This window comes from Lygodium microphyllum, chromosome 15, assembly GCF_053477565.2.
Source record: "Lygodium microphyllum isolate KBCC chromosome 15, Lygodium_microphyllum_v1.1.10, whole genome shotgun sequence".
In the NCBI taxonomy this organism is placed as follows: Eukaryota; Viridiplantae; Streptophyta; class Polypodiopsida; order Schizaeales; family Lygodiaceae; genus Lygodium; species Lygodium microphyllum.
In genome coordinates, this window is record NC_141149.1 from 74,531,146 (window position 1) to 74,675,324 (window position 144,179).

A 144,179-nucleotide genomic window follows, 5' to 3' on the forward strand; every position below is an offset into this window, starting at 1 on the left:
GAGTGCCTGAGCCAATCTACCACTTGGAAGATACTACTCAATCTATACCATCAATACCAGAGGAGACAGACAGCCTTCGAGACTTAGCTATAATCTTGGAGCCTGAGACGGAGGCAATGATCGATTCATTGATTCCCATGGATGTTGAGACTTCTGATCTTCTTAGAGAGGAAGCATCCATATCATTATATGATAGGTGCCGAGTATCTCACCTAAAGACACTGCTTGCACTCCTAAGTGTACAAGAAAAATACGGGTGGAGCGATGCGAGTGTGACCGAGTTGATCAAGTACCTTGTACGTATGCTTCATTGATTTCTTTTCGGCAATATCATTAAAAACATTTGTGATTTTTCAAGATATTTTATGATTTTTTTAAGGTTACTAAAGTATCATATATTACCACTTGCAAATATCATGCCTGAGTCTCATGATGATGCACGACATGTTTTACAAAAGCTTGACATGGACTACAACAACTTCCATGCATATATCAACAATTGCATACTGTTTCGAGGAGAATATGAGACTATGGAGACATGTCCAAAGTGTGGTTCTCATAGGTATCGACAAGACTTGCAAGGGCAAACCATCCCTCAAAAATTTCTTAGACACTTTCTACTTATCCCCCGCATAAACCATATATTTTGTACGTCTGACATGGCGAGCTTGACAACGTGGCATGTGCAGAATAGGTCCACAGATGGAGTTCAACAAATATCAGCGGATTCACGCACATGGAGCCACATTGACTCTACCTTCCCAGGCTTTGCTTGAGAGCCAAGGAATCTTTGGCTCGGTCTTGTAATGGATGGTGTGAACCCATTCGGTTTGCACTCAACTTCTTACAGTGTGTGGCCTTTAGTCATTGTCAACTATAATATCCCTCCATGGCTTTCTGCGAGGGAAGGACATCTCATCCTTAGCTTACTCGTCCCGGACCGCTACAAAGTAAAAAATAAGGACGTGTATCTTCGTCTATTAGTCGATGAGCTTAAGATTTTGTGGGAGGAGGGGGTCACCGTGCAAGATATGAGCAAGCGCAATGGTCGATGGTCCGCCAATATTTGAGCCATTCTCATGTGGACAATGCATGACTTTCTGGGATTCGAAGAGTGCTCAGGTAAATAGGCTTCTGTTCTCATTGGAATAAGTTCTCAATTTTCTATGAGTTGCCATATTGAACTCGCTTACAGATCAACCACTTGTTAGATCCCATGCATATTTTCAAAAATGTGGGTAGCTTGCTATGGGACCACATCACAGGAAAGAGAGACACTATAGGGGCACGAATGGATTTAAAGGATATCGACAAGATGGAGGCGCTTTGACGCAGTTGAGTGCTAATAGTCGCTTATAGCTGCCTCGCGCTCCTTTAATTTTGTCCAGTAAAGAAGAGCGCATTGTAAAGCGAATAGTCAAGTCTATCCGCACTCCGACGGGTATGATGCGTTCTCTCAAGTCTCTATTTTCTAAAGATGACCAATTATCATGACTAAAATCCCATGATTGGCATAAGATATGTCAGGTTTGTACTACAAATGGATTGTAAGTAGCTTGCATATTTTGCTATTTGGAGTGTAGTCATTGTTCATAATACTTTCTCATTTTTGGTAGTTTGTACTACCGATCACGATCACATAATACCTTACTCCAAAAATTACAGATTGTCGACTTTAGTGCGATGGATCTCACAAAAGGACATTAAGATGTCCTCTATTGAATTCGTGAGGCAGGGAGCAGTGGAGACAGTCTGTCTCTTTGAGAAATACCTGCCTACCAACATGCTCACGATATAAATCCACCTTCTTGTGCATCTTGTAGATGAAGTGAAGATTGCTGGACCTATCCATACATGACGGATGTTCTTCTTGGAGTACTTCATGAAAACCCTGAAAGGCTTTGTGTGACAACGAGCTCGGCCACAAGGTAGCATGGCTGAAGGTTGGCTGGTGTCTGAGGCATTAGTGCATATTTCACAATGGCTACCAACGGTGGATTCAGACAACAGTATGATATGGTTGTTGAAGGACGATGATAGAATGACCGGAGATGTGGTGGTTTTGGAAATGGGATAGAAAAAAGATTGGATGCTGTAATGGAGGAGAAAAAGAATCGCTTTTGTATGTTACACCATGCCTCTACAGAGACGTGGCTTGTTAGGTACCAGCAAGCTAGGCAAGATCGAGAGGAAGCATGATCTAAAGTTCCATGTAGTACGCACCATCGACCGATTCAATATCCCAAGGGCATGGAGGAGATGCCACGTTTATATCAATGCGATCGTTGCATGGAGCTTTGACCATAGCGTCTTGTGAAGGGATGGAGGTCTCAATCGAGGAGTGGAAATTCTCGAGGGGATGTAGTCCAAATGTGATGACGTATTAAGGATTTATCGTATCTATATTTTATATACGACAACTAATTAATTGTTTCAATGTACATTACAAAATATATAGTGTAGTGTGGTCGCTTGGACGGCATTTTTGCGTGGAGCGTATTGATAAAATATGCTCCACAATAGACTGTGGTATCATGGCAAGACTCGAACAAGAAAGCCAACGACGACAATGGATCCAAACACGGTTATAGATGAAATGGATTATTTTGAGAACTTGCAAAGTATTGTTACAGTGGCTTATCGATGAGGTCCATCTAGATCTCTCCAAATAGATTCTGAAAAAAAATGGACGAAAATAACAACAACAACTACTACTACAAGAACAACAACAATAACAAACAAGAAAAGAAAAATAAACTACTACTACCACTACTACAACAACAGCAAACAACAAAACTAAACAACAATAAACAAGAAAAGAAAAGAAAAGAAAAAAAACAACAACAACAAACAAGAAAATCACTACTACTACTACAACCATGACTACGACTACCACTACCACTATAATAAACTAGAAAAGAAGAAAAAAATAATAATAACAACAACAACTACTACTACTAATACAATAACAACAAACAAGAAAAGAAGAAAAAACTACTACTACTACAACAACAACAACAACAAACAAGAAAACTAAACAAAAATAAACGAGAAAAGGAAAAAAACTACTACTACTACGACAACAACAAACAAGAAAACTACTATTACTACTAATAGTACTACTACGACAATCATGACTATGACGACTACGACCACGACTGTGACTACCATTACAATAACAAATTAGAAGAGAAGAAATTAAACAACAACTACTACTATCACTACCACTACTACTACTACTACTACTACGACTACCACAACAACAACAAACAAGAAAATAAGAAATTAAACAATAACTACCACTACTGCTATCGCTACCGCTACCGCTACCACAAAAGCAACAAACAAGAAAATAAGAAATTAATCTCCAACTACCACTACCGCTATGGCTACCACTACCATTACCACTACCACTACCACTACTACCACAACAACAATAAACAATAGAAAAAGAAAAGAAGAAATAAAACAACAACAATAACAACAACCTCTCCCTCCTTCTCTCTCTCCCTCCCTCTCCCTCTCCCTCTCCCTCTCTTTCTCTCTTTCCCTATTATGCTTAATGTTTTCTCCCTCTCTCTCTCTCGTTCATTCTTTCCTTTTCTCTCTTCCTCTCCCTCTCGCATTTCCTCTCCCTCCCTTACCCTCACCCTCTCTTTCTCTCTTTCCCTATTATGTTTAATATTTTTTCCCTCTCTCTCGTTCCTTCTTTCCTTTTCTCTCTTCCTCTCCCTCTCTCATTTCCTTTTCTCTCTTCCTCTCCCTCTCTCCTTTCCTCTCCCTCCCTCTTCCTCTCCCTCTCTTTTTCTCTTTCCCTATTATGTTTAATGTTTTCTCCCTCTCTCTCTCGTTCCTTCTTTCCTTTTCTCTCTTCCTCTCCCTCTCGCAATGCACATGATTTTTTACAAAAACAAGTAAAAGAAAAAGAGAAAATACAAAAACAAATCAAGAAGGAACAATACACTCACCGTAAAGGCTCAAGGATGGATTCAGTGGCTCCTCTTTGCGAGGCGGCTCCTCTTCGCCCTCTATACACTTTCTCCTCTTCTTCGCGAACGGCGCTGGCGGTGGTGAGAAGCTTTGCTTCTCTTTCTTTCTCTCTTTCTCTCCCTCTCTCTCTCAAATGCAAGATGGAGTTCGCTCTCCCTTTCGCTCTCTCTTTCTTATACTCACACAAAATAACGCGCTCGGGTTTCGGCCCGCATTTTTTCATGTGAGCACCACTGCTATTAGTGACAAAAATAGTGACGCCGCTATTTTGTGTCGAAAAGCGGTGTTGCTATGCCTTCATATCCTTGTACTGATAGTAGTGTACCAACTTATTGCATGAGCCACCCTTGAGTGTGGCATATCAAGACCTTGAGAAGTACTAACTCACCTTCTTCAAACTCAAGAGAGTGCCTCCTTTCATCATAGAGCTTCATGTGAACTTGGGACTTTTTAAGGCTCACTTTGCACTAGCAAAGCAGGGCCTACATACCATCTAATTGCTCCTTCCCATGTGATTAAGATTTTCACTAAATTCGATCAATGATTAAGCTTTGGGCATGGGCAATGGTTGCACTCACCCAACTTTAATCTTATGTCCTTATTCTGTTAGCAACACATACATTGAGACACAAAGTCCTTAGCATCTTTCCATACACCTCTCCAATAAAAGTTATTTAAGATACAATTGTATGTTTTAAACACCCCTAGGTGATTATTACTCGGCAAAGAATGCATCTCTTCTAGGATTTGCTATGTGAAAGAGGTATGGAAATTTACAATCCAGCCATGTGTCCCGACGATGAGGCCAATTTTGAGCTAATATGGGGAGTGCTCATCCATAGTACCTTGATGTAATTTCTGACAAATAGGTTTGAATTCAACATGGAGTACGTAGATCTCTTAAGGTTCCTCTATCCAGTGACTATGAAGTTCTATGAGATGAGACTTTGCATGCCCACATATGGGAGAGTGAATCAACCACCACATTCTTCTTTCCACAGATAGGAGTGATCTCACAATCATAGTTTTATAAAGTTACCACCCACCACCTTTTGTGAGGAGTCAAATTAGGGTATGTCAAGAATTATTTGAGCACTAGATGGTCAAATTTCACCTTAACTGTACTAGCACATACTTTTGAATAGCATGAATGACTACCAACATCTCATGATCATAAATATATAGTTGTCTATCTTTTTTTATCAAATTTGCAACTCTCAAAGGCTATAATACCATGTTCATACATCAAAATAGCCACAATACCCCTTTCACTAGCATCACACTCTAAGGTGAATTCTTTTGTAAAATCCGGACACGTGAGAATAGGAACAAAAGTAAGCAATTATTTCAGTTGTGTTGGACGTTGTGATAAGCCAGAGCATTCCCAAAAGAAGCCTTCTTTTTAGCCTATCTATTAGTGGTGCTACACTGGTGGCATAATGGCAAATAAACCTTTGATAAAAGGAGGAGAGACCAATAAAGTCACGTAAAGGGGTAGTACTACAGGGTATGGGCCAATCCCAAATACACTACACCTTCTTGGAATCAACTTTTGGATCCCCTTTTCACTCAAAATATAGCCCAAGTACTCAACTGTAGTCTGTGTGAAAATATATTTTATTTCCTTGGCAAACAATCTATTCTTCCATAATACATTAAATACCTACCATACATCTTGTAGATGCTCTCTCAATGTCAGCTATCTAATCCTATATACTAATATATACCAAGTCAACCTTTCCTGCAAGTATGTTCTCACTCAAAGGTGGTAATGCATCTCAATATGTATTTGTCCTAGCATGGAACATTGAATTTCTAGCTAATTGTATGTTGCTCATATTGTCATAGTGAATGACAACTAGCCCATCTCCCTATACACATAAATAAACGAATAACTTTTCCAACCAAACTACCTTACATGATGCCATAGCAGCACCTCTATGCTCAACCTATTTACTCGATAAAGGAACCATAGGTTTATCTTTGTTTCTCCATGTATCCACTATACTATCTAGAAAAAACATGAATCTATTGGTAGATATTGTATTAGACATGCTACTAGTCCAATTTGCATTTGTGTATCCAAGCACATGTACATCCTTACTTGTCCCATAAAAAAGTCTATAATGCAAAGTGAGCTTTGCATACCGGAATATGTATCTAACTATATCCAAATGAGGATTTCTAGGCATTTGCATAAATTCATTGATAAGGCTTATATCATAACTCAAGTATCTTGCCTCCTTGTAGTCACATAAATCAAACTCCCTACTATCCTCCTAAACATAATAGGATCTTCTATCTTATCTCCAACACCAATACTCAACTTCACATTTTACTCTAATGGCACTAAAAGAGGCTTATATGTTGTTATAACATACTTAGAAAATATACTCAAGCCATACTATCTTTGGGACAGCCATATACATCATTACATTTGATCAATTCAATACTTAGAAAGTGTAATGAAGAGAACCTAGTAGGACCTAAAAGAGAGAAAAAAGAGTAGAAAAGAGAGAGAAACAGAGTGATAGGAAGAGAGAAAGACTAAAATAAGAGAGCAAAATTCAGACAGAGAGAGAGAGAGGGAGAGCGAGAAAAATAGAAAGAAGAGAAAGGAAGCCATGGAAGCTCTAAAGGTGAAGAGATACTTTCTTGATTAATTTATGGTAACTAATCTAACCCTATTCCACCTTAAATGCCATCAATGTGACTAGTATTTTTGTGGTCATTTCCATATATCCTGCTCGCTACAAGTCTTAACTTTTAAAGCTTTTGTCCCTAAAAACAAAAGGAGAGTCAGGGGGAAGAGACAATAGAGTACTACTGTACGCAAGAATATAAGAAAAACAAGCAGAGGGGGGTTAGTATGACGTAATGGGACCTAGAGAGACATAGAGAGTATGGAGCATCATAAAGGGCGCACACATAAAAGGATCCACTACTTCATGAAAATCAAGGCCCTAGTTCAAGTGGACAGCATGCTATCAAGAATAAAACTTATGTAAAACAATGGTCATAACTTTGGGTGGGGAGCTTCGAATGGGATGATTGAGGTATCAATGGAAAGATTGTTAAGTGTACTTTTAGCCCATGTAGGTTGGGTTGTTGGATAAAAATTATTCAAGGTCAAAATTAGTGTAAAATATTTTTTTTTCCAGAAGCACTTTGTAGTCCAACATGGCCAACTGTCGTTAACTTTAAGCCAAAGCAACATCCCTAAGGTAGGGAAAATTGTCCAAAATGGATGGTCGTCTCCAATAGGCTTCCCTCGGAGATATGCCTTGCTATATGATCAAGTAATCTTTCATTGATCAATTGCAAAGTTACTTTTCTCTTTGCCCAATAACAGCTCCAAGAATTTATTGAACAAGACCCTCTTCATTCATTGGAGGCAACTCTTCCACATAGTCTCTTAGTGAATGGTTTCATTTGGCTCACATGAAAGACATCATGGATCTTAGTGGAGGAAGGGAGCATGTGGCACCTATAGGCCAAGTCACTCACTTTTTTTACTATCTTACATGGGCTATAATAGAAGTGTGCCAACTTATTGCATGATCCATCCTTGAGTGCGGCATATCAAGACCTTGAGAAGCACAAACTCACCTTCTTCAAACTCATGAGATTGCCTCCTTTCATCAACATAGACCTTCATGTGAACTTGGGACATTGTAAGGCTCACTTTGCACTAGTGAAGCAATGCCTATACATGGTTTATGGTTTCTTCTTGCAAAGTGGGCTACTTTGGAAGCATCCACAAAAGCGAGAACATCCATTGAGAGTTGTCTGTGATAGAGCTTCACAGCTGCGGATCATGAAAGTCTTTGGGCTAGACGTCAAGCTCTTTCAGTGACCTATGAGAAGATTAAAGAGCGCTATTGGTAGAGAGGCATGTATAGAGATATCTCATAGTTTGTTTGAGACATGCCCTAATTTTCAGTTGTTCTCTTTAGTGAGGCATATGGATGAGCTTCATCCTACATACCCACTATGTATTCACTATAAGTGGGTTCTTGATTTGATTACTACGCATGTTGGTTTATGGTTTCTTCTTGCGAAGTGGCCTACTTTGGAAGCACCCACGAAAGTGACAAGCACAACCATTGAGAGTTGTATGTGATAGAGCTTCACATGTGCGAACCATGGAAGAATTTCATGAGAGTCTTTGGGCTAGACATCGACCTATGAGAATATGAAAGAGTGCTATTGGTGGAGAGGCATGTGTAGAGATATCTCACAGTTTGTTGATACATGCCCTAATTGTCACTTACTCTCTTCACTGAGGTATAGAGATGAGCTTCATCCTACCCACCTGCTATGTATTCACTACAAGTGGGTTCTTGATTTGATTACTATGCATGTTGGTTTATGGTGGCAGATGTGCAAGAAGATCTCACAAATCAAGTGGAAGAAAGAGCATTACGGATCAAGTCCACTTCAATGGTTTGTAAGTTTCTGTTGGCGGATGTTATTTTTAGGTATGGATGTATTGGAAAGATTACTACAGATAGAGGTGAGTTGGATACGGATGAGGCTAGGGAGATTTTCTCTTGCCTTTTACATTAGACTTTCTTTGACTTTGACATAGAATCCATAAGGCAACTGGAAGAGTGAAAGAGGTCATCCTCCGAATTTGAAAGCCTTGGCCAAAGCATGCGATGGATGGGTCAGGGAGTGACCTAGGCTATTGCCTTATGCCTTATGGGCTGATCGCACTACTAATAGTGTGACTACAGGTTATACACTAGCTAAGTTGATGTATGGGCAAAATCTAGTCATGCTTACACAGACTTGCACACTTACTTGGAGTGCTTTACACTATGGTAGCAAGAAGAGATGAGTAGAGAAGATCTTTTGGCTCTTCATATTCATTAGTTGGAGAGAAAACCTGAAGATATTGAGAGAGCAATTCAAAATTTCAAAGAAGCCATGATGTGCAACAAAAACCACTTTGATAGCAGACACAGATTGAGACCTAAAGAGATTGAGGAGGGAGATTGGGTGTTGGTCTATGACATCAGTCTTGACAATCAGTATAGTGCTACCTACAAGGTTTTGAGACAATGGTTTGGACCCTATTTAGTGCATCATTTCCATGACAATGATACATATTCCTTGGCAAAGCTTGATGGTATGGCCTTGCAGATTCCGATTGCAGGGAAAGAATCAAACAATTCAAGAGAAGAGATGTAACGTGTCCCCTAGTATCATCCAGGACACGTCTTAGCAGTCTATCGGAAAGGATGTCTAGAAAGCTCCGCCCGGCACTCCCATGGAATATTACGGGTTTTGCAATCTAGTTCTTCCCGCGTCTGCCATGTAGCGGAAGTATCCTGGCCGTTCCCACTTAGGATCAACCGGAATTAGGGTTTTCCTAATGGGTCATTAGCTAATAGCAACTAGCGTCAGACCCGAGCGAACTACTTTACGCAGAAACGCCAGGTCGGAAGCGGATTCACGCTGCACTTGGTTCAAGGAGAATGGGAAACGAGAGTGATGCAAAGCTCAACCTCTCTACATTGCATGGAGGAACATGTTCATATGAAGACAATGTTGATTTTGAAGACTTCGAGGGTTAGTACACCATAATGGAGCTTATGAAGGAGAGAAGTTGAAGGAAGTATCAAGGACAAGTAGTCACAGTATGGACATTGTTGAAACCATCTATTCTCATACTGAGGAAAATATTGGACTACAGGAAAAGGAAAGAGATGTAAGTTGTGAACACTCATTCAAGGACAACATTAGAAGGATTAAGAAATTGAATCTCATGACATTTCCAAGAACTACACACCTTTACAAGCCTTTAAGACACTTGTGATACTCAGCTTGATTAACTTATAGAAAAAGACCAACATTGTAATGTACCTTCAGGAATATTTTGAGATTGTTAAAAGATCATGGCTAGAAGGAGCTACATTCAAATATGTCATTGATCAATATTTAATGCAAACTCCATGTTCCTATAGTCAAAAAGGCTTCTCACAAATAGTACATTCATGTGAATCTTGGAGCTAATGCATTCTGCAGATCAAAAGCTTGTTAGTTACTGTTATTTCTCTTGACATATCATATTCTTGTTATAGTAACGCATTCCAAAAGAAAGAAGATATTAGCTCCTATTTAAAAATTATGTACTCAGTATATGTTTCTCCTTAGTGTGGCACTCAACACCAAAGTTATCTTGATAGGTTTGGAGTCCAAGTAAGCAATAGTCGTATTTGAATACATGGAATGCCAATAGAGTCACATTGTGTGTGTGAATATACTTGACCCATTGAGGAAGTTTTGATGAGCGCACCGGAGCCATCATAGAAATCATGTCTCACATGCGTAGTGAGTTGTTTGACATAGGTCCTTGTGGAGATGCTGTGGGTAGAACAAAACTCTGTTTCACTTGCCCTTCATGGGGCTTGTTGGTTATAGAAGTGTTTTGGTTATAGAAACACACAGAACTACTTTTATGTGCATATATCATTATTAAATTATGCCAAATATAGAGGGTGTTTGGAAAATGTTAGAAAGGGTGTACTAGTTTCAATGGCTGCTTGAACAATCACAGCTCATGCTTTAATGAATCTTAAAGCTTGAGGGATTTTGTTTGTGTCTTCTAGCATAGAAGCATATAATGATCATAGAATATTCAAGGGAGAGAAACATCATTCTAGTCTGCGGATTGCTTCTTTTTGCAGCAAGGACGTAATTGGTGATGATAACCAGAATCGAAAATAAGGAATGCTTTGAAAGCTTTTGGTTGACACCTCAAATAGAGAAAGTAAAATGATATTATTGATGTTGCCATTGATGTCACAAACAAAGCGACTACGTTAGTAACGGAAAAGAAGTTCACAGATGCAGAGGCGGAGACCTCGGCTCCTAAGACAGCTGAGCTAGGGAGTGCCAAGGTAGGGGAATATCCCCACCCCAAACGACAACTCGAGGCTATAGCCAAGGTCAAGGAGTGGGTCAAGGATGCCCAAAAGCACCTCGAGGATGCTGAACCCATATTAAAAGATCCTATGGACGACTTCTCCAGTGTGAGCACACCAGTCTCACCTTCAAAACCACAAGCTGCGAGCATACCTGCACCACTGGGAGCGACTCAGCAGCAGCAAGGCCAGGGGGAAACTTGTCAGGGTAGACAAAACGCATGGCCTAGAAATGCTAGCCTCAGGGGAAGACAAGAGCCCAGTAACCTCCTCACAACCTTGTTGTCTACTCCAGTAACTCTAAGCTTGGAAGAACTAGTTAGGCAAACTCATTCCTTGTGGCAGGAGTTAAAAGACTTGATCGAGGGACACACAGGACTTGCAGGTGCTGATCCGCAAGATCATGATGTAGTTACATAGATCCCAAGTCTGACTCTACACTTAAATCCTAAGTCTTTGCACATCGATGCTTTTTGGAAAAAGACTGAAATGCACGCAGTTTTTCCCGTCTTAGCCTTAGAAGATATGACGCAAAAAGGAATTGTAGACACAGGCGCAGGTGTTAGCATACTAAACCATGCAGTCTTAGAGGCATGGGGAAACCCTCCTGTAGAGATTGCCAGGTTTAACGTCACGTTAGCAAATGGAATGAAGGTAAGACCATTCGGGGTCTTAAAGGATTGGCCAATAAATATTGCCGATGTGTAATTTTCGGTAAACTTCATTGTCATGAAGGGAGTGGATTACAACATACTATTAGGCCGACCTTGGATGAGGAATGCACGTGTCATAGAGGACTCGGGCAGTGGGTTGATTTTCCTAGGGAACAGAATTAGTGCAGTAAGGGTAGAGATGGACACTTGGAAGACGACCCCTGTTGACCTAGCTGCCATCTCGGCTATGCTGAAAGGCGATACTCAAACGACCAAACCCTATGGATCACTCGCTAAATATATTCCTTGCTCTGAGGATGAGAGGGATTGGATGCACGTTTTGGCAACCACTGACCTACCATTCTCGGATGAGGAAGAACCATATCGGCAGGCGAAAAGACAAGGCCAAACTAGTGAACCAATTGAGGGATCTGCCAAAGTCAAGGAAGTTAACTTGGCTGGGAAGGTGAAAAGCCAAGACCGGTGTTCATTGCAGATGACTTGACGGAGGATGAAGAGACCAAATTCGTTGCGCTCTTGCAAGAGTACATTGACGTATTTGCCGACATTGGACGAGCTTAAGGGAGTCGACCGTAGGGTTGTGACTCATGTCAAGATTGTGGGAGAGAAGGAAGGAGTTTCACTTGTAGCTTTCTTGCTTGCACAATGGGGGAATACACACAAAGGTGGAGGCTAAAAACAGTTTTCCTCTTCTTAGTTGTGTAAGCCAAAAAGAATTCAAGTACATAGAAATAGAAGAACCCTATATATGGGTCTCAAACCAAACTCAACTAATTAAGGTGGCATACTAACTGAGCCACGAACTAGAGTAGATAAGGATAGCTGTCATCTAGTTATTATTCATGGGCGGTGTAACAACCGCATCTGCAACTGACAAGTCGGTGACATAAATGCAGAACGGTCACCCTGGCATATCACGAGTGGAGCTCGATATCTCAACAACTCATAATATCCCAATGGTCCCTGATGCAGTGCCAACGAAACAACGACCTTATCCCATGAATCCCAAATACGCCCATGCAATAAAAGAGGAGATTGATAAACTCATGAGGGCAGGATTCATATATGAGATCAAGCACACGGACTAGGTATCACCTATCGTGATTGTCATGAAGAAAAATGGAAAAATCCGAGTGTACGTGAACTACAAGAAAGTGAATGCCGCTACGAAGAGGGATAACTATCATTTACCCTACACCAAGCACATGCTTGAGAGGGTAGTAGATAAAGAAGCCTACAGTTTTTTGGATGGTTTCTCGGGCTATAATCAAGTGCAAGTACACCCCGACGACAAGCACAAGACTGTCTTTGCCACAGAATGGGGTGTATTTGCCTACACTGTCATGCCTTTTGGGCTAATGAACGCATCTGCAACTTTTCAATGCCTAATGTGCACTATCTTTAAGGACATGCTTAGGCGCAAATTGGAAGTGTTTGTAGACGACTTATGCTTACACTCTAGTTGGGCCAAACACTTAGAGAAATTGAGAGCTGTCTTTGAAAGGTGTAACTTGTACCACCTCTCGTTGAACCCCTTAAAGTGCCAGTTCTGGGTGAAACACGGATGCATCTTAGGGCACGTAGTGTCAAGGAACGGCATTGCCACTGACTTTTCCAAAGTTAGAGTCATTGTTGACTTACCACCACCCGATAACTACAAGGGAGTTCAGTGCTTCTCAGGACACACTGGATATTATCGACGCTTTGTACTAAATTACGCACTAATTTCTAGACCATTGTACAAGCTGTTGATAGTGTTCGAGTGGACGGAGGAATGCCAGTGCGCATATGAGGAGTTGCAAAAAGGCTCTTATGCGACTGCACCAATCTTACGAGCCCCAGACTGGAACATAACATTTCACGTACACATAGACGCCTCTAAGTTCGCTATTGGAGTCGTGCTATGTCAACCTGGTGAACATAACTTAGATTACCCGGTGAGTTTTGCCAGCAGGCAGCTCATAGAGACCGGCCATGGTATTTGCGGTAAAGAAATTTAGGCATTACCTGTTGGCCACTCCCTTTGTCTTCTTTGTTGACCATCAGGCCTTGCTGTATCTTGTGAACAAGCCTTGCGCTATGGGATGCATAGCGAGATGGTTCCTCCTTCTACTGGAGTTCGACTTCTCTGTGGTTGTACGCAAAGGAAAGTAGCATTACATGACTGACCATATATCCCGCATACCCACAGGAGAAGCCGTTGGACAAGGCATACCTGACGATTTACCGGATGCTCATCTCTTTAACCTATCCAGTGAGAGAGAATTGTTTAAAGCTGATCTAATGCCGTATTGGGCCGATGAAATAGTGCAAGTGCTGGAAAATGGACTACCTAAGCGACCCATTGAGAAGGCCAAGCTGAGAAGACTTATCTTGAAAATTCAACCATACCAACTGATAGCCGGCCAACTCTACAGGTTGGGACAAGATGGTTTATTGTGCAGATGCGTATGTGAGCACGAGATGCATGATGCATTGAACGAAGTACATGGCGGAATCGCTGGAGGACACTTTAGTGGAGACACAACAGCCCGAAAGGTGCTACAATCCCAACTATGGTGGCCCACCCTCTTCCGCGATGCAGCTAAATTCCTAAAGCACTGCGATGAGTGCAAAAGGGCCAAAGTGCCTGTGCAGAAAGACAAGATGGAGTTGACCCCTGTCATAGCCCGACAACCCTTTGAAAAATGGGGCATCGATTTTATTGGACCTATCAGTCCTACAGCACAATATTCCCAAGCTCGCTACATCATAGTGGCAACCAATTATCTAACAAAGTGGGCAGAGGCACGAGCCACAAGGAAGAATGATGCTAGGACCACTCCAAAGTTCTTGTCGGAGCAGGTCATTTCAAGATTTGGCTGTCCAATCGAACTTGTAAGCGACCAAGGCACGCACTTCGTTAATGAGGTGATTGCCCACCAGCGCTCTACCATCCTAATAATTCATCGGAAGTCCTCTCCCTATTACCCTCAGGCTAATGGCCAAGCTGAATCCACAAATAAAATCTTAGTCAACGTGCTTACAAAGGTAGTGTCTACCTCAAGAAGTGACTGGGACAACAAGCTAATGGCGGCCTTGTGGGCCTATCGCACAGCTTATAAAATGGTTGTTGGTGGACAGACGCCTTTTAGGCTAATGTACGGAACTGAAGCCATTTTGCCCTTAGAATTCTTCATCCCTAGCTTAAGGCTAGCAGTCCAGGAGCATTGGGAGGGAAGAGAGGCTTGGAACAATCGCTTAGTGGAGCTAGAGCGCCTAACGGAGACCCGACTCCTCGCCACTCACTCTCTGATTTGTGAGAAGGCTCGACGAAAGATGTGGTTTGACAAGCATATCAAACAGCGAGACTTTGAACAAGGGGACCTTGTTTTGCTATACTCTGTAGAAGGACATAAACAAAAGATGAAGTTTCGGGGGCTAGGGCCTTTCAGAGTACGCATGATTGGTAGAACAGGGAATGTTGAGTTGGAGACACTTGAAGGTGAAGGAATAGGCTTTTTTAACGGCAGCCGCATAAAGAAGTACTATCCTCCTTCCCATCCATTACATGAGCCACCCATGCTAGAACCCCCAATGAATATATGCATGGCTACTATAACCGACCTTACAGATCGGGACAAAGAAACAGTGGCACCGGCGTATCTACGAATCACAGTCGCAACAAGAGCGATGTATTATTTTGATGCCTTGATTGATGAAGGGGCCGACTACAAAATCTTGACGCATGACCATTGGACATGCATTGGTCAACTGAAACTACAGCCCACTAATGCCAAACTCACCCCATTTGGAGTTACTGCTTATTCACTACTAGGGAAGTGCAAGGTAGTCATTTCCATCGAGTCTGAAAGTTTACCAGCATTCTTCCATGTGTTGCCTGACACTAAAGGAGCCGGTAATGTGTTACCATTGGGTCGCACTTTCAAGAAGAAAACAAACTCTAATGTGGATTACAACCTAAACCGCATTCATCTTGCTATCAGCAATGTGCGTATAGTGACGACTTTCAACAAGGGTTGTCATGATTCCTCCACCATTACGAAGCCACCGGTAGAAACCCCTATGACCACACTCCAGCCCAAGTCTAAGCAGAAGAAAACTATAGCCTCGTGCCAGGCTCTCGACCCCAAGCCCAAACCCACCAAGAATGCTCACAAGGCCAAGGAGTCCAAGCTTACATGGGTGCCAAAACTGCAAAAACACATCCGGGTAGACCACCCAAACGTGATCCTAAACGCCAAAATCATCAGCCGTCACGGCCTAAGAGGCAATCTAGATGCTATCGACGTAGACACACAACCACGCCGTGATGGATCCCCAAAGATCTCTTACGAGCACAAGTATACTACGAGGGCAACCCGTGGATTTAGGTGCCTAAAAATGGCCAGCTAAAAAGCTCATCTACAAGAAATCTCACCCCAGTGAGGGAGGCTTGCACACGTGGTGCCTAGAACATAGTCAGCAAACCATCGCCAGCGGTGGCTAGTAAGCCCCAGCTCATCTATCGACCAAAGCAAATGCCACAAGCCTTAAACTTACCTAATCCAGAGAACTTAAAAATCCCTATGACTGCTCACTCAGAACCCAACACAACTCCCATGTCCCCAGAGCTTCCTATAGCACCTCAAAGTGCTTTGGAGTGCAAAACCCAACCCGTGACACCCATGATGGAGTCACCACTATCCAGTCCAGTTGCACCATCCCCACTAGAAGGTCTTAAACCTTCCTACGCAATACGACCTTTCCTCTCCTTGGCTAAGGACCTCGCCGCAACTTCTGGAGATTACTTAATCACCTGCATCAAGATGTTGGATGAAACTTTCACTACATTTGCTAGAAGTTATGAGAGGCTAGACCTAGGCCTTCTTGACAAAGCACTTGCTTCGGATGTTCGTGCATTACTATGCACTTGGGAAGAATACGAACTTATGACCACTAAATTCCCCAAAATTGCTGCCGAACTAATAGCTAACAACGAAATCTCAAAGGAACAAGCTGCCCTCAGAAGACTAATCACTTCATATCATAAGCCTCCTCGTTCTATTCCTGAACACGAGTTGCAAGAGCTCACGCAACTGGAAAGCTCGCCTTCCACGTTCTTGCAGCAGTGGTTTGCTCTGAGAATCCAATGGGAGAAAAATGGTTGCCAGATAATGACCAATGCTGAGCAACGTAGGGCAGTTAAAACCATCGAATATGAACCTACTTATGTGGCACCTATCTTGTTTAGGGTTTTGACCATCACCCGCAATCATCATTTAGATGACCATGTGCTCGCTCACCACTACATTGACCAATTTCTCACGGAAGAGGAATTACAAGTTGCCAGCCGCCTTAATACTAGAAATCTCTTTCACGATGTGTTGACCTACATCTCCCAAGTCTCCATCCAACCGTCTGCTCTTGATTGTCATGCTCAACTGGAATACAATCCAAAATTCTACACGTGGCTTCTTCACACATAAACTCCTACCCCAACAGGCCCAAAGCCCTTCACCTTTTAATCCCCAATCCTAGGAAGGATTCTTTTCTAAGCCGGAAGAGGAGGGGGTATGTGGTTATGTGGTGAAGGTGAAAAGAATCAGATAGGAAATGAATAAAAAGGGGGTATAGTAAAGTAAAGGTAGTTAAAAGCATAAGCATATAGTATGAGAAAAATAGCTTCCTAAAAAATTCAGTCCAAGAGTTTTTATTCTCGCATAAACAGCAAAGTGATATGCGGAAAATGCTAACGAAAGTTACGAATTATGGCAAGAGCAAAAATGTCGTAGCAAGACCGCGCCCATCGACTCCCATTCATAGACGAGGAAAGGGAGCAGTATCACATCCATTTAGAGAACCGCACCTTCGGCTAGCTCAAGTTCCGAACCATCCACAACATCGAAGTCGTGGTGGCCAAGGAGGAGGTAGCCAAGAGGGTAGTAGAATAGTGCAACCTTACAAAGTATATTGAAAAATTCTCACAGGAGCGGGATCACTTAAAATGCGTAGAATTCCCCAGAACATACAATCCGGACCAAGAAGGTGACATTGTAACAGTGGGCCGAGGAGAGGGTGCAAAGCAGGTGCAAGTCTGGTTGGATCCAACCTTGGTGGAAAAGGCTTTGGGATTGGTACCAAGGATAGAAAGGAGACAAAAAAGGAATGCTTATGCCTTGCTGAAAATGAAGAAGGAAGAGGTGCTCACGAACGATGGCATAAGCATCCAGGACATCCCTGACACAGAAGCCAGGTTGCAGGCCAAGTTGGTGCATGTGCTCTTCTCCAACCAACGTTACAATTCCTTAATTCATCAAATTAGCATGCTCTGGAGAATGTAGTAGCCCACACCCTAGACGAGGTGGATTGGAATGGCTATGTGCGGAAGACGATTGATCAAGCGGCCAAGGCGCTAGCCCTGGGAAGTACACCACCAACAGGAGGAGAATCTCCGGCTTCTAAGGTAATGGAAAGGAAGAAAGCCTCCTCCAAGGCCTCTTTCATCAGATACGGAGGAGTCTTGACTGCACTCATTTAGGAGGTAGTAAAGGAAGCACAGGAGGCACAGGAGGGAGAAGGAGAAACGCTAGAGAGGTCACCTCCTCGCCAGGATAAAGACAGGTCCACCGACAGAATGGAAACACAAGAAGAAGGGGAGGGGAAGACTAGCAAAAAGACAATTAGGACAACGAAGAAGAAGGTGACGCAGAGGAAGAAGAAGAATGACGAAGGCAGGAAGAAGGAAAAGGAAGACTTGGAAAGGGCGAAGAAGGAATCCCTGAGAGAAGCAAAGGAGAGAGTGAGAACAAAGAGATAGCAGGAGGAGAGGGAAAAAGATGAGTTACAGAAAGCAAAGGAGACGTAAAAACAAGAAGTTGAAGCGGAGAAAAGGAGGGAAAAAGAACAGAAAGGGAAAAAGAAGGAGGAGCAGAAGAAAAGGGAGGAGGAAAGGAGGAGAAAAGCGGAGGAGGAAGAGGAGGAGCTACAAAGAACGGAGAAAGAGGAGGAGCTGTGAAGAAAGGAGGAAGAGGACCTGGCAGAGGCCACCCGCCGGTCCATTGAACAACAATGTTGAGCAGATGAACTAAGGAACCTGAGCCCGCATAGGGAAGAGGGGCCAGGGTCTAGGACGTAGATGCCAAAGTTTGTGCCACCTCCAGTCCCTGAAGGCAAGGGCAAGGCCCCGCTCCATCCGATCCCTACCTCCTGGTGCCTTGCGCGGAACTCACCACCATCATCCCCAACATCCCCACTAGCGCGGATGTGTCAAACTTCATGGTGTGTATGCAGTATTTCATCAACAAGGAGATGCGCCAGGGGCAAAGCATGGAGACTACGGCCACAGGACAGAAGAGGTGAGCCACGGATGCAGAGTCCAGGCAAGAGCCCAAAAAGAAAAAAGTTGAAGCCTCAACCTCGCCCATTCACACAACGATGACGCCACCGGCTAATTACGACGAATACATCGCCGAGCTGATCTCCCAATTGGAGAGAGTGAAGGAGGAACGCAAGATAGCCGTGGCTAAGTTGGCAACGGAGAAGGAAACCATGGCCGCCTTCTAGCTGGACAAGTCAAGAATGATAGCCTTGCAGCAGTGCGAGATTGCAAATCTAAAACAAGAACTGAAGGCTAGGGATGAGAGGGAGGAACACCGGAGGCAGCTGCTCCAAAAACGAGACTCAAGAGTTAGTAAACATGCAAAGAGAGCACAAGCTCTTAATAGTGCAGTACCAGGAGCTTGCTACACAATCTGCTCAGATTGATGCACTCGTGACAGAGCTGAATGCCAGGGACGAAGAAAGAAAACGAGGCATGGAGGAGCAGCAGGAAGAACTCAAGCATCTAATAGATCAGCTGACTTCTGAAAGAGAAGAACAAGAGACGCTAGTCAGGGAACTAGAGGATTATGAGAAAAAAATCATGATGCTGACCTTAAGATAGGGGGAGGGCTTGGAAGTAATGAACAAAAGGGCAGAGGAGTGGGCTGCGCACAACGAGAAGAGGGTGAAGACACTGGTGCACTGCCTTGCTCTGACAGAAAAGGAAAAAATCATCGTGGAGAGCAAGGCGGAGGCAACCCAAGTGGCCTTCAGCACTCAATAGAAGGCCTTCCTCGACACTATCTTAGACACCACGCACGCAGCGCAGGCAGAGCCACTGGAGGCAATGAAAAGAAAGCTCGACATGGCAAGAAGAGCCCTACACGCTGGACTACAGATACCACCATTACCTGCGGAGGTTAGGCTGATTTTGGATGAACAGTAAAAATACCTAATGTTGGCCGGCCTAACCCCCCAGGAGATAGACGCCCTAGGATTCGAGGAAGAAGCAGCACACGCAGAATGGCAGGGGGAAGAAGCAAAGCTGGAAATCGATGTGGATCGATTCAGGGAAGACGTAGTTCCATAACCCCCCTCGCCGCAGGCCCAAGACCCGCCACAAGAAGACCCAGCTCTGTAGAAAGAAAAGCCGTTTCTAAAGAGAGATGCAAAAAGCTGGTGGAGGAGACCAGACAAAAACTGAGAGCCAAGCCAGCCGTGTTACTGTCCGTGCCTCTCCCTCGGTGCCCATATGATCTTCCCGTAGGATTCCACATAGAACTTGTGGTGTGGGAGGTAGAGGAACTAGGAAAGGATCCATTCTCCTTCATTTTCCTCCTACCCAATAGTCTACGAAGGGTCCTGCCTCTCAAAGTGATGGACGAGGCGGTCGCGGTTGGTGGGCCGGTTGGGGAAAAAATGGCTGGAAGAGCGGGAAAAGACCCCAACCTCTTGGGACACCGAGGCGGCCGACTACTGGCAAGATAAGGTTTTTGAAATCTCCCACACTGTACAAAACTACAAGAGCCAACCCCTGTGGAGGAGGCGAGTATGCGACATAAGCATGCTTGCTTGGATGGCTTTTTGTAATACCCTACCATTCGAGCGGAACGACCCTACCTACATGGCATACCCTCGAAGGGTAGGGGTAGATTTAGACGCCACCCTCCACGGGCGGTATGACTTTTCCATTATCTATAACTCCACTGTAGTATCCTTTGAGAACGCCCTTCTTTTTACTGCAGAAAGCCTAGACGAGTCTATGATGCTCTTCCTTGCGGACTTTTCCTCATGTCCTGACCTCACTTTTATAACCACTTGTAATTATCTTAGGTTACTTAGCCTACTTCTTAAGCATGACCCGACTCCACAAGAGCGCGGCCTGTCTCCCCTATTCTTTGACCCTAACGCTATAGACAACTGCACTATGGCTCATCTCATGATGAGGGCTAGTCTCCTTCCCTCTTTTTGCCTAGCCCTCCTAGAGGACATGAACAACAGCCAATTCACTAGATGCAACCTCCCTTCATGTCCGCACGAATCTAAAAGATTACATGCAAAGTCGCCAGTTTTTAAGCAAGTCTCTCTGACCCCCTTCTCCTCCTCATTCCGATCAAGACAATTAGGCCTACGTATCATTTCAAAAAAAAAAGAAAAAAAAAAAGAGAAGAGAAAAAGAAAAGAAAAGAAAAGAAAAGCAAGAGAGAAAGCACCACAGTCACTACACCTAGGGTTATCCCTAGCCCCCCTCCCCCACTTCATGCTTAGGGCACATCAAGGGCAGGACTTTCAGACCTGTCACCCTAAGGCTCACACCACACCTCCAACGAGGCACAAGCTGGGTCCTCAAGTGTGGGAAGTTACCAAGGGCTTTAGACCCATCTCCCAATTCCACTGCCACGAGCACCACACACTACACGACAAGTAGACACACCCCATAGGGAGTGGACAACTTTTCTTGCAGGTTATGTTTGACTCTCAAGAAATGGCTACCCGCGGAAGAGGATCACCCACGGCACCCTTTAATGACCCAAACGTGCCGGCATCTAGCCATCTGCCTGCTGATGGCCACCATGATCGAACCAGGTCAAGGTAGAACTGCCATTGGCATAGATCTTGGAACTGCATCGTCCAAAGATCCATGCCCAACGCCTCAAGATCCACGGATCGCTTATTGATTCCACAAGCCTGAAGACCTTCAACTCAAAGACAAGGATCTTCAATCAAAGCCACGGGTTTTCAAGAAAAACTGTGTTCGAGGGGTTTCTCCAGAATAAATCCCTCCAATACCATCACCCTAAGGGATTGCTTATTGCTTCAAGCGTTTCTCATACTCAAAAGAGGACCGGCTACATAACCAGCGCCACAACCGTGTGACACATGCCGAGTATCTTCATGGAGCCTAAAGCACGTCGGAATCTTTCCTGGTCATCGTCCCCAACCTCCATCACCTATCATTCCCCCAACCACCCACCTACCTGTTCCGCCTAACAGTCGACCTAACTAGCCACTATGTCCCACCGCAGTGCCATGGGACTAGCACTTGGCTAGGAGGGGGGTAATGTTACCGTGTTCCCGCAGCACAGAAGAGTGAAAAATGGAAAAAATGGAAATAGCAAGAAAGGCATAGGATAAAAGCAGAAAAAGGCACCTTGATCGGCAACCAATCCCTGAAAAATTCAAATGTTCTGACACGACCCTCAGAAAGCTTCGGTGTCGGGCCAAGGCAACGAAAGAGAAAAAAGGCGCACCATTAAATTGCAGAAGCGCCCCCGAATCTTTGTAAAAGAGTGCCAGGCTCGCTTCTGTGCAAAGTGTACGCATTAGCCGGGAATAGGATAAATTAGAATGGTGGGAAATGGGAAAAAGGGCCTAGGCTACGGCCGGCCATGTAAAAGAGGGAAAAGGGGATGACCGCCCAAAAAGGATTTAGGGCTTTATATATAAAGTTGAAAAGTGAATGAGAAGCTCATTCTTTGGTGTGTGGCAAAAAGAGTTCTTCTCTCCTTCTTGCTTTTGTGTGCTCTTGAGAGAGGGAGTGTGAGAGTGTGAGGAAGTGAGTGTGTGTGATAAAGAGGGATCAAGAGGGTGAAGTTCTTCACAATCTCCTCTTCTCTTCTTCTCTTCTCTTCTCTTCTCTTCTCTTGCGTGCGCGGCTATGGAGGATGGATCTTGGAGATGGAGGAGGCTTGAGGATGCTTGAGCTAGCATCAAGAATCGTGGAGCTACCGGAGTGCAAGAGAAAGGAGGGTACTCGATCGGGCATCAAGGTAAGCTCACTACACTCGTAGGATCGACGGCGCGTCGGCTACGTGAGCGATAGCCATTAGAGCTCGCTTGGAACACTTGAACAATAAGGGTCCGTGGGTCTTGGCGGTCGAGCGAAAGCTCCCACAGCAGGATGTCCTGAGAAAGGGGAATCATGAGCTTCCCAAAGTATCTTCTGCTTGAGTGACTGGCTTGTCGGTATACATAATGTCGTTCTATAGTAGACAAGTCCACTATTGATAGAGAATTCATGATACTTAGCCTGTAGTTACGGGTCTTGATCCTTGATAGGGATCTCCCTTAGCATCTTTTGATAGGTTGGATCATGGCAAGCTTCTTCTCTAGCTAGCTCAAGTATTGGGTTGGTTGGCATGGATACCTTTGTGGCTAGAGATCTAGCTGTTTATGGATCTTGCAAGATTAGAGAATTAAGGAATGCCTTGCAACTGAGTGCATCGGCAACTACATTCTCCTTTCCAGGTGGGTATTTGATTTCAAAACCATAATCCTCCAGCACTTCAATCCACCGACGTTGCCTCATGTTGAGTTAATTCTGGGTAAAGATCCACTTGAGACTTTTATGATCTGTCACTAGGGTAAACTTGTTACCTAGCAAGTAGTGTCTCCAAAGCTTCAAGGCATGGATGACAGCTTACAGCTCTAGATCATGGGTGGCATAATTCTTCTTGTGGCTCTTTAGTTTCCTTGAAGAGTATGCTACAGGATGACCTTCTTGCATAGGCACACATCCTAAGGCAAGCGTGCTAGCATCAGTTACTACTTCGAACTCTTTACTGAGGTCCGGGAGTTTTAGGATAGGAGCTGATACCAAATTTTTCTTTAGTCTATCAAAGCTAGATTGTTTAGCAGTTGACCATGCAATCCATGTTTGCTTTTTCAGTAGGTTGGTCAGAGGTGCTGCAATCAAAGCATATTTTTTTATAAAGACCCTGTACCATCTTGTCAATCAAAGAAAACTGCGTATTTCTTTGACAGTTGTTGGTATTGGCCATTCTAGAACATCTCTAACTTTGGTTGGATCCATTGAGATTCCTTCCGCTAACATGATGAATCCCAAATATTCAATCTGATGCTTGAAGAATGCACACTTCTTTCGCGACGGCCTCTCCTCTTTTTCCTCGTCCCCCCCCCCCCATCGTAGGTGTGACTACGGATTTTGAGTTTGCCTTCACCCTTACGCAATTGTTGAATTTCCTCCAGCCTTGGTAAGCAACCTCAAGATCTACCCCATTTTGATCCTCACCTCATTTTGATGGACGTTTTTTGTAACGTGTCCACTAGAATCAACCAGGACACGTCTTAGCAGTCCATCAGAAAGGATGTCTAGAAAACTCCGCCCGGCACTCCCATGGAATGTTACGGGTTTTGCAATCTAGGTCTTCCCGTGTCTGCCACGTAGCAGAAGTATCCTGGCCGTTCCCACTTAGGATCGATCGGAATTTGGGTTTTCATGTTTGGTCATTAGCTAACAGCAACTAGCGTCAGACCCAAGCGAACTACTTTACGCAGAAACGCTAGGTCCGAAGCGGATTCACGCTGCACTTGGTTCAAGGAGAATGGAAAACGAGAGGGATGCAAAACTCAACCTCTCTACCAAGAGACATAGTCCCATTCCGTAAATCGGGTAAGATGTAACTCTAGGTCATCGCTCTCATTATTCGTTTTGGATAATGATGATCATCTCGCTGTTCTTCGAGATTTTTGAGAAAAGTTCCCGGCTAACCGGGACCACCCATCCGTAGGACGGACCCATGGTCCATCCTCCGCACTTTCCTCGGTTTGTTTTAGTTATGTAATTATCTAAAACATTAATTTGACATATAACAATCAGCTTCTTTAATTAACCCTGTTAAGCACTGGTTCCTTCACGTAATCTTATCACGTGCAATAGAAAAACAATATCAAACAACTTCTTTATTATCATTTCATCTTTGAAATACAAGGAGTTCCACCCGTAGGCTTGTCCATAATCCGCCCGAAGGCTATCCAGCAATCCACAGGGATCACTATTCCAAGCTTCCGCCCGTAAACTAGTATGCAGGCCTCGAGATCCAATCCCGAGTCACGTTAGCCTCTTGTGCAGGACCCGGAAGGCGAGGGATTTACAGCCAGAGCCCCCCCTGGCACCCAAGCGTCCTCCTGCTCCAAGTAGAGCTCAACGGAAAGACCTCTTGCGGCGGGTTTGGTCCACGTTCCCGGCGCGGTCAACAACCCCCTTGGTTAGGGTCAGGCAGGCAGTCGGGGGTAACTGAAGCTGCCTCTCCCTTCAGGCCTTCAACCTGAAGCATTAGATATCATTTCATCCTTTAGTTCTTTGAGCAAACAATGCAAACAATGCTCCTAAACTGTTACAAGCACAATCAATCGAGTGGTCGTTTATTTGGCCAACTGTCAAGGAGTAAATCCTTCTTTCCGAATGCATCCAACGTTCGATCCGGGATTAATTGCGACTTGGCAAGATCCCCAAGGGTTTATTTGTTCACCCTTTTGTCCTTGGGTTAGGGCCATACCCTGTTAACCCAACTTAACCAATACCTTAGGTTTTATTAACAGTAAATCCTGGCGACCATGTCGCTTTAATTTATTGATTGATCATTTGTTTCCAAGCAAATACCTAACTTCCCTTTACTTGGCAGTCTTTCCCCAAGACAGGTGATGTAACAGGATGACTACTCATTCTCTTGCAAGTTAAACTTGTGCAAGAACTTACCAACCTTATTTCAAGAAATGGCAAAACTCTCTTGTGAACAAACAACAAGTCTATGCAATGTTGCAACTTATTGCACAAGTGTCGCATCTATTCCATGGGATCATTTCACCCATTGAACGGTGTTTTCTGGTATCGGAATTATCTTCAGATGAGAAGCAGGGTTTAGGGTGTCTTTTTACCCAACCCATTCCTAATTACGCTAGTTCAACAACATTTGGTCCTAGGGATTCCAACTCAATTCGAGTTTCATCATTTGAACGAGTGATCCTTAGGGTAGAAACCCTAGATCGTTTCTTGCAATCCCGTCCAATTGACTCAACATTTCGTGAATGTGGGTATGATCTTTGGGTTTGAGGGTTTTGACTTGGCAACAAGTGTAAAACTAGGTCGAATCCTTAACGCGCTAAACCCTAGTTAGCACTTGGGATATTTATCATATCAACTGAATCATGCCTATATGAATCCCTTGTGGGTTAGGTGATTTAGACAATTCAATATACTTGTCTTGCGACAAGGATGAACCTTTCCTAGAGATAATAAACTAGATCTAAAGGGAAAAATAGTTGCAACTACCACAATACATGCGATTCATTGCTTCTATGCATCGCATAGTTCACAATAACTCTATCTTTCCTTGGTAAAGTAAAAATACATGATAATCTGGATACTAACTTTCCTAGGACCTACTAGGACTTACATCAAATAATCATGCCTACTACCTTGTTATCTACACTTTAGAATCTCATGCTTTGTTAAACCATGCAACCTTTCCTAAATACGGCTCTTGATGAATGAGATTTTTGCATGACGACTATACAACACGCAACTTTCTCCTAGCTACAATGAAGTTAATGAAGTTCATACAAAACTAAAGCTAGTGTTAACTTTTTCCATTTTACATGCCACTTGCAAGTCTATAAGATTAATTTCGTGCTCTTCTATTTCTTTTCGGATAACATCTTATGGGTGTTAACTTTTCCTCATGACTCATTACAAGGAAGATGTTGCCTAAAAATGCAACATACGCTTAATCTTTCCATGTCTAGTCAACGGTGCATTTTAACAATTCCAACCTTATAATGATAGGCAACAGGTGTTCTAGGCTCGTTACTTTGAAAAGCACGACAAGGCAACATACTATTAAGGTCGTAAGATGGATAGACAATTTGTGTTTATAGCATTGAAAATACCAATTTTCCCAATTTCATTTAACTAGGCTGGGTGAATTTGAACATGCACGGGTGCTTCCTAATCCATGAAGTTATCGTGCTTAAGGCATTACTTTTGTATGGAATCACAATAGTAAAAATCTGGTTTTGTGGACTCGGGGAGATGTCCACATGAATGCTAGGAGAAGAACCTCCCGCAGGCACGCCTTGCGACTTCTTGGGGGCCATCGTAGGCGTGATCACAAACTCTATGGATTACCCTCGCTTCTACGCTTTCTCCGAACAGCCTTGAGATGTGCCTTCTCCCTTGTACGCAGGAGATTACTTCACCGAGGATCGGATCTTTGAAGACCCGAGAGTTTGTGGGATTGGGGCTTATGGGATTTGAGCTTTGTTTGCGGAAATGGGCTCTTATGGATGGAGCTGCGAAAATGGAGGCTTTACAAGGACTTACGAGAATTGGAGTTTTTCGAGGAAGCTACGGGAATAGAGCTTAATGAGCTCGGTCTTAAACCCGAGAAGGCCGCAGCAACAAGGCCAAAGTCTTATCCCTTAGAAGCTGTGGAAATGGGCTTTAAGGGAAGGTTTTTAACCCCCGAGGTGGAACCCGTGTGCACAAGGCCTTAAGCCTTGTACTTTAGAAGCTTCCAAAAGCTTCTAGGAAGCTTTTGCTCCCCACGAAACCACGCGGGGTCAAAGGAAATGATTGAGGGGAATTAGGAAAGGAAGGATGATGTCGAATGGGGGGAAAATTGACTTGTTGGGCATGTGGAGCCACGGCCGACAGCAGAAATGCGATGGTGCCTTCAACCGAGCAGGATAGAGGCGATGTCAGTGCGTTGCTACCAGCGATGGGGGAGTTCTTGGAGGCCGGGGAGCATGTCGTGGAGGACGTGCTTCCTCTTCTAAGCACGCCGAGCAGGATGGGAGCGATGGTAGCGTGCTCTCTCCACGATGTCGATGACAGCAGCTTCCCTCTCACTCTCCACGCAACCTTCTTCTTTTTTTTTTCCCTCCTAGCACGGCGGTGGCAGCAGCCGTTTTGTTCCCCCCCTTCCCAACACCTTAGAGGGTGTATTTATAGGACAAGGGGGGGGGGAGAGGAGAGCTCCACCACGTGGCCACTGCATGGCTTCCCCCCTCCTCATGCACCCCATGACTCCACCAAGCCCATCCCCCCACACTCCCTCTCCTCCAGCCGTGCATCGGCTGGGGGAAAGGGATAAATATAAAAAAATTTGCTTTAATAATATCCATTTTGCCCCTCCCAAGAGGGTGTTTACGTGTGAATTGCGGATTTGAACCCTCAGGCTTGCTTTGCCAATGCGGAGGTCTCGATTTCTCGCGTGCAGGTTACAGATTACACTGCCGGTAATTCCAATATGAAAGATAACCTTTGCACGAGGTTTACGCAGTGTGCGGGAAATCAATATTCACGAGTGGGAATATTACATTTTTCCTACGCACAGGGGGGTAAAGGGTAGACGTCCATCAAAATGAGGTGAGGATCAAGATGATGACTACCACGTTGAGGGCGGTGCCTGGCACAAGCGGCGATGGAGGCGGATGGGGTTGGCGTCGACAAGAGCCTTCCTTCAGTAGCACAGCAGTAATACGTCCAATCCTCTCCCTTCACACAGCCTTCTCATTCCTCCCTTCAATCCCACCAGCACGGCCGCAACCTTTTCTCTTTGAATGACGGTGCGTCAGCTTTTGGACTATTTCCTCCTCCCTCAATCCAAGGCTAAGGGGGGGTTCTTATAGCTTTAGGGGGAGGGAAGATGGTAGCCACCACGTGGCCATGCATGGCTCCCCCCCCCGAATACCACTCTACCTAGCCCAGGCTAAGGGGGGGTTCTTATAGCTTTAGGGGGAGGGAAGATGGTAGCCACCACGTGGCCATGCATGGCTCCCTCCCCTGAACACCACTCTACCTAGCCCATCCCTCCCCACACTCCCTCTCCTCCAGGCATGCATCGGCTGGGGAAAGGGATAATAATAAAAAAAATTGCTTAGTTTTTAACCACTCTCCATTTTTCCCCTTCAAAAAGGGTGTTTTCCCCGTGGTTATGCAATCTTGAACCCCCGGGCTCGATCTCACAATGCGGAGGCCTCATCTTTGCGCATGCGGGGTACGTATTAAAACTGTGGGTAATTACAATGCGGGAGATAACCTTGCACAGGTTTTACGCGGCATGCGGGGAGTCATGTTTAGTAATATTTTCGAGCAGGAATATTACAATATCATAAAATATAATTTTATAAAAATGATGATAAATATATCTAAAAAATATTACATAAAGTAAGCTTGCATGAATTAAAGAGCCAAAAAAGAAAATAATGTATACTTCATGAATCCAAGCGTATATTATAACTCCTCAACATCTGAACGCTTATCGGGATGCAATGCATGTATGGAACAGACTCTACAATATAAATAACTAGACATTAATCCACAATACATAATGCATCACAAAAAAACTAATGGCTGCAAACAAGAAAGAGAATTGACTTGCTAGGCTGCTGTGCGCATACAATCTATCAATAAGTGTAGTGAGACTGTCTCTCTCTACATATTAAGTCTCCAAACCTATAGGATTACTATTTTTGATGGAGTGCTCGAAAGAAAATAGAGTAGCATTGTTAGAAATAAGATTATTAGTACAAGTGATATTCCAAATAAGAAAGTTAGAATAACAAAAAGATTACCAAATCCTCCAAATAAGTCTTATGGCCACAAATCCCCAGATGATGCAAGACCCCTACCTCTAATCATGCCCTCGGTGCCTCTCATTATTGTCACCATTGTCCTGAAGAGTCTATGGCTTCCTCCCTATGTCTCCGCTAATCCTTTACATCCAACCACTCAAGCTTTGAGGCGCCAATCTTGATTGCCTTATGTGCATTCTGATTGTTTATTGATATGTATGTATGCATATAATCCATCATCCACCTAGTAAAAAACCGCTTTACCATCGTAGATGCCAGAAACTCCTCGTACTTACAAAGATGCCACTACATAGTCCTTGCTCCCTTTTGGTATATTCTTTCATGGTCTGAAACATTGTGCCTAAATACTTCTTGGCACAACTCTCTCATATGAGCCATCACCCCTACCTCTCAAAATTCACAATTGCAACACATATTTTCTCATCATTGTATCGTAGTGGGATATATTTAAGATGCCACCTCTACCACTTGCTATCACGCTCTTAGGCATAACTAGGAGACCTTTATACATTTGGTGGCATACATATGAGGGTGGTATCTCTTGGAGTAGAACCCATAGGAGTACCATCTCTATAGACAGTTGAGTGAAGCCTAGAGTCACAAGAGTAGACATCTCTATAGGTGTGATAAAACTTGGAGGTGAGAAATGTCCACCAACAATAGAAGAGATGGAGACACTGCATTGGCGCCTCTCTAACATCTACTTAAGTTCACCCTCTGTGTATAATCGATACAAGAGTAGAAGTAGTAATCGATTATGGGCTCACAGTATCTTCATCTCTACAGCACTGCCCATTACCGCTCCTTCCATTTGAGGTCAAAAGTATCACGTTTAAATTTTCTTTTAGTAATTAAGACTAATAAACACCTTCTTTGTACATGACATTTTGAAAGCCTTTTTAGAAACTGAGTATGTTTAATATTATAATGATAAGATCATTTTTGTAACTAATTACAAGAATCTATTGTTAGTATCCCAAGTATACTTATAATTAGCGATAAAAAGTAGATATGGAAAAATGGCTTTTTTAGAATAAAAAGTAGATAAGAAGTAGTAATCGATTATGGGCTCATAGTATCTTTATTATTATTAGCGATAAAAAGTAGATATGGAAAAAGTAGATAAGATGTAGTAATCGATTATGGGCTCACAGTATCTTTGTCTCTACAGCACTGCCCATTACCACGCCCTCCATTCGAGGTGAAAAGTATCATGTTTAAATTTTCTTTTAATAATTAGGACTAATAAACACATTCTTTGTACATGACATTTCGAAAGCCTTTTTGATTAAGTTTAATATTATAATGATAAGATAATTTTTGTAACTAATTACAAGAATCTATTGTTAGTATCCCAAGTATACTTATAATTAGCAATAAAAAGTATCATCAATTTTTTTGCACCTCATAATATTACTCTTGGTTAGATTTGTTCACATCATCAAATGCCTCTTTTCTTAAGACATAATTTATTAAGTAGTACCTATGTATGTGAAGTTAAATTGCTTTAGTGTTCTATACCAGTTTATAGCTCAAACATTAAGTAGATAGATGAGGAAGTAAATGAATCTATTGTGCTTCTTTTTCTTCTTTATAACTTCAACTAAGACATCTTTGGTTGGATATCTAACAGATTCAACAACAATAGAGCACGATGATGTGATTGATATGTCCTTGATAAGAAATGCAACACAATTATGTGTATTACTTGATCTCAATGGTCTTCTTTTACAATAATGCTTTTGCTAAGTCTAAAATTTTTTAAAGGTTTTCAAATGGGAAAGAAATGGCTCGTCCTTTGACAAGGATGTATGGAGTTTCTTCAAGCCCTATTTGCAAGATTCTAAAAAGCTTCAAAGCTTTTAAATGGAAAAGCAATGGCTTGTTCTTTGACGAAGATGTATGGAGTTTCTTGAAGCCTTATTTGCAAGATTCCAAGTGGGAGTTTGGTCAACAGCTGTACATAAGAATGTCATGGCAATTATTAAGTGCTTGGAGATCCATGCAAAAATGATGTATCCTTTCTTCATGATTTGGGTCCAAGAACAATGTCATAGACATCGACTGAAAATCATATATAGTCCAGATAAGATGTTAGTAGAAGCAATGTTCAAGCCTCTGAAGTATGTATGGGATCAATATGGAGATGTTTGTCAGCATACCAAGACTATTCTCATATATGGCACTCCTTACAAAGGATTTCCAAATCCTGTTGAGAATTGCATTTATTAAAAAATATTTGATATTGATCGTGGAGACTCTATCTTGATCAAAGAACTTCTACCATACTTGACTCATTTAAGAAAATACCATGATGCACTTGAAGCCATCAAGTTTGATTGATATGGACATGAGCCAGTTCAATATGGACATGAATTATATGCAAAATCAAGGTTGTGATTGATGAATGGACTAGAGCAGAGAATGATGGTATTTTATTTTCATCATCAGCACCACACGAGACCATGACTGATAAAGATGGTATATATGTTTAACCTTGAATTACTTATTGCTTCAAGCGGCCATTTATTATATAAATATCCTCAACAAATGCCTCATGTCATCTGTCTCTTACATTGAATAGCTCACAAATATCCATGTTGAAGCAAGCTCCTTTAGTCTCTATTTTGAAAGATATGGAAGCAATGCAACTTGCTCATGAGTTAAGATATCACAAACATTTCATAAATGGATATCAGAAACATTTCATAAATGGTAGTGCAGCTAAACATTTTATACAAAATCTACAAAAGTTGTATTTTTTCAATATACATGATGTAATAAGGCAGTGACTCTATATGGACTAATTTTGACTTTCATAAAAAATATATCCCTTACATTAAGGGCATGGCTATGAAATATATCCTTATTAGAAATTGAAAGTGTCTTATGTAGTTACCTTGTTGTTTTTAAACACCACCAATATTTATGAGAGAATCTACTTAAAGTTTTTTATTCTTTCAATAACATTAGCTAATTGTGTTGAAAATTCTTATAAAGTGGTTTAAGTCCTATTTTGTGCTTTATGACCGTCTATTATACAAACATACTCAACAGATGCCTCACATTGTCCATCTCTTACATTGAACAACACAGAATTATCCAACTTGAAGCAGATTCCTTTGATCTCTACTATGAAAGATATGGAAGCAATGCAACTTGCTCATGAGTTAGGATATCACAAACATTTCATAAATGGTAGTGCAACTAAATGTTTTATACAAAATCTACAAAAGTTGTATTTTTTCAATATACATGACACAACAAGGTAGTGACTCTACATGGACTGATTTTGACTTTGATAATAAATATATACCTTACATTAAGGGCTTTTGCATGGCTATGAAATATATGCTTGTTAGAAATTTAAACTATTTTATGTAGTTACCTTGGTGTTTTTAAACACCTGCCAATATCAACGAGAGAAACTACTTAATGTTTTTTTTTTCTTTCAATAACATTAGTTAATTGTGTTGAATTTCTTATAAAATGGCTTAAGTCCAATTTTGTATTGTATGTCTTAGCTAACAAATAAGTCTTTATTAATAATAAAATTTATGTCTATTTCTTTGGAAACACAAACCATTGGTCAAAGGTTAAATCTTTGATCTTAGAAAAATCATAAACTTCTAGCTTGGTATATAATGTTAGCTATATATAGTCTATCTATATATAGCACCTCTCTATATATAGTGCCCATCTATATATAGCGCCCCATAGGTCCCCTCTATATATTCTTATCATGTGTGCTCAGTTAACACACTTCTAGGGTTCCACTTTCGGTGTCTCGTGTCTCTCTTGGCCTCTCTCTTCCTCCGTTCCTCGTCTCCCTCGCGCATTGTTCAACATGGTATCAGAGCATACTGCTAACCCCTCGGTACGCTCCCATGGCCGTTATTCCCCCTGCAGTCCTCGCACTTGTAGTCCCTGCCGCAAAGGCCCCTGTGACAGTACCTCTGTCAGCTCCAGTGCCTCCTTATGCCACCCCCACAGGCGCTACTCCCTTGGCACCCGTCAGGTAGCCCTAGGGTTTGCCGCCCCCACCCCGAAAGCCCAGCCCTGATGCCGTCCCTCGTGACCTGGTCGTCGCCACGACTCCTCCCCCTCCATCTTCATGGCAGCAACAGGAGCAGCGAATCCTTCTGCTTGGCTTGAATCTTTGCTGTAATTTCACGGGGACCATGGTTACCTCCTCCTTCAAGGTAGGGGACAAGGTGGAGGTCCGCAGTGAGACGAGGACGGCTTCATCGGTGTCTGGTATGCAGCCAAGATTGTGCACATGGAGGGGAGCGGCATCCATAAGGCTGCGGTCGTGGAGTACGAGCAGCTCTTGGATGAGCATGGGCAGCCCCTGCAAGAGTCTACCCCCATTTGCAATCTGCGGCTGCCACCTCCGGCCAGTGCCAGAAAACACTGGCTCAAGGGCAACCGCGTTGAGGCTTATGACAAGGATGGATGGTGGGAAGGCACCATCATGCACGTGTTGGACAAAGATGGCCCTGTCCTTGTCTATTTCTAGAACTCAGGGGAAGAACTCGGATTCCCCTTGTCGAAGCTGTGATGCCATAGGTGCTGGAAAGATGGCGTCTAAATGACCTACTCTAGTTACCATTGGACGCCAGGAAGGAATAGTTTAAGGTAAAGTAAAGTTGATCGTCTAATATCTCATTTTTAGATTGTGAGGTAGTACCAATAGTCATATTGAAGTCTGAAGAACAAGAATCATAACGTGGCTGTCTACATGGAAGTTCTCCCACTCAGCGGTTGGCTAAACAATTCCTTAATTTGGGATAATGGATTATTTAGCAAGAAGCACACGTATCTCTTTACTGTGGTTACATATGTTTGTGACGGTTTTGAAAAGGTTGAAGAAGAAGGTATTGAACATAATGTTTTAACTTGTGTGTACGATCAACAATTGGTGTTTTTGGGAGAATCGCTACGGTGGTGTTTTCTGCAACTTGCCGCAGCTCATTGAGCCGGTGCTTGTGCAATTAAATTGCATAATAGTATTCATCTGTTCGACAATTGAAAAGGCTTTTCCTTTAGCTCAAAATCACACTGAGGTCAAGTAAGATGAAATATTGGTGTTTATGCAAGCAAATTGGAGTGCTGTCATCTGGACTGCAGCTTTCTAGATGGTGTGGCGATCAATTCTGCATTCTAGACTGCAACTTTCTAGAAGGTGTGGCGATCAATTTTGCATCAATAATAGAGAGCTAGAAAACATGCGCCAAATAAGAAGACTAGGAGCAGACACAGACATATGAAGGGGAGGGTAGCAGCCTTATAAGAGCAGTAGAGAACATCCATCAGCAGCATACACGTATATAATACAATGTATCAAATCCCTACTTAATATTAATATGCTTGCATACATTCATAACCTTTGGCTCTAGACTTGTATATTCTCCCCATCTTAAAAGACCAACCTGCTTGACCTCTAGACTTGTATATTCTCCCCATCTTAAAAGACCAACCTGCTTGACCAGGATGCTTAGAGAGGATTTGGGAGTCCATTCCAGAATTTTGCTTGGATTAGTACTCAAGGAGGGCAAATAGTTACAAAACATACAACATACTTTCTCAGCCAAAAATTGTCACTCACACTGTTTTCTCACAAAAGTACCTCATCAAATACAGTAGCACAATTTAGAGATATAATTCATAGTGATATTGGATTCTTTATGCCTTGACTTAAGTATCATCTGCAATTGATCTTCACAATTGTGGTATCAAATTCCAACCTATAGCACCACGTTACATGAACTCAGTCAGTTTTGATGCTATAGATGTCATTCTGTATTTGTCCAAAATAAGAGTGGGAGATGATATAGAGAGGTTGTTTAAAAACCTGGTAGCTTACGAGAGCCACTTAGCAGATAAGCTTCCTCTCTCTCTCTCTATCTCTCTCTCTCTCTCTCTCTCTACATTTCAACATCAACATTACTTTTGGATGTTGATATTGCCATGCTTCATGATGATCGTCCTCGTTCATTATTCCATTGATGAGCGTCTATATTCTAGCTGATGGTACATTGTTTCGTTTATATTCTTTCGAGCTGATGAGGGTATATATTCCAGCTAATGACACATTATTTCGTTTATATTCTTTCCAGCTGATGAGTGTCTATATTCTAGCTGATGAAAAATTATTTTATTTATATTCTGTTCATGGGACCCCACATGTGTTATGTTGTCTATAGAGCGGCGTCGCGAATCGTCTCTATAGACCTTGTGTTGTTCTAATGTCACTGTAACGTTTTTCTTTAAGTTTTGATGTGACAAATATACTGCTTACATCCCAAGTTTAGGTACAAGAATTTCTTGGAGATTTAAGACAATATTTAATATACTTATGACTATTGGTTTACACAAAAAAAAGAACCATCACATCATAGGTTATCCAAACCTATTACTATATGGTATTAGATCAAGTTATTAAACCACAACTAGTAACTAGTGGTGACTCTTTTAAGGTCCTAGTTCATGAAACTTATACATGTCACTTTAAATGATGCTATATCTAAAAGAAGAAACTCATATTATAATATCTTAAAATCCATAACATTATAAATTTTGGCCATGATAACATATCTTCATATAATGTTTAAGGCTCTTGTATTGTAAATTATTACATTAAATTTGGAAATTTCCTAGGTATATCCTAGCTATGTCTCCTTGATGTTTTCACCACCATACAACATCACATTTTGTGCTAGAAAAGATAGAGGTGAAATCTAAATCTCCTAATAGCTACATAGCTTACACTTAAGCTCTCAAGATGTGTGATCTCATATTTGTAACCTACAAAGTGCCCTTTAAAGACAAACATAAACATAGTGCACTCTTTCATTCATAGAAGTAAGACATTCATTAAAAATGGGACTTGGGAAATTTCCAGTATCTTCAATATGGTGTTATGGGAGCATCAAGGGTACTAAGTGTGCACTTTTGATAGTCTAGAAGTGGAAGCATTCATAGGTGGTGAAAGCCAACTAGGAAGTCTTTAGGTTGCTACCAAGTCTTCATATACAATGAGCTTTTGAATTTTCTATCTAGGATAACCAATGAAATTGAGGAAATTTTCTCATATTTCCTAGGTACATCTAAATTCATTCCCTACATATAATTAGGGAATCACATTTCCCAAATCTCATAGTAGGAAATCTTAGGTATGCTTACATAAATTCCCTACATACAACTAGGGAGTTCCATTCCCCACATCTTATACTAGGAAAGTATAGGTTATATAGCTAGGGAGTTCTATTCCCCATATATCATGGTAGGGAGTTATAAACCACACAACTAGGGAATTCCATTCCCCACATCTTATACTAGGGAACTATATATGACCATATAAAGATAGTATAGTTTGCTTACTTTTTTTTGTAGCACTATCCATGAGGAATGGTTGCCATATAAATTAGGATTTAAAGTAAGTAGTCACTTAGTCCTATGCTAATTACATGGACCTCTTTAATTCATTTCATACACACTTAATATAACATTATGTCTCCATCTTTTTTGTGATATTTTTGGAAAAACATTTGTGTAAATTCTATTGATCAATGGTTTAGAATTTACCATCATTTGACCTAGCTCAATACCTATATACAATAGAAACCAATTCGAATTCTCTTTTGCACAACATACAATGTTATAAAAGATGTATACACTTACTAAGTTTATCTCAATGGGAAACTTCAATTCACAACTAGCCTCCAAAGAAAAATGTTAAGTGTACTAAAACATGTGGCATTCCATATTGCAAAAATTAGACTTTTGCATTGATCACTCACATCCCTAAGTTCTTATGCTTACCTCAGAACACATATGCCTTGAGAAACTAGTGTATTTGCCTTGGGGCTTTGACTTTTCTAATAGTTTCTAAAGGGATACATTGATATCCCAAATGCCTTAGCCTAAATTTAACTTGATATCCCAAATGACCTAGCCTACTTATGTCTTCGTAATGTTTACATGCATATGTAAATATGTTGATGTGGAAAGTGTATAACAAGTGTATGATTTTTCATAAATACCAAAATGTTTTAGTATTGCAAGTTTGCAAGAGAAAATATTCTATTGGCCAAAAAAAAATAAAAAATTATAGGTGTTGGATATTACAACTTGTGGTATTGGTATTTTTAGGGAGACTCTACAATTTCTAAAATATGTGGAGCCACATACTTTCCGCTGATAACAGTATCCTCAGCTCGACTTCGAATTTTAATGCCATCTAGTTTAAAATAGAAGCTAACAGGTGGATTCTACATTAACATTGCAATTTCCTAGTGCATTATACTCAAGGGCCAATCATCCTCCATTTGCAAAATTTGGGGCTTGCGGCCCTCACAAATGACAATAACATCCACAGTTGCACTTTCACGCATGTCTTGATCAAGGCACAACCATTTACCCTTGAGCATCCTCCATCTAAGATACTTGAACACTAGGTGTAAAGTCTATCATGTGACAAAATACTTGTGATTGGAAAGGAAAGTTAGCCAAAGTAAGATAATAGTCAACTAAGAGAGAATTTTTTTACTTGAAAGCCATGTCCCTTGTTGTGACTCGACACTCCACTGTGTCACGACTGTGAGTTATTTTTTATGTCCAAGTTTTGCCTAGAATCCTTATTACATAATCCTTTGATTCACTTTTTATGACGTATTTGCTTTTGGTACATCTAAAACCCTTACATTTCTTGAACATGTGTGCAAAAATTGCAATCGGTATGAACCAGCTTAGATGTACATTCTTTGAGCCGGTGCTTGCCTTCATAGAATTCAATATATCTACTGAAATTCTTATGCTATACATGTGCAAAATGTTGCTACTACACAATGACCATTCTATGCTATTGAGATTCCATATGTGCATAGAATCAAGGATTCCATATTCTGGACTCCCCTTGGGTAATATGTACTTGGAGTCATAGAAAAAAACAAGGTCCTCTGCAAGAGATGCTTAGCTGTACACCCCTCAAAGAGCAATCTACCAATTTCAAGGTGGTAACACTTAAAAGAACCAGTGAAACTCTCAACATTTTGCCACTCACACCAATCCAAAGGGTATACTTCTGTAAATACGAGACAAGTTGTTACATATGTATCATGAAATTTCTCATTCTCAATGAGTTGCAAATACTTACTATTTGCAATGTTTCGTTGAAAGGGCACAGTGGGCACAATATGTATTTGTTTTTGCATGAATACACGTTGTACAAATTCCTCAGTTACAAGGTGAGAATCAACATTCCTTTGTCTAAGAGCTAAAATTTTACCATTCTAGTGCTTTGATACATTTGCAATTGTAGATGCTTTCACCTTGAAAGCTCCCTTCATACTTGGACGCATATGTACCCAAGACGAGAAATGATACGTATCAGTGATCCGATTTCCTTCTTCATATTTTTTGTTATGTACTTCTATTGAGAGGATGCTTGTTCTTCTCTTAGGCATTATGCCCTATGAATTAGATATAAAGAAGTATGTATTAATCCCTAAATAATAAGCATTTTAAATCTGTCTAGTAATCACCAATATGCCATACAAATCAACATGGAATTAAGAGACGTTTACACTTTTGTAAATAGACATAAATATCGATATCGAAATGCATGTGGATATATACATCGACACACAAGTATAGATTCAATTTCAAGGCATCACTTTAATCATACCAGTTACATGAAATATAATGAAAAGAATAGCACAAGAATAGTTAGAGAAATTTTCTAAAATAAATTTTATTATAGTGAATAGGATTGGGATTTGACTGAATACATTGTATGAAATGTGGGTATTATAGAGTAGTTGTTACAAGGATAGCAACCACATGGCATGCAATTCTTAATAGGTATATTGGATTGACACCTGAAATATTCTAAGACTCAAGACATTGTGTGTTATATGGATAATATGATATAAGAGTTTCATGGATCATTGCCAATTGGCATGGAGATCCAAATGGACACATAGGATTAATGAAGCAGAGGATTTTTGAACCACAAAGGAATCAATCATCACATCAAAATAGTCTATCGAGAATTATGTGCTTTATCTAAACCTTGTACAATACCTACATGTACAAAAAAATACTTGCATGAATCTCTTTTAACAAAAAAACTTGCATGAATGCCCTTTAGCAAAAATTATCTAGATAACTGCATGAATAGAAGCAATACAAAACAGGGCCAATTTACCTATAAGCTAATCTGCTGAAGATAAGATTGAATCGTTGCTAATCAAAACCCATTGCAAATGATGGACATAAAAAAATATCAATCCCATTAAACATAAAAGTCACTAATTAAATGAATAAATTTTGGCACCACAAAATATGGAAGATTTACCTATAAATTTAGCTACAGAATCTCTACTCTACCTTGTGTTAGGTGCTACAACAACAATTGATCCTTAAGTTAGAACTAGCATCAAACCCTATTGTAAAGATAGTAGAAAAGGGATAATGCAGAGAGGAAGAAAGAGAGAGTGTGTGAGTATGTGGGAGAGAGAAATAAATGATCACGCCCAAGATATAGAGTTGAATAGCGAAGAAAGTGCAGAGGTAAGCAGAACACTCAAAACCCTAATTACTCTCAGCAGGGAGCTTCAATGGAGACAAAAATTCATTACTACTAAGAAGAGAGAGAAAGTGGTCTGTTGCTTAACTTTTGGGTCAAACTAATTTTGTGAGAGAAAAAAACATCGAAATTGAAAATTCTCCAAAAAAAGGAAAAAATACAAGTTGAGAGAAACTCAAATTTTGTGTACTATTCATTCTCTCTTTTTTTCAATCCCCCACTATCCCTTTTTTTAATAGAAATCCCAATATTTGGAGAGAGAAGATTCACTCTTCATGGATGCCAACATCTAGCATTTCTATTGGACAATCCAAATGGCCCGTATCTCAAACTAAATTATTTTTTAGGGCCCATTTGTGAGTTTATTTCTTTCCTAATATACGCTCCACAACTAATTGTAGTGTGCAAGAGAGACGACGACGAGGCACGGATCCAAACACTGTTATAGAGGAGATGGAGTATTTTGGGAACATGCAAAGTATTATCGAGATGTTTTACTGAAGCTTCTCCATGATCCTATTCAATGTACAGTGGTTCAAAGTGGTATTGAAAGGAGCCGAGGCAACTATTTGACGAGGTCCATCTAGATTTCTCGAAATAGATTTCAAAAAAAGATGGACAGATTTTGTTCCAGCCCATTGTGATAAGTATATGAACTCGTGTTTTTAAAATTTTATTACGACATGGTATATGTCACAAATGTTAGATCTCTCTTGTATGTGATTTTGAACATGTAATTGTCTATCCAAACCCCCAACAACCTCGATGGTGGTATGTTGTGCCTTCAGCTCCTCGAAGTGCGAGATTATATGATGAAAGCAATATTTTCAGCATAGATTAGGATAGTAAGTAGATAGAGGGGTCAATATATCAAGGGGTGGAGGTCACCCAAAGCTTGGAGCATGTAGATGCGGCAGAATTGGGTAACGATGATGGAAAGATAGGAGGCTAATAATTCTTTGAGAATGAGGTGGACTCATCCTTTTGTGGTGACCTTTCTATTGACCTTCCCATGTATGCGGAGTTGTGAGGAGAGGAGGGTGATGGCTCATATGAAAGTATTATGCCAATAAACTTTTTGGCACAACATCTTGGATCATTGGAAAAACATATTGGAGGGGAGCAAGGACTACATAGTAGCATCCTTGCATGAGGCGTTTTCGGTACCCACCATAGCAGATAGGTTTTCCACAAGCTGGATAATGTAGTGCATGTGTGCGTACATGTCACATACACGATCGGATACACGCATGGCACTTAAGAGTGGAGCCTCAAAGCTTGAGTGACTAGACAAAAATGACTGGTGTCGACTCAAGGAAGAGGCTACAAATTCTCTTAGGCGTTGGAGACAGCAGTGCGAGGCAACAAGGGTGAGAATGGAGCAAGGACTGACCGAGAATTATCTGGAGGACTTTTTAAGTTCTTCTTTTGTTCTTCTCACTTATTTTCTTGTAAATTTCCTTGTACTGAGAATAGTGTTTCAAACAGTTGTATTTTGTTTTCTTTGCAATACTCCATTACAAACCACGATCCCATCAGCCTAGAGACTTGATATGCAGAGAGACACAGTCTCACTACATTGATCGATAGATTCTATACACACGATGGCCTAGTAAATCACTCATCTTTATTATTCGTAGTTACTAATTTTAATTAAATGTGTTATTGTATGGTGGACTGATGTGTTTTTTTTTTTGCAATCTGTTTCATGCTCTTTTGTGGCAGGACAAGCTTTTAGATTGCAAGGATCTATAGCTCGTGCTTGGATTCGTGGAGCGCACATCCTTTTCTTTTTTGGTCCTGTGATTTATGTAGACATTTTCTATGCACTATGTTATTATCATATTTTGTACATTTCCATGATTCCATGAGCACTTTCATTAAGTAATATTGTATTTGTTTTATGTATCAATTTTGTGGATTCAAGTAAAATTTGCCTTCATTTTGACAATCAGTGTACACTTTACTGTAACCCTTTTGTATGGCCCGAATACAATACAAGTTGCCCTGCCAAAATTTTTTCTTTTTCTCTGTAACCCTCGCTATTAGTGTCACAAATTCACCTACACGCATCACTATTATTGTCACAGTTTACATCGCAAAAAATCGCTATTTGCGTTGCAATGCGATGAAAATAGCGATAGTTCTATGGCGTCACTAATACCGACGTGGTTAGTGACGATGGAATAATTTTTTTTTGTGAACATTTTTTTCACTTTGAATGTCGGTATGAGGCTTGTATCTTGTAGTGTTAAGGACCCAAAGGTCGAGGAAGCTCTTCTTCTTACCAATATATTTGTCCTGTCTAGATCACCTTGCAATGCTAAAGGAGAATGGTTCTTAAATTGAAATAGTGCTCAAAATCTCACATAGGTATATGCAAATCAAAAATTTCAGGAGCTAATAGTTACAAAGCATTTAAACACCGGAGGATTAGGCTAGCTATATTTTCAACTTTCTAACACATCACAGTCTGTTAGCCTCGCAAGTTATGTTTTCATGAGGTCCCCATAATTTTGCATTAGAAAAATGTCCTCCGCAAACATGGAAACAACCTTCAACAGTCTTATATTGACTGCAAACTTGTCTCATTGCAAAATTTAGGAGACTCCATGGCATAAGGAAAAGGTGGCAAAAATTTTGGATGGTGAAGCATGTCAGGGACTCCTATGCCAAACCTCGTGGTCCATGGCAAGGTAGCACTAATGCTCATGGTGATGATTAACAACCCACCTTTGTCGAATCATCTTCTAGTCCTCATTCTTCATCACATTTTGGTCCTCCTCACAATCTATCATCTTCTTCATCATCATCCCTTTTGGCCTTTCTACAGAGCTTGCTGATCTTCTCCTCATCGTCACCTTCTACCATCGCTCCAGGAACTGTGGAAGAAGGTGATCAATCATCAAAACATCCTCCTACTATTAGCAATCATCTATTTGGTATTTTTTCCGAGCTCACTGACCTTATTCTCATCATCACCTTCTACTATTGCTCTAGGCACTGTCAAAGAATGTAACGTGTCCAATTGTTTCCTTTCAGGACACGTCTTAATAGTCCAGCAGAAAGAGGGTCTAGAAATCTCCACACGGCACTCCCATGCAATGTTACGTGGTTTGCGATCTAGGACTTTCCGCATTTGCCACATAGCGGAAGTAATCCGGCCATTCCCACTTAAGATGGACCTAGATCAGGGTTCTCCTAATGGTCATTTCCTAAACGGCAACTAGCGTCAAGCCCTAGCGAACTACTTTATGCAGAAACGCCAGGGACGAAGCGGATTCACGCTGCACATGGTTCAAGGAGAATGGGAAACGAGAGGGATGCAAGGCTCAACCTCTGTGCCATAAGGCATAGTCCCATTCCGTTCCCCTAAAATAGCATAAACCAGGATTATTATAACCTATATTCCAGGTTAGCGCCCTTGCTGTTCATTTCCTTTGAGAAGATCTCCTTGCTGTCCATTATGATTAAGAAAAGTTCCTGGCCAACCGGGATCACCCATCCATAGGACGGACCCATGGCCACATCCACCGCACTTTCCTCAAGGTTGCTTTAGTTGTCTAATTATCTACCACATTTACTTGGACATGTATCAAGCACCTTCCTTAATTAGCCCGTTAGACATTGGTTCCTTCACGTAATGTTAGCACTTGACATAGAAAAACAGTGTCAAACAAGTTCCTTTTCAATAGGTTATCATATTTATCTTTGGAATACATCCATAAAGTCCAGCCCGCAGGCTTATCCATAATCCGCCTGAAGGCTATCGAGCAATCCACAGGGATTACTAATCCAAGATTTTGCCCGTAGACTAGTATGCAGGCCTCGAGATCCAATCCCGAGTCACGTTGGCCTCTTGTGCAGGGCCCAAAAAAGGCGAGGGATTTACAGCGAGAGACCCCCTGGCACCCAAGCGTCCTCCTGCTCCAAGTCGTGCCCAACGGAGAGACCTCACACGGTGGGTCCCTTCTTCATCTTCTCTATTACATGCTTCTATCAAGAGAATGCTTGTTTTTCTCTTAGGCATTATAACCTATGCATTAAATGTAAAGCTCCTCCACAAAGTGAAGAGGAGCATCCCATCTGAAGGCCCTGGTGGCCTGGGTATACCAGTTGGATTCATCTCTAGCCTAGGCATGGCAGGTCTTGAGTCAGTCGGTGCTAGAAGAGCTAACTGGGCTCCTCTCCCAAAGAAATTGGGTGGCCTATTACTTAAGTAAGGAGGGTTGTACTGCTGTGCATATGGAAATCTCCTCGGCATTCTGCAATACACTGCATCATGCCCGAATCTACCGCAATTTGAGCACAGCCGAGATCTAGGATCTTGGCATTCGACTGGGAGGTGATTGCCGCTGCAGTATATACATTGTACATGCGATCTCACAGGCTTCCTCACGAGCTCTTGCAACTGTGCAATCTCCATTCTCATCTCTGCCAACCCTTGGTCGTGGTCTACGCTCTTTCCCTTATCTTGCACATTAGCAGTTGCTTTTTCCCCCGAAGTGGTTGATCTCTCAGGGTCCCTCTGGCTTGCACTTTCTTGGTTGATAGTCCTCATGCTGCGTTCCCTGAGTTGGTCATCTACGCGTATTACCTCCTCGAAAACTCTAGCTAGCACGTCTCGTTGCAAGATGGAGTTACTAGCCAAAGCCTTGTAGAGTTCCTCGCTCCGAATCCCGTTCATGAACACTGTAGACACTGCCCTCTCGGTAGGTTGATCATTGGCAGGGATTCTCTTGTAGAGGCTACGCACCTGAGTGACGTAATCTCTAACGTCCTCCTTCTCCCTTTGACTAATATTCATCAACCTAACGATGAGGTTATCCGAATACCCAGCCTCTGAAAACCTCTTGATGAATAGGCCCTTAAGGTGAGCAAAGTTCATACGTTCTGCGTCATCCAGATTGGAATACCAGGTCCTCCCCTTATCGCCTAAGCACAGACTGAAAGCTTGAGCTCGCTGTGCAGGGTCGGTAAGACCATTTTCCTCACACACTTGCTCGAACTGCTCCATGAAGTTATACAGGTCACTATAAGGTTTGTATCTAGCTAGTTGTTTTGCTACTATGGGGATTCTAGCCTGCCCCTTAGCCCCTTGGGTGACTCCCAATCCTGATAGTAGCGCGGTGGCTAGGGAAGTAGCACTCTGTTCCACAGATGTATTGTCCATGAGTCACTTTGCTACTAGTTCACTCAATGTCATGTCAGCCTCTGATGCCCATTCCCCCGGTCCGGATTTGGCCGCTCCAGCAGCCAGGTCTAGCACTCGTCTAGCCTCGTACATATCTACGTCTTACTGTAGCCTTCTAGCCCTTTGGTCGTGGTTGTAGGCAATTATTCCTTCCAACGCTCTCTTGATAGCTCTTCTCTCTTCTTCCAGGTTAGCTACCACTTCCTCTATAGGTCTGCCTGGATCACGGTCCTAGTGAGTAGATCGTAGTTGAGGACCAGTTCTTGGACTGAGGTTGGAAATTCTCCTAAGTCTAATTGGTCCTCTCCTCGTTCGCCTCTTGATTCCGACATTGTTTTTGCTTCTAGCTCCACGAGGTTGTCAATAAATCCAGGCAGCTCCGGCAGTGTCCAATCCTCTATCTTGTTGCTTTCCGTGTCTTCGTGTCTTCTCCAGGTCCTACTAGTAGGGCATTCAGTCACCTGTGTAAATCTTGGGGTCTTCTCCTACTAGTGGGTTCCTTAAGCGATTTATTTGAGTGAGTTCCTTTGATTATTGAATACAAGCCTCAATTTATGGTCACTCAGTGGAGTGTGTTGTTTCTCGTGCACTTGTGCCTAATCAGGCTTTCAGCTTTCTTAAGTGCACTTCAAGTGTGGAAATTCAATGTGAGTGCCGCAAGCCATTCCCCGGTGTCTTACTCACTCTCGCTCATTTTGGGCTTGATAGTCTTGTAGGTCCATTTTCTAACCGTTTAGTCAGGGTTTATGGTTTCCTTGTACGTTGCCTTTTTCGCTTTGTGTCGATCAGGTTTCATGGTTCAGCGGCTCGCATCCGAGTCCTTGGGTCCCTCAACTGTCTACCGCTAACCGCTAAGTGGTTGTGTACTACAATTTCCCTTATCACGTGTGCCAGAATCAAGTTCTGAGCGCCCAAAGGGTTTTGACAAGTTGCACTAATGTGTATTTTTCGGGTCGGGTCAAATTTCTGACAGATTTAACAAAAAGTTGCACTCGGACCAACTGGTTCGAATTGCAGGGTCTGAGTGGGTCACTCGGACGGGCTGAGTGGCACGGGGTCAAGGGCCGAATCTCCGGATTTGGCTCAGACGATTTTTATTCAGACCGGCCGAATGGCAGGTTTGGACAGGGTAATTCGGACGGGCCGAACGGCGCTTGGCCGAGGACCAAATCCTGGGTGTGGCGGAGTTTTGAATTTGGGTTCGGATGGGTCGCTCGGACAGTCCGAATGGCGGATGTGCCACGTGGCAAAGAGCTTTGACTCGGATGGCTAAGTGGATTGACTCGGATAGTTGCCTCGGACGGTTCGAGGGCCAGGGCCGACTAGGGTTTCGGGCCGAGTGGCCGAATGGTGAGGGGCCGAGGACCGATTCTGGGACTCGGTCCAAAAGCGACCGCTCGGACGGGCCGAACGCGGCGCGACAGAAACAGCGCGATGTCGATTTCGCTCGATTCTTGGGATTTACACAATCATACCAAGCACAACCCTCCAGATCCTATCTAGGGGGATAGAGGAAGGGATTCATATACCTGAACGAATCGGTCAGTGCATCGGTGATGCAATCGAATCACATGGGTTGGGGCTCTCTAGCTCTCTCTCTCTCTCTCTCTCACTGAAATGGCACAAATGAGCTCTCTTTTGGCCTCCTGGTTCTTATATGCCTTCCCAAAGGAGGCGTTGACACCCCCAATCACTCTCTTGTCAATCTTAGACCTCATTAGCGAGCATTTTGCACATTTCGCACGGTTTTTTCCCCGTTTTGCCCTGTTTTGAAACAGTTAACCCTGCCCTTTTCCGGTTCGATTTCCTAACTCTAACCTACGCTACATGCAACGACAATCAAAGGCAAAGAACTGAAATAGATTCTCCATGCTTTCCAATCATCAACCAACCAAAATATCCCAAAATACTTACTTGTTTTAAAGATTAAAAACACCCAACTTCCTACCTATCTCAAGCTCAATTTTGGGGATGAGTACCCTACTTCCATGCTCGATGTGAGGTGCGCAAGTGCTCAAGCTTGAATCTGTTGGTCCCGGCAACGGAACCAAAATGTGGGAGTTTTTGCTCGACCGCCAAGACCCATGGACCGCTTATTGTTCAAGCGTTCCAAGCGAGCTCTAATGGCTATCTCTCACCTAGCCGATGCACCGTCGATCCTACGAGTGTAGTGAGCTTACCTTGATGCCCGATCAAGTACCCTCCTTTCTCTTACACTTTGGTAGTTCCATGATTCTTAATGATAGCTCAAGCATTCTCAAGCCTCCTCCATCTCCAAGCTCCATCCTCCATAGCCGCGCATGCAAGAGAAGAGAAGAGAAGAGAAGAGAAGAAGAGAAGAGGAGATGGTGAAGAGCTTCACCCTCTTGATCCCTCACTCTCACACACACTTACTCCCTCACACTCTCACACTCCCTCTCTCAAGAGCACACACAAGCAAGAAGGAGAGAAGAAGAGAGGAAGAAGAAGACTCTTTTTGCCACACACCAAAGAATGAGCTTCTCATTCACTTTTCAACTTTATATATAAAGCCCTAAATCCTTTTTGGGCGGTCATCCCCTTTTCCCTCTTTTACATGGCCGCCGGCCGTAGCCTAGGACCTTTTTCCCATTTCCCACCATTCTAATTTATCCTATTCCCGGCTAATGCATACACTTTGCACAGGAGTGAGCCTGACACTCTTTTACAAAGATTCGGGGGCGCTTCCGCATTTTAATGGTGCGCACTTTTTCTCTTTCGTTGCCTTGGCCCGACATCGAAGCTTTCTGAGGGTCGTGCCCGAACATTTGAATTTTTCAGGGATTGGTTGCCGGTCAAGGCGCCTTTTTTTGCTTTTATCCTGTGCCTTTTTTGCTATTTCCATTTTTTCCATTTTCCGCTCCTCTGTGCTGCGGGAACACGATAACACCTGCCTATGCCAAGACCCTCAATGTAGTCAGGAAGAGCTATTATTGGGAGAGGCTTAAAGGTGATGTTCTCAAATATGTCACTGAGTGTTTGTCTTGTCAACGTATTAAGGCCGAACATGTCAAAATGCCAGGAAAGTTGCAAGCACTTGACATTCCCCAAATGAAATGGGAATTCATCAGTATGGACTTTGTTGTTGGCCTACCCCAAGTTCAGGGAGGATACAACTCCATTATGGTTGTGGTTGATATGCTTACTAAGGTTGCATACCTTATTCTTATTAAGACAAACTATAAAGCCTCAGACATTGCAAGGTTGTTCATCAAGGAGATATTCAAGCTACATGGGTTACCCAGAAGAACCATTAGTGATCGTGATTCTCTTTTCATATCACACTTCTGGATAGCTATCTTTGAAGCCACTCGGACTCAACTGTGTTTTAGTACAGCTTACCATCCCCAAACCGATGGTCAAACGGAGTGAGTTAACCCAGTCATTGAGGATATGCTAAGGGCACATTGTTGCTGTGAACCAAAAAGGTGGATTTAATACTTGCCATTGGTTGAGTTTGCCTACAATGCTTCTTACCAACAAAGCATTCAGATGACCCCTTTTCAAGCATTGTATGGGCACGACTGTCAAATTCCTTTAAACTTCTTAAATCCAACCTTGATGGTTGAAGCTTCAAGGCATATGCTAGAAGATATGGATGACCAAATGAAGTTAATAAGACAAGACATCCAAGCCGCCAAGGATAGACAGAAGACATACATGGATTTGAAACGTCAAGATAGAACCTTCGAGGAAGGAGACATGGTCTTCATTCGCGTACGCCCAAAGAAGAGTTCCCTATCCTTAGGAGATTGCAAGAAGCTAATTCCAAGGTATTGTGGACCCTATAAGATCCTCAAGTGCCTAGGACCGAATGCTTATAGACTGCAACTCCTTGAGAACCTAAAGGTTCATAATGTATTCCACATCAGCCTACTGAAGAAGTATGTACCTAATCCTAGCCATGTACTTGATAACCAAAAAGTTGTAATGCCTAGCCAAGGAGTCCTTGAGTTACGGCCTCATAGGATCTTAGATGTTAGGGAGAGGCAATTGAGATCCAGAACCTTGAGAGAATACCTCGTCCAGTGTAAAGATTATCCCAAGGAGGATGCCAATTGGATGGATGAAAGCACTCTCAACCAACAATACCCCCATTTCTTCTCGAGATGATGACATCTCGATTGCTCCAAGGGGGAGAGAATGTAATATTCCCGCTCTAATATATTACTAAACCAGACTCCCTGCATGCCACATAAAACTTGTGCAAGGTTATCTCCCGCATTGTAATTACCCACAGTTTAATCCATACCCCGCACGCGCAAAGATGAGGCCTCCGCATTGTGAGATTGAGCCCGGGGGTTCAAGATTGCATGATCGCGGTGAAAACACCCTTTTTGAAGGGGAAAAATGGAGAATGGTTAAAAATTAAGCAAATTTTTTTATTATTATCACTTTCCCCCAGGCCGATGCATGCTTGGAGGAGAGGAAGTGTGGGGAGGAATGGGATAGGTAGAGTGGTGTGGAGGGGGGGGAGCCATGCATGGCCACGTGGTGGCTACCATCTTCCCTCCCCCTAAAGCTATAAGAACCCCCCCTTAGCCTTGGATTGAGGGAGGAGGGAACAGTCGATAAGCTACCGCGCCATCGTTCAAAGAGGAAAGGCTGCCGCTGTGCTGGTGGGATCGAAGGGAGAGAAGAACTAGAGAGAAGAAGGGAGGGCGCCCTGCTGGTGGGATTGAAGGGAGGAATAAGAAGGCTGCGTGAAGGGAGAGGATCGCACGCATTATTGTCGTGTTGTTGAAGGAAGGCTGCCGTCGATGCCAACCCTATCCGCCATCGCTGCTTGTGCCACGCGCCGCCCTCAACATCATAGTCATCATCTTCATCCTCGCCTCCTTCAATTCAACGCCGTCGCCCTCCTCCCCAATCATTTCCTTTTCGCCACGTTTCTGTATTAATTAGAAGCTTCTAAGGGGGCTTTCATAAGCCCCATTCCCACGAGCCACCCATAAGTCCATTCCCACTAGCCTCCCCTGATTTTTAAAGAACCCCATTTTGGTGGAACTTTTTCCTGCACACGGGGGGGTGAAGGGTAGATCTTGAGGCTGCTTACCAAGGCTGGAGGAAATTCATCGATCGTGTAAGGGTGAAGGCAAACCGGAAGTCCGTAGTCACGCCTACGATGGGGGAGGAGGACAAGGGGAAAAAGAGGAGAGGCCGTCGTGCTGGGAGGAAGCCACTGCAAGAACTGCCCTACCACGCCTAGTCGTCAGGCGGCCACCATTCTGTCATAAACCCCCTCCTATCAATCATTATTTTTTCCCTCTCCTCAATCATTATCTTTTTCCCCACGTGGTTCTGGGAAGCCGAAGCCTACTAGAAGCTTCTTTGAAGCTTCCAAAGGTAAGGCTTAAGGCCTTGTGTGCATGGATTGACCCGGAGGGTAAAAAAAATTCCAGCCTCCTTAGGCCCTGTGCGTACATTTCATTCTCGGGGTTCAAGACCCAAGCTTCCAAGGGACTGGTCCCGTGCAGGAGAGAAAATTTGTAGAACGTAAGTCTTTGGGACACGCGTATAACTCAAGGGAAGCCATTGCAACCAAAGTATACTACCTAACGATGGCTCCCAAGAAGTCGCAATGTGCACCTGCGGGAGGTTCCTCCTGGAGCTTACACGTGGATATCTCCTCGAGCCCACAAGCCCAGGTTTTACGATTCTGATTCCATGCAAAAGTAATGCATTAAGCACGATAACTTTCATGGAATAGGAAACACCTATGCATGTTCAAATTCACCTAGCCTAGTTAAAATGCAATTGAGGAAATCAAGAGTTGCATTTAGGAAAGGTTGCATGGTTTATCAAAGCATGAACTCCTAAAGCTTAGAAAAAGGGTTGTGGGCATGATTCTTTGATGTAAATCCTAGTAGGTCCTAGGAAAGTTATTCTTCAGATTATCATGCGATTTTACTTTACCAAGGAAAGATAGGATTATTGCAAATCTAGTGGTACGTAGAAGCAATGAATCGCATGTTTATGTGTATTGTGACATTTTGCAACTATTTTTTCCTTTAGTTCATGTTTGTCATCTCTATAAAAGGCTCGTCCTTGTCGCAAGACAAGTAGATCGAATTATCTAAATCACCTAACGCGCAAGGGATTCGTATAGGCATGGTTCAGTCGATACAATAAATACCCCAAGTGCTAACTAGGGTTTAGCGCGTTAAGGATTTGTCTTAGTTTTGCACTTGTTGCCAAGTCGAAACCCTCAAACCCAAAGGTCCTAACCACATTCACAGAATGTTAGGTCAATTGGATGCTCATGGAAATAATGATCTAGGGTTTCTACCCTAAGGATCATTCGACCTAATACTAAAACTCGGATTGAGTTGGAATCCCTAGGACCAAACGTTGTCGGCCTAGTACAATTAGTATTGGGTTGGGTAAGAAGACACCCTAAACCATGATTCTTGTCTAAACATAATTCCTTGACCAATAAACGTCGTTCAATGGGTGAAATGATCCCATGGAATAGATGCAACACTTGTGCAACAAGTTGCAACGTCGCATGGCCTTGTGATTTGATCACAAGAGAGTTTTTCCATTCCTTGGAATAAGGTTGGCATGTTCTTGCGTAAGTTTAACTTGCAAGAGGATGAGTAGTCATCCTGTTATATCACCTTTGTTGGGGAAAATTGCCAAGTTAAGGGAAGTTAAGTATTTTCTTGGAAACAAAGGATCAATCAAGTTAGAGCGACATGGTCTCCAGGATTTACTGTTAATTTATAAGGTATTGGTTAAGTTGGGTTAATAGGGTATGGCCCTAACCCCCAGAACAAAAGGGTGAATAAACAAACCCTTGGGGATCTTGCCAAGTTGCAATTGATCTCGGATCGAATGCCGGATGCATTCGGAGATAAGGATTCACTCCTTAGCAGTTGGCCAAATAAGCGACCACTGGATTGATTGTGCTTGTAACAGTTTAGGAGCACTGTTTGCATTGTTTGCTCAAAGAACTAAAAGATGGAAATTTAATTAATGCTTCAGGTTGAAGGCCTGAAGGGAGAGGCAGCATCAGTTACCTCCGACTGACTGCCTGACCTAACCAAGGGGGTTGTTAGCGGCACCCGGAACGTGGATTGAACCCGCCGCGTGAGGTCTCTCCGTTGAGTCCTACTTGGAGCAGGAGGATGCTTGAGTGCCAAGGGGGGCTCTGGCCGTAAATCTTGGATTCCGAGCCCTGCACAAGAGGCCAACGTGACTCGGGATTGGATCTCGAGGCCCACATACTAGTCTACGGGCGGAATCTTGGATTAGTAATCCCTGTGGATTGCTGGATAGACTTTGAATGGATTATAGATTGCCTTTAAGCAGGTTATGGATTAGCCTATGGGCTGGACTAACCTGTTGAAAAGGAACTTGTTTGCCATTATTTTTCTATGTCAAGTGCTAAGATTACGTGAAGGAACCAGTGTCTAATTGGCTAATTAAGGAAGTTTCTTGATGCGTGTCCAACTAAAGGTGGTAGGTAACTGGACAACTAAAACAAACCTGAGGAAAGTGCGGTGGATGTGGCCATGGGTCCGTCCTATGGATGGGTGGTACCGGTTGGCCGAGAACTTTTCTTAATCGAAATAAGGAGCTCTTCTCGAAGGAAATAAACAGCAAGGGCATTGACCTAGGGTTTAGGTTACTAAAATCCCAATTTATGCTATTTTAGGGGAATGGAATGGGACTATGCCTTATGGGCAGAGAGTTCAAGCCTTGCATCCCTCTCGTTTCCCATTCTCCTTGAACCAAGTGCAGCATGAATCCGCTTCATCCCTAGCATTTCTACGTAAAGTAGTTCGCCTGGGGTTCAATGCTAGCTGCCGTACGAAAGTGGCCATTAAGGAAACCCTGATTCAGGTCAGTCCTAAGTGGAAATGGCCGGAATACTTCCGTTTTTCCTTGCGAAGTGGCCTACTTTGGAAGCATCCACGAAAGTGATAAGCACAACCATTGAGAGTTGTATGTGTAAAAGCTTCACATGTGCGAATCCTGGAAGAATTTCATGAGAGTCTTTGGGCTAGACATCGAGTTTCTTGGGTGACCTATGAGAATATGAAAGAGCGCTATTGGTGGAGAGGCATGTGCAGAGATATCTCACAATTTGTTGATACATGCCCTAATTGTCAGTTACTCTCTTCACTAAGGTATAGAGATGAGCTTCATCCTACCCACCCGCTATGTATTCACTACAAGTGGGTTCTTGATTTGATTACTATGCATGTTGGTTTATGGCAGATGTGCAAGAAGATCTCACAAATCAAGTGGAAGAAAGAGCATTACGGATCAAGTCGACTTCAATGGTTTGTAAGTTTCTGTTGGTGGATGCTATTTTTAGGTATGGATGTATTGGAAAGATTACTACAGATAGAGGTGAGTTGGATGCGGATGAGGCTAGGGAGTTTTTCTCTTGCCTTTTACATTAGACTTGCTTTAACTTTGACATAGAATCCAGAAGGCAACTGGAAGAGTGAAAGAGGTCATCCTCCGATTTTGAAAGCCTTGGCCAAAGCATGCGATGGATGGGTTAGGGAGTGGCCTAGGCTGTTGCCTTATGCCTTATGGGCTGATCACACTAGTAATAGTGTGACTACAGGTTATACACTAGCTAAGTTGATATATGGGCAAAAGCTAGTCATGCCTACACAGACTTGCACACTTACTTGGAGTGCTTTACACTATGGTAGCAAGAAGAGATGAGTAGAGAAGATCTTTTGGCTCTTCGTATTCATTAGTTGGAGAGAAAACCTGAAGATATTGAGAGAGCAATTCAAAATCTCAAAGAAGCCATGATGTGCAACAAAAACCACTTTGATATCAGACACAGATTGAGACCTAAAGAGAGTGAGGAGGGAGATTGGGTGTTGGTCTATGACATCAGTCTTGACAATCAGTATAGTGCTACCTGCAAGGTTTTGAGACAATGGTTTGGACCCTATTTAGTGCATCATTTCCATGACAATGATACATATTCCTTGGGCAAGCTTGATGGTATGGCCTTGCAGATTCGAATTGCAGGGAAAGAATCAAACAATTCAAGAGAAGAGATGATGGAGCCTATGGAGTTGAAGAATTGGAAGATGAGATTTATGATGGACTTGAGCCAAGAGATGGTGAAGATGATGACATGGACATTGCATATGCTTTTACAGAAGATGAAGAGATTGCATTGACCGTCCAGCCTGGTAGTGATGAGGATGGGTAGCTATGGCCCGCATATGGAGGATATGCAAGTTTGGAGGGAGCGGATGTTGTGATGTTGTGTGTTCCCCATTGCAAATCTAAGGGTGGAGTTTTTCGCCAAGAATTTGATCACATTAGTCACTGTCATTAGGAATTTACTTTCTGTTGTGTGCGTCTCTTTGTTTGCATTTGCATGATGCACGAACACCTGTAGTTAGGCTAGCCACAAATTTTTCAATGCATTCATAACTTTTTGTGTGGAAGCATCACTTGATTGATTGCATAGCATGTATTTTAAATTACAAACTGCATGAATGGTTGGGCACAAAGTTCTATTCCAGAACATAATTTTGCTAGGGCACATTTCATGGAAGAACATGTTCATATGAAGACAATGTTGATTTTGAAGACGTCGAGGGTTAGTACACCATAATGGAGCTTATGAAGGAGAGAAGTTGAAGGAAGTATCAAGGACAAGTAGTCACAGTATGGACATTGTTGAAACCATCTATTCTCATACTGAGGAAAATATTGGACTACAAGAAAAGGAAAGAGATGTCAATTGTGGACACTCATTCAAGGACAACATTAGAAGGATTAAGAAATTGAATCTCATGACATTTCCAAGAACTACACACCTTTACAAGCCTTTAAGACACTTGTGATACTCAACTTGACTAACTTATAGAAAAAGACCAACATTGTAATGTACCTTTAGGAATATTTTGAGATTGTTAAAAGATCATGGCTAGAAGGTGTAAAATATTACATGGCGCAGCGAACAAAATCTGAGAAAGAGATAGAGAGTACACAACAGATAAGAGGAGAATCAGTAAATTCTTTAACTTCAAACAACTGATACAAAGATGGCTCTGTCCACCCGTGCACTTCCACTGTGTAAAGCTTAGATAGCGATCTAGACAGAAGATAGATGAAGAGCTTAAGGCTAGCTCGAACAACAACTCTAACTGGGTAAAAGATGAGTGATCGATGGCTATGAAGGGGTTTAGCTTTTATAGCCTGCGAAGACCATGAGGTTTGCCTGACCGACCTACCATATAAGCCTCCACTAGTCGGCCAGGGAATATTTCCTTTACCATCGGGCCAGGGGCGCTGCCCCTGGACCCCTGCCAGGGGGGCCGCTGGCCCCCCTGGGACCCCCGAGCCACCAGGGGCCACTTCTATGGCCCCCAGACCCCACAATAGGGACCCCTTTTAACTCCCTTACCCTGTAACTCGATGCAATGCGTCTCAAGTTGCTACCAGCTTAACCACTCCGTCTAACCCAAAGATTAGACCTACAATGGTCACCTTTTTGCCATCCGGTCACATAGACCTCATTTGATATACAAGTCAGGACTCAACCAATGTCCGGGCTGACATTTGGCTTCTCCTCATAATGGGGGCCTTACAACTTTGAGCACCATGGATCATTGGTAGCACCTAATGAGGGTGGAGCATTGATCATATCTAACAGAAGGAGCTACATTCAAATATGTCATTGATCAATCTTTAATACAAACTCCATGTTCCTATAGTCAAAAAGGCTTCTCACAATACTACATTCATGTGAATCTTGGAGCTAATGCATTTTGCAGATCAAAAGCTTGTTAGTTACTATTATTTCTCTTAACATATCATATTCTTGTTACAGTAACGCATTCCAAAAGAAAGAAGATATTAGCTCCTATTTAAACATTATGTACTCAGTATATGTTTCTCCTTAGTGTGGCACTCAACACCAAAGTTAACTTGATAGGTTTGGAGTCCAAGTAAGCAATAGTCGTGTTTTAATACATGGAATGCCAATAGAGTCAGATTGTGTGTGTGAATATACTTGAACCCATTGAGGAAGTTTTGATGAGCGCACGGGAGCCATCATAGAAATCATGTCTCACATGCGCTGTGAGCTGTTTGACATAGGTCCTTGTGGAGATGCTGTGGGTAGAACAAAACTCTGTTTCAGTTGCCCTTCATGGGGTTGTTGGTTATAGAAGTGTTTTTGTTACAGAAACACACAGAACTGCTTTTATGCGCATATATCATTATTAAATTATGCCAAATATAGAGGGTGTTTGGAAAATGTTAGAAAGGGTGTACTAGTTTCAATGGCTGCTGGAACAATCACAGCTCATGCTTTAATGAATCTTGAAGCTCGAGGGATTTTGTTTGTGTCTTCTAGCATAGAAGCATATAATTATCATATAATATTCAAGGGAGAGAAACATCATTCTAGTCTGCGGCTTGCTTCTTTTTGCAGCAAGGACGTAATTGGTGATGATAACTAGAATCGAAAATAAGGAATGCTTTTAAAGCTTTTCGTTGACACCTCAAATAGAGAAAGTAAAATGATATTATTGATGTTGCCATTGATGTCACAAACAATGTTTTTTGATAAGATTTTCTAAAGTTTTACGAAGTGGCAGACGATTAGAAATGGAGAAGATCGGGGAGCTCTGCAAACCAAAAAGACGACTACTATTACGAGGATGTTTCAATGATTGATCACCTTCTCCTACATCGCCTAGAGCGATGACAGAAGGTGACGAGGAGGAGAAGGTCGGTGAGCTGTGTAGAAATACTAGAAAGATGATTGCCAATAGGAGGACATTTAAGTGATTGTTCACCTTCTCCGACAGTGCCTGGAGCGACAGTAGAAGGTGACGATGAGGAGAAGATCGGCGAGCTCTATAGAAAGGCCAGAAGAGATTACAATGTAGAAGATAGCTGATTGTGAGGAGGATTGGAAGATGATGACGAAGGAGGACTGGAAGATGATTCGACGAACGTGGGTTGTTAATCGTTACCATGAGCACTAAAGCTACCTTGCCATGGACTACCAGGTTAGGCAGAGGCGTCCTTGACACGCTTCACCATCCAGAATTTTTGCCACCTTTGCCTTATACCGTCGAGTCTCATAAATTTTGCAACGATACAAGTTTGCAGTCAACATAAGACTGTTGAAGGTTGTTGCCATGTTTGCGGAGGAAATTTTTCTAATGAGAAATTATGGGGACATCCTGAAAACATAACTTGCGAGGCCGACAGACTGTGATGTGTTAGAAAGTTGAAAATATAGCTAGCTTGATCCTCGGGTGTTTAAATGCTTTGTAACTATTAGCTCCTGAAACTTTTGATTTGTAGATATCTATGTGAGATTTTGAGCACTATTTCAATTTTAGAAGCCTTCTCCTTTGGCATTGCAATGTGATCTAGACATGACAAATATATTGGCAAGGAAAAGGCCTTCCTCAACCTTTGGGTCCTTAACACTACAAGATACAAGCCTCATACAGACATTCAAAGTGACAAAAATGTTCACAAAAAAAAGTTCCCCCATCAGTGTTCACCACGTCAGTATTAGTGACGCCATAGAACCATCAATATTCGCATCACATTTACCACGCAAATAGCAATGTTTTGTGATGTAAACTATGACAATAATAGCAATTCATGAAGGTAAATTTGTGACGCTAATAGTAAGGGTTATAGAGAAAAAGGAATTTTTTTGGCAAGACAGCTTATGTTGTATTTGGGCCATACAAAAGGGTACAGTAAAGTGTACAATGGTCGTCAAAATGAAGGCAAACTGTACTACTTGAATCCACAATATTGATACATTAAAAAAATACAATATCGCTTAATGAAAGTGCTTATGGAATCATGGAAAGATACAATGGATGATAATAACATAGTGCATAGAAAATGTCTACATAAATCACAAGACCAAAAAAGAAGAGGATGTGCACTCCATGGATCCAAGCGCGAGCTATAGATCCTGGCCATCCGAAAGCTTGTATTGCCACTAAGGAGCATCGAACAAACTCTGCAAAAAAAAAGAAAAATCTTGAACAACAGGACATTCTTCATTTTCCATCTTGTCTATGTTACACAAACAATTTAATGACTTGTAATACAATTTGGAAAAACCCTTCACTCTACACATTAGTCCACCATACAATAATGCATTTCAATTAAAATTAGTAACTACAGATAAGAAAGATGAGTAACTTACTAGGCCACCATGTGCATACAATCTATCGATCAATGTAGTGAGACCATGTCTCTCTGCATATCGAGTGTCTAGGCCAGTGGGATCGCAGTTTGTAATGGAGTGCTGCAAAGAATACAAAATACAAGTGTTCGAAACACGATTGCCAGTACATGCGAATTTGCAAAAAAAAAAGCGAGAAGAATAAAAGAAAAACTTACAAAGTCCTCCAGAGAATTCTTGTGGCCGCCACTCCCAAGATGATAGGCCACTGTTGCCTTCAGTTCTGCCCTCATTGCCTCGCGCTGTTGTCTCCAAGGTCCTGGAGAATCTGTAGCCTCCTCCCTGAGTCGACGCCAATCATATGTGTCTAGTCACTCATGCTTTGAGGCTCCACTCTTAAGTGCCTTGGGTATATCCAATCGTCTGTGTGACATGAAGGCATGCATACACTCCATCATCTAGCCTGTGGAAAACCTATCTGCTGTGGTGGGTACTGAAAACTCCTCATGCAAGGATGCTACTATGTAGTCCTTGCTCCCCTCTAATATGCTTTTCCAATGATCCACGATGTTGTGGTGAAAAGCTTGTTGGCACAATTCTCTCTTATGAGCCATCACCCTTCTCTCCTCATCATTCATGATGATGTCTCTGTCCTATCATCTACAAGGTATCCATACTTCTTTTGGGTATACTTAAGATGTATCCTCTCCCACTTGTGATTGCTCTCCTAGGCATATCCAGGAGATCCTTGTACATGTGGCATACCCACTCGGGTGGTATCTTTCAGAGTAGCACTGATAGGAGTGCCACCTACGGACGGTTAAGAAAAAGCTGGAGTGACTGGAGTAGACGTCCCTACAAGTGTGACAAATCCCATAGGTGACGCAACTCTAGCAGAATGACCAGACGAAGACACTGCATTGGTATCTCCACAACAACCACCTGATCCACCCTCTCTCAAATCTACACGAGAGCGAGGAGTGGCACTTGTATCTCGAGCCGATCCCAGACTCACCACATCTATGACTTTGTAGCATTCCACAAAACCACTCCCTCCGTCCGACCCAAGTTTGGAGTGTCGATCTCATCTACTAGAACCCAAAGCATCGGAGCGTGCCGCTGAAGTAGATTTAATGGAACGTCTTGATGCTGTCTGAGAAATGCCATATCTTCGGATCGAGCCATCTGATCTAGAGACATACATGTGAAGATTTCATGTAGCTCCTCGTTGCTCATATCTCGACTCATCATGCTGTCTAGATATCCATAAAGGTCACCTGCACAAATAAAAAATAATGTTAGCATAATCAATATAAAGATTCAAGCAATTGGGCCCTTGAAAATAATATACTTTAAGATGTGGGCCTTTTGGATTGTCCAATAGAAAGGCTAGATATCGACATCCATGGAGGGTGAATCTTCTCTCTCCAAATCTTCGATTTTCTATTAAAAAAGGGGTTGTGGGGGATATAAAAAATGGAGAATGAATGATATACAAAATTTGAGTTTCTCTCACCTCCTATTTTCCCCCTTTTTTATGAGAATTTTCAATTTCGATTTTTTTTTCTGCCACAAAATCAGTTTGACCCAAAAGTTGAGCAACATAACACTTTCCCTCTCTTCTCTATACTCATGAATTTTCATCTCCATTGAAGCTCACTGCTGAGAGTAATTAGGGTTTTGGGCAAAGCATAGGTGTCCATGTGTGTTTGTATTTTCTCTTGTTTGCTATTTTTTCAATAGGGTTTAATATGGTTTCTTACTATTATTGTTGTTTTATTGCAAAGGTTGTTTGGGGCAGGAGACAAAGGTGCTCATCTGTCTCTCTCTTTCTCTCTCTCTCTCTCTCTCACTCACACTCTCTCCCCTTTATTTATCCCCTCTCTCTATGTATTTTTTCTCTTTTATATTTTATTTTCAATAGAATTTGATGTTGGTTCTAATTGTTGTTTTCTTGCACAGTTTATCTGGAGCAAGAGGTAAAGGTGTTAATCTCTCTCTCTCTCTTTGGTTTTTCTTTTGCTGATATCTTTTCAATGCAACATAATGTTCGTTCTAACCCTTGTTGTTTTATTGTAGAGATAATTTTGGGTGACATTGCATAAGTGCTCATGTCTCTCTCACTCTCTCTTTCTCTCTCTGTGTTTTCTCTTTTTCACTATTTTTTTAGTATACATTCATGTAAATACAAACTCTTACTATTGTCTTTTGCAAAGATCAATTTGGGCAAGATTGGATAGGTGATCATTTCTTTCTCTCTCATGCGTACTCACACACCCTCTCTTTCTTCCTCTCTACATTATCCCTTTTCTAATATCTTTACAATAGGGTTTGATGCTAGTTCTAACTTAAGGATCAATTGTTGTTGTAGCACTTAACACAAGGTAGAGCAACAATTCTGTGGCTCAATTTACACGTAGATCTTCCATATTTTGTGGTGCCAAAATTTATTCATTAAATTAGAGACTTTTATGCTTGATGGGATTGATGTTTTCTTAGGTCCATCTTTTGCAATGGTTTTTTATTAGCAAACGATTAAACCTTATCCTCAGCAGGTTACCTTATAAGTAAATTGGCCCTATTTTGTATTGCTTCTATTCATGTAGTTATCTAGATATTTTTTGCTAAAAGAGATTTGTGCAAGTATTTTTGTTAAAAGGGATTCATGGAGGTATTTTTTTGTACATGTAGGTATTTCACAAGGTTGAGGTGAAGCACATAATTCTTGATGGACTATTTTGATGTGGTGAGTGATTCCTTTGTGTTGGATGATATGCATCTGCTGAAAGTTGATGGTTCAAAAATCCTCTACTTTATTGGTCCTATGTGTCCATTTGGGTCTCCATGCCAATTGGCAATGATCCATGAAAATCTTGTATTATATCATCCATATAACACACAATGTGTTGAGTCTTAGAATATCTCCATTGTCAATCCAATATACCTATTAAGATTTGCATGCCATGTGGCTACTATTCTTGTAACAACTACTCTATAATACCCACATCTCATACAATGTATTGAGTCAAATCAGAATCCTCTTCATTATAATAAAATTTATTTTGGCAAAATTCTCTAAGTATTCTTGTGCTATTCTTTTCATTAGATTTTATGTAAATGGTATGATTAAAGTGATGTCTTGAAATTGAATCTATACTTTGTGTTGATGTATATATCCACATGTGTTTCAAATATCGATGTTTATGTCTATTTAAAAAAGTGTAAACATCTCGTAATAACATGTTGATTTGTATGATATATTGGTGATTACTAGACACACTTAAAATGCTTATTATTTAGGAGTTAATACATACTTCTTTACATCTAATGCATAGGTTATAATGCCTAAGAGAAAAACAAGCATTCTCTTGATAGAAGTATGTAACAGAGAAGATGAAGAAGGGAATTTGATCACTGATACGTGTCATTGCTTGTCTTGGATACATATGCGTTCAAGTATAAGGGAGCTTTTAGGGTGAAAGCATTTGCAATTGCAGATGTATCAAAGCACTGGAGCGGTAAAATTTTAGCTCTCAGACAAAGGAATGTTGATTCTCACCTTGTAATAGAGGCGTTTGTACAACATGTATTCATGCAAAAACAAATACATATTGCGTCCAATGTGCTCTTTCAATGAAACATTGCAAACGGTAAGTATTTGCAACTCATTGAGAATGAGAAATTTCATGATACCTATGTAACAACTTGTCTCGTATTTACAGAAGTATACCCTTCGGATTGCTATGAGTACCGAAAATGATGAGAGTTTCACTGGTTCTTTTAAGTGTTACCAACTTGAAATTGGTAGATTGCTCTTTGAGGGGTGAACAACTAAGCAACTCATAGAGGACCTTGTTTTTTTCTATGACTCCAAGTACATATTGCCCAAGGGGAGTCAAGAATATGGAACCCTTGAGTCTATGTAAATATCGAATCTCAATAGCATAAAATGGCCATTCTGTAGTAGCGACATTTTGCGCATGTGTAACACAATAATTTCAGCAATCATATTGAATCCTATAAAGCCAAGCACCAGCTCAAAGAATGTACATCTAAGCTAGTTCATTCAGATTGCATTTTTTGCACACATGTTCAAGGAATCTAAGGGTTTGAGATGTACCAAAAGCACGTATGTCATAAAAAGTGCATCAGAGGATTATGTAACAAGGATTCTAGGCAAAACTTAGACATAAAAAATAACTCACAAACCTCACACAGTGAAGTGTTGAGTCACAACGAGGAACATGGGTTTCAGGCAAAAATTTTCTCTCTTAGTTGACTATTATCTTACTTTGGGATGAATCGGTTAACTTTTATTTCCAATTACAGATACTTTGTCACACGACAGACTATATGCCTAGTATTTAAGTATCATAGATGGAGGATGCTCAAGGGTAAATGGTTGTGCCTTGATCAAGACATGTGTGAAAGTGTAGCTATGGATGCTACTATCATTTTTTAGGGCTGCGAGTTCCAAGTGTTACAAATGGAGGATGATTGGCCCTTGAGTATAATGCACCAGGACGTTACAATGTTAATGCAGAATCCACCTGTTAGCTTTTATTTTAAATTAGATGGTAGGAAAATTCGAAGCCAAGCTAAGGATACTGTTATCAGCAGAAAGTGTGTGGCTCCACATATTTTAGAAATTGTAGAGTCTCCCTAAAAATCTCAACACCACATGTTGTAATATCCAACACTTGTAAATTTTTGGTTTTTTTTTTGCCAATGGAATATTGTCGCTTGCAAACTTGCAATATTTAAAAATTATGGTATTTATGTAAAATCATACACTTGTTATACACTTTTTACATCAACACATTTACATATGCATGTAAACTTTACAAAGATGTAAGTAAAGCCATAACTAGATATCGTATGCAAACAGCCCTTAATGGTTTAAAACTTAAGGTTTTTAAGGTAGAAGTAGTTTAGTTCTTATTTCATTGTTTCATCTCACACTTTCTCTCTTCATCTCTTTATATCGGCCACCACATCCCTTCTACCTACTACGATGGATGCTCACATGTACTTTGATGAGTGGATTCATGAGACTATCTTTGCCAACTAGGGTGACACGATATTCCAAGTTTTCTCTAAGAACTTCAACCTTAAAAGCATTCTCTCATCGCTAGATCTCCCTCTTCAGGTTTTGGAAGACTTTGTGAGCACCATTGCTACCTACACATACTCCATCAAGGGATCCGACATGACTTGGGTGCCTCTAGAATATCTCTTGGTATTTCAAGCAGGAAAGAATCACCAAAAGGTGGTGAATAGGTGTCTAGCCCATGTGAATCCTTCGCACCGAGTATGCATTGTTCCCATGGGCAGTGCACTACGTACAGCACCTTTGGATCTTATGGAGTGTGATTGCGCATTGGAAATTTACCTCCTTGAATTGGATACACCCCTAGAGGAGGAGAGCGATGAAGATACAACTCCACAAGTTGTTGCTATCACATACATAAGAGAACAACCAATCGAAGAGCTCATAAATGTTAAAGAGGAACATCGGGTGTGTAACAGCTCCGTAGTAGAAATACGCATTTGGCATGAATACCCTCTTAGTAGGGACAATATTTTTTGTTTTAAATTAGGCAAATTTTTTTATTATTCCCTCCTTCCCCGAGCCAATTGTCATGCTGGGGGAGAGGGAGGGACTAATGGATGACTAAGCATCCTTGTTGGATGCTTTGGAGGGCGGAGAACCATGTGCACTAACACGATGAAGAGGGAGGATTCCCCTCCCCTCCCCTATTTAAAACCTGCGTTGTTGCCGCTTGTAGGAACAAAGGAGGGAAGGGCCACCATTCTGAATTGCGAGGGAGAGGAGACGACGCTCTGCAACATCGCGAGGGGAGAGGAAGATCAAGTACGGCTCGCTGCTGCTTCTGGGAGAGGGGATGGACCGCTGATGTCCGCCAAAGGCCAGCATCGCCTTTGCTGTGGCCGTGCTAGCCGTCAGAATGCCAATACAGCGTTGAATTTCCCGCCTGCCACGTAAGAAGCTGTGGAAGCTTCTGAAGAGAAGCTTCTAAGGGGGCTAGATAAGCCCCCTTTCACCCTCCCCTTCTTGTGCCTTCTAAAAAACCTTTTATTATCCCCCCCGTATTTTAAGCCCCCTCTCCCATGGGTGTTGAAACCCCGTGTTTAACCCTTAAGCCCCTTTCTTTTGGGCTTATTACCCCCATGATTTAAACCTTTAAGGCCCTTCTTATGGGCTTTGAACCCTCTTTCCCCCCCCACCCCCCGTGTTTAAAACCCTCACAAACCCTTAGGCCCTTTCCCATGAATGTTGGAAAACCACCCTTTCCCCCCCCCCCCCCCCCCCATGCTTTTAAAGTTCACTTAGCCCCCTTTCCTTCAGCCCCCTTTTTTCGTGTTTTATAAATCCTTGAGCCCCTTTTCTCCTTATTTGCCTAAGGGTCTTTAGACCCTTACTTATAACTTTTACAGTTATTATTTTCCCTTGGAGCTCTCCCACACCTTGTGTCTTTTCCACCCCTTTTCATTCCTCATTTGAACGAGTCATTACAAGGCCATTAAGCCTTCGCCATGGATTAATGAGTCTTAGTCGTGAAAGATTCAGAAACACCCCTTTCGAACTCCCGACTCCAAAAAGAAAGCCTTCTAAAACTGCTTTCAACGGACGATACAAGTTATTGCGAAAGAGAACCACGGTGGAATATCAAAAAGGAGATGTAAAGTTGCTTGCACGGCGGAAAATCCTCCTAATAAAGTCCAAAGCGCAACCACGGGAGGGTCGTCTCCCCGCATCCACATGGATATCTCATCCCAAGCCCAGGTTTTCCTTCCTAATTATTATTTGATATTGAAGGTTAATTGTTAGAAATAGGATATATTTTTGTCCTAGATGCTCAGGACGAAGCAACTTAGTCGTTAATACTTTTAATGAAACATGCAAAATAAAGAAAGCATAAAATCATTTCTAGCAAATAGCTTATGTATTGAAATGAATTACAAGATTAGATTATTATCCATTGAAATAGTATACTTCGATTAAGCCTAGAAGTATAAACTGCATCTCGTACTATTAATCCATATCGTCTTTGCAATGAATCATCATGGAAAGTGCAAGCATGAAATTATTCTTACGATGCAGAAAATCTAGGAAAATATCGTTTGTCAACAACATAAATTATCAAGTAAAAGGTTGCTTGTTTAGCATGAAATTTTTTCACAAAATATAGGAAGATTATTTGGAATTAACCTAACCTCAAATCGATAAAGTTTAGGATTGAAAAATCAATTTACGCATAGACAACAAATAATGTGGAAGTAATCTCGAAATTATCTTCTAGAGTTAACCAAATTGACATAAACTTCAAACACCTAAGCTGCGAAATACTTGTTGGGAATGAGTTAAATTCCAAGAAATGCCTATACCTTAAATACTTGCCCACATTCACTGAATGTAGGGACAGTGAATTATAATCATAAAAGGAACTAGGGTTTGTCCCTGAGAATCTTACAAAGATGAAGCTTGGAAACCCTAGGTCTAATGACGTCAGCTTAAAGAACCTGAAACACATTGTTTCGTGACTCCATAGTCTCATAGTTCGATGCAGCACTTGCGCAACAAGTGCAGAGTCATATGATCTTGTGATAGGGTCACAAGGGAATGGCCAAGTTCTCGCAATGAAGTTGGCATGTCCTTACGCAAGTTATCTTGCAAGAGGATGAATAATCATCCTAATTTAGTGGTCTTTCTTGAGTAAAGAAGAATGATTGGAAACTAAAGACTAGCCGATAAACTGAAGTACCCAATGTACTTGAGGTTTGACCAAGTTGGGTTAATAGGCTACGCCCTAACCCAGGATATAGAGGATCTTACCAAGTTGCAAGTCATCCCGGATCGAGTGCTGGATGCATTTGAAAGGAAGGATTCATTCCTTAACAGTTTGCCAACAACAAAAATGATCAATGGAAATGTTTCTGCTTGCTACAAATTTTAGAGCATTGTTTGGCTTTGTTTGATCAATGAACTAAAATATAAATGGATATCTATACTTCAGGTTGAAGTCCTGGAGGGAGAGGCAGCTTCAGTTACCCCCGACTGCCTGCCTAACCCTAACCAAGGGGGTTGTTCACCGCGTCGTGAAAGTGGACCGAACCCACCGTGAGAGGTCTCTTCGTTGAGCGCTACTTGGAGCAGGAGGACGCTTGGGTGTCAGGGGGGGCTCTGGCCGTAAATCCCTCGCCTTCCGGGTCTTGCACAAGAGGCTAACGTGACTCGGGATTGGATCTCGAGGCCTGCATACTAGTCTATGGGCAGAAACTTGGATTAGTAATCCATGTAGATTGTTGGATAGCCTTTGGGCGGATTGTGGATAAGCCTACCGGCTGGACTCTTTATATTTCAAAGATAAATATGATAATCTGTTAATAAGGAACTTGTGTGATATTGTTTTTCTATGTCAAGTGATAAGATTATGTGAAAGAAGCAGTGCCTAACGGGTTAATTAAAGAAGCTGGTTGTTACATGTCAAACTAATATGTTAGATAATTAAGTAACTAAAACAACCCAAGGAAAGTGCAGAGGATGGGCCATAGGTCCGTCCTACAGATGGGTGGTCCTGGTTGGCCGGGAACTTTTCTCAAATCACGATGGACATCACGAAGATCGTCAAAGAACACGAACAACAAAAGCGTTGACCTAGAGTTATGATTAAACCCGATTTACGCTGTTTTAGGGGAATGGAATGGAACTATGCCTTATGGCAGAGAGGTTGAGCTTTGCATCCCTCTCGTTTCCCATTCTCCTTGAACGAAGTTCAGTGTGAATTAGCTTCGGACCTGGCATTTCTGCATAAAGTACTTTGCTTGGGTCTGACGCTAGTTACTGTTAGGAAATGACCAATCAGGAAAATCCTAATTCAGGTCGATCCTAAGTGGAAAAGGCCGGAATACTTCCGCTATGTGGCAGACGCAGAAAGCTCTAGATCGCAAACCCCGTAGCATTCCATGGGAGTGCCGGGCGGAGCTTTCTAGACATCCTTTCCGATGGACTGCTAAGACGTGTCCTGAAGATACAAGTGGACACGTTACAGTTGGTATCAGAGCAAACCAACAACAGAATTGTTTTATGAAATCTTAATAAGATGAAGTAAAGCAAATGTTGATGTTCCAAACATTTCCTTACCTTCAATGCTGTCTTGCAGAATTACGAAGCGTGGAATAAGTTATTGGTATCTCGAGTCATGTTTATGACTACAATGCATTCCCCCCATTATCGAAAAAGGGTTGAGATTATGAACATCCTAGAGCAAATCTATAATCCATCACCCTTGTACGTGGAACGAAGATGGACGGGTGCCTGAGGAATCTACTATATAGCAGCCCACCGGTTTGCTTACCTACAAACCAACTTAAAAAGGATCAAGTGGTTGGAAGATCTGAAAGTCGTGAAGCTGTTCATTTTTGTGGAAGCTCACGTAAACTCAACTTTACATATTCGAGGTTGGAGGGTTGAGATGAACTCATATATATATGAGGAAGTAACCCATGTAATCCCCGCCGACAGGATTAAAGTGTTGGGCTGCCATGAGAAGAATGGATTCCAACGCAAAGGATATCGTGAACTTCCAATGATTTACCGATTCTTGAAAATCCATGACCCGAAACCATACTACTATACAGTTCTTGTAGATAAATGTAATACAACGTTATTCTTCCCAAACTAAATGTAACAGTTGGCTTATCATCACAAGAAATGTTGTATTTCGAAAGGGCTATGCCCATATAAATACAAATACGACTTCTTTTTATCAATGTCTGATTGTGCATGAGAATTGATAAAAAGTTAAGTAGCTACATTGCTTACGTGATAGTAGAATTGAAGATGTAATATAAATCAATAATGATTATTGTATAATAACGTTAAGAAACCTTTATCCAGGCACAACCCCAGGTACAGGCTCCTAGTTTTCCTCCTACATCAAGTACTACTATAATCCAGGAGAAGAAGTTCCTTCTCAAGCAGATTAAGCCACCCGAGTTTGACGGGAGAGGCAGATTCATCCAAGCCGATGCTGAAATTTGGATTGAATCCATGGAGGATTACTTCGAGGCAGCTAGTACTACACCCGCCAATCAGGCTATGCTTGCCAAGCTAAAGCTCACCGGTGAAGCCAGGCTTTGGTGGAAGCAATGGTGCAGGGATCAAGGGATCGCAGAGGGATCCATTACTTGGGAAAAGCTGAAGAAAGCTGTGCAAGGAAGATATTTACCACCTGCATATCGCACGCAGAAAATGAATGAGTTCTACGAGCTAAAATAGCTGGGGCTCACGCTTGATACATACTATTCTAAATTTGTCTCACTTCTTAAGCATGCACCCCAGATGGACATGACACAGCAGGTGTCCAAATTTTGTGCGGGTTTAAATCCACCAGTAAATACCTGTCTCGAATCTATACGTCCATCGGATCTTCAAGACGCACTCATTCGTGCGGCGCCTATAATTCAGGAGGTGCAGTCTAGACCAAGGGATAACAAAACTTGGTCTTATAATGACCCGAACAGACGAGCATTCAGACCTCAGATAAAGAGAGTTCAAGGTCATAATCAGGAACAAAGAAAGAAAGCAAGGACTAACAATGTCAACAACTTTATTCCTACTCAAGGCAATGGCCAAAACCTCTGTTGTTTCCACTACAACAAGCCCGGTCACTTCAAGAGGCAATGTCCCAAGCTTGGTGGAGGACATCGCCAAGCGCCTTTCCAAGGAATAGGCCGTGGTCAAGGAGCCTCTACTCGAGGTAGAGGAAGAACCACCTGTGTTGCCAATAGGCAAATGTGCGAAAAAGAAGAAGAAGAAGATCCGACCATGGAAGCAGAATTTGAAAGGGCGACAGTCCATGCCACTCTACACAAGAAAGGGCCGAATCGCCAGTTCTCGGTGATTCAAACACCGTTGGACTATCAAGGTAAAAGTTTCAAGACCTTGATTGATTGTGGCAGTACACATTTCTTTATCTCACCAGCATGTGCAAAAAGATTAGGAATAGCCACAGTAGAAACACCTACCCTGCTTGTGGAATTGGCAAATGGTCGTGAAGTTACTTGTACTAGGCAAACTGCTAAGGTGGAATTCTTTCTTGGAGGAAAGAAGACTTTGGTCAAATTCAAAGTCATGAATTTATTTCCCCATGAGTGTCTACTCGTAATGGATTGGCTTAAGCCTAACGACGCCCACGTTCATTGTGGAAAGGGTCAAGTTTCCTTTCGAAACTCTGAAAGGGAATTAGACACAACTCAAGGTGAGGCTGGAGTGCGCCAAAGTATCTCGGATCATAAAAGGAGTTAGAAAAGGATTACCTATCTACTTGATCAAACTCAACAAGTTAGATAAGAAGGAAGAGTCTAATAAAGGACCTTCTTGGCTAAAGGAATATGCGGATGTATTCCCTGAAGAGTTGACAGAACTTCCGCCTCAAAGAGAAGTGAATCATGAGATTAGGTTAGTACCAGGATCTGGGCTAATTGCAAAGAGACCTTATAGAATGTCCATACCAGAAGCAATTGAGCTAAAGGAACAACTCAAGCAATTGCTAGAACAAGGCTATATCCATCCTAGCAGTTCACTGTGGGGAGCTCCAGTACTATTCCAGAATAAGAAAGATGGGACACTTCGACTATGTATTGATTACCGAGGAATGAATCAATCAACGGTCAAGGACAAGTACCCTATTTCTAGAATAGATGAGCTTCTTGATCGTCCTCAGGGTGCAAAGATCTTCTTCAAGATTGATCTCAGGTCAGGTTATTATCAGATAAAGATCAAAGAAGAAGATATCTCTAAGACAGCCTTCAATACAAGATATGGACACTTTAACACCATATTCGAGAATATGGGAATTTCCCATAAGTTTGGGACACGTGGTCAAATCTTTGGGTTTGTCATAACTTGAATACTATAACTCCAAATCGAGTGCTCTATAGCTCAATAGATTCAATTTTTCAAGCGCTTTCCAATGATAGGTTAGATCGTATGGTTTTGAGAAACTTATGGGCATGTTATCTGGGTGCCACCTTTTTAGTATTCAAAAAATGGGAATTGGGACATTCACAAACTCACTAATATTGTAGTCTTTGAGTTCCTAGTTATGTCATTCGGACTTACGAATGCACCTGTCACTTTCAACAGGTTAATGCATGATATCTTTAGGCCATATCTTGATGACTTCATGCTCGTATTATTTGACGACACTTTAGTCTATTCTAAACATGAAGAAGATCATGAACCCCAACTTCGGATTGTCCTTGAGACAATGAGGTCACATAAGCTATATGCTAAGATGAAGAAGTGCATTCTTCAAATGTCAGTTTGAATATCTAGGATTCATATTATCAGTAGAAGGAATCTCAATGGACCCAGCCAAGATCAAAGATGTGCTAGAATGGCCAATACCAACATCTATCAAAGAAATACGCAACTTTCTGGGATCGACAGGATGGTATAGGGTCTTCATAAAAAACTATGCTTTGATTGCAGTACCCCTGACGGACTTACGTAAGAAGCAAACTTCCATTGCATGGTCAACTCCCGAACAAAATAGCTTCGACAGATTGAAGCAAAGTTTGATATCAACACCTATTCTAAAACTTCCAGACCTCAATCAAGAGTTTGAGGTAGTAACTAATGCTAGCATACTTGCCTTGGGGTGTGTACTCATGCGGAAAGGTCATCCAGTAGCATACTCTTCAAGGAAATTGAAGAGTCATGAAAAGAATTATGCTACGCATGATATGGAATTGCTAGCTGTCATCCATGCTCTAAAGCTTTGGAGACACTACCTATTGGGTAATAAGTTTACTCTAGTAACTGACCATAAGAGTCTCAAATGGATATTTACCCAGAACGAGCTCAACATGAGGCAATGTCGGCGGATTGAAGTGTTGGAGAAAAATGACTTTGAAATCAAGTACCGACCAAGAAAAGAGAATGTAGTTGCCGATGCACTTAGTCGTAAGGCATTCCTTAATTCCCTAATCTTGCAGAATCCATCAACAGCCACATCTCTAGCTACAAAAGTATTTATGCCAAACAATCCAATACTTGAGTTAGCTAGAGAGGATGCATGCCATGATCCGGCCTACCAAACAATGCTAAGAAAGATCTCTATCAAGAATCAGAACCAAAAGTTGCAAGAAAAGTATAATGAATTCTCTATTAATAGTGGACTTATCTACTATAGAACAAGGCTATGTATACCAGTAAGCCAGTCGCTTAAGCAGAAGATATTGTGGGAAGCTCATGATTCCCCTTTCGCAGGACATCGTGGCTATGCCAAGACTCTTAATGCAGTCAGGAAGAGCTACCATTTGGGAGAGGCTCAAAGGTGACGTTCTCAAATATGTCACCGAGTATTTGTCTTACCAACGTATCAAAGTCGAACATGTCATGATGCCAGGGAAACTGCAACCGCTTGACATTCCCCACATGAAATGGGAATTCATCAATATGGATTTTGTTATAGGCCTACCCCAGGTCCAGGGAGGATACAACTCCATCATGGTTGTGGTTGAGCTGCTTACCAAGGTTGCACACCTTATTCCAGTAAAGACAAACTATAAAGCCTCAGACATTGCAAGATTGTTTATCAAGGAAATATTCAAGCTACATGGTTTACCCAAAAGAATCATTAGTGATCGTGATTATCTCTTCACGTCACACTTCTAGAGAGCTATCTTTGAAGCTATTGGGACTCAACTCTATTTTAGCACCACTTACCATCCCTAAACGGATGGCCAAACAGAGCGGGTAAATCAAGTCATCGAGGATATGCTAAGGGCATACTGCTGTCGAGAACCGAAGAGGTGGATTCAATATTTGCCTATGGTTGAATTTGCTACAATGCTTCTTACCAACAAAGCATTCAGATGACCCCTTTCCAAGCATTGTATGGTCATGACTGTCAAAGTCCCCTAAACTTCTCAGATCCAACCTTAAGGGTTGAAGCTTCAAGGCAGATGTTGAAAGAGATGGATGACCAAATAAAGCCAATAAGACAGGATATCCAAGCTGCCAAGGATAGACAGAAGGCATATGCGGATTTGAAGCGTCAAGATAGAATCTTCAAAGAAGGAGACATGGTCTTCATTCGCGTACGCCCTAAAAAGAGTACAAGAATGAAGCTCCCTTTCACCCCCCCTTCTTGTGCCTTCTAAAAAACCTTTTATTACCCCCTCCCCCCCGTATTTTAAGCCCCCTCTCCCATGGGTGTTGGAACCCCGTGTTTAACCCTTAAGCCCCTTTCTTTTGGCTTATTACCCCTGTGATTTAAACCTTTAAGGCCCTTCTTATGGGCTTTGAACCCTCTTTCCTCCCCCTCCCCCCGCGTTTAAAACCCTCACAAACCCTTAGCCCTTTCAAATGAATGTTGGAAAACCACCCTTTCCCCTCCCCCCCCCCCCCCCCCCCGTGCTTCTAAAGTTCACTTAGCCCCCGTTTTCCATGTTTTATAAACCCTTAAGCCCCTTTTATAAACCTTTACGGTATTATTTTCCCTTGGAACTCTCCCGCACCTTGTGTCTTTTCCACCCCTTTTCATTCCTCGTTTGAATGAGTCATTACAAGGCCATTAAGCCTTCCCCATGGCTTAATGAGTCTTAGTCGTGAAAGATTCTAAAACACCCCTTTCGAACTCCCGACTCCAAGGAGGAAGCCTTCTAAAACTGCTTTCGATGGTTGGACGGTGCAAGTTATTGCGAAAGAGAGCCACGGTGGAATATCAAAAAGGAGATATAAAGCTGCTTCCATGGCAGAAATGCCTCCTAAGAAAGTCCAAAGCGCAACCGCGGGAGGGTCGTCTCCCAGCATCCAGGATATCTCACCCCAAGCCCAGGTTTTCCTTCCTAATTATTATTTAATATTGCAAGGTTAATTGTTAGAAATAGGATATATTTTTGTCCTAGATGCTCACGACGAAGCAACTTAGTCGTTAATACTTTTAATGAAACATGCAAAATAAAGAAAGCATAAAAGCATTTCTAGCAAATAGCTTATGCATTGAAATGAAGTATAAGATTAGATTATTATCCATTGAAATAGTATACTTCGATTAAGCCGAGAAGTATAAAATACATATCGTACTATTAATCCATATCCTCTTTGCAATGAATCATCATGGAAAGTGCAAGCACGAAATTATTCTTACGATGCATAAACTCTAGGAAAATATCGTTTGTCAACATCATAAATTATCAAGTAAAAGGTTGCTTGTTTAGCATGAATTTTGTTTGCAAAATGTAGAAAGATTATTTGGAATTAACCTAACCTCAAATCGATAAAGTTTAGGATTGAAAAATCAATTTACGCATAGACAACGAATCATGTGGAAGTAATCTCGAAATTATCTTCTAGAGTTAACCAAATTGACATAAACTTAAAACACCTAAGCTGCGAAATACTCGTTGGGAATGAGTTAAATTCCAAGAAACGCCTATATCTTAAATACTTGCCCACATTCACTAAATGTAGGGACAGTGAATTGTAATCATAAAAGGAACTAGGGTTTGTCCCTGAGAATCTTACAAAGATGAAGCTTGGAAACCCTAGGTCTAACGACGTCAGCTTAAAGAACCTGAAACAGATTGTTTCGTGACTCCATAGTCTCATAGTTCGATGCAACACTTGCGCAACAAGTGCGGAGTCATATGATCTTGTGATTGGGTCACAAGGGAATGGCCAAGTTCTCGCAATGAAGTTGACATGTCCTTACGCAAGTTATCTTGCAAGAGGATGAATAATCATCCTAATTTAGTGGTCTTTCCTGAGTAAAGAAGATTGATTGGAAACTAAAGACCAGCCGATAAACTGGAGTACCCAATGTACTTAAGGTTTGACCAAGTTGGGTTAATAGGGTACGCCCTAACTTAGGATATAGGGGATTTTACCAAGTTGCAAGTCATCCCGGATCAAGTGCTGGATGCATTCGAAAGGAAGGATTCATTCCTTAGTAGTTTGCCAACAACAAAAACGATCAATGGAAATGTTTGTGCTTGCTACAAATTTTAGAGCACTGTTTGGCTTTGTTTGATCAATGAACTAAAAGATAAATGGATATCTATACTTTAGGTTGAAGTCCTGGAGGGAGAGGCAGCTTTAGTTTCCCCTGACTGCCTGCCTAACCCTAACCAAGGAGGTTGTTGACCGCGTTGTGAAAGTGGACCGAACCCGCCGCGAGAGATCTCTCCGTTGAGCACTACTTGGAGAAAGAGGACGCTTGGGTGCCAAGGGGGGCTCTGGCCGTAAATCCCTCACCTTTCGGGTCCTATGCAAGAGGCTAACGTGACTCGGGATTGGATCTCGAGGCCCGCATACTAGTCTATGGACAGGAACTTGGATTAGTAATCCATGTGGATTGTTGGATAGCCTTTGGGCGGATTGTGGATAAGCCTATGGGATGGACTCTTTGTATTTCAAAGATAAATATGATAACCTGTTAATAAGGAACTTGTCTAATATTTTTTTTCTATGTCAAGTGATAAGATTACATGAAAGAACCAGTGCGTAACGGGTTAATTAAAGAAGCTGCTTGTTACATGTCAAACTAATGTGTTAGATAATTAAGTAACTAAAACAACCCGAGGAAAGTGTCGAGGATGGGCCATAGGTCCGTCCTACGAATGGGTGGTCCCGGTTGGCCGGGAACTTTTCTCAAATCATGATGGACAGCAGGAAGATCATCAAAGAACACGAACAACAAAAGCGTTGACCTAGAGTTATGATTAAACCGGATTTACGTTGTTTTAGGGGAACAAAATGAGACTATGCCTTATGGCAGAGAGGTTGAGCTTTGCATCCCTCTCGTTTCCCATTCTCCTTGAACCAAGTGTAGCGTGAATTAGCTTCGGACCTGGCGTTTCTGCATAAAGTAGTTTGCTTGGGTCTGACGCTAGTTGCTGTTAGGAAATGACCAACCAGAAAAACCCTAATTCAAGTCGATTCTAAGTGGGAATAGTCAGAATACTTCCGCTACATGGCAGACGCAGAAAGCTCTAGATCGCAAACCCCGTAACATTCCATGGGAGTGCCAGGTGGAGTTTTATAGACATCCTTTCCGATGGATTGCTAAGACGTGTCCTGAAGATACAAGTGGACATGTTACAGGGTGGTGGCAGAGCAAGGGTTGGCTCTTATAGTGCCACTGAGGGCTGAAATGATGAACGGGTTGCCTCTTACCCATCCAACCTCCAATCCTCACTAAGAGAACTAAAGTGGGGCACCACCTAGCCAAAGGAAGGATGGGCTAGGACATGCCTTTTCTCAAAGAGAATCAAGACACAAATTTACAAGAGAGAATATATGTACTAGACACCATATTGGAATATAAGAGAGAGAGATGAGAGGAGAGGGAGACAAGAGGAGAAGAGGTAGAAGAAGCTTGCCATTATGCTACATGGAATGAGAAGATGAGAAGAGAGGGAGATAATAGGAGAAGAGGTAGAGGAAGCTTGCCATTATGCTACATAATAAAAGAACTCACTCATAGCTTACCTCAAAGAGATGAGGATATTCTAGAGTGCTCTCATGGACTTGTCATTGTCCTTCCCCTCTCTCCATGGGCTCTTTATATAGCCTCCATGAGGGATTAGATTAAGCTAATCTTCTTGATTAACATAATCCTAGATGATGTATGGCATCTTTGAAAATATGGAGCATAGTGAATGGGACAAGTCCCCACCTTGGTCATCATGCAAGAAGCCAAGGGTGGTGCTAGACAACATAGAGAAATGGATCTAGATTACAAGAGGTGGATGCCCAAAGCACATTACTATAATATATTTACAAGAAGGATAGAGTGGAAAGTTGGTGTGGTGAAAGAGAGAAGAAAATTGCATGTAGCCAGCAGTCTGCGCCTTGGTAACTTCAAATCCGTGAGGAATTTGAAAAAGGTTTCTTCTGCAACTTTGTAGACCAGGTCGAAACCGATCGGGCTTTGCGAAAATTTTCTTGAAATTCGCTTTTTCTTGGGAGTTATTGAGATTATAAAAAACGGCTTCTAAAAGCTGCTTTGACTTTAGTCCCCCATATGTATATAAATACATATAAGTATGTGACAAAAGGGGTCCATGCTTGTAAGCTTTTGTGCAAGATCCAAATGACACCATGATGTGGATATTGACTTGTGTGCTAGGGTGAGGTGTCCTCTAATGATGGTGATAGATTCCAAATCTTAGTGATGTAGACGGAGCCCATGTGTAGTTGGAGGCTAGTCCTTTGAAAAATCTATGCATTCACTCAACTCCTAAGTGTAATCCATTTTCATCTTCACCAAGATAACCATCCCTTTGACCCTTTACATTGACATGCCTTCTAAGAACTTGTTTCCCCCATTTGCTAGAGTTATCGTAATCGAGAAGCAATGTAGCATACCTAGTGCTTGAAGAGTAAACCCAAAGTGATATGGTAAGCTCTTGATAGGGGCTTTGGCCAAAATTTTGTGGTAATAATCCGGGTTGTAAAAAACCCGGATCATTAGCCCTCCCCTTAGGATAGAGGTATTCATGCCTCTAGCTTGATAATGATAGTCCAATAGAGCAAGGAGGACTGCACCCCCTCATTGGTGGCTCTTCATTGAATGACTACTCCAAAGTGTTCATATTTCTTTGAAAATAAGGCTTCAGTCGCCATCCATTTACCCTTGTCTTGTGAACCTTCCTATCCATGTCACCTAGCTTATAGCTGCCATTTGGATATCTTCTTATGACCATGAATGGCCCTTCCCACTTGAACACAAGTTTAGCATCCTTTATGTTATCAAAGCGGTTATCATAGCGTAGCACAAGTGATCCTTCCCTTATGTGTTTGCTAGCCAGCTTCTTATTAAAGGTCTTCCTCCTCTCTTCAGCCTACATGGAATAGTGTTGGACTGCTGCTTCTCTATCTAACTCTAGTCTCTCTAGATCCAAGATCCTTTCCTCTAACTTCTTATCTTGATTCTTCTCTTGACTGGCTACTAAAATACGCAAACTGGCCAGTTCCACCTCTATAGGAAGCAAAGCTTCTTGGCCATAGACGAGGTGAAATGGAGTATAGCCAAGTGAGGTTCTAAATGAAGTCCTGTAGGCCCAAAAAGCTGCATTCAATTTTTTATCCCAGTGCTTGGGGTGCATGTGTACCTGCTTGGTAATTATCTTACAAATTAGCCCATTCACTTTTTCGACCAAACCATTACACTGTGGATAGTAGGGAGTAGAATGCCTGTGCTTGATTTTTAGCCTTTCCATTAGCTCCCCTACTAGGTTTGCCCTAAAACCAGGACCCCGATCAGAGATAATTTCCAAAGGTGTGCCAAACCTGCAACAAATATTTTCAAACACAAATTTTCCCACTTCTTGGGCTGTGATCCTACTAGTTGTTGAAGCCTCTATCCACCTCGTCATGTAGTCCACTCCCATTATGATGTATTCCTTGCCAGATTGAGTTCGTGGGAGTGGCCCTATTGCATCAATCCCCCATTTCTCAAATGGGCCATATGTAGTTATGGGATTTTGTTCCTCATGCACTAGCTTCCTTGGTCCGGCCTTGGCAATCGTCACAAGTGCGGCACCAATGTTGCACATCTCGATGTAGACTAGGCCACACAAAACCGGCTTGAAGAATCTTTCTGTTGGTTATTTCTTGAGCAAAATGTCCGCCACAAACCCCTTCATGGCAACTCTTATCACGTCTATAATCTCCTTTGTTGTTGGCACCCTTCTAAGCATTGCATCCTTTCCTTTGCAATACAACACATCATTTATCAAGTGGTATTTAGTGGCCTTAGTAGCTAGCCACATTTTCTCACTTTTACTCATATGTGTAGATGCCTCACCTTGCTTAAGAAAATAAAGCACATCTTGTAGTTGAAACTTACCCTGAAACAAGGGAAGCTTTACTGTAATAATGCCCACCATTACCTCTTTCAATTTTTCAGCTGTTTAGAGCATCTGCATTGCCATTTGTGCGCCTTGGCACAAAATAGATTTGGGCTTTCTGTAGCTTTCTCATGAGAGTTTTAGCTTCCCTCATTTTCACTGCTAAGTTATCATTTTTACAAGCCCAGAATCCTTTCATTTGCTTAACAATTAGCATAGAATCCCCAAAAACATTAAGTCGAGTGACACCATGTGAAAGACACCACCTCAAACCTAAAAGCAAGGCTTGATATTCTGCCTCATTATTAGAATGGACATCCTCCAAGCTAATACCTTCTCCATAAAGTTTGTCACCTTCGGGACTAAACACCACTATTCCTGCTGTCGCTTTGTCTTTAATACGCTTGTAGGCTCCATCAAAGTAGAGGGCATGGGCATTCTTCACCCGCGCCAGCTCCTCAAGAGGAGGTGTCTCCTCTTTTACCTTTTCCTTCTCCTTTTCCTTCTTTTGATGGCATCTATGGGTCAATAAATCAGCTAGGCAAGCTCGAGTAGAATCCTCCACCTTGAAGGTATAGTCAAACTCTTGGAGTTGTATCACCCACTTAGCGATTCTAGCTGAAACATCCATGTGCTGTAAGGCATAGGGAAAATGCTCTTCTGTCGTGATCACTATGAATGGCCTAGGGAGAAAATAAGGACGAAACTTTCTTATAGCAAACATTAGAGACAAAACCATCACCTCGACCATCTTGTACCCTCGTTCTGATGCTGTCATTACTCTACTAGAAAAGTAAACCAGTCTCATTAGTCCAGTTTTAGCATCCTTTTTATTAGTGCTGCCCCTAGAGCATCTTCCCCAAGACTCGGATTGACAAAAAACTCTTGATCCCAACACGGCTGTAAAATTATAGGAAGGGTGCTAAGAGCCTTCTTCACCTTGTGAAAGCACCTTTCGCTTTCGTCACTCCACAGGAGCTCCTCAGAGTGGGTTAACTGTTGCAGTGGAAATATTAATTGGGAGAGGAGATGAATGAACTGCCCCATATATCGCACCTTCTAAATGAAAGAGGTTAGTTGCTTCACAGAAGATGGTGATGGCACCACCAATAGGGCCTTAACTTTGTTTGGATCTGCTTCAATGCCCCTCTCACTTACGACATGCCCTAATAAAGTTACATTGCTTTCGCCAATGCGACACTTCTCATGGTTTAACTGCCCCCCCATTTGTGCAAGGCAGTTGAAAGCTTCATCCACCTTTCCTAGATGTAAAGCCTTAGAACTATAAATACAAAAGTCATCAATAAAGACCCTAATGGATTTTTCAAAATATGGTTGGAAGACATAATTCATGAATCGCTGGAAGGTAGCTGGGGCATTTGTTAATCCAAATGGCATTACTTTGTAAGCAAAACAACCCCAAGGTGTAATGAAGGTGGTCTTCTATTGATCCTCCTCAGCTATTCGAATCTGGAAATAACCTGAATACCCATCACAAATAGTGTATCTCTCATGCCCAGCCACCTCGTTGAGTATTTTATCCTGAAAGGGAAGAGGAAAGTGATCTCTCTTAGTTGCAGCAGTTAGCGGCTTGTAATCCACACAAATCCTCCATTTTCCATTCTTCTTGGGTATCACCACCACAGGTGAAACCCACTCTGAATCCCCTATTGGATAGATAAAGCCTGCCTTTAAAAGTCGTTGCACCTCAGTGAGTAGAGTGTTTTGTTGAACTACTCCCAATCGTCGTAGTCGCTGCACCACTGGCTGTGCTCCCTCTTTTAGATTAATGTGATGTTGTACTGCTGTCACACCTGTGATGTGTTCATAATCAGAAATAAAAAGTGCAGAGTGTTTTATTACCACTTCCATGTAGGCTGCCTTCTCCTCAATTGATAGATCCTTAGCCAACATTTTTTCTAACCCCTCCTTCTCGACCTTTGGAAGCTGCTGCGGAATTTCACTACCAGAAGGCCCTTTTAATGTAATCCCCATCACTTCTAGAGAGCTTTCTTCCTCCTCATTAGAAGACTCTCCCTCTGTCATAGATGACCAACCCTCGCTGGAACTCCATTCATCAGCGGTGGTTTCTAACACAAGATCCTCCTGTCGGCCCTCCTTCATGTTTTAGATAGTGCTCTTCCATTTTTTATGCAGCCCCTTTTGTGGCCTTAGCTCTAAAGCCCCTGTTTCCCAATCTTGTCTGGCTTTCATTCCCATTAGCCATGGTCGCCCAAGAATGAGCGGATAGCCGTCCCCCTTCACTGGCATCACATACATGTCAAGCTCCAATTGCACTCCATACACCTTTACCTTGACTTTCTTTATAACTCCCAAACAATTTACTACTACATTGTTAGCCATTTTGGCCCCAAATTTAGTAGTTTCATTTACCTCTAATCCCAAACGATGCATCAACTTTTCCGTCATGACACAAATCTCTGCACCTCCATCCACATATGTCTTTGACACTCTCTGCCCATTGATTTCGGCTTCCACTAGAGGCACAATATCTTTCATCTTTTTAGCCTGGATTGCATTCACATGTCTATTCTTCATGGGTCTATTGCTTACCATCTTTGACCATTGTCGCCGCACTGTTGGAGATAGATGTAGTAATTGTGGCCATGAAATTTTTGGCCCTTGATTCCTCACATCAGTAAGAAAATCATAAGCTCTAGTACCTTTACCCAGGGAAAAATCATCTGGCTCAATGTGTCGGCGTGAGCGAGCCCTCCTCTTTTTACTGTTGCGTGTCTTTGCAGCCATTGATGACTCTGCCTCCTCTTCCATATTTTCAACCTCCTTTGGTGGTGTAGGCTCCATTCTCTCAATTCTCCGGGCTTTCTTCACCGGCATTGCTTCAACCTCTACTACTTTGGCCTTCCCTTTGACATCACTCTCATCTAAACTAATTATCCTAACATCATGATTCTCTGGCAATTGGATAGGCAAGGGCGGCACCTCTGCAACAAGTGGTCGAGGATGCTGGAGAACTTGAACCGGTGGTGGAGGCCTTGGATTCGGTGGAACAAACCTTTCCCTAGGTGGTGTCACTTGTTGTCCCCTCTTTCTTGGTTGGAACCCATCTCCTGGAAAACGCCTAGGATGATGGCAAAAATACATACCATGGCCAGTCTCCCCAAAATTATAGCAAACATACTCTCTTTCTTGTCTTCTTGGACCTCGATTGCCTTCATTTATAAGGGGAGAGGGCCGCACTCCTTGCACCAAATTTAATGAAAGGCTTTCGAGTTGATTAGTAATGCGTTGTAGGAGCTCTTGTTGTGGTATCTCCGGTTTAGGTGGGGCCTCTGCTATTTCTCTAGGCCTTGGCATGGTTGGTAAAACCTGCATGGGCTCAACTCCCCCCTTCAACTGGGCTTGATACTTCAATTTTCTATCTTTCTCCCTCGCATAAGTGACTGATTCTTCATAGGATGTGGGAAACTTTCCTTTGACCTTCTCCCTTAGTAGAGGATGGAGTCCGGCTAGAAAACAATCTTTCTTAAGGCAATCAGGTACTCTTTCTCCCTCGGCTAAAGAGGCTGTCCATTTATCCCACAATTTTATAAGCATGCCTTCATAGGTTTGGTATTCCCCTGCTACGGTTTGGCAAAGATCTAAGAGCTGTCTCCAAATATCTTCAAGTGGCTCTGTATCTTGGTACTTGTGAATGAATGCGGTCTTGAGATCCTCCCAATAACCCCTTGTAGCCTCCGGGAGAGCTTGATACCACACTCGAGCATCACCCTTTAGAACTAAAGAGAAGGCCCGTACTTTGGTTGCTTCATCATCCCGGCCTGTGACTAGGAAGGCCATTTCCAAGTCATCCAAAAAGTCTAGAGCTTTCTCCCCTTTGTGCCCAAAAAAACTTGGAAATGCCATGTTGCCTTAGTAGAGTATGAAGATGAAAACGTCTAGACTTAAGTTGTATTTTATAAGGGGAAGGATGAATGGATTCACAGATGCATTGATTTCAGCAAGACGTCTAGGCCCCAGTATGCTTCTAATAATGCCTTGGAATCTAAGTTTTGTGCTAGCTACAATATGCACAGTTTGCATAGCAAGTGGACGGATAGGTCCATACAACTCGTTCTGATTCATGAGAAACTATTATACTAGGATAAATGCATGTACATTGAAGGATGCATTGTAGTCTAGCATTGGGAAGATTATAGGTTCTGGTGATACAAGAATCTCCCTTAATCTTTCAGCCCCAAAGTACATGACAAGACGCTACTGGAAGAAAATCTTCCTACTGATGCATACATTAACTCGGATGTTTTGTACAGAGTGAAAGATGTAGAAATTCGGGCCATTATTATTATTCATGATGAGTGGAGACTACTTAAGGGAGTAGAGGGAATGCACTTTCTTGAATTATGAAGGATTTTTCTAGAGTGTTTCTTTTTGGAACCCACCAACTTTGCTATACGGAGAATTTGCTCACCAGTGATTGTTCTTGCCTTGGTGTGTCCATCCTTGGCGACATATATTTCATAAGGTGTGATGGCCACCTTTTCAACCACACCCCACCTTCGAGCTAACAATAGTTGAAGGTAGTCTCCATACTTTGCACTTCTATAAAACTCCACACCGTTCATGCATAGTTGTCCTCCTTTGATGTGGATTAGGCCAGAGAGAGAGAGGGATTTGATGATTTGGATACGAGGACCTCTCGGAAGGGCCTTCACTTTGTTTGCAAAACACTCACCACAATTATGAGAACCTAGCAATTGATGGCAACATAATTTTTTCCATCGTGAGATAATGGAATTTCTAAAGTGAACACCTTTTACCCGCATGCGTGCCGTCATCCGATAGGCATACTTTCTTTCTTGAGCTTCTTTAGGAGACAATTCTAGGAGTCGTGGACTTCGACCAGCTTCAAAAATAGTTGGTGAAGGCGTTGAGGAAGAGCCACTTGGGGAACTTGTTGTAGAGGATGCACCACTATGTGTTGTATCATTCCACATAAGGAGGTAGAGAATTGTGGTTGAGAATGACCTCAGCGGGGGCACCAAAAATGAGGGCTGAAATGATGAACAGGTTGCCTCTTACCCATCCAACCTCCAATCCTCACTAAGAGAACTAAAGAGGGGCACCACCTAGCCAAAGGGAGGATGGGCTAGGACATCCCTTTTCTCAAAGAGAATCAAGAGAACCAAGACACAAATTTACAAGAGAGAATATATGTACTAGACACCATATTGGAATATAAGAGAGAGAGATGAGAGGAGAGGGAGACAAGAGGAGAAGAGATAGAAGAAGCTTGCCATTATGCTACATGGAATGAGAAGATGAGAAGAGAGGGAGATAATAGGAGAAGAGGTAGAGGAAGCTTGCCATTATGCTACATAATAAAAGAACTCACTCATAGCTTACCTCAAAGAGATGAGGATATTCTAGAGTGCTCTCATGGACTTGTCATTGTCCTTCCCCTCTCTCCATGGGCTCTTTATATAGCCTCCATGAGGGATTAGATTAAGCTAATCTTCTTGATTAACATAATCCTAGATTATGTATGGCATCTTTGAAAATATGGAGCATAGTGAATGGGACAAGTCCCCACCTTGGTCATCATGCAAGAAGCCAAGGGTGTGGTAGACAACATAGAGAAATGGAGCTAGATTACAAGAGGTGGGTGCCCAAAGCACATTATTATAACATATTTACAAGAAGGATAGAGTGGAAAGTTGGTATGGTGAAAGAGAGAAGAAAATTGCATGTAGCCAGCAGTCTGCGCCTTGGTAACTTCAAATCCGTGAGGAATTTGAAAAAAGTTTCTTCTGCAACTTTGTAGACCAAGTCGAAACCGATCGGGCTTCGCAAAAATTTTCTTAAAATTCACTTTTTCTTGGGAGTTATTGAGATTATAAAAAATGGCTTCTAAAAGCTGCTTTGACTTTAGTCCCCCATATGTATAAAAATACATATAAGCATATGAAAAAAGGGTTCCATGCTTGTAAGCTTTTGTGCAAGATCCAAATGACACCATGATGTGGATATTGACTTGTGTGCTAGGGTGAGGTGTCCTCTAATGATGGTGATAGATTCCAAATCTTAGTGATGTAGACGGAGCCCATGTGTAGTTGGAGGCTAGTCCTTTGAAAAATCTATGCATTCACTCAACTCCTAGATGTAATCCATTTTCATCTTCACTAAGATAACCATCCCTTTGACCCTTTACATTGACATGCCTTCTAAGAACTTGTTTCCCCCATTTGCTAGAGTTATCGTAATCGAGAAGCAATGTAGCATACCTAGTGCTTGAAGAGTAAACCCAAAGTGATATGGCAAGCTCTTGATAGGGGCTTTGGCCAAAATTTTGTGGTAATAATCCGGGTTGTAAAAAACCCGGATCACCACCTTCTTCAAAACTGCCACAACTTGATAAATCCAATCTTACCTCCTGGATTCCTATTGAAGTAGATGGTGTACAATAATTTCTTCTATCAGATATGCTTACAATACTTGGAAAAGAAGGAAAAAGAGTTGTTTTCCATCCTAGTCATGGATTCGATGAAAGACCTCATCGATTATGATTACATGGATATGCATCCGACCATGGCAGAGATTGGAAGATATGATGGCACAAGCTTAGATACAATGAGTGCCATCATAGCAACATAGGAGCATATTACCTCGGTTGAAGAAGATTACCTTGTGCCAAATACTGAATTTAAAGCACTATAGCATGATTTGTTCAGAACAAGACCCTAGCTTCCTACCAAGGAGTTTGTAGATCCCTCTGCCCAAAGAGGTGCCTCGTTGACTCACGAGGAGATCAAGATACAAGATGATCTGGAGAAGGTGATATTTCTAACTACCATATATTTTTATGTAATGAAACTTGATGATAGGGTGCATCGGGTCCCCTGGATTCCACTGGTGAAATCTTGGCAAAAAATGATGCCTCTAACTACCCTGTCCGAAGTCTGGCGTCTAGGCCCATACCGTCAAAGTTTCATCGCTTTCTAATAACTCTAGGTTAATCGCTAGATATATTGTTTCATTTGACTTTGTCATTTATGACATACTATATATAGATGAGTTTGCATCAAGGCAAGGAGGAGCTCGACATGTGGATCGACTGAAGGATTTAGCAAGTGTGATAAATAGTAAAAATCATGTCAACAGACCCCGGCACCATAACACAGCGTAGCATAGCATAACACGCTTTCCCCAACTCGTCACATCACCATAGCACGGCACAGCCCAATGTGACATGGAGATCGACACGGTAAGGTAACACGTCACGGAACGTAACACGACACGGTAATGCGACATAGCCCACCGCCGACGCAATTTAGCAGTCCATGTTATCTCCCCCCATCGGGCAAGGAATTCCTCATGTCACTTGATATTTCTTGGTGCTTACGCAAGGACGCACCCCCGAAACCCTTTACGGTAGCACAACACCCCACTCACCTCTAAAGGAGTACATTGGCAACCTTGTTGCAGACTTGGTGGTCTTCCAAAAGAAGTGCTCACCAAGAGGGCAAGAAATAATTATGAAAATTAGAGCTTTGACCAAGTTTGGACTTTTTTGAGCGATACCTATGACATCTAGCTTGGAGAAGGTGGTGCTAATCAAGCGATCACAGATTCTTTACTTGTTTGACCAAACGTGTGGTGGAGCAATGTGTATGCTTGCTACATTAGGTGACCTTGTTAAAGTGTCAAATCCGCTTCTCCTAGAGAAAGAGCTTAAGGGGGAGCACATCATTTTGAAAGAAAAGAAGGGACTTATATTTTTATCGGAAGTTGGTCCCTCTTCTCCAACGATGAAAAAGCCAAAAACAATTGAGATCTCTTATTGGCTATCGACTTTTTGTATCTACCATGACTAGTAGCCATCGCATGTATTTTTCTTGATGAATATAAGATATTTTACTTTATCCCTATAAATAATTATTTATTAAATAAATGCATGGTTTGTATAAGTGTGACGATAATGTGTGGTATGTGAATGATGCATTCGCATACGTTAACATAATTCAATGCATAGTACTACACTTGCGATTGTATAAGTGTGACGATAATGTATGTATGTGAATGGCGCATTCACATACATTAAAAAAATTCAATGTGTAGTACTACACTCGCGATTATGCATAAGCAATAACCTAACTCGTATCCGTACGTATTACTACTTTCGATGCGTTTATACGTTAAACAAAAATTAAGAGTCGTGCATTTTAAGAAACAAAACAAAACAACTTTATTCAATTATTTGAATTCAGTACACATTGCATGAAATATTATGTATATATAAATAAATATTCCAATGTAGCAGAGTAACCTATGGAAAAGTCCCCTTTCCTTGTCGAAGCTGAATGATAAAGTTCATGTCTTTATCTTTGATTGTGACACGCTTTGCATGGATGGCCGCAAGCTATGTATCATTGAACAAGTCAATGAGAAACTCCTCTGCAGGTATTTGTAGGGCCTTCATAGTTGCAGTAGTCCACCTTCTTGCTAGTATGCCATCGTGCACTCGCGCCCAAAATCTTCCCATCCCTTTTAGCTCCAAGTCTTTTATGACTTCCTAAACAACCTTATGAAAAGATCTTTTTGGGATGAGAAGCTCGTATACACGTGTGGAATTCTCCTTATCTATCGAAGGGCGACAATGTCTGGTTTCCATCTCCTCTTCTTTTGTGGTGGTCCTTGTGCTCTATGGGGAGCACTTGTTGCTACACTAGAGGAGGCTTCACCTTGTGCTCTAGGTGGTGAGCCTTGGCTTCAGGTCTTCTCGGGGCCCAAAAAACGGCAACATGCTTGCTTGCTGCATGCCATGCAAGATCGAGAAGGGCAAGACAGAGAAGTAACAGAGGTTGGGGATGTGAAAATGGAGGAAGCAAAGAAATCAAGATATGAAAATGAGAAGAAGAATAAACTTTCAACCCATTTAAACCCTAGAATTGGGTTAGTGCAGCTTAATACGCACTGTCCATCATATGATCGTAAATCCATAACCTTTTATCGAAATGTGATAAAACTTCACATGCACACTCGTTATGTGGCCAATAGACCTTTTTTCTAAAAGAAAATGCCTGCAGACCCCTGGTCCGAAGTCTAGTATTTGGAGCCACTTTCCTCGCAACCCAAATTTCTTTTTTTGAAGAAAAAATGCATGCAGACCCTTGGTCCAAAGTCTGGCATCTAGAGCCACTTTCCTTGCCGAAAAAGTGGCTCTAGATGCAAGACTTCGGACCAGGGGTTTGCAAATATTTTCTTTTCAAAAAAATAAATTTGGGCTTTTGGCCACGTAATGAGTGCATGTGTGAAGTTTCGTCGCATTTTGATAGAGTTTAGTATTTTAAAAATTATCCCACACCAAAATTGTGGATGGATTGATGATTGAGAAATCAATATCGCAACTACTGGCCCTTAGAAACTTCGCACCACATAGACTATACAGAGGCATCAGGAATAAAGTTTGCAACAAGAAATTGCAAATTTTTGCATGTTTCTCCTATTGAAATTGATAGTGCTAACAAAAACTATAAGTAAGAATTGAATATATAGGAAAGATGCACAGTCAAAGTTGAAAGCGAATGACAAGTGTAAATTTTTAATTCATATTTTAAGGGTGCATACAATAGTTTTGTAGTGGGACATAGTCATATGTCCAATGCACGAGAATAACACTATGTCAAAAAAGATAACATTACAAACTGTGTTCATTCCATTGGAATGAATGCATCCTTCACTGCTTCAAGATTTCTTACAAGTTGGAAGTCCTTAGGAGTTACAATGATGCGCTTCGCATGTATTACACAACGCTGAGCATCATTCATCAAGTCAACAAAAAAGGCCTCTGCAGCACATTGTAGAGCATGAAGACATTCTTTTGTGAAGTGATTAGGTCTATCGTGACCTTGGGCCAAAAACCACCTCCTACTTTCTGTGTAGTAGAGGTCTTACATAATCTCACGAACAAGTCTCGTGGAGCTTGCCTTTGGAATGATGAGATCACAAGAGCGTTGATGCGTCCTAATTTCTCTCAAGTCCACTGTACCTAGCTTCCACTTACATTTCTTGTGGGGATTTTGAGGAGGACCGTTGTGAGGACGGCTTGAGGAAGGTGGGTTAGGTTGAGAAGGGGATGCATCTGAGCTAGTAGATGCTCCAAGGGGCTGAACACGATATGGGGCTGTGAGTGAAATCTTATTTGCAACTACCTTAGACCTATCCATCTTTCCTGCACAAGAGATGTGAGAACTCAATGAATAAGATAGAAAGTGGAACCCTCTTTTATATAACCCTAAACTGTAAGACTCATTCACCTAGATACATACTGTCTCTTTCTCTCTTAAACTATGAATTGCATTCACACTGAACACATTGTTCATCTTACTATCTTAGCTCTCTTCGAACCCATTTGTTGCCTTGTCGAAGCCTTATTTCTAGCCACTTGGCATGGTTTTCTTTGGCACTTGAGGTTTCATAACGCACTCTTTTAGTGAAACAACATGATTCCATCATTTCTGTAGTAGTCGATTCATTAGCACTTTCATTTGCTCTCTTTTGCAAGAGTTTAGAGGACCTTTGCTCCAAATAGAATGGCATACCTATTCCCATCAGCATCATCTTGACCCACTGCCTAACCAATGCCAATTGGGATTGTATCCATGTTGAGAATAATAGGCTGCCCATTCTCATAATTTTCTCTCTTTAGTGTTGGGGTTGAAATCAATAAGCTCTGAAGGCTCCAAAATCCACATTCTGATCTTCTCGTTCAAAAGCTCCACAGCTTAGGCAAATATGCCCGAGGTACCATCCCATCTAGGTTCCAGCTTCCCTGGAAACAACTCCCTACATGCATCATAGTACAGAACTAATTGCCCACTAGTATAATCCTATATCACCAATATAGCAATTGGATCATTGGATTGCTACCATTCACCCCTCCACCATGATCAAATTTTCTTTGCTATGCACCACGCACTATCCAATGTGAATTTTCCATCCCTTATGTGGACCAAATTTCTTTATGCTTTCCTTTTCTACACAACATGGCCCATGTGCCTCAAGGATATGCTACAAATATACATATCATACAAGAGTAAAACTATGCTCAATAGTTTATACAATTCATATAATTTTAAAATATTAACTTAGTACGCACCATGCAATGTGTGATAGAGTTTTTGCCCCATGTTTTTGTAGAAGCTATGCACAACATTGATAAATTCATACTTATCTTCATTGTTAAAGAGCATCTTGTGAAGTAAGGGAGCCAATTTGTTAAGACTTATCCAAACCTTAGCTTTGGCCAATCTTGTTTTTCCACCATTACTTCAATCACGAACTGGAAAATGTAACTTTTTCCACCCATCGTAGTCCTACAGCCTCTGAACCATGACATTCCCTTCCTCATTGATGAGTGCTGAGAGAAACTTCCTAGCATTTTCTCCTCCAAGGCAAGACTTTTTTGGCAAGTTACCAGATTTTCCCGATCTCTTCTCATCTTTTTCGATCCTTACTTTATACTTGTGTAGCCCAATTTCTGATAGCACTTGCTCCACATTCCTACACATTGCAATGGCTTCCTTTTCAAGTTGCATTCTATAAGCAAAGCAAATGTATTCATATACAAGTTTCTCCATGATTCTAACAAAAGCATGCAATGAACAAATGTGAATACGTTCCAATGGAATGTTGAAGATGGGCTTCCAAGTGGGATCTTCTCTTTTGTGCGCATTGGTGCAACACTTATCACCCTCCTGATGGGACCAAAAATGGGCCAGCATTGGCTATGGCACTAGTCAGACCTCATGCACACAACTAACAACTCCACCACCACACGGCCTCGCAGGAAGGAGTGTTTGTAATAACTAAATGCACACTAGATACTTCTAATATTGCGTTTGTAGCTAGATAAGAGTCCAACGGCACCTTCCCCGAAACCCCTTAAAGGGGGTATCCCACACATATTGTCAATAAGTGCCATGCATCACAAACTAGGAGGCACACCCACCACTGAGACTGATTGTCGTGGCCATGTTGTAGCTCTCCTACATCTTGGGGATTGCCCTCGATGCGCTGCTTTTACATATAAACACATTCACACAAGACTTCTCTCTTTGTCAGTGATATCTAAGAGATACCATGTTTCTCACCGATAATTTTTCCCAAGGAATGAACGGCTAACCTACGGCAAGGGGAATCTCACCCTCTCAAGCATGGGTCGACTATAATTCAAACAATTGCTATGCATTTCCAAGAGTTGATACCACATGTATGATCAATGCAATAGTGGATGTCTCATAGTGCACAAATGGTTAGTTTTCGAAATTAGCCTATATGCTAGTACACAAATAATCTTTCCATGAATTTCAACTAATACGTATATGCTTCGTTGCAAGAATCTAGCACCAAGGCAAACCTTGTGCTACTAGATCCCTAATTTTCAAATAGGCCATTCGCTAAATGCTATGCATAGAAAAAAACAATTAGAATTTGTATTATTTCAGCCCTAAAACTATTGCACAAAATCCTACTCCCCCTCACCATTTAAGTTTTGCTTCGTTGCATAGGTGTATAGAGGTTGTTTTATCATGATCTAGTTTATAAAGAGTAATAAATCACACACTATAATAACACAATAGGGAAAATTGAGGCCAAAACTCATGCTTTGCTGCACCATACATCCATAACCACTTATTATATTTTTTCGTATTTTTTTAAGGCATATTTATAATTTTCTCTTATTTTTTTACATTTTTCTCTATTTTTCTCTATTTTTTCAATTTAAAATTGATATATTTTCATAGCTGTGGCTCTTGACTCTTAGAAAAATAGAAATATAGATTATATCACTATTTTATCCAATGTGTATTGGTTTATGCCACCCGAAAACACAAAAAACCCCATTTTCCTCATAAAAATCATGTTTTACAGGTTTCAAAAAATTATTTTCAACATTTTAACTTTATGTTTTCTAAGGTTTTCATCATGGAAGCATTAAAAAAACAATAAACATCATTTCTACCAATTTTTACTCCATAAGAACAACATTGGCTTAATCAAATGTAAAAAACAAGCAATTTTCCTTTGTAAAATAGAATTACTAGTTTTTTCCTTCTTTGCGGGTTTTAAAATCTGATGCAGGACTGTAGATCAGCCCTCATTCAAGGTTCATCCCACCTCAGAACAGAAAACTCTAGCCCTCCATCAATCGGGGAGTGATCCCGTACCATGTCGGCTAGCGGTCTTTAATCGCTCTTTAATCCTCTTCATGGGCATGAACTGCCTCTTAAGAGGAGAGAGAGGGAGAAGAGAAAAAGATTGTTTTTGGATCTCACCAACTGGGAAAAAATTGGAGGAGTGGAGAGAAGCGATGAAGAGTGAAGATAGAGTGTAGATCATGCATCAGATTAGTTGGGGGGTTTGCTTTTAACCGCCATAGCCCCCCTCATCAAGCGTGAAGATGGCACCTTCATCTCTTATCAGCGCCGAAAAAAATGCCCCCTCCTCCCCCACGAAATTCAAGAAATTAGGGGCCCCGCAGAGGGAGCCCACAAAAGGCACACCCCTTTGGCTCTTAAGTTTATTTTCATGGCCCACTTTGGCCTTCGCCTCCCGAGCACTGCCAATCGATCGTCCGGCCTCCAATTCGGCCACTCAAAAATCCTGGGCATTCGTCTTGAAGTTTCGCACTGCCGAGCATCTCCCAGAGTCTTCTCTAACATGTTGAAAATTTATGAAAACTCACGGGCCACCATCTAGTGTGTCTTTTAAGCACTTTTGGGCCTTGCCACTTAAAATCGTACTGATTGTATCTACCGTCTTCGGCGAATTCTATTTTTTCCCTAAAATTTGGAAATTTGGCTATTTTGAAGCACTTTTCGGCATCTCAAATCATTTGTCATTGGCGACCACGAGATAGGGCAACTCAGCCTGTCCAATCCCATGAACAAATCTCCACATAAACACACCCACAAAGAATATTAAGCTGATACAAAATATAGGCCAAAAAACACATCACAGCTTCCACCCTACCCTTAACAAAACCAAGGCATGAAATCCACAAGGAGTAGTGATGCCAGGAGGCATATTCCACGGTGGATTCCGTGAGGTTTTACGGTGGATTCCGTAAACTTAGATGACCGGGGCTCATACGCAAAGAGGATTCTTTGTGCGAGAAGTTGATGGAGACGCCTGTCCTTTTCGGGCGTTTCATTAATTTAGTGTGTACATGGGTGATTCCATAGCGGGTGATTCCGCAAAATGCATATTAAATTAATAAACGTTTATGAGTTTAGAGTGCGCACTCGTAATAAATTAAGGTTAGGATTTATTTCTAACCAGTTGATTTATTTATGTAGCTGAAGACTGCTAGGTATTCACTTTTGTCGGTTTAATTGTGTTATTTTACTAACGATTGTGAATGCTTCAGTTGATGTGTAGAGATAGCAGCAGTGGCGGAGGAAAGCATTGGAGTCTAGCGGGTTTTCGATCTTTGGACTATATTTTGATAGGCGCCACGCCTATATTTTGATTATGTCTATAGAGACATCGATTATTTATTATTATTTTGTATGCGCTTATGCGCCTGGATATGTTATTTTTATTTGGACATTGAGATCGGGCGTGCCAGACACTATGGGCACCGTCCATTAGCTTTATTTTCTTATTTTTGGTAGAAAGCAAACTCAAAAGCTAAAAGCTTGTCATATTTTTGTAATTGGGCTATTTTTGAGTATAAAGATTGGAAATATACATTAAATACATGCTTTGTGAAGCGCTCACACAAGGCATGGGGGAGATTGAACCCAATTTGTCTCTTGTCTCATGTCGTGCTTGCTTTTACATTGGTTTTTGTGCTAAAAAGTAGAGTACTTTGTTCTTGGGGACCTTTGGGAATTCACTACGTGAGCTACCTGCGTCCGATCTGCGCACCAGTGGTATCAGAGCGGAGCAGAGATCAAGGGCTTCCAATCGCTACCAATCTCGGGTGAAGGCGGAGCTCCAGGAACAAACGGCCTCTAGAGTCAATCTCGTCGCGAACCGTCGATACAGGCAGACTTCTGGCGATCAAGAACCCCTATTTCCACTGTCAGATCGCGAAGGACCACTCTCTGTCGGCGAAGGACCACTCCTACATCCTCACATACAAGTCGTGAAGAAACTGTGAGAAAAACTCTTAATCCTATTAATCAAAAGCTTAATTATAAAGCTTAAGGGTATTAGAGAAGCTTATTTGCTTCAAAATCCTCATCGTGGTGAAGAAGTGGAGCCTCCGAAAATTCCGCGCTGTCAAAAACGCCCCCCCCCCCACGATCAGAAAACGGCGGCCTGTTTCTCTTCTTAAGCTTATTAAGCTTAAGCTTAACTAATTAAGCTTAAGTCCCTCCATACTCTGCAAGTCAGTTAAGCCAAACAAAGTCAGTAACTCCGGGTCCTGCGCAGCAGAAGACAAGTTCAGTAAGTCACTTGGAATCAAGTCCTGCAAGTTTTGCAAATCGGCTAAGTTCAGCAAGTCAACAACCCTGCAAGTCTGTTAAGTCTGCAACTTTGCAAGTCAAACTAAATCAGAACTGACTAACGCTCGAAACTCCTAGAAGACTTGTTCGTTTGCAAAAACTCAGAACTGGAAAGTTGTTCGCAGCAAGCTGTTTTACCTATCTACAAGTTCGTTGAAGTACTTTCAGCAAACGGAGACAGAAATATTTCAGAATTTCTGAAAATTGAAGAAGAAAATACCCAAAAATACATAGCCTTGTAACCCCAAATTTGAGCTACGCTCATCCCGCTAACTGATTTTGAGTGAGAAAGGTTTGTTGAGTTTTACAGGATGACTACCCCACATATGGATGATCCTATGGCTGAAGACGACCTACCCGAGCCTACCATGGAACAAAAGCTGGATCTTATCATGTTACAATTGGACGAAGAGCGAAGAGCTAGGCAAGCCTTGCAAGCGCAATTGACAAAGCTACAAGGAGCGTCCACTGAAAAAGAAGAACCTCAAGCTGAAGATCTGATTCGCCGTACCATCGATGCCACTCTTGAAGCACAAACCATTCGCAAGGAATCCAAGATAAGTAAACGAAGTTTCAAGTTTCGCACTTTCAATGGCATAAGAGAAGGAAAGACTGTTTTATCATTCATTAGCCAGTTTGATGACTATTTCCATGAGGAAACTTATCCTGAGAAAGATAAAATCAAGTGTGTTACTAATCATCTGATAGACAGAGCATCACTTTGGTGGACTGTAGTCCGCAAGAGTATAGAATGTCCTGCTACATGGGAAGATTTCAAGAAGAAGTTCATGCAAAATTTCCTTCCACCGCAATTTCATGAGAAGGCTATCAAGCAATGGGATTTACTTCAACAACGCGACCGTGAGCCTATTCCACAGTATACAGAGCGTTTTTGGAATGCACTCCTACAGTTACGCATGCTTGAAGACGTACCAGAGACGACACATAAGCGGAAGTACATGTCTGGACTTCTTGGACATTACTACGCTGAGGTGAATATGTTCAAGCCTGCTACCCTTGAAGATGCCATCTCTTTAGCTCACGACACTGAAGATAAGTTACGTGGAAGAGATCGACGACCACAGCCATTCCAAGCAAACGGTAATTATGGATCTAAACAATTCAATTCAAATTTCAGAAGGTTTAATCCAGGTCGTTTCTCATCACCATCTTTCCGCAAGAATTGGCCTAAACCACCTGCATTACCATCCACTGTCAATCCAAATCCTAAGCCTATCCAACAAGCAAATCCAAATATACCCAGACTCCCAGCCATTGCAAATAATGTGACCAAAGCCAAGCCCATCGTATGCTACAAGTGTCACCAGCCAGGCCATCTCGTAGCAAATTGTCATTCAAAGAAGCCGTCAGCACATATCAACTACCTTGGAGCTATGGACGAGGACGAGCATGAGGATATGCCGGATTTCACTGAAGAAGAAGATGATCCTACTACTACTTCCGACACTTTACCAGGTATGCCTACTTTACATTCATTATTGACTATGAAATGTATGGTGCATGGAAAAGAAAGAATTATATTGCATGATGACGGTAGTACGCATGATTTTATTTCAGAAAAATTGGTAAAGGAATTGAAATTGCATACAGTACCTACGCATTATCGCATAAAAGCTGCATTTTTAGGCACTAGGTACAATGGCACACAAGAAGTTCAAGATCTAGAAATTCAAATTGGTCCATATATTGAAAGAAGAAATTTCTTAGTTGTCCCATTACAATCTAGCGACATTATTCTAGGAATGCCATGGAGACACCAACATAATCCCAATATAGATTATTCCACACACACAATGAATATAAATTTTCAAGGAAAATCTATTACATTATTTGGTATGCATGCATCTCATATGTTTCCACTGCTTTCGCATACTCAAGCAAAACGTGCACTACGCAAGAATACTAAATCATATCTCATTTGGGTGAATGAATTGCATGCAAAGGAACATCATCTGCACCCTAGGCATAAGGAATTTCTTACATATTTTAAGGATTGTTTTGCAGAAGACCTACCACCAGGTTTACCTCCATCACGTCCAGAAGACCATAAGATTGACCTAATACCTGGCACACAACCACCTTGCAAAGCCCCATATAGGCACAATCAAATAGAGCAAAAAGAAATCCAGAGTCAAGTAGAAGAATTACTAAATAGAGGTTTAATTCGACCTAGCAGTTCCCCATTCGGTGCACCTGTGCTCTTAGTCAAGAAAAAGAATAATACTTATCGGATGTGTATTGACTACCGAGCATTAAACAAGATCACTGTAAAGAATAGGTATCCTATACCTAGAGTTGACGACCTTATGGACAAACTGCAAGGATCTTCTATATTTAGTAAAATTGACCTTAAATCTGGATATCATCAGGTGAGGTTAGATAGATTTGACATATTTAAGACTGCATTCAGGACACAGTTTGGCCATTACGAATTCTTAGTTATGCCATTCGGATTAACTAATGCACCTGCCACTTTCAGTAGAATGATGAACCGTATTTTTCTAAAATATCAGTATTGTGTGATTGTTTTCTTTGATGATATGTTAGTGTTCAGTCAAAGTGAAAAAGAGCATTATGAGCATTTATCATTAGTTTTTCAATTACTAAAAGAAAATCAATTGTTTGCAAATCCTGACAAGAGTGAATTCTTTAAGACAGAAATAGAATATCTAGGTCATATTGTATCAGAAGAAGGAATAAAAGTTGATCCTAAGAAAATTGACGCAATATTGCATTGGCCTATTCCTAAAAATGTACATGAATTACGCTCATTCCTTGGTCTTGCTAGTTTCTATAGGAAGTTTGTACGTAATTTCTCATTACTTGCTTTACCACTGATCAAACTTCTTAAGAAAGGTATTGTTTATCAATGGACTGAAAACCAGCAGAAATCCTTTGATTTACTTAAACGTGCATTGACCAATGCCCCTGTCCTACAATTGCCTGACTTTAATAGACCATTGTTTTTAGTTGTGACCGATGCTAGCGGATCAGGAATAGGAGCCGTGCTAATGCAAGACAACCATCCAATAGCATATTCTAGTTCTAAGGTGAAACCCTCTGAGCTCAAATATTCCACCTATGACAAGGAACTCTTAGCAGTTGTACAAGCATTAAAACAATGGAAGCATTATTTAATGGGTTCAGAATTCATGATAAAGACCGACCAGCAAAGCATTAGACATCTACTTAGCCAACCCCAAATTTCTGACCGTCATATCAAATGGGCTTCATTCATTCAAAGTTTCCATCCTATCATTCAATACCAACCTGGAAAAGAAAATGTAGTTGCTGATGCATTCAGTAGAAGACCTGCAATTCATAACATTTCTATCATATCTTTTGATTCTTTGATTGCTATGAAAGACACATATCACCAGGATATTACTTTTCATTCTGATTGGCAAAAATTAGTTCAAAATAATTTCATTCCTGCTGATTCATTGTCATATAATGATGGATTCATGTTCTTTGAAAAGAGACTGTGTGTTACTATTCCATTCCGATCTTTTGTTTTGAATGAAATTCATTGTCCCCCATATCAAGGTCATAGAGGTATCATTTCTACATTACGCATGTTAACTGAAGATTTTTATTGGCCGCATATGGATGCAGATGTGTCTAATTTTGTTTCTGAATGTCTGATTTGTCAAAGAATAAAAAGACATCATGGTAAACAGTATGGGTTATTAATGCCTTTATCTATTCCATCTAAACCTTGGGAACATATATCTATGGATTTCATTACTGGCTTACCAAATACTAAATCTAACCATGACATGATTTGGACAATTGTAGATAGATTTAGTAAGCAAGCATATTTCATTGCATGTAAGAAAACTTTAACAGCATCACAAGCAGCACAGTTATTTTTGAAAACTATTTTTACTAACCATGGATTGCCGAAAGTGATTATTTTAGATAGAGATTCTAGATTTTGTAATAATTTCTGGATTACACTGTTTGCAAATCTAGGCACAAAGATTGATTTTTCATCTGCATTTCATCCAGAAACAAATGGACAAACAGAAGCCACAAATAGCACTATTTTAGATCTTTTACGTGCATACACTATCTCTAAACCTCAGACATGGGATACTCATTTACATTTATTACAGTTTGCATATAACAATACACCGCACACATCTACAAAGAAAGCACCTTTTGAAGTTATTTATGGACATAGATTATCTACACATGTTGCATCTTTGTCTAATAGAATACAAAGTGCCGATGATATTGCTGTTATGCATAACACTATTTTTGATGAAGTAAAGGATATGATTGCTAAAGCCCAACAATCATATACCAAACAAGCCAACAAGAAAAGACAAGCCATGAATTTCAAAGTTGATGATTATGTTTGGCTTAGAATAGAAAAGCGTAGACTGGAAAGTGTAGATAGACATCCAGTTGTCAAATTAGCCCCTAGATTCTACGGACCATTTAGAATCATTCATAAGATTAATGACAATGCATTCAAGTTAGAATTGCCATCTCATTGGAAAATTCATAATACATTTCATATTAGTTTATTGAGACCATTTAGAGGACAATTACCTATCCACCCTGTCTATGAAAACCCACCTTTACTAGAAGAAGAGACTGAAATCCTTGAACCAGAAGCCATCATAGACACTGATTACATGACCACTAGAACTGGCCGAAGGTACTCTAGATATCTCGTGAAATTTAAGAACCATCCTGTAGAAGAAGCACAATGGATGCACGCTAGAGACCTAAATGCTTTCCCCACTCTGTTAGCTCCACATTGAGCTAATAGCAATTGAGGTCAATTGCTATCCCACCCCGGGGGTATGATGCCAGGAGGCATATTCCACGGTGGATTCCGTGAGGTTTTACGGTGGATTCCGTAAACTTAGATGACCGGGGCTCATACGCAAAGAGGATTCTTTGTGCGAGAAGTTGATGGGGACGCCTGTCCTTTTCGGGTGTTTCATTAATTTAGTGTGTACATGGGTGATTCCATAGCAGGTGATTCCGCAAAATGCATATTAAATTAATAAACGTTTATGAGTTTAGAGTGCGCACTCGTAATAAATTAAGGTTAGGATTTATTTCTAACCAGTTGATTTATTTATGTAGCTGAAGACTGCTAGGTATTCACTTTTGTCAGTTTAATTGTGTTATTTTACTAACGATTGTGAATGCTTCAGTTGATGTGTAGAGATAGTAGCAGTGGCGGAGGAAAGCATTGGAGTCTAGCGGGTTTTCGATCTTTGGACTATATTTTGATAGGCACCACGCCTATATTTTGATTATGTCTATAGAGACATCGATTATTTATTATTATTTTGTATGCGCTTATGCGCCTGGATATGTTATTTTTATTTGGACATTGAGATCGGGCGTGCCAGACACTATGGGCACCGTCCATTAGCTTTATTTTCTTATTTTTGGTAGAAAGGAAACTCAAAAGCTAAAAGCTTGTCATATTTTTGTAATTGGGCTATTTTTGAGCATAAAGATTGGAAATATACATTAAATACATGCTTTGTGAAGCGCTCACACAAGGCATGGGGGAGATTGAACCCAATTTGTCTCTTGTCTCATGTTGTGCTTGCTTTTACATTGGTTTTTGTGCTAAAAAGTAGAGTACTTTGTTCTTGGGGACCTTTGGGAATTCACTACGTGAGCTGCCTGCGTCCGATCTACGCACCAAGTAGGCCTAGCATAATCTAATGGAAAGCTTAAGCTAGTCGCTAACAATCTGCTCCAATGCAGCCAAGCTAAAAAGAACTATTTGAGAGGATTTTCTAGGTGTTGGTATGAACTACCTATCTAACTCAAGACAACTCAACTAGGGGCTCCCTCTAGGTGAGTACTCCTATACTGTGATCCACAAATATTATCTTTTAGCACATTGGTCCTTTTAGGCTCTTATTTTCCATACTCGAGCATGTAAAAAGGAGGGAGCTGAGTGTAGTGACCCAAGGAGAACAAGGCATTGGCCTCAGGTCCTGTCTCAGTACCCAAGAATCTACCAAGTCCCCACGAGGCGACACTTAATCTGTTTCTAATGCTCACTTTTATTTTCACTCAAACCTTTTTTTATTCTTAGCTTTTTGGCTAGTTGCCACCCCTAGGAAGACAAGGCATCGACCCTGGGTCTGGTATCATCTCCAGGAATCTACCAGGTCTTCCAAGGCGATAAACAACCCCTCAAATATTTTTCCTTCTTTTTTTTTGTATTGTTTTAGGGATTAGAACCCCTTTTTACACACCTTCGTATATTCATATATTTCCTTTCAGATATTTAGGGTTTTTTTCTTTTGGGTATTTTTAGTAGGCTTTGCTAACTTCCTCACACTAACAAGACCTCCTAGACAAGCTGCCTAGCAGGTCAGTATAACAAGGTCACTAGAAATCCCATCTAAAACAGGCCTTTTAGTGCCTGACAATGCCTTTGCAGGAGGCGACGACTACTCAAACCTCCCACGGACATACTAAACCTAAACCTGGGACTTTGCCTCAATCGCCAGTCTCCAACAAACAAAAAGAAAGTAACCCTTGCAGGCATATGTATCATTAATTACTTAAGGGTAAAAAGACTTGTAAAGGGACAAAACCACCTAGAATTCCCACAAGAAGCTCATCCACAGCAAAGACTTGCGCTAGTGACTTTGTCAACCTGTATGATGCAATCACTAAAACAAAAACCCATTAAACGTACCTACACCAAACAGACATAGGGCCTTCTTGGCCTAAAGGAATAGCACATTTGTACTTCAAACTAACTGGCCCTCTTGGTCTAAATAAATCAAACATTAAACCCTTAAAACAATTGGGCCTCTTGACCTAAAGAAATTAATCAAACCAGCTCATATAGAGCCCTCCTTGGAAGAAGGCAGATATAAAATATGCTCTATTCCAAGGGGAAAAGTAGGGCTCTCAGCCTAAAGTAAATGCATCAAGTTGTGACCGATACCTCCTGCATATATAGCAAGAGGCGTATGCATAACATGTTGTCTAATCAACCTGTGGGTCCAGGATAATAGTGGTAGATGGGTCTCAGCTACTCTTTGCATTACCCATATCAACCATCGCCTGCCATATAATGTGTGGTCTGATAACATTTCCCACAAGCGATTAGGTCTAGTCTCATTATCAATAACAACTTCCGAACTAGGACCATAGTTGAAGAAGAGGTCCTCTTCAAAAGTGAAATTGGCTAGTGAATCCACAAACTGATTCCAAGAACGTGGAATTAGCTGAAGAGAGACGCTCTCAAATTCATCAAGCACGGTTATAACAGTTCGATGATACATACGAAGGATGGGATTCTGGACTATATATGTCCCATTGAGTTGATTTAAGATCATCTGGGAATCCCCTTTTACTAATAACTTTTGAATACCACCTTTATTGGCAATATTCAGTCCCATAATCAAGGCTTTATACTCCGCCATGTTGTTAGTGAATCCTACCCCGAGCTAAGCACCTAATTTCATTGTAACTCTACATCGAGGATCTCGGATAACTACTCCAACACTCCCTTTTTTATTAGGACCCTTGAATGCCCCATCAAAATATAATGTGTATGTCCACAATGGGTTTATACAGCCAGCCATCCAGAACTCCCCTATTCGTAATTATGATAGTTAAAATTCAACATATTTAGCAGATGAACTGATGGCTCCATCCCCCCTTCATCATTAAAGACTACAAGGACTCTCGTCAAAATCTGCAAACAGTGATGACAGAAGACCTTAATCTCCCAAAGGAATGTCCCATTGTCTTGCTTAGTCACTTTATAGCCTTTACTCCACCAGATGAGCTTTCCCTGATGATATCACTACTCTAGATATCGGTGCTCCAAATAAGGAATTAGTCAATCCATCAACCTCTATCGTTGTTTCCTTGCAGATGTCTGATCAATCGCACATAGACCTGCAAGACACTTATGTCATTAGCGCAGTCAGAAATAATAAGGTTTAATCTTATTAAGATTAATCTTATTCTTAAACTCCACACCCTGAAGATCTGCCAAAAATGCTGTGGATTTATTCTTCCCGATCTTGAAAGTCCTATAAAAGGACCGTCCCATTTGGGCTCCAACTTTTCTGGAAATAATTCTCTACATGCATCATAGTACAACACTAGATGTCCTTTCTTAAAAGTGTATTTCTTTGCTTTTAGGTCATGGAGCTGCTTCATCTGACACTTGGTCACCTCCTGTTGTAGCAAGCTCTACAATTTAATATCATCGAGGTGTGCCAAAGTCGTAAAGCGCTCTAAGAGGGAATCCCCATCACCCAAACAATGATTGATTGCAAATCTTGTCGTTGGCAACTCGATCTCTAGAGGTAGGATGCACTTCTCTCCATAAACTAATTTGAATGGGATGTGATGAGTAGCTCGTTTGATCATTGTATTATATGCCCATACTACCACATATAATTTAGTATCCGAGTCCAATTTCTTTTCAGAGACTATCTTCGATAGGATACCCACAAGCTGCTTATTGGTACTCTCAACTTTTCCATTTGCTTATGGATTATAGGGGGTCATCTTATTATGCTCGATTTTCCACGCTTCCATCAAGCTTTTAATCACCTTGTTCAAAAAATGGATTCCACGGTCCGATACTATTTCTTTTGGTAGACCAAATCGACATACGATTTTCTTCAATAGGAAACTGGTGATTTCCTTTGCAGCATCTTTCTGTGTTGCACATGCTTATGACCACTTAGTAAAATAACCAGTCGCTACGATACTATACCTTTTTTGTGTAGTGGACGACGGAGTAATAGGGTCCACAAAGTCGATCCCCCACTTCTCAAACGGAAGGATCACCATAATAGAAGTGAGTGGTTGCTTTCTATTCTCTTAGCTATCATGTCATTGACAAATGTCGCATCTTTTAACATACTCAAATGCATCCTGGAAAATGGCGGACCACCAATTCCTGGCCCTCAAGACTTTTAGCGCACTTAGCCGCCTAGCAAAATGAGCTACGCAAGCAGAGTCATGGCATTCTTCTAAGATGAAAGGGACTTTGATAGACTAGCTCCAGTCTCTCCCGTCGACAAATAATGCATTATCGTCGCATACTAGGAGTGAATAGATGCCGTGTCAATCTTGAACAATGAGTCCCAGTCATCACTACCTTCAACTAGAGCTTCCTTTGGCTTCCCAAAGTCCACAAGGCACTCTACGATACTCTGTAACCTGGGTGTCTTGCTCTTAACCTCATAGTCAAACTCTCTTTGCCAAACGGTCGGGCAGTTGTAGCTTATTTATCAAAAGTCGTAGCCCTTCCGCCTACGTATAAGGAACAACCTTTTCATAAAGAATGTAGTGCATGAACTTTTTAGTCGCGAAGACCATCCCAAGGCACAACTTTTCCATATAAGTATAATTAACTTCGGATACACCCAGCTTCCGACTAGCAAAAGCAATCCGGTGATACCACTTCTCTTCCCACATCTGCGTTAAACAACAACTAATGCTATGTGTGGTAGCTGTTGAAAAGATATAAAACATTTCGCCCCTCTTTGGTGCTTTCAGCATAGGTGCTCTTTCGAGTTCTTGCTTGACATTCTCAAAAGCCACCTTACAAGGGTCACTCCACATAAACAAACAGTTGAAGGTGTCTGATCATGTTGTAGGAAATGCCTTAGTCGAAAATGTATGCTAAATGTGGGTATCTTAACGAGGCACGCAATGTGTTTGACAATTTATTTTTGGTGCCTTCTCTTCGACTACCCTGATCTATTTATATTCTTTTTAGCAAATGAGGGTCTATATTTCAGCTGATGACACATTATTTCGTTTATATTCTTTCCAGCTCTAATGAGGGTCTATATTCCAGCTGATGACACATTATTTCGTTTATATTCTTTCCAGCTGATGAGCGTCTATATTCCAACTGATGAAAAATTGTTTTATTTATATTCTGTTCATGGGGCCCCACAGGTGTTATGTTGTCTATAGAGCGGCATCACAAACCGTCTCTATAGACCTTGTGTTGTTCTAATGTCACTGTAACATTTTTCTTTAAGTTTTGATGTGACAGATATACTGCTTACATCCCAAGTTTAGTTGCAGGAATTTCATGTATTAAGGAGTGATAAAGCCTTTGATGCCTCTGAATAGGCTGTTGTAATTCAGGAGTGATGTAGCTCCTTCTCCGTTGATGTTGTAATTCACGAGTGATGTAGCTCCTTTGATGCCTATGAATAGGCTCTTGTAAGTTCAACTTTGTAATTTTATATTTTGAGTATTAATATAACGGTAGGCCTATATAGAGATGTGGGTTTTTCCCTTGAGCCCCCAAGGGTTTTTTCATCCATAGTAAGGGACCTTTATTTGAGTGGGGGTGTTAGCTATATATAGTCTGTCTATATATAGCACCCCTGTTAGCTATATATAGTCTGTCTATATATAGCGCCCCAGGTCCCCTCTATATATTCCTATCATTTGTGATCAGTAGACACACTTCTAGGGTTTCACTTCCGGTGTCTCATATCCTCTCTTCCTTTGTCTCTCGTCTTTCAATAGAAGGATAACAGATTTGTCAATGGCAACGTTCTTTCTATCAATGCACTCAAGAATCCTCGATAATATCTAACTGATGAAAGTTGTGGAATTCTTTGGTGGTACGTGGCGGACTCATGGTGACTATAGCTTTCATTTTTTCAAGATCTGTTGCAGTCCCTACCGAGCTAACTGCATGGCCTAGCACGAGCCCATAAGGTACGCCAAAGACCCATTTCCTCCAATTGAGAGCTATGAAATTTTTTTTGCATCGCTTAAATTTTTTTTGTAAAATAATCAAGTATCTTCCTATCATGGTGGCTGCCCATCAATAAAAGTGACAAAATAATGACAGCCTCCAAGAGATGTAGCTTTAATAGTCCACACATCGGAGTGGATTAATTCCAGTGGCTTCTTACTCTCTTGAACATGTGTAGGAAATGGTTTCCTTGCCTGTTTTCCAAACTGACAGGCTTCACATACCTTATGCATTTCTGCAACCTTGAATTTTGACAATCCTGCAACAATATTTTGGGCCTGCATTGATTTAAGTTGCTGTACATTAACATGACCAATGTGTTTATGCCAGATATCAATATCTGCCAACTACACCGGTCCCATGTGCAAACATTGATGCACTCAATTCAGGCATGCCTGCATCCAATTTAAACATTCTGCCCTTCTTCTTTCCTTTTGCTATCAAGCGACCTTTATTTTTCATATCCTCAACAAAGCATCCATGGGAATTAAATCTGACCTACAAGCCCTGCTCAACCATTTGACCAACAGAATCCAGGTTCTTGGTGATATTCAGGACATGAAATACATCCGACATGTATTTATTTTTGCCATCCTGCATAGACAAAGGAATATTTCCAATCTGCACAATAGGATGTACAGTATCATCACCAGTCTCCACAAATCCTAGTTTTTTCATTTTCCTTGCATCATGCATCCATTCTGCATGACCTGTCATGTGGTTTGATGCACCTGAGTCAACATACCACACATCGTTACTTTCTTCTGCACTTGTCACAGAATTGGTCATGTGCTGCACCATAAACAAATGCTCATTTCTGTCATCACCATGTCTACTAGAAGATGCATAATTCCCTTGTTGCAGTTTTCCATTCATGATATCATTCTGCTTTTTATAGCAGTCTTTAGACATATGACCCATTTTACCACAGTAGTAGCATTCAACATTGCTGTTTGCATTTTGACCTCTTTGCCATCCACCACGACCTCTTTGGCTCCCCCTGCCTCTAGAGTTACTACGTCCTCCTCCGTAGGACTCGTTTTCTTGAGTTTGCTGCATATTCTGATTTCTACCACGGCCTCCAGATCGGCCTCCTCTACCTCTGCCTCTACCTCTTCCAGCATTTGAGTAGAAGACAGCTTCTTTTGAAGTTCCTCCTAAAGAAGATGCACCACCATTTCTCTACTCCTCAGAAATTAGAAGAGCAATCAACTCCTCAAAATCAGGAAATCTTTCACGGATGGAAATGGATATTTGAAACTGTGCATAATCCTTTCCTAGACCATTCAAGGTCACAGAAACTAAATCATCATCTTCCATTGGCGACCCAATGGAAGCAAGTGCATCTGCAATCTTCTTCATCTTCATGTGGTAGTCATTGATGCTCATATTTTCTCTTTGTACATTGTGCAACTCTTGCTTGAGCTGCATTTTCCTAGCTTGCGTATTTGTGCTATACATTTTTGACAAAGTATCACATGCCTCCTTTGGCATACTTGCATCTTGAATATGCACAATCATAGAGTCTGAAATGTTGATAGACACCCAGTACATAACTTTCCTGGCTCTCTCATGCCATGCTTTAAATGCCTGCATTTGCTGCTGATTGGGAACATCAGGAAGAACTCGTTTTTCTTCATTTCCTGCATCGAATTCCCAATATCCTTTTCCCATAAGGAAATTCGTCATTTTGAACTTCCATGCTTGGAAGTTGTTCTTGTCAAGCTTTTCAGTGACAATCTATGAAAGATAATCAAACGCCATTACAGAACACTGCAAAAAATTCTGTCACTGCAAAGAACACAGCTTCAGCCTCACAAGGGCAAATCTGCAAAATTGACGAAAGTGGTATTTGACAACACAATCACTTCCTAGTGACGATTTTGCATCAATAGGCAACAAGGATGATTCTATAACTCCCAATGTCTCTGCACACAGGCATACGATGCAATTTCTACAGAAACTTTTCACCGACCTGTAGAACAGTGGTCGCACAGTATAAAACAAGGCCTTTTCCTGAGTGCGTGCAGAAAACTTCCGCCTCCAAAACAGGCCCCGAAATGGCCTCAAAAAAAAAAAAAAGCATATACTGCCCTCTTGCTACACTGCGAAGGGCGTCTCAATCTGAGACAATGCACTCTTGCACTTTCCGACTGTGCTGCCTGCAGAGACTTACTCCCAAAACCAGAAAAATGAAAGCAACACTGGTCCTCTTACCAGAACACCGCAAACTTGGTTTGCTTTCTTGAGCTCCTTACCACGAACAAGGCTCTGATACCATGTCAAGATTGTGGGAGAAAAGGAAGGAGTCTCACTTGTAGCTTTCTTGCTTGCACAATGGGGGAATACACACAAAGGTGGAGGCTGAAAACAGTTTTCCTCTTCTTAGTTGTGTAAGCCAAAAAGAACTCTAGTACATAGAAATAGAAGAACCCTATATATGGGTCTCAAACCAAACTCAACTAACTAAGGTGGCATACTAACTGAGCCACGAACTAGAATAGATAAGGATAGCTGTCATCTAGCTATTATTCATGGGCGGTGTACCAACCGCATCTGCAACTAACAAGTTGGTGACATAAATGCACAACGGTCACCCTGGTATATCACGAGTGGAGCTCGATATCTCAACAAGGGAGTCCCCCAAAAGGCACACCCCTTTGGCTTTCAAGTCTATTTCCACTTGGTCCACATTGGGCTTGGTCTCCTGGGCACTCCCAATCGATCGTCCAACCTCTAATTCGGCCATTGAAAAATCCTCGGCATTCATCTTGAAGTCCCCTATTGTCGAGCATCTCCCAGAGTCTCATCTGACATGCTGAAAATTTATGAAAATTCATCGACCGCTGTCTAGCGGGTCTTTTAAGCACTTTTAGGCCTTGCCGCTTAAAATCGTACTAATTGCAGTCGCCACCTTCAAAGAAGTCTATTTTTCCCCTAAAATTTAGAATTTTTGGCTATTTTTAAGCACTTCTCGGTGTCAAAAATCATCTGTCACACCCTTTGTCAGCTCTTCTTTCCGCCCTTTCCTTCCACCCTCTGTGTCAAGAAATATAGGCATGGATTCTTTGTATTTGCACCATTGGAGATTCCACATATGCATTTTAAAGTTTTCAAGTCTCTTGCAAGATACCATTCAGCCAAGTATTGACCATACCCTTCAACGAAGAGCATCTCACCATGTTCCTAACCATCGATGATGCTTGGAATGCTTGCGTACATAAAGAACAATTGCAGTACCTCAAATGTTTCCTTAGGAACTTCAAATGCAGCGAGCCACTACACATGGTGCTCAGATTGAACACTAAAGCTCCCTGGGTTTTTCTTGTCGAATTGTAAAGCTCTATTCATCAAAGTTGCACTAACTCTTTTAAGATTTACTTCTTTGACGACCTCACTTTCATCTAATTTTATAACAAACTGCAATTTACCATTACATTCCTCAACAGACATATTATAGTACATTACCATTTTCGATTGCACCTTGTACAAATCTAAATAGTAATTGTTGAGTTCGATGAACTTCACCTCATATGCATTTTTGGTCCCAACCTTTAGTGTTTCCATGCATTGAACATGCATGGGATCTCATGTCAGGTCCAAAACCTTTGTATTAAGTTGCCGTCGGGCCTCTATTAACTTTGAAGGTTGAGGAAGAGGCACGATTCTATTTCTTTTCAGCACATGACCAAACCCAACCTTCACACCTTTGAATATCTTTGGGTACATCATTGTGATAATACCGGCCCTACCACAAATAGATTGTGCATCCACATCTGAGAACTCATTTGACATAGAGTGTGGGGTATCATAAAGTGGGCCCACACACAAAAGGATCCACTATTTCATGAAAATCAAGGCCCTGGTCAAAGTGGACAATATGCTATCCAGAATAAAACTTCTGAAGAAAAATGGTCAAGACTTTGGGTGGGGAGCTTCGAATAGCATGGTTGAGGTTTCAATGGGAAGCTTGTCAAAATCAGTGTAAAATAGTTTGTTGTCGAGAAACACTTTGTAGCCCAACATGGCCAACTCAATTTCAACCAAAACAACATCCCTAAGGTAGGGAAATTTGTCCAAAATGGATGGTGGCCTCCAATAGTCTTTCTTCAGAGATATGCCTTGCTATTTTATCAAGTACTCTTTTATAGAACAATTGCAAATGTGATTTTCTCTTTGCCCAACAATAGCTTCAAGAATGTATTAATTAAGACCCTCTTCATTCATTGGAGGAAACTCTTCCACTAAGTCTTTTAATGAATGGTTTTAAATGGCTCACATGAAGGACATCATGGATCTTAGTGGAGGAAGGGAGTTGGTGAAGGCCATAGGCCAAGTCACCCACTTTATTGACTATCTTATATAGCCTATAATAGTAGTATGCCAACTTATTGCATGAGCCACCCTTGAGTGTGGCATATCAGGTTTTTGAGTAGTACTAACTCACCTTCTTCAAACTCAAGAGAGTGTCTCCTTTCATCAGCATAGAGCTTTATGTGAACTTGGGACTTTTTAAGGCTCACTTTGCACTAGTGAAGTAGGGCCTACACACCATCTAACTACTCCTTCCCATGTGGTTAATATTTTCACTAAAGATGATCAATAGTTAAGCTTTGGGCATGGGCAGTGGTTGCAATCACCCAACTTTAATCTTATGTCCTTATTTTGTTAGCAAGGCACACATTGAGACACAGTCCTTAGCCTCTCCAATAAAAGTTATTTCATATGCGATCGTACGTTTTAAAAACCCTAGGTGATTAGTACTTGGCAAAGAATGCATCTCTTCTAGGATCTGCTATGTGAAAGAGGTATGGAAATTTACAATCCAGCCATGTGCCCTGATGAGGCCATTTTTGAGCTAATATGGGGAGTGCTCATCCATAGTACCTTGATGTAATTTCTGAAAGACAGGTTTGAATTCAACATCCAGTATGCAGATCTCTTGAGGTTCCTCTATCCAGTGACTATGAATTTATGTGAGATGAAACTTTGCATGTCCACATATGGGAGAGTGAATCAACGACCATATTCTTCTTTCCACAAATAGGAGTGATCTCAAAATCATAGTTTTATAGAGTTACCACCCACCACCTTTTCTGAGGAGTCAAATTAGGGTATGTCAAGAAGTATTTGAGCACTCGATGGTCACATTTCACCTTAACTATACTACCACATACTTTTTAATAGCATGAATGACTACAAACATCTCATGATCATAAATATGTAGTTGTATGTCTTTTTTATCCAATTTGCAACTCTCAAAGGCTATAATACCATGTTCTTGCACCAAAATAGCCACAATACCCCTTTCACTAACATCACACTCTAAGGTGAATTCTTTTGTAAAATTCGGACACGTGAGAATGGAAACTAAAGTAAGCAATTATTTCACCTGTGTTGGAAGTTGTGATAAGCCAGAGCATTCCCAAAATAATCCTCTTTTTTAGCCTATCCATTACTGGTGCTATAGTGGTAGCATAATGTGAAATAAACCTTTGATAAAAGAAGGACAGACCAATAAAGTCAAGTAAAGGGGTAGTATTACAGGGTGTGGGCCAATCCAAAATACACTGCATCTTCTTGGCATCAGCTTGGATCCCCTTTTCACTCAAAATATAGCCCAAGTACTCAACCGCAATCTGTGTGAAAATATATTTTATTTCCTTGGCAAACAATATATGCTTCCATAATACATCAAATACCTACAATACATCTTGTAGATGTGCTCTCAATGTCAGCCATCTAATCCTATATACTAATATATACCAAGTCAACCTCTCCTACAAGTATGTTCTCACTCAAAGGTGGTAATGCATCTCAATATGTTTTTTTCCTAGCATGGAACACTGAATCTCTAGCTAATTGTATGTTGCTCATATTGTCACAGTGAATGACAACTGAACCATCTCCCTACACACCTGCATCACCCAATAACTTTTGCAACCAAACTACCTCACACGTTGCCATAGCAGCATCTCTATACTCAACCTCTTTACTCGATAAAGGAACCGTAGGTTTCTCTTTGTTTCTCCATGTATCCACTATACTATCTAGGAAAAACATGAATCTGTTGGTAGATCTTCTATCGCACATGCTACTAGTCCAATCTCCATTTGTGTATCCAAGCACATGTACACCCTTACTTGTCCAATAAAAAAGTCTATAATGCAAAGTGAGATTTGCATACCGGAATATGAATCTAGCTATATTCAAATGAGGCTTTATAGGTATTTACATAAATTCATCGATAAGGCTTATATCATAACTCAAGTATCTTGCCTCGTTATAGTCATGTAAATCAAACTCCCTACTATCCTCCTAAACATACGACGATCTTCTATCTCCTCTCCAACACCAATACTCAACTTGACATTTTACTTTAATGGCACTAAAAGAGGCTTATATGTTGTTATACCATACTTAGAGAATATACTCAAGACATACTACCTTTGGGACAACCATATACCATCATTACATTTGATCAACTCAATACCAAGAAAGTGAAATGAAGGGAACCTAATAGGACCTAAGAGAGAGAAAAAAGAGTACAAAAGAGAGAGAAAGAGAGTGATAGGAAGAGAGAAAGACTAAAATAAGAGAGGAAAATCTAGAGAGAGAGAGAGAGAAAAAGAGAAAGAAGAGGAAGAAAGCCATGGAAGTTGTAAAGGTGAAGAGATAGTTTCTTGATTAATGCATGGTAACTAATCTAACCCTATTCCACCTTAAATACCATCAATGTGACTAGTATTTTTCTGCTCATTCCCATATATCGTACTCGCTACAAGTCATCTTGGCATTGAAGGTTTTTTTCCCTAAAAACAAAACGACAGTCAGGGGTAAGAGACAATAGAGTACTACTCTACGCAAGAATATAAGGAAAATAAGTATAGGAGGGGGGTGAGTATGATGTAATGGAACCTAGAGAGACATGGTGGTCTCCAATAGGGTTCCCTTAGAGATAGGCCTTTCTATTTGATCAAGTACTCTTTCATCGATCAATTGAAAAGTTACTTTTATCTTTGCCCAATAACAGCTCCAAGAATATATTGAACAAGACCCTCTTCATTCATTGGAGGCAACTCTTCCACATAGTCTTTTAGTGAACGGTTTCATCTGGCTCACATGAAGGACATCATGGATCTTAGTGGAGGAAGGGAGTTGGTGAAGGCCATAGGCCAAGTCACTCACTTTTTAAACTATCTTACATGGGCAATAATAGCAGTGTGCCGACTTATTGCATGAGCCATCATTGAGTGTGGCATATCAGGACCTTGAGAAGTACTAACTCACCTTCTTCAAACTCAAGAGAGTGCCTCCTTTCATCAACATAGACCTTCATGTGAACTTGAGACATTGTAAGGCTCACTTTGCACTAGTGAAGCAGGGCCTACACATGGTTTATGGTTTCTTCTTGCAAAGTGGGCTACTTTGGAAGCATCCATGAAAGCGAGGAAACATCCATTAAGAGTTGTCTGTTATAGAGCTTCACAAGTGTAGATCATGAAAGTCTTTGGGCTAGACATGGAGCTATTTGGGCGAACTATGAGAAGATTAAAGAGCGCTATTGGTGGAGAGGCATGTACAGAGATATCTCATAGTTTGTTTGAGACATGCCCTGATTGTCAATTATTCTCTTTAGTGAGGCATAGATATGAGCTTCATCCTACCTACCCGCTATGTATTCACTACAAGTGGGTTCTTGATTTGATTACTATGAATGTTGGTTTATGGTTTCTTGTTGTGAAGTGGCCTACTTTGCAAGCATCCACAAAAGTGACCATTGAGAGTTGTCTGTGATAGAGCTTCATAGGTGCGGATCATGAAAGAATTTCATGAAAGTCTTTGGGCTAGAAATTGAGTTGTTTGGGCAACCTATGAGAAGATTAAAGAGTGCTATTGGTGAAGAGGCATGTACAGAGATATCTCACAGTTTGTTGAGACATGCCCTAATTGTCAGTTGTTCTCTTCACTAAGGTAAAGAGATGAGCTTCATCCTACCTACCCGCTATGTATTCACTACAAGTGGGTTCTTGATTTGATTACTATGCATGTTGGTTTATGGCAGATGTGCTACATTGTTTTGGCACAAGAAGATCTCACAAATCATGTGGAATTAGGAAGAGCATTACGGATCAAGTCCACTTCAATGGTTTGTAAGTTTCTATTGGCGGATGTTATTTGTAGCTATGGATGTATTGGAAAAATTACTACAGATAGTGGTGAGTTGGATGCTGATGAGGCTAGGGAGTTTTTCTCTAGCCTTGTCATTAGACTTGCTTTGACTTTGGCATAGAATCCAGAAGGCAATTGGAAGAGAAAAGTGACCATCCACCGATTGTGAAAGCCTTGGCCAAAGCTTGCAATGGATGGGTCCAGGAGTGGCCTAGGTTGTTGCCGTATGCCTTATGGGCTGATCGCACTACTCATAGTGTGACTACAGGTTATACGCCAGCTGAGTTGATGTATGGGCAGAAGCCAGTCATGCCTACACAGACTTGCACACTTACTTGGAGTGCCTTACTGTGGCAGTGTAACAGCTCCATAGTAGAAATACGCATTTGGCATGAATACCCTCTTAGTAGGGACAATATTTTTTCTTTTAAATTAGGCAAAAAAATTTATTATTCCCTCCTTCCCCCAGCCGATTGTCGTGCTGGGGGAGAGGGAGGGAATGGTGGATGACTAAGCATCCTTGTTGGATGCTTTGGAGGGAGGAGGACCATGCGCACTGACACGATGGAGAGGGAGGATTCCCCTCCCCTCCCCTATTTAAAAATTGCGCTGCTGCCACTTGTAGGAATGAAGGAGGGAAGGGCCGCCATTCTGAATTGCAAGGGAGAGGAGACACCACTCTGCAGCATCGCGAGGGGAGAGGAAGATCAAGTACGGCTCACTGCTGCTTCTGGGAGAGGAGATGGACCGCTGATGTCTGCCAAAGGCCAGCATCGCCGTTGCTGTGGCCGCGCCAGCTATCAGAACTCCAATACGGTATTGAATTTCCCCCCTGCCACGTAAGAAGTTGTGGAAGCTTCTGAAGAGAAGCTTCTAAGGGGGCTAGATAAGCCCCCTTTCACCCCCCTTCTTTGTACCCCGTGTTTAACCCTTAAGCCCCTTTCTTTTGGGCTTATTACCCCCATGATTTAAACCTCTAAGGCCCTTCTTCTGGGCTTTGAACCCTCCTTCCCCCCCCCCCCCCCATGTTTAAAACCCTCACAAACCCTTAGGCCCTTTCCCATGAATGTTGGAAAACTGCCCTCCCCCCCCTCCCCGTGCTTTTAAAGTTCACTTAGCCCCCTTTTTCCGTGTTTTATAAACCCTTAAGCCCCTTTTCTCCTAATTTTCCTAACGGTCTTTAGCCCCTTACTTATAACCTTTACGGTTATTATTTTCCCTTGGAGCTCTCCCGCACCTTGTGTCTTTTCCACCCTTTTTATTCCTCATTTGAACGAGTCATTACAAGGCCATTAAGCCTTCCCCATGGCTTACTGACTCTTAGTCGTGAAAGATTCTAAAACACCCCTTTCAAACTCCGGACTCCAAGAAGGAAGCCTTCTAAAACTGCTTTCGACGGACGGTGCAAGTTATTGCGAAAGAGAGCCACGGTGGAATATCAAAAAGGAGATGTAAAGCTGCTTCCACGACGGAAATGCCTCCTAAGAAAGTCCAAAGCACAACCGCGGGAGGGTCATCTCCCAGCATCCACATGGATATCTCACCCCAAGCCCAAGTTTTCCTTCCTAATTATTATTTGATATTGCAAGGTTAATTGTTAGAAATAGGATATATTTTTGTCCTAGATGCTCACAACGAAGGAACTTAGTCGTTAATAATTTTAATGAAACATGCAAAATAAAGAAAGCATAAAAGAATTTCTAGCAAATAGCTTATGCATTGAAATGAAATATAAGATTAGATTATTATCCATTGAAATAGTATACTTCGATTAAGACTAGAAGTATAAATTGCATCTCATACTATTAATCCATATATTCTTTGCAATGAATCATCATGGAAAGTGCAAGCATGAAATGATTCTTATGATGCATAAACTCTAGGAAAATATCGTTTGTCAACAGCATAAATTATCAAGTAAAACGTTGCTTGTTTAGCAATAATTTTGTTCACAAAATGTAGGAAGATTATTTGGAATTAACTTGACCTCAAATCGATAAAGTTTAGGATTGAAAAATCAATTTACGCATAGACAACGAATCATATGGAAGTAATCTCGAAATTATATTCTAGAGTTAACCAAATTGACATAAACTTAAAACACATAAGCTGCGAAATACTCGTTGGGAATGAGTTAAATTTCAAGAAATGCCTATACCTTAAATACTTGCCCACATTCACTGAATGTAGGGACAGTGAATTGTAATCGTAAAAGGAACTAGGGTTTGTCCCTGAGAATCTTACAAAGATGAAGCTTGGAAACCCTAGGTCTAACGACGTCAGCTGAAAGAACCTGAAACAGATTGTTTCGTGACTCCATAGTCTCATAGCTTGATGCAACACTTGCGCAACAAGTGCGGAGTCATATGATCTTGTGATTGGATCACAAGGGAATGGTCAAGTTCTTGCAATGAAGTTGGCATGTCCTTATGCAAGTTATCTTGCAAGAGGATGAATAATCATCCGAATTTAGTATCCTTCTTGAGTAAGAAAGATTGTTTGGAAACTAAAGGCCAACCAATAAACTTAAGGTTTGACCAAGTTGGGTTAATAGGGTACGCCCTAACCCAGGATATAGGGGATTTTGCCAAGTTGCAAGTTATCCCAGATCGAGTGCTAGACACATTCGAAAGGAAGGATTCATTACTTAGCAGTTTGCCAAGAAAAAGGATCAATGGAAATGTTTGTACTTGCCACAGATTTTAGAGCACTCTTTGGCCTTGTTTGACCAATGAATTAAAAGATAAATGAATAGCTATACTTGAGGTTGAAGGCCTGAAGGGAGAGGTAGCTTCAATTACCCTCGACTGCCTGCCTAACCCTAACCAAGGGGGTTGTTGACCACGCCGGGAAAGTGGACCAAACCCGCCGCGAGAGGTCTCTCCGTTGATCGCTACTTGGAGCAGGAGGACGCTTGGGTGCCAGGGGGGGCTCTGGCCGTAAATCCCTCCCCTTCCTAGTCCTGCACAAGAGGCTAACCTGACTCGAGATTGGACCTCAAGGCCCGCATACTAGTCTACGGGTGAAAACCTGGATTAGTGATCCTTGTGGATTGTTGGATAGCCTCCGGGCAGATTGTGGATAAGCCTATGGGCTGGACTCTTTGTATTTCAAAGATAAATATGATAACCTATTAGTAAGGAACTTGTCTGTTATTATTTTTCTATGTGAAGTGATAAGATTACGTGAAGGAACTAGTGCCTAACGGGTTAATTAAAGAAGCTGGTTCTTACATGTCCAACTAATGTGTTAGGTAATTAAATAACTAAAACAACCCAAGGAAAGTGCGGACGACGGGCCATAGGTGTCCTACGGATGGGTGGTCCCGATTGGCCGGTAACTTTTCTCAAATTCACGATGGACAACAGGAAGATCGTCAAAGAACATGAACAACTAAAGCATTGACCTAGAGTTAAGAGTGAAACCCATTTACGTTGTTTTAGGGGAACGGAATGGGACTATGCCTTATGGCAGAGAGGTTGAGCTTTGCATCCCTCTCGTTTCCCATTCTCCTTGAACCAAGTGTAGCGTGAATCCACTTCTGACATGGCATTTCTGCATAAAGTAGTTCACTTGGGTCCGGCGCCAGTCGCTGTTAGGAAATGACCAATCAGGAAAACCCTAATTCAGGTCGATCCTAAGTGGGAACAACCGGAATACTTCCACTACATGGCAGACGTGGAAAGCCCTAGATCGCAAACCCCGTAACATTCCATGGGAGTGCTGGGCGGAGCTTTCTAGACATCCTTTTCGATGGACTGCTAAGACGTGTCCTGAAGATGCAAGTGGACACGTTATAGTTGGTATTAGAGCGAACCAACAACGAAATTGTTTTATGAAATCTTAATAAGATGAAGTAAAGAAAATGTTGATGTTCCAAACATTTGCTTACCTTCAATGCTGTCTTGCAGAATTACGAAGCGGGGAACAAGTTTTTGGTATTTTGAGTCATGTTTATGACTACAATGCATTCCCCGCATTATCGACAAATGGTTGAGATGATGAACATCCTAGAGCATATCTATAATCCATCACCCTTGTACATGGAACGAAGATGGACGGGTGCCTGAGGAATCTACTATATAGCTGCCCACCAGTTTTCTTACCTACAAACCAACTTAAAAAGGATCAAGTGGTTGGAAGATGTGAAAGGGGTGAAGCTGTTCATTTTTGTGGAAGCTCACGTAAACTCAACTTTACATATTCGAGGTTGGAGGGTTGAGATGAACTCATATATATATGAGGAAGTAACCCGTGTAATCCCCGCCGACAGGATTAAAATGTTGGGCCGCCATGAGAAGAATGGATTCCAATGGAAAGGATATTCTGAACTTCCAATGATTTACCGATTCTTGAAAATCCATGACCCAAAACCATACTACTATACAGTTCCTGTAGATAAATGTAATACAACGTTGTTCTCCCCAAACTAAATGTAACAGTTGGCTTATCATCACAAGAAATGTTGTATTCCGAAAGGGCTATGTCCATATAAATACAAATAAGACTTCTTTTTATCAATGTCTGATTGTGCATGAGAATTGATAAAAAGTTAAGTAGCTACATTGCTTACGTGATAGCAGAATTAAAGATGTAATATAAATCAATAATGATTATCGTATAATAACGTTAAGAAACCTTTATCCAGGCACAACCCCAGGTACAGGTTCCTAGTTAGCCTCCTACATCAAGTACTGCTGTAATCCAGGAGAAGAAGTTCCTTCTCAAGTAGATTAAGCCACCCGAGTTTGACGGGAGAGGCAGATTCATCCAAGCCGATGCTGAAATTTGGTTTGAATCCATGGAGGATTACTTTGAAGCAGCCGGTACTGCACCTGCCAATCAAGCTATGCTCATCAAGCTAAAGCTCACTAGCGAAGCTAGGCTTTGGTGGAAGCAATGGTGCATGGATCAAGGGATCGTAGAGGGATCCGTTACCTGGGACAAGCTGAAGAAAGCCGTGCAAGGAAGATATTTATAACCTGCATATCGCACACAGAAAATGAATGAGTTCTACGAGCTAAAACAGCTCGGGCTCACGCTTGATGCATACTATTCTAAATTTGTCTCACTTCTTAAGTACGCACCACAGATGGACATGACACAGCAGGTGTCCAAATTTTGTGTGGATTTAAATCCACCAATAAATACCCGTCCCGAATCTATGCGTCCATCGGATCTTCAAGATGCACTCATTCGAGCGGCGCCTATAATTCAGGAGGTACAGTCTAGACCAAGGGGTAACAAACCTTAGTCTTATAATGACCCGAACAGAGGAGCATTCAGACCTCAGATAAAGAGAGTTCAAGGTCATAATCAAGGACAAAGAAAGAAAGCAAGGACTAACAACATCAACAACTTTGTTCCTACTTAAGGCAATGGCCAGTCACTTCAAAAGGCAATGTCCCAAGCTTGGTGGAGGATATCGCCAAGCACCTTTCCAAGGAATAGGCCGTGGTCAAGGAGCCGCTACTCGAGGCAAAGGAAGAATCGCCTGTGTTGCCAATAGGCAAATGTACGAACAAGAAGAAGAAGAAGATCCGACCATGGAAGCAGAATTTGAAAGGGCGACAATCCATGCCGCTCTACACAAGAAAGGGCCAAATCGCCAATTCTCGATGATTCAGACACCGTTGGACTATCAAGGTAAAAGTTTCAAGACCTTTATTGATTTTGGCAGTACACATTCCTTTATCTCACCCGCATGTGCAAAAAGATTAGGAATAGCCACAGTAGAAGCACCTACCCTACTTGCGAAATTGGCAAATGGTTGTGAGGTTACTTGTACCAGGCAAACTGCTAAGGTGGAATTCTTTCTAGGAGGAAATAAGACTTCGGTCAAATTTAGAGTCATGAATTTAGGTATCCATGAGTGTCTACTCGGAATGGATTGGCTTAAGCCTAACGACGCCCACGTTCATTGTGGAAAGGGTCAAGTTTCAAGGTGAGGTTGGAGTGCCAAGAATCCAATTGGCCAAAGTATCTCGGATCATAAAAGGAGTCAGAAAAGGATTACCTGTCTACTTGATCAAACTCAACAAGTTACATCAGAAGCAAGAGTCTAATGAATGACCTTCTTGGCTAAAGGAATATGCGGATGTATTCCCTGAAGAGTTGACAGAACTTCCACCTCAAAGAGAAGTGGATCATGAGATTAGGTTAGTACCAGGAGTTGCGCCAATTGCAAAAAGACCTTATAGAATGTCCATACCAGAAGCAATTGAGCTGAAGGAACAACTCAAGCAATTGCTAGAACAAGGCTATATCCAATGGTCAAGAACAAGTACCCTATTTCTAGAATAGATGAGCTTCTTGATCATCTTCAGGGTGCAAAGATCTTCTCCAAGATTGATCTCAGGTTAGGTTACTATTAGATAAGGATCAAAGAAGAAGATATCCCCAAGGCGGCCTTCAATACAAGATATGGGCACTTTAAGTTCCTAGTTATGTCATTCGGACTTACGAATGCACCTGCCAATTTCAACAGGTTAATGCAGGATATCTTTAGGCCATATCTTGATGACTTCGTGCTCGTATTCTTCGACGACACTTTAGTCTATTCTAAACATGAAGAAGATCATGAAACCCAACTTCGGATTGTCCTTGAGACAATGAGGTCACATTAGCTATATGCTAAGATGAAGAAGTGTGCATTCTTCAAACGTCAGTTTGAATATCTGGGATTCATAATATCAGTAGAAGGAATCTCAGTGGACCCAGCCAAGGTCAGAGATGTGCTATAATGGCCAATACCAACATCTGTCAAAGAAATACGCAGCTTTCTGGAATTGACAGGATGGTATAGGGGCTTCATCAAAAACTATGCTTTGATTGTAGCACCCCTGACGGACTTATTAGAGAAGCAAAATTCCATTGAATGGTCAACTCCCGAACAAAATAACTTCGACAGATTGAAGAAAGTTTGGTATCAGCACCTATTCTAAAACTTCCTGACCTCAATAAAGAATTCGAGGTAGTAACTGATGCTAGCATACTTGCCTTGGGGTGTGTACTCATGCAGGAAGGTCATCCTGTAGCATACTCTTCAATGAAATTGAGGAGTCATGAAAAGAATTATGCTACGCATGATCTGGAATTGCTAGCTATTATCCATGCTCTAAAGCTTTGGAGACACTATCTATTGGGTAACAAGTTTACTCTAGTAACTGACCATAAGAGTCTCAAATGGATCTTTACCCAGAACGAGCTCAACATGAGGCAACGTCGGTGGATTAAAGTGTTGGAGGAATATGACTTTGAAATCAAGTACCGACCAGGAAAAGAGAATGTAGTTCCTGATGCACTTAGTCATAAGGCATTCCTTAATTCTCTAATCTTGCAGAATCCATCAATAGCCAGATCTCTAGCTACAAAAGTATCTATGCCAAACAATCTAATACTTGAGTTAGCTAGAGAGGATGCATGCCATGATCCGGCCTACCAAACAATGCTAAGGGATATCTCTATCAAGGATCAGAACCAAAAGTTGTAGGCAAAGTATCATGAATTCTCTATTAATAGTGGACTTGTCTACTATAGAACAAGGCTGTGTATACCAGCAAGCCAGTCACTTAAGCAGGCGCTTAAGCAGAAGATATTGTGGGAAGCTCATGATTCCCCTTTCACAAAACATCCTGGCTATGCCAAGACTCTTAATGCAGTCAGGAAGAGCTATCATTGGGAGAGGCTCAAAGGTGACATTCTCAAATATGTCACCGAGTGTCTGTCTTGCCAACGTATCAAAGTCAAACATGTCATGATGCCAGGGAAACTGCATCTGCTTGACATTCCCCAAATGAAATGGAAATTCATCAGTATGGATTTTGTTGTAGGCCTACCCCATGTCCAGGGAGGATACAACTCCATCATGGTTGTGATTGACATGCTTACCAAGGTTGCACACCTTATTCCAGTAAAGACAAACTATAAAGCCTCAGACATTGCAAGATTGTTTATCAAGGAAATATTCAAGCTACATGGTTTACCCAGAAGAATCATTAGTGATCGTGATTCTCTCTTCACATCACACTTCTAGAGAGCTATCTTTGAAGCTATTGGGACTCAACTCTGTTTTAGCACCGCTTACCATCCCCAAACGGATGGCCAATCAGAGCAGGTAAATCAAGTCATGGAGGATATCCTAAGGGCATACTGCTGTCGAGAACCGAAGAGGTGGATTCAATATCTGCCTATGGTTGAATTTGCCTACAATGATTACCAACAAAGCATTCAGATGACCCCTTTCCAAGAATTGTATGGTCATGACTATCAAAGTCCCCTAAACTTCTCAAATCCAACCTTAAGGGTTGAAGCTTCAAGGCAGATGTTGGAAAAGATGGATGACCAAATAAAGTCAATAAGACAGGATATCCAAGCTGCCAAGGATAGACAGAAGGCATATGTAGATTTGAAGCATCAAGATAGAATCTTTGAAAAAGGAGACATGGTCTTCATTCGCGTATGCCCTAAAAAGAGTTCCCTATCCTTAGGAGATTGCAAGAAGATAAGTCAAGGGTATTGTGGACTGTACAATATCCTCAAATGCCTAGGACCTAATGCCTATAAACTGCAACTCCCTGAGAACCTAAAGGTTCATAATATATTCCATATTATCCTATTGAAAAAGTATGTACCTAATCCTAACCATGTACTTGATGACCAACAAGTTGTAATGCCTAGTCAAGGAGTCCTTGAACTAAGGCATGATAGGATCTTAGACGTTAGGGAGAGACAATTAAGATCTAGAACCTTGAGAGAATGCCTCGTCCAGTGGAAAGATTATTCCAAAGAGGATGCCACTTGGCTAGATGAAGGCACTCTCAACCATCAATATCCCCAGTTTATCTCGAGATGAGGACATCTCGATTCCTCTAAGGGAGAGAGAATGTAAGAGCTCCGTAGTAGAAATACACATTTGGCATGAATACCCTCTTAGTAGGAACAATATTTTTTCTTTTAAATTAGGCAAATTTTTTTATTATTCCCTCCTTCCCCCAGCCAACTCTCGTGCTGGGGGAGAGGGAGGGAATGGTGGATGACTAAGCATCCATGTTGGATGCTTTGGAGGGAGGAGGACCATGCGCACTGACACGATGGAGAGGGAGGATTCCCCTCCCCTCCCCTATTTAAAACCTGCGCTGCTGCCGCTTGTAGGAACGAAGGAGGGAAGAGCCACCATTCTGAATTGCGAGGGAGAGGAGACGGCACTCTACAACATCGCTAGGGGAGAGGAAGATCAAGTACGGCTTGCTGCTACTTCCGGGAGAGGGGATGGACCACTGATGTCCACCACAGGCCAGCATCGCCTTTGCTATGGCCGTGCCACCTTCGTCAGAATGCCAATATGGCGTTGAATTCCCCCGTGCCATGCAAGAAGCTGTGGAAGCTTCTGAAGAGAAGCTTCTAAGGGGGCTAGATAAGCCCCCTTTCACTCCCCCCTTCTTGTGCCTTCTAAAAAACCTTTTATTACCCCCCCGTATTTTAAGCCCCCTTTCACCCCCCCCTTCTTGTGCCTTCTAAAAAACCTTTTATTACCCCCCCGTATTTTAAGCCCCCTCTCCCATGGGTGTTGGAACCCTGTGTTTAACCCTTAAGCCCCTTTCTTTTGGGCTTATTACCCCCGTGATTTAAACCTCTAAGGCCCTTCTTCTGGGCTTTGAACCCTCCTCCCCCCCCCGATGTTTAAAACCCTCACAAAACCTTAGGCCCTTTACCATGAATGTTGGAAAACCACCCTTCCCTCCCCCCCCCCCCCCCCCCCCCCCGTGATTTTAAAGTTCACTTAGCCCCCTTTCCTTAAGCCCCTTTTTCCGTGTTTTATAAACCAGTAAGCCCCTTTTCTCCTAATTTGCCTAATGGTCTTTAGACCCTTGCTTATAACCTTTACGGTTATTATTTTCCCTTGGAGCTCTCCTGCACCTTGTGTCTTTTCCACCCCTTTTCATTCCTCATTTGAACGAGTCATTACAAGGCCATTAAGCCTTCCCCATGGCTTAATGACTCTTAGTCGTGAAAGATTCTGAAACACCCCTTTCGAACTCCCGACTCCAAGGAGGAAGCCTTCTAAAACTGCTTTCGACGAAGGTGCAAGTTATTGCGAAACAGAGCCACAGTGGAATATCAAAAAGGAGATGTAAAGCTGCTTCCACGGTGGAAATGCCTCCTAAGAAAGTCCAAAGCGCAATCGCGGGAGGGTCGTCTCCCAGCATCCACGTGGATATCTCACCCCAAGCCCAGGTTCTCCTTCCTAATTATTATTTGATATTGCAAGGTTAATTGTTAGAAATATGATATATTTTTTTCCTAGATGCTCACGACGAAGGAACTTAGTCGTTAATACTTTTAATGAAACATGCAAAATAAAGAAAGCATAAAAGCATTTCTAGCAAATAGCTTATGCATTGAAATCGATTATAAGATTAGATTATTATCCATTGAAATAGTATACTTCGATTAAGCCTAGAAGTATAAATTGCATCTCGTACTATTAATCCATATCCTCTTTGCAATGAATCATCATGGAAAGTGCAAGCATGAAATGATTCTTACGTTCCATAAACTCTAGGAAAATATCGTTTGTCAACACCATAAATAATCAAGTAAAAGGTTGCTTGTTTAGCATGAATTTTTTTCGCAAAATGTAGGAAGATTATTTGGAATTAACCTAACCTCAAATCGATAAAGTTTAGGATTGAAAAATCAATTTACGCATAAACAACGAATCATGTGGAAGTAATCTCGAAATTATCTTCTAGAGTTAACCAAATTGACATAAACTTAAAGCACCTAAGCTGCGAAATACTCATTGGGAATGAGTTAAATTCCAAGAAATGCCTATACCTTAAATACTTGCCCACATTCACTGAATGTAGGGACAATGAATTGTAATCGTAAAAGGAACTAGGGTTTGTCCCTGAGAATATTACAAAGATGAAGCTTGGAAACCCTAGGTCTAACGACATTAGCTTAAAGAACCTGAAATAGATTGTTTCCTGCCTCCGTAGTCTCATAGTTCGATGCAACACTTACGCAACAAGTGCGGAGTCATATGATCTTGTAATTGGATCACAAGGGAATGTCCAAGTTCTCGCAATGAAGTTGGCATGTCCTTACGCAAGTTATCTTGCAAGAGGATGAATAATCATCCTAATTTAGTATCCTTCTTGAGTAAGGAAGATTGTTTGGAAACTAAAGGCCAACCGATAAACTTAAGGTTTAACCAAGTCGAGTTAATAGGGTACGCCCTAACCCAGGATATAGGGGATTTTGCCAAGTTGCAAGTTATCCCAGATCGAGTGCTAGACACATTCGAAAGGAAGGATTCATTCCTTAACAGTTTGCCAACAAAAATGATCAATGGAAATGTTTGTGTTTGCTACAGATTTTAGAGCATTGTTTGGCCTTGTTTGACCAATGAATTAATAGATAAATGAATATCTATACTTGAGGTTGAAGGCCTGAAGGGAGAGGCAGCTTCAGTTACCCCCGCCTGCCTGCCTAACCCTAACCAAGGGGATTGTTGACCGCGCCGGGAAAGTGGACCGAACCCACCGCGAGAGGTCTCTCTATTGAGCACAACTTGGAGTAGGAGGACGCTTGGGTGCTAAGGGGGGCTCTGGCCATAAATCCCTCGCCTTCCGGGTCCTACACAAGAGGCTAAACTGACTTAGGACTGGATCTCGAGGCCCGCATACTAGTCTATGGGCGAAAACTTGGATTAGTGATCCCTGTGGATTGCTGGATAGCCTTCGCGCGGATTGTGTATAAGCCTACGGGTTGGACTCTTTGTATTTCAAAGATAAATATGATAACCTGTTAATAAGGAACTTGTCTGATATTATTTTTCTATGTCAAATGATAAGATTACGTGAAGGAACCAGTGCCTAATGGGTTAATTAAAGAAGCTGGTTGTTACATGTCCAACTAATGTGTTAGGTAATTAAATAACTAAAACAACCCGAGGAAAGTGCGGAGGATGGGCCATAGGTCCATCCTACCGATGGGTGGTCCCGGTTGGTTAGGAACTTTTCTCAAACTCACGATGGACAGCATGAAGATCATCAAAGAACATGAACAACTAAAGCGTTGACCTAGAGTTAAGAGTGAAACCCATTTACGCTGTTTTAGGGAAACGGAATGGGACTATGCCTTATGGGAGAGAGGTTGAGCTTTGCATCCCTCTCGTTTCCCATTCTCCTTGAACCAAGTGCAGCGTGAATCTGCTTCGGACCTGGCACTTCTGCGTAAAGTAGTTCGCTTAGGTCCGGTGCTAGTTGCTGTTAGGAAATGACCAATCAGGAAAACCCTAATTCAAGTTGATCCTAAGTGGGAACGACCGGAATACTTCCACTACGTGGCAGACGCGAAAAGCCCTAGATCGCAAACCCCGTAACATTCCATGGGAGTGCCGGGCGGAGCTTTCTAGAAATCCTTTCCGATGGACTGCTAAGACGTGTCTTGAAGATGCAAGTGGGCATGTTACACAGGCAGCAATAATAGACGACTAGAGAAGATCTTTTGGCTCTTCATATTCATTAGTTGCAGAGAAAACCTGAAGATATTGAGAGAACAATTCAAAAGCTCAAAGAGGCAAGGATGCGCAACAAAAACCACTTTGATAGCACATACAGATTGAGACCTAAAGAGATTGAAGAGGGAGATTAGGTGTTGGTCTATGACATCAGTCTTGACAATCAGTATAGTGCTATCTGCAAGGTTTCGAGACAATGGTTTGGACCCTATTTAGTGCATCATGTCCATGACAATGGTACATATTCCTTGTTAGAGCTTGATGGTATGGCCTTGCGGATTCCGATTGCAAGGAAAGAATCAAACTATTCAAGAGAAGAGATGATGCAGTCTATGCAGTTGACAAATTGGAAGATGAGATTTATGATGGACTTGAGCTAGGAAATGATGAAGATGAAGACATGGACATTGCATATGCTTTTAGAGAAGATGAAGAGATTGCATTGACCCGTCGAGCTTAGCAAATGAGGATGGGTAGTTGTGGCCCCCATCCGGAGGATGTGCAGGTTTGGAGGGAGCAGATGTCATGACGCTGTGCATCCCCCATTGCAAATCTAAGGTGGATTTTTTCGCCAAAAATTTGATCGCATTAGTCAGCGTCATTAGGAATTTACTTTCTGTTGTGTGTGTTTCTTTGTTTGCATTTTCATGATGCATAAGCACCTGTAGTTAGGCTAGGCACAAATTTTTCAATGCATTCATAACTTTTTGTGTGGAAGCATCACTCGATTGATTGTATAGCATGGATTTTAAATTACAAACCGCATGAATGATTGGGCCCAAAATTCTATTCCAATACATAATTTTTCATGGGCACATTGCATGGAAGAACAAGTTCATATGAAGAGAATGTTCATTTTGAAGACTCTGAGGGTTAGTACACCATAATGGAGCTTATGAAGGAGAGAAGTCAAAGGAAAAGGAAAGAGATGTAAATTGTGGAGACTCATTCAAGGACAACATTAGAAGGATTAAGAAATTACTACATTCATGTATATCTTGGAGCTAAAGCATTCTGTAGACCAGAAGATTGTTAGTTACTATTGTTTTTCTTGACATATCATATTCGTGTTACAGTAACACAGTCCAAAAGAAGCACATATTAGCTCCTGTTTAAGCATTATATATTCAGCATATGTTTCTCCTTAGTGTAACACTCAACACCAAAGTTATCTTCGCAGGCCTTGACAGGTTTGGAGTCCAAGTAAGCAATAGTCGTGTTTTAATACATGGAATGCCAATAGATTCACATTGTATGTGTGAATATACTTGAACCCATTGAGGAAGTTTTGATGAGCACATGGGAGCCATCATAGAAAGCATGTCTTGCACGCATAGTGAGCGGATTGATATAGGTCCTTGTGGAGATGCTGTGGGTAGAACAAAACTTTGTTTCACTTGCCCTTCATGGGGCTTGTTGGTTATAGAAGTGTTTTTGTTACAGAAACACACATAACTACTTTTATGCGCATAGATCATTATTAAATTATGCCAAACATAGAGGGTGTTTCGAAAATGTTAGAAAGGGTGTATTGGTTTCAATGGCCGCCGGAACAATCACAGCTCATGCTTTAACGAATCTTGAAGAGCTGGAGGGATTTTGTGTGTGTCTTTTAGCATGGAAGAATATAATGATCACAGAATATTCAAGGGACAGAAACATCGTTCTCGTCTATGGCCTGCTTCTTTTTGCAGCAATGATGTAATTGGTGATGACAACCAGAATAAAAAATAAGGAATGCTTTTAAAGCTTTTTGTTGGCACCTCAAACACAAAAAGAAGAATGATATTATTGATGTTGCCATTGATGTCACAAAAAATATTTTTTTAAAATCTTTTCTAAAGTTTTACGAGGTGGCAAATGATTAGAAAGGAAGAAGATTGATGAGCTCTGCAGACTAGAGAGACGATTGCTATTATGAGGATGCTTTGATGATTGATCACCTTCTTCGACAGCGCCTAGAGAAATGACAGAAGATCATGATGAGGAGAAGGTCTATGAGCTCTACAGAAATACCAGAAAGATGATTGCTAATAGGAGGATGTTTTTGTGGTTGATCACCTACTCCAACAGTGCTTGGAGTGATAGTAGAAGGTAACAATGAGGAGAAGATCAGCGAGCTCTATAGAAAGGCCAGAAGGGACGACAACGAAGACGATGGCAGATTGTGAGTAGGACCAGTAGGTGATGACGAAGGAGGACTAGAAGATGATTCGATGAAGGTGGGTTGCTAATCCTCACCACGAGCATTAGAGCTACCTTGCCATGGACCACTAGGTTTGGCGCAGGAGTCCTTGACACACTTCACCATCTAGAATTTTCGCCACCTTTGCCTTACGCAGTGCAGTCTCTTGAATTTCGCAACGAGACAAGGTTGCAGTCAACATAAGACTGTTGAAGATTGTTGCCATGTTTGCGGAGGACATTTTTCTAATGCAAAATTATGGGGACCTAATGGCAACATAACTTGCGAGGCCGACAGACTGTGATGTGTTAGAAACTTGAAAGTATAGCTAGCCTGATCCTCCAGTGTTTAAATGCTTTGTAACTATTAACTCCTTGGTTTTTGATTTGCAGATACATATGTGAGATTTTGAACACTATTTCAATTTTAGAAGCCTTCTCCTTTGGCGTTACATTGTGATCTAGACAACACAAATATATTGGCAAGGAGAAGGCCTTCCTCAAACTTGGGGTCCTTAACACTACAAGATACAGGCGTCATACTGACATTCAAAGTGACAAAAATGTTCACAAATTTTTTTTCCCCAATCATGGCTAACCACATTGGTATTAGTGATGCCATAGAACCATCACTATTTGCATCGCATTCGCGAGGCAAATAGAGATGTTTTGCGATGCAAACTATGACGATAATAGTGATGCATGCAAGTAAATTTGTGCCACTAATATCGAGGGTTACATAGAAAAAGAAAATTTTTTGGCAGGGCAACTTGTGCTGTATTTGGACCATACAAAAGGGTTCTAGTAAAGTATACAATGGTCGTCAAAATGAAGGCAAAATGTACTTGAATCCATAAGATTGATATATAAAATAAATACAAGATCGCTTAATGAATGTGCTCATGGAATCATGGAAAGATACAAAGGATGATACTAACATAGTACATAGAAAACATCTACATAAATCACAAGACCAAAAAAGAAGAGGATGTGCGCTCCACGGATCCAAGCGCGAGCTATAGATCCTCACTATCTGAAAGCTCATCCTGCCAGAAAGGAGCATCGAACAAACTATGCAAAAATAAAAAAACTATCCATTAGTCTAACATACAGTAATATAATTTAATTAAATTTAGTAACTACGGATAAGAAAGATGAGTGACTTACTAGACCACCGCGTGTATACAATCTATCGATCAATGCAATGAGACCATGTGTCTCTGCATATCGAGTCTCTAGGCTAGTGGGATCAGGGTTTGTAATGGAGTACTGCAAAGAAAAATATATATAATTGTTAGAAACAGGATTGTTAGTACAAGTAAATTTGCAAAAAAATAAGCGAGAAGAACAAAAGAAAAACTTACAAAGTCCTCCACATAATTCTTGTGGCCGCCACTCCCAAGATGATGGGCCAGTCCAGTCCTGCCCTTGTTGCCTTGCGTTGCTGTCTCCAACATCCTGGAGAATCTGTAGCCTACTCCTTGAGGTGGCACCGATCATGTGTGTTTAGTCACTCAGGCTTTGAGGCTCCACTCTTAAGTGCTTTGTGTGTATCGGATCGTCTGTGTGACATGTATGAACGCATGCACTCCATCATCCAGCCTATGGAGAACCTATCTACTGTGGTAGGTATCAAAAACTCCTCATGCAAGGATGTTACTATGTAGTCCTTGCTCCCCTCCAATATGTTTTTCCAATGATCCAAGATGTTATGACGAAAATCTTGTTAGCAAAATTCTCTCATATGAGCCATCACCCTCCTCTCCTCATCATTCATGATGATGGCTCCTTTCATATCATCTACAAGGTATCCATATCCCTTTGGAGTATATCTAAGATGTATTCTCTCCCACTTGTGATTGCGCTCCTGGGCATATCCACGAGATCCCTGTACATGTGGCGTACCCATAGTGGTGGTATCTCTCACACTAGCACCCATAGGAGTACCACCTACTACGAATGGTTCATCAAAAGGTGGATTGACTAGAGTAGACGTCCCTATAGGTGTGACAAATCCCATAGGTGACGCAACTCCAACTGAATGACTAGACGAAGACACTGTGTCAGTATCTCCACAACAACCACCTGAGCCATGCATAAGAGCAAAGAGTGGCACCTATATCTCGAGCCAATCGTGGGCTCACCACATCTACGTCTTTGTAGCATCCCCCAAAACCACTCCCTCCATCCAACCCAAGTTTGGAGTGTCGACCTCATCTACTAGAAACCAAAACATCAGAGCGTACCAAAGTAGATCTAATGGAATGTCTTGATGGTGTCCCAAAAATTCTATATCTCTAAATCAAGCCATCTTATCTGGAGAAATTCTATGATCTCTTGTAGCTCCTCATCACTCATCCCTCGACTCGTCGTGCTGTCTAGATATCCATAAAGGTCACCTGCACAGATAAAAATTGATGTTAGCATAATCAATATAAAGATTTAAGCAAAGCATGGTAATATAACTCTAAAAATAATAATCTTACTTAAAATGCATATTCTAGAGTATCCTTATAAGTGATTGATCAATGAATTGAATACGTGGATGCTCCGAGTATGAGGTAGCATGTGGTCCCATATCAATCTCCTTACACAACTCTGCATACATTGGAAGGTCAATAGAAAGGTCACCACAAAAGGATGAGTCCACCTCATTCTCAAAGAAATTTTGGCCTCCTATCTTTCCATCATCGTTACCCGATTTTTTTGCCTCTACATACTCCAAGCTTTAGGCGACCTCCACCCCTTGCAATATCGACCCCTCTATTTGTATACTGTCCTCATCTACATTGGAAACATTGCTTTCATCATATACTCTCACACTTCGTGGAGCTAAAGGCACAACATACCACCATAGAGGTTGTTGGGGATTTAGATAGAAATTTACGTGTTCAAAATCACATACAATAGAGATTTAACATTTGTGACATATACCATGTCGTTATAAAATTAAAAAAAACATGAGTTCATGCACTTGTTCACAATGGGCTGGAACAAAATCTATCCATCTTTTTTCAAAATCTATTTCGAGAAATCCAGATGGACCTCGTGGAACAGTTACCTCGGCTCCTTCCAATACCACTTTGAACCACTGCATATTGAATAGGATCATGGAGAAGCTTCGCTAATCCACCATGATAATACTTTTCATGTTCCTAAAATACTCAATCTCCTCTATAACAGTGTTTGGATCCGTGGCTCGCCGTCATCTCTCTTACTCGAACTTTGCCATGACACGACAATCCATTGTGGAGTGTACATTAGAAAAAAAATAAACTCACAAACGGGCCCTTAAAAATAATATATTGTAAGATGTGGGCCTTTTGGATTGTCCAATAGGAAGGCTAGATGTTGAAATCCATGGAGGGTGAATCTTCTCTCTTCAAATCTTGGGTTTTCTAAAGGGGAAATTTTAAAAAAGGGAGAATGAATAGTACACAAAATTTGAGTTTCTCTCACCTCGTTTTTTTTTTTTGAAAATTTTTTAATTTTGGTTTTTTTCCTCTAACGAAATCAGTTTGATCCAAAAGTTGAGCAACAAATCACTTTCTCTCTCTTCTCTATACTCATGGATTTTCATCTCCATTGAAGCTCCCTACTAAGTGTAATTAGGGTTTTGAGCGTTCTGCTTACCTCTGCACTTTCTTCTCCATGCACTTTCTCTTGTTTACTATTTTTTCAATAGGGTTTGATGTCGTTTCTTACTATTATTGTTGTTTTATTAAAGAGGTTGTTTGGGACAGGAGACAAATGTGCTCATATCTCTCTCTCTCTCTAACTCTCTCTCTCTCTCTCTCCTTTATTTTCCCCTCTCTCTATGTGTTGTTTCTCTTTTATGTTGTGTTTTCAATAGAATTTGATGTTGGTTCTAATTTCTGTTTTGTTGCAGAGTTTATTTGGAGCAAGAGGCAAAGGTGTTAATCTCTCTCTGTTTGGTTTTTTTTTTTGTTGATATCTTTTCAATACAACATAATGTTAGTTCTAACCCTTGTTATTGTTTTATTGCAGAGATCATTTTGGATGACATTGCATAAGTTCTCATCTCTCTCTCCCTCTCTCTTTCTCTCTCTGTGTTTCCTCTTTTCTATTGTTTTTTTAGTATACCTTCAACTAAATACTAACTCTTGCTATTGTCTTTCGCAGAGATCAATTTAGGCAAGATTGAATAGGTGATCATTTCTTTCTCTCTCCTGCGTACTCACACACTCTCTCTTTCTTCCTCTCTGCATTATCTATTTTCTAATATCTTTACAATAGAGTTTGATGCTAGTTCTAACTTAAGGATCAATTGTTGTTGCAGTACTTAAGACAAGGTAGAGCAGAGATTCTGTAGCTGAGTTTATAGGTAAATCTACAATATTTTGTGGTGCCAAAATTTATTCATTTAATTAGTGACTTTTATGTTTGATGGGATTGATGTTTTCTTAGGTCCATCATTTGCAATGGGTTTTGATTAGCAATGATTCAATCTTATCTTCAGCAAATCAGCTTATAGATAAATTGGCCCTGTTTTGTATTGCTTCTATTCATGACGATATCTAGATATTTTTTACTAAAAGGGATTCATGCAAGTATTTTTGTTAAAAGGGATTCATGCAGGTATTTTTTTGTACATGCAGGTATTGTACAAAGTTTAGGTGAAGTACATAATTCTCGATCGACTATTTTGATGTAGTGAGTGATTCCTTTGTGTTGAATGATATGCATCTGCTTGAAGTTGATGGTTCAAAAATCCTCTACTTTATTGGTCCTATGTGTCCATTTGGATATCCATGCCAATTGGCAATGATCCATGAAACTCTTGTATCATATTATCCATATAACACACAATGTGTTGAGTCTTAGAATATCTCAGGTGTCAATCCAATGTACCTATTAAGATTTGCATGCCATGTAGCTACTATCCTTGTAACAACTACTCTATAATACCTACATTTTATACAATGTATTCAGTCAAATTAGAATCCTCTTCATTATAATAAAATTTATTTTGGAAAAATTCTCTAAGTATTATTGTGCTATTCTTTTCATTATATTTCATGTAAATGGTATGATTAAAGTGATGCCTTGAAATTGAATCTATACTTTGTGTCGATACATATATCCACATGCATTTTGATATCGATGTTTATGTCTGTTAACAAAAGTGTAAACATCTCTTAATGCCGTGTTGATTTGTATGGCATATTTGTGATTACTAAACAGAATTAAAATGCTTATTATTTAGGGGTTAATACATGCTTCTTTACATCTAATGCGTAGGTTATAATGCCTAAGAGAAGAACAAGCATTCTCTTGATAGAAGTACGTAATAGAAAAGATGAAGAAGGGAATTGGATCACTGATACGTATCATTTCTTGTCTTGAGTATATATGTGTCCAAGTATAAAGGGAGCTTTCAAGGTGAAAGCATCTGCAATTGCAGATGTATGATCAAAGCACTGGAACGGTAAAATTTTAGCTCTCAGACAAAGGAATGTTGATTCTCACCTTGTAACTAAGGTGTTTGTACAATGTGTTTTCATGCAAAAACAAATACATATTGCACCCACTGTGCCTTTTCAACGAAACATTGCAAACAGTAAGTATTTGCAACTCATTGAGAATGAGAATTTCCATGATACCTATGTAACAACTTGTCTCATATTTAGAGAAGTATACCCTTCGGATTGTTGCAAGTGTGAAAATGTTGAGAGTTTCATTGGTTCTTTTAAGTGTTACCACCTCGAATTTGGTAGATTGCTCTTTAAGGGGCATTGTCGAGCCACTACACGCACACCATGTAAAAAAATCTAGAGTGTGGCTTCCTTTTAGATTTAGAGAGACAATGTCATTTTAGACATTAGTGTTAGTATCCATGGTTCAAAAATATTAGATTTTAGTCAATTTTTAATATTCTAGATATTATCTCTTGTAAAAAAAATCTACAAAACTATAGACAATTTCTAGTTTAGGATGACTTGTAAAAGAAAGCATGTAGCTTTCAGCTAATTTGAGAGGATTTTATGTAAAAAGAGAGATTAGCAAAATCATGCAACGCGTGATCGCTATTTTCAGGTAGTGAACAACACTTGGAAAGTGGGAGATGAAGAAGGAGTGATCTAGCAAGATTCTGGCTTGGTGTCCTGGTATTTAACCCCCCTTTATGAGCCATTGGAAGGATCAGATTGGCAATCTGAGTAGCATAGAGGAAGGTATTATTTTGTATACGTTTTTGTTTATAAGTGTTATATTTTCTCATAATGCTGATAGAAATTGACAGGCTTCATCTATGTTAGTATTCTTCTATATTTTCTAATTATTTTTTGAAGTATTTTTCTACATCTCGAATCTCTTCAAACCCCTTCTCTTCCATCTACTCCTCTCCTTGAATCTACCTTCACCCTACTGTCACTTATCTTCAAGAACTTGGCTTGAAACCTTTAACCCTTCTCTTATCTCTACCATATCTGGAGTTTAAGCTCTTGAACCCCCATACATTCTTCTCTTGCCAAATCCCTATGGTGACCTTCAACCCTATGCATTGTGACATTGGTGAATCCAATGTGAAGGTCAGTGTAAGAGAACTCCAAGATGGGGGATTTTTCAGGAGATACTCTACAACAATTGGTGTGCATAATTTGGTGCGCATACTGCAGCAGACTCAACAACAACAAATCCAATGTTACAACAACAACAACAAAGACAAGAAGAAGAGAAGATTGATTCCATAGCTATCAAGGCCCTAGAAGAAGTTGGGCATGAATTAAAACAATTTAATGGTTAGAATGTCTCTATTTTTATTCGCTTATATGTTGAAAAAATGCTCTTCTTTGGTGTACCACAACATGCATGGAGTCGCTATTTTGCCAAACTAGCCAAGCATGGTCTTTTCCACCAAGATGCGGATTAGGCTGCATTCAAAAAATCCCTATGCGAAGAATTCTTCTTAGAAGACTCTGGCCTTATGACGAAGAAAAGTTTCATTGAATGGGTTGAAAAACCCAACAAAGGTTTAGCTGCAACAGCTCTATACCATAAATTTGAAAGTAAATTTGGACAACTTGATGCTAAAGACCAACAAAGTATGGAAGGCCAGAAGATTTAATTATTCCTTAAGGCTGCAGATCTTATTTTGCAAGAAAATCTTGCTGATCACTTAGAAGATGCTACCTCCAAATCACGAGTCAAGACTGCATGGACATATGTTATTGATGCAGTTAACATGATTTCTCGAAGAGAGCGGATGTGACTAAGATTGGGCTCAACTTCAACTTCAACAACTCCATTGATGGAGCTTGTTCCACCTTCAAAATCCCCTATTTCTTTGACTAATCAACAAACTCTTTCTTCTTCTGTTCCTTCTAAAAATGATGTCATGGATGAACTTATTAAAAGTATGCGTGACCTTCATTTGAATCTTATAGAAATTAGTTGCAAAGTAGAGAAGCTAGATATCAAAGTTGAAGAACAAGGAGAATCATCAACTCAAAGACCCATGAGAGAAGGCTTTAAGAGGTATTGTATTTGGTGCGACAGCTAACAACATGACAAGAGGGAGTGTTCTGCCTTCCGTGAGACTGAAGCACAAAAGCTCGTCTTTTGGAAAGACGAAAAAATCCATGCAGCTGAAACTGGTCTTCCACTGGAGCCAAATGTTGGCAATGGTGGAATGAAGAAAAGATTAGAAGATTTAGTTGTAAAGAAAGCCTATGCAGCAATTGATGCAGCTACCTATGGGTTGCAAATTGAGCCAACTAAATCAAGTTTGAAAGCATGTAAAGATAATGTGCAATCTAAAGTATGAATGCAGACACTAGATCAAATTGAACGTGGTAAAGTAGCCAAAGTAGATTTGGCTAATGCTAGTCAGTGCATTCGAGGAATAACTGGTTGGAAAGAACTGATAGATTCTTTTTCTGCCTTTGCACACGTTTGGCTGACATCAATAATAAAGAAGTCTTGATTGAAGAAAAGAGAAGAAGAGAAGATGAACCAGGGCCTTCCTCTTCTGCCCCTCCAAAATGGAAAACTAAAAGAACGCCTAAATAACCAAAGCTTGCTAAAAATATAACCCCAGCTCAAGAGATGGAAGATGCACTACAAACAAAGAAGACCGATGAAAAGAAGAAAGGCAAGTAGCCAAGCTACAAATTGCAATCTGACATAGAATCTGCAACCGATCTCAAAGGAGTCCTAGAAGAACAAATTCTAGGAAGTAAAATTGAATTCACCTTAGGCGAAATTCTTGGAATCGCTAAACGCAAATTCCATGATGTAATTATTAATGTAATCAAAAGAAAAAGACAATATGTTGGTGATGAAGCTAAAGAAACAGTGCATGCTTTTTCGTAAGTTCTTCGAGTTTTTGTGCAGGATGAAGAGAAGTTGACTTCAACATCTTGAAGCAATTAAAAAATTATTTGCATCAATTGAAGCTGAAGATTAAAAAAACATGAATGTAAAAATTAAAGAAGTAAAAGCTGAAAATGTAATGGTAAGCTGGTCCAAACCAGTTGAGCAACCCACCTCTCAAAAAGAAGGCCGTCTACAATACATGCATGAGGAGGAAGAGGATCGGATCATTCCAATCAGTCACTACTCCCGTACGCATTGGGCAAGAGCAACAACGGAGACAGTCGTTAAAATTAGAGAAAAAGAAACACCATGTATTGCACTCTTAGACCATGGCTTGGAGATAAACATCATGGCAAGGAGTCTCTACAAAAGTGGCGGATGGCCCATAGATGTTGATCCAGGATGGCGAATGAGAGTTGCAAACTACTCTTCTGGAGAGTTATATGCTGCATGTCCTAATGTGCAGGTAACTAATGGAGACATAAAAGACAATTTTCACTTTTTTTTTCAAGACTCTTGTAGTTATCCTATCATTCTTGGGCAACCTTACAGTTCTGAAGCCGGCTTGGAAACAAAAGCTCTTGATGATGGTTCTTCCTATGCTTGAATCCGAAGCAAGGATAATGAATGAGTTGTCCAATTTCTTATTGTCTGTGTTAACCATCATCATATATGCAACTGCTCGTGCAGAAAATCAGTCCATAGAAGTATGTACATTGGATTTTTATCAAACAATTCAAGAATTTGTTGAGCAAGAAGACATTGGTTTACTCAACAAGGTTGAAGCGCAAGTGGAGACAAAATATAAGATGGTGGATAAGAAAGTCAAACCTGTGGTAGTTCCACTACCTCTTGAAAGTAAAGGGCTAGCTGATAGGGCAGCAAATCAGCCAAGTCTTTGTGATCCTTCCAACATTGGTCACAAGTTCACATTTGAAAGTATAAAAGAGCTCAAAATAGGTGAAAACTCTTTCCTTTCACTGGCTGAAAAACACTCTTTTATGCAAATGCTAATGAAACATGGAAAATCTTTTGCATTTCAACCAAGTGAAATAGGCTATGTGGATCCAAATATTGTGGCTCCTATGGTCATTTTTACGGTTCCACATGTGCCTTGGAACCTCAAGCATATTCGTGTTCCAAGGGCGCATTCGTCCAAATTACTGGAACTTCTAAATGAAAAGATTAGAATGAAGATTTTAGAATCTTCTTCAACACCCTACTCAAACCGATGGTTTACTGTGCCCAAGAAAAATGGATCTTTACAATTCATTCAAGATCTATAGCATGTTAATCGTGTCACAATCCGAAATGTTGGTTCGGGTCATCCAATTGTTGATGAGTTTGCTGAAGCTTTTACAGGTAGAGAAATTTATTCTATGGGCGATCTATATTCAGGATATGACCAACTTCAGCTTTCATTAGAAATACATAATGAAGATACCTCTTGGATTGGTCCGCATGTGTACTCTAACACAAGGTGCAACAAACTTCGTAGCCCATATGATGAATGCCATGCACAAAGTCTTAAGGGACTTTATTCCACAACTTACTCTTCCATTTCTTAATGATGTACCTATCAAGGGATGTGAAGTCAATTAAAAGAATGAGGAGCTTGACGAAGATGGTTGCAAGACATTTGTAGTTAACCATATTCATGATTGTGACAGGATTTTGACAAGGCTAGAAGAGGTACATCTTACCCTTTCTAGAGCTAAGTCAATTTTTGGAGTAGAAGAAGTCCTAGTGGTTGGTCATCTATGTGGCCCCTATGGGCACAAACCTTCTCCAAATCAAGATAGATTTCATCAGTAGAATGCAAGAAAAATGCACAAATGTTTCAGAGGTGAGAATATTTCTTGACATATGTGTATTCTATCTCATATGGATACCACATTTTGCTCATGTAGCCAAAAGTCTTTATCAATTATTAAGAAAAAATCAAATATTCTCTTGGGGTAATGAGCATACTCTCACTATGCATAAATTAAAGAAGCTATTAATTTCAGCCCCCCCTCTCAAAAGGGCTAGTTATTCAAATGGTCAACCCATCATCCTTACTGTGGATACAAGTCCCATTGGGATAGGATGGGCTGTTGGCCAAGAGGATCTTGAAGGTAACAAGTATGCAATTCGTTTTGGAGAAAAAGTTCTCAATGAATGTCAAAGAAGTTATGCACAAGTAAAAAGGGAATTGTGGGGAGTTGCAACAGCATTAAAGTGTGATCGTGAATACTTTATAGGTGCTTCCGTAGTGGTAGAAACTGATTTTCTTCCACTTTTGGGCATGATTGCCAACTGCTCTACACTTGACATTGCTATGCTAAGATGGATTTCATATATTAAATCTCTCAACCCCGAATTAAAGCATATTGAGGAAAGGTGAATCCAGTTGTTGCTGACATGCTATCACGTGCAAGATATGATAATGAAGAAGATGTGATGGAAGAAGATGAAGCTAAAGAATCTATACTTACTGAATTTCATTCCATGGCTGCTGATAATACCTTTTCAGTTACTGCATATACTGGTCCAAAGTTGAAAACAACAGGATGGTCAACTAGAAGCCATCATGCTCATAGCATTGCTCATGTTCTAGTTCATTTCCTTAAAGAAGATCATGAAGAAGATTGGCTGAAGATCGGCCAATATTTGAGCATAATGAAGAAAAAGGAGACTTGGACTGATGAGGAGTTCAAGCATATCAAGAGGAAAGATTATGGCTTTTTTCTTAAAGAAGGACATCTATGGAAACACACAAAGAAGAAGAAAGGAGCGCATGTCCGAGTTTTAGGTAACAAAAGATTGCAACAACACGTAATGAAGGAATTTCATGAAAGCCTACGGGCTGGCCATAGACGCATATGGGGAACCTTTAGTAAAGTCAAAGAAAAATATTGGTGGCAAAACATGTATCGGGACATAGCACATTTTGTTGAAACCTGTTATGTGTGTCAAATGTATTCTATGGTTGAGCATGGAGATGGGTTACAACCGACTTATCCCTTGTCTATACATTATAGATAGGTTATTAATCTTGTAACCATACCTACAAGAATATAGAATATGCGGTATTTAGTGCTTGCAATAGAGGATCTAACCAATCAAGTTGAAGGCAAAGCCTTAACAACCAAATCCACTCAAGCTGTTTGTCAGTTTTTGCTTGAAGAAGTATTTTGTAGATATGGTTGTGTGGGTAAAGTAATTGTAGATAGAGGAGAGTTGGATGCTAATGAGGCATGCAACTTCTTTGCTCAATTGGGTATTAATTTGGCTTTAACATGAGGCTACAACCCTGAAGGCAATGGAAAGAGTGAGAGAGGTCATCAACCTATTCTCAAAGCTCTAGCAAAGTCTTGTAGAGGAAAGATCAAAGAATGGCCTAAAATGCTACCTTTTGCATTATGGGCTAATCGGACTACTCAAAGTTTAGTGACTGGCTATATGCCAGCTAAACTTATGCATTGACAACAACCAATTATGCCAATTGAAAAATCTATTCGCACATGGAGTCTTCTACCTTGGGAGGAAGGCATCAGTAGAGAAGAGTTACTAACTTTGCGCATATGGCAGCTAGAAAGAAGGCTTGAAGATGTTCAAGCAGCTATTGAGAAGCTAAAGATAGCAAGACTAAAGAATAAAAGAAGATTTGATAAGCGACATCGACTTCGGCCAAGAGCAATTCAAGAAAATGACTGGGTGCTTGTCTATGACATCAACTGAAACAATCAATACAATGCTTCTAGGAAGATGGTGAAGGGTTGGTTTGGCCCATATGTGGTAAAGGTCATTCATGACAATGCCACATATTCATTGGCTGAATTGGATGGAACAAGCATGAAGATACCCATAGCTGGAAAAAGAATCAACCTCTTCAAACAAAGAGAAAGTTAAACATATGAGCTAGAAGACTTGAATATAATTCAAGAGCAAGAAGACATAGAGGAAGAAGAAGAGGTAGAAGATGAAGACATTGACATGGTAGAAGATACTTCTTCTGACACTGCAAATCCGTAAGACTTTGGCACATGCCAGAGAATGTGCAGGTTAGGAGGGGGTGGATGTCATGCTGCTACGTACACACCATGTAAAAAAATCTAGAGTGTGGCTTCCTTTTAGATTTAGAGAGCCAATGTAATTTTAGACATTAGTGTTAGTGTCCATGGTTCAAAAATATTGGATTTTAGTCAAATTTTAATATTCTAGATATTATCTCTTGTTAAAAAATTTACAAAACTATAGATAACTTCTAGATTAGGATGACATGTAAAAGAAAGCATGTAGCTTTCAACTAATTTGAGAGGATTTTATATAAAAAGAGAGATTAGCGAAATCACGCAACACACGATCACTGTTTTAAAAGCAGTGAACAGTACTCGAAAAGTGGGAGATGAAGAAGGAGTGATCTGGAAATATTCTGGCCAGGTGTCCTAGTATTTAACCCCCCTTTCAGAGCCATTGGAAGGATCAGATTAGCGATTTGAGCAGCATTGAGGAAGGTATTATTTTGTACACGTTTTTATCTATTAGAGTTATATTTTCTCATAATGCTGAAAGAAACTGACAGGCTCCATCTCTGTTAGTACTCTTCTATATTTTCTAATTAGTTTTTGAAGTATTCTTCTACATCTTTAATCTCTTCGAACCTTCTCTTCTGATATTACGCGAGCGGTGATCGAGAACAAGCCTCACTCACAACCTGATAACGAGACATTAAGGAGTGTCAGTTGGGGTAATTGACTTTGTTGAATGCAAAACACAACTTGAAAAATTTAAATATTCGATAATACTCCACAAGCCATATATAAAAACAAGACAAAGCCTCTTATAGCTCAAAAAAAATTTTAAAACCCATATATGGGTAGAGCATCACACAACCACAACATAACAAAAATACAATTCGAAAATAAACCAAGTGAAATATATTCTCGTACCTTAACAACCTTGAGCTCATACTCAATGCATTCACACCCAAAAGCTCCAACTTGCAAATTGGCATGACTAGAGCTCACTCTAGCATGCGACCCTCTACTCTCCTCTCTCACATAATACAATTAAACAAGAGGGGGAAAGCCCTTAACTCTCCATTCTCATCTCCTTATATAGTTTTCTATTCACACACACACATTAGGCTTTTTACTTTCATCTTTTGGCTTTTGCTTTTCTACCGCTTTTCACTATTTTCGTTTTTTTTGCTTTATGCCTATTTGTAACTTGTTTGGATCATAACTTCGTCATTTGAACTCTGAATATAGTTATTTGGGTACTTAAAATGATCGAAACGTATCTAGTCGACAAGTCATCGCGGGAAGAATTACGAAAATCCATAAAAAATGGGTAAAAATACCGATATTCGTAAATTGCATCATTTTTCTCCATCTTTTATCTTGGACGACTTATTCTCTTCCTTGGCCTATTGTTCTTGTGATTGCATACACTTTCACCACACATGTCGTCTTTTTCTTCAAGAAATACTCGCTGACGATGTAAAACGTACGATCTTTTCCTTTGATCCTTGAGTCTTCAAAATAAACATTCTCTGGATATGAACCTGTTTTTTAATGCAGTGTGTCCTAGTAGGAATATGGTTTTTTGAAATGAACTCCTTGCCCAATCATTCATGATTTGAAAAAATATGCAATGTTGGATCCATGATATGCAACCAATCAAACAATGCTCACACAAAAAAATATGGATGCACTGAAGATATTTGTGCCTAGCCTATCTAGAGGTGATTGTGTGTCATGCAAAATGCAAAAAAAATTCCTTGTTTAATTAAAAATTCCTTATCCTCACCTCTCATCTCTCATAAAAAAGATATGATATACTCCGCTCCACCCATCCAAAATCTCACAATCACTCTAGAAAATGATGGTCCTCAAGATGTTGACCAGATAAGAACAACCCATCTCACAATTGACGGCGTCCTTCACGACCCTCTAACTCACCCAACCACCTTACACTCTCAACCACAGGTTCCTAACTTTGTGATGAACATCCCAAATGGTGCGTGCAAGAAATATGCGTGCTCAATGATAGGTGCTCTCTCATGTGCGTGTGCATCTAAGATTTATTGCATATAGTTGCAGTGGACCTCATGCCGTGCTAGTGCTCAATGATGGTGCAAAACATGCATGATCCCAATCCATGGCATGGAAGTATTTGATAAGAACAGGAGACGACCCCTGAGTGCAGTGCATCAACAAGTGCAACGTGAAGTGCTCATGAACCCATTATCCTCGTGATGTGCAAAAGTCTTGACAAGAAAAAATACCAGCTTATCCAAAATATTCTACAGCTATTGATAAACACAAGCTTCATCCTGTTCAAAAAAATACCAAGCTCGACTAAGGCTATCAAGTTTCACACTCAACAAATCAAACAAAATGATAGAAACAAATCCTAAGCTAGACAAACACAAGAAATCCAACTATGAAATAACAAAACAAACTGTCACACAAACAACTAAGCTAGCAAAAATCAATCCCAACTATAGTTAGACTAGGGGTTTTCAATTATCGAAAAAATGCTTGACACCGTCTACTCCTCTCCTTGAATCTACCTTCACCTTGCTGTCACTTATCTTCAAGAACTTGGCTTGAAATCTTCAACCCTTCTCTTATCTCTACCATCTCTGGAGTTTAAGCTCTTGAACCCTCATACATTTTTCTCTTCCCAAACCCCTGTGGTGACCTTCCACTCTACGCGCTACAACAGCGTATAGCTAAGCAACTCGTAGAGGACCTTGTTTTTTTCTATGACTCCAATTACATATTGCCCAAGGGGATTCCAGAATATGAAACCCTTGAGTCTATACACATATTGAGTTCAATAGCATAGAATGGCCATAATTTCTAACTCAAAACAAGATTGTTTTCTTGACTATAAGAGCAATTAAAAATTATAAAATCAAGTACAATATGCTATCATGTACCATAAAAAACTCAGCATCCCATCATTCATATAGATGATGCCATAGCATAAATCAATTCTGCATGATTACATTCGATGTTTACTATTAGGGATAAAAGCTTATGAGTCAATTACAAGGCTTGTAGGCCAAAGAGACTTGCTCCAAGAGAGCTTCAAATCGAGTTCCTGATAAGGATAAGTTACCACAGCCCAAGAAATAATAGAAAAATCTCATCTTCATTCAACTCAAAGCATCTATGAATGCCCTACAAACATTGCCTTCCATAGGGGCACATAGTACTTGCATATTTTGACAACATGTCTTCTATAGAGTAAGAAATGAATTAAAAGAACACTACTATAGATAATTTTTTGAATATGGCTAAAGATATCAGCCCCAAATCAGCCCAAATATCTTCTGGAATTCATCTCTGATGATAGCATAAACTTTCCCTAACACGATGTCGGTGCATTTGGTGTTGAAAGTCTACCACGGGGGTAAGAGATAATAGGGTGAAGGGAGATTCAGGGAGAGGAGTAGATGGAAGAGAAGGGGTCTAAATAAATAGAAGACGTAGAATAATACTCACAGAAAGAAATAGAAAATTTCACCAGATCACTCCCTCTTCATCTCCCACTTCAAAGTGTTGTTCACTGCTTGAAAACAACAATCACATATCGCGCGATTTTGCTAATCTTTCTTTTTACATAAAATCCTCTCAAAATAGCTAAAAGCTACATGCTTTCTTTTACATGTTATACTAATCTAGAAGTTGTGTATAGTTTTATGGATTTTACAAGAGATAATACTAAAATATCAAAAATTGGCTAAAACTTGTCCAAAAATCTAATATTTTTGAACCATGGACACTAACACTAATGCCTAAGTTGCATTTCCTCTCTAGATCTATAAGCAAGCCACACTCTAGAGTTTTTCACACGATGTGCACGTAGCGGCATGACATCCACCCCCTCCTAATGTGCACATCCTCTGGAATGTGCCAAAGTCTTACGGATTTGCAGTGTTAGAAGAAGTATCTTCTTCTATGTCAATGTCTTCGTCTTTTTCCTCTTCTTCTTTCTCTACGTCTTCATGCTCTTGAATTATATCCAGGTCTTCTAACTCAATTATATCTAAGTCTTCTAACTCATATGTTGAACTTTCTCTTCGTTTGAAGAGCTTGATTCTTTTTCCAGAAATAGTTATCTTCATGCTTGTCCCATCCAATTTAGTCAATGAATATGTGGCATTGTCATGAATGACCTTTACCACATACGGGCCAAACCAATGCTTTATTATCTTCCTAGAAGCACTGTATTGATTATCTAGACTGCTATCATAGACAAGCAACCAACCATTTTCTTGGATAGCTCTTGGCCAAAGTCAATGTTGCCTATCAAATCTTTTTTTTTTTGTCTTGCTGTTTTTAACTTCTTAATAGTTGCTTGAACATCTTCAAGCCTTCTTTCTAGCTATCATATGTGCAAAGTCAGCAACTCTTCTCTACTGATGTCTTGCTCCCAAGGTAGAAGACTCCATGTGAGAATAGATTCTTCAATTGGCATAATTGGGTGTTGTCTATGCTTAAGTTCAGCTAGCATATAGCCAGT